The sequence below is a fragment of the Nicotiana tomentosiformis genome, chromosome 6 (genome assembly GCF_000390325.3).
Source record: "Nicotiana tomentosiformis chromosome 6, ASM39032v3, whole genome shotgun sequence".
NCBI classification, from domain to species: Eukaryota; Viridiplantae; Streptophyta; class Magnoliopsida; order Solanales; family Solanaceae; genus Nicotiana; species Nicotiana tomentosiformis.
This window is the reverse complement of record NC_090817.1, coordinates 54,944,323-55,079,350: the sequence shown is the minus strand read 5'-3', so window position 1 is coordinate 55,079,350 and position 135,028 is coordinate 54,944,323. Positions and strand designations below refer to the sequence as shown.

Here is a 135,028-nt window from a genome sequence, read left to right as displayed (position 1 = left end):
AAACAGTTGTGGTTGAGTAATTGATTGGAATTTGCAAAGCGAGGTAAGTGTCGTGGTTAACCTTGACTTGAGGGAATAAAACCCTTAATTTAATTGTTACGTGAATTGCATGTGAACGACATATAGGCGAGGTGACGAGTGTCTATATGTCGTCAAATTAATTGTTTGCCTGCTTACTTGAAAAATCATAAATTATTTTAAATCATAAATTAATTATTATGATAAATGTTTATCTCATATTCTTTGTCAAATATTAATTCTTGAATTCATGCATTAATTGTTACATGCTATTTGAATTATGTATTTTAATTATTATTTGACATTTAGCATATTAAATATTAAAATGTCTATTTTTTTCCTGATTTCCATAATAATCTGCTATTTGTCATTGTTTGTTTCATAACTAAATTATAATTATTGTATGTTTGTTGTCTTATAATTTTATATTAATTGTTGCATTTATTGGGAAAATTTCTTTTATAAGAATTGATAAAAGTCCATATTGGATGAGCGAGTTGCACGCCGCAACAGAATTAATTATAATGAATATATTAGAGGATCGGGTTGCACGCCGCAACAGACTTATGAAAATTCCATATTGGAGGATCGGGTTACACGCCGCAACAGACTTATGAAAAGTCCATATTGGAGGATCGGGTTGCACGCCGCAACAGACTTATTTAAAAGTCGACATACATATATATATATATATATATATATATATATATAAAAAAATCTGCTATTTGTCATTGTTTGTTTCATAATTAAATTATAATTATTGTATGTTTGTTGTCTTATAATTTTATATTAATTATTGCATTTATTGGGAAAATTTCTTCTATAAGAATTGATAAAAGTCTATATTGGATGAGCGAGTTGCACGCCGCAACAGAATTAATTATAATGAATATATTAGAGGATCGGGTTGCACGCCGCAACAGACTTATGAAAATTCCATATTGGAGGATCGGGTTACACGCCGCAACAGACTTATGAAAAGTCCATATTGGAGGATCGGGTTGCACGCCGCAACAGACTTATTTAAAAGTCGACATATATATATATATATATTGGGGGATCGGGTTGCACGCCGCAACAGATTTGAATAAAGGAATATATTGTAAGAGCGGGTTACACGCTGCAACAGAATTGAATGTGAATATATTGTGAGAGCGGGTTGCACGCTGCAACAGAATTGATGGAAATGATAATTGGTTATGACTGTTGAGTTGGCTTCAATTATTATAAATGAGTTACCTGATTTGTTTCTATTATTGTTGTTGTTACTAATATTGCGCACAGGTAATGTAAGTGACCCGCCTTAGCCTCGTCACTACTTTGTCGAGGTTAGGCTCAGCACTTACCAGTACATGGGGTCGGTTGTACTGATACTACACTATGCACTTCTTGTGCAGATTTCGGAGTTGGTCTCAGTGGCGTGCCATAGACTAGCTCGGATTTCAGCTACTCGGAGGAGACTTGAGGTATAACTGCATGGCGTCCGTAGTTCTAAAATCCCCGTCTATTTTACTTTAGTTGTGTATTTATTTTCAGACAACTTTATTTTATTCAGACCTTTATTTGTATTATTCTAGAAGCTCGTGCACTTGTGACACCAATTCTGGGATGGTATTTAGACACCGTTGTTTTTATGGATTATTTCACTATATTTCAGACTTTACTTTCACATTTGTTCTTTGATTATTAATAAATTTAAAAATTATTTTAAAAATAGATAATATTATTCTAATGTTGGCTTGCCTAGCAAGTGAAATGTTAGGTGCCATCACGGTCCGAAGGTGGGAATTTTGGGTCGTGACAGTTGGTATTAGAACACTAGGTTACATAGGTCTCACGAGTCACGAGCAAGCTTAGTAGAGTCTGAAGGATCGGTACGGAGACGTCTGTACTTATCTCTCAGAGGCTATGAAGTTTAGGAACAATATCATTTCTTTCTTATTCTGTCGTGCGATTTTATTCTATCATCGATGATTGAACTATTCTACTCTTATTCTCTCGCAGATGGTGAGAACACGTAATACCTCTACTGATGGACAGGGACCAGAACCACCAGTGGCAACTATGGCCAGGGGTAGAAGTTGAGGTCGAGGTCATACTAGAGGCCGAGGTAGAGCGCAGTCCAGAGCTTGAGCAGCTGCACCTGTTGAAGAACCTCAGGTGGACCTTCAAGAGGAGGTTCCAGTTCAGAATGTACCAGTTGGACCAGTTCAGGTCCTGGAAGAATTCATAGCCACTCCAGTACTTCATGACGCTCTAGTCCGTTTGGTAAGTCTTATTGAGGGCGTGGCCCAGAATGGTACATTTCCAGTGGCACCAACCGCCTCATAGGCTGGGGAGGAGCACAAACTCCCACTACTCCCGCTCCGGAGCATATGGCTCCCCAGAATCAGGCTCCAACAGCCCCGCCAATTGGGGTAGTTCAGCCAGTTATTGCGGCACATATCGGTGATAGGCCCGTCATGTCTTTTGAGGCCTTATTGAGACTGGATAAGTTTACTAAGCTCTTTCCAGTTCACTTCAGTGGTACACCTTTTGAGGACCCACAGGATTATCTTGAACGCTGCCACGAGGTGCAGTGGAACATGGGTATAGTTGAGACCAATGGGGTTGATTTTGCTGTATTTCAGATGACGGGTTCCGCCAAGAGGTGGTGGAGAGATTATACATTAACCCGACCAATCGGATCGCCTACACTTACCTAGGAGCAATTCTCTCAGCTATTTCTGGAGAAGTTCCTCCCTATCACACTGAGAGGGGAATTCCGCAAGCAATTTGAGCGTCTACAGCAGGGCAGTATGACTGTTATTCAGTATGAGTCCCGTTTTGTGGATTTGGCCCGTCATGCTCTCCTTTTACTACCTACGGAGGGAGAGAGAGTGGGGAGGTTTATTGAGGGACTCACTCACCCTATCAGGCTTCAGATGGCCAAGGAGACTGGAAGTGAATTTTCTTTTCAGGCGGCTGCTAGTGTCGCGAGGAGAATCGAGATGGTTCTTGCACAAGAGAGAGGGCAGAGGTCTGACAAAACGCCTCGTCAGTTTGGTGGTTTCAGTGGTGTCTCGTCTGGAGGGAGGGGAAATTTTGGTAGGGGTCATCCTCCCAGACCGTTTCATTCATCACTTCATGCATCTCCCGGTGCTTCAGGGAGTCACAGTCCTATTATGCCTTACTCTGGACAGCCGGCATTCAGTGCACGTTCAGCTTCTATCAGTGCTTCACCACTCTAGAGTTATTACAGCGGTTATCCGGTCTATTTGGGTCAGCTTCAGCTTCAGTTTCAGCACCCTCGACATCCGGATGGGTGTTATGAGTGTGGGAACATTGGTCACATCAGGAGGTATTGCCCTAGGTTGGCGAGTAACAGATCTCGGCAGGATTCACGTGCCATCATACCAGCACCGGTTGCTTCACCGCTTGCTCAGCCAACTAGAGGTAGGGGTCAGGCAGCTAGAGGTGGAGGTCAGGCCATTAGAGGTAGGGGTCAGGCCATTAGAGGTGGAGGTCAGGCTGTTAGAGGTTGAGCCCAGCCAGTTAGAGGCCGTCCTAGGGACGCGGTTCAGAGTGGTGGGGCCCAGCCCCGATTTTATACTTTTCCAGTTAGGCCTGAGGCCGAGTCATCTGATGCTGTGATCACAGGTATTATTCCAGTTTGCCATAGAGATGCTTCAATTCTATTTGATCCAGGATCTACTTATTTCTATGTGTCCTCCTATTTTGCTTCATATTTGATTGTGCCTTGTGATTCTCTGAGTGCTTCTGTGTGTGTATCTACACCGGTGGGAGACTCTGTTATAGTACATCATGTCTATCGTTCGTGTGTGGTTACTATTGGTAATCTTGAGACTAGTGTGGATCTTCTACTTCTTGATATGGTAGATTTTGATGTCATCTTGGGTATGGATTGGCTGTCCCCTTATCATGTAATATTGGATTGTCATGCCAAGAGTGGAAAGGAACTCCTGGTCATTCTGCCAGCAAGGTTATTTCTTATATAAAAGCTCGGCGTATGGTAGAAAAAGGGTGTCTAGCATATTTGGCTTATATTCGCGATCCCAGTGCGGATATCCCTTCTATGGACTCAATACTAGTTGTTCGTGAATTTCCAGAAGTATTTCCTGCAGATCTTCCGGGGATGCCACCCGACAGAGATATTGACTTCTGTATTGATTTGGCTCCGGGGACTTAGCCCGTTTCTATTCCACCATACCGTATGACCCCGCCAGAGTTGAAAGAATTGAAAGAGCAGTTACAAGACTTGCTTAATCAGGGATTCATTAGACCCAGTGTCTCTCTTTGGGGTGCACCAGTATTATTTGTAAAGAAGAAAGATGGCTCTATGCGGATGTGTATAGACTATCGGCAGTTGAACAAGGCCACTATCAAAAACAAATATCCGCTGCTAAGAATTGATGACTTATTTGATCAGCTTCAAGGTGCCAAGGTATTTTCGAAGATCGATTTGAGGTCTGGTTACCATCAGTTGAAGATTAGGGCATCTGATGTCCCTAAAACAGCTTTTCGAACTCGGTATGGGCATTACAAATTCCTAGTGATGTCATTTGGGTTGACAAATGCCCCAACAACATTTATGGATTTGATGAGTCGGGTGTTCAAGCCTTATTTGGATTCTTGTGTGGTTGTATTCATTGATGATATCTTGATTTACTCCAGCAGTCGAGAGGAACATGAGCAGCATCTTCGAAGTGTGCTTCACACCTTGAAGAATAATCAGTTATATGCCAAGTTTTCAAAATGTGAGTTTTGGTTAGACTCAGTTGCCTTTTTGGGGCATGTTGTATCGGCAGAAGGCATAAAGGTGGATCCTAAGAAGATTGAGGTTGTTCAGAATTGGCCTAGACCTACTTCAGTTATAGAGATCCAGAGTTTCCTGGGTTTAGCAGGTTATTATCGTCAGTTCGTGGAAGGGTTTTCATCTATAGCAAGCCCATTGACCAGATTGACACAGAAAGGTGTCCCATTCAGATGGTCAGACGAGTGTGAGTTGAGCTTTCAGAAGCTCAAGACCGCTTTGACTACGGCGCCAGAGTTGGTATTACCCACAGGTTCAGGATCGTATACGGTATATTGTGATGCATCTCACATTGGGCTTGGTGCAGTATTAATGCAAGATGGCAAGGTAATTGCATATGCGTCGCGGCAGTTGAAAGTTCACGAGAAGAATTATCATGTTCATGACTTAGAATTGGCAGCCATTGTTCATGCGCTGAAGATTTGGAGGCATTACCTCTACGGTGTCTCGTGTGAGGTATTTACTGATCATCGTAGCCTTCAGTATCTGTTCAAACAAAAGGATCTTAATTTGAGGCAGAGAAGATGGTTGGAGTTGTTGAAAGACTATGATATCACCATTTTGTATCACCCCGGAAAGGCCAATGTGGTGGCCGATGCTTTGAGTAGAAAGGCTGTGAGTATGGGTAGTCTTGCGTATATTCCGGTTGGTGAGAGGCCATTAGCTGCAGATGTTCAGACTTTAGCTAATCAGTTCGTGAGATTAGTTGTTTCAGAACCCAGTCGGGTTCTAGCTTGCATAGTCGCTCGGTCTTCTTTATATGAGCGCATCAGAGAGAGGCAGTATTATGATCCTCATTTACTTGTCCTTAAGGACACGGTGCGTCACGGTGATGCCAAACATGTTGCTGTGGGGAAAGATGGGGTTCTGTGAATGCAGGATCCTATTTGTGTGCCTAATGTGGATGGGCTTCGTAAATTAATTCTTGAAGAAGCACACAGTTCTAGGTATTCTATTCATCCAGGTACCGCCAAAATATATCAAGATTTGCGGCAATATTATTGGTAGAGGAGAATGAAAAAAGATATAGTTGCATATGTAGCTCGGTATCTGAATTGTCAGCAAGTTAAGTACGAGCATCAGAGACTAGTGGTTTGCTTCAGAAGTTAGAAATTCCTGAGTGGAAGTGGGAGCGTATCACTATAGATTTTGTTGTTGGGCTCCCATGGACTCAGAGAAAATTTGACGCAGTTTGGGTCATTATGGGCAGGTTGACCAAGTCAGCACATTTCATTCCAGTGGCAGTTACCTATTCTTCAGAGAGGTTAGCTGAAATTTACATTCGTGAGATTGTCCGCCTTCACAGTGTGCCCGTGTCTATTATTTCAGATCGAGGTACACAGTTTACCTCACATTTCTGGAGGGCAGTACAATGTGAGTTAGGCACGCGGGTGGAGTTGAGCACAACCTTTCATCCACAGACAGACGGACAGTCAAAGCTCACTATTCATATATTGGAAGATATGCTCCGCGCTTGTGTTATAGACTTTGGAGGTTCTTGGGATCATTTCTTGCTACTTGCGGAGTTTGCTTATAATAATAGCTACCAGTCGAGCATTCAAATGGCTCCATATGAGGCATTATACGGAAGGCGATGCCGATCGCCAGTTGGTTGGTTTGAACTGGGAGAGGCTCAGTTGTTGGGTACCGATTTGGTACAGGATGCCTTGGATAAGGTCAAGATTATTCAGGATCGACTTCGCACAGCTTAGTCTAGGCAAAAGAGTTATGCCGACCGTAAAGTTTGTGATATTGCATTCATGGTTGGAGAAAGAATATTGCTCCGGGTTTCACCTATGAAAGGTGTAATGAGGTTCGGAAAGAAGCGCAAGTTGAGCCCTAGGTATATCGGACCCTTTGAAATTCTTGAAAGGGTGGGTGAAGTAGCCTACAGGCTTGCATTACCACCTAGTTTATCAATGGTTCATCCGGTGTTCCATGTGTGTATGCTCCGAAAATATCATGGTAATCCATCCCATGTGTTAGATTTCAACTTAGTCCAATTGGACAAATATTTGACTTACGAGGAGGAGCCGATGGCTATTCTAGCCCGGCAGGTCCGACACTTGAGGTCTAAGAGTTATCCTTCAGTTCGGATGCAATGGAGAGGTCAGCCGGTAGAGGCATCTACCAGGGAGTCCGAGTCGAATATGCGGAGTAAATATCCACACCTTTTCTCCAGCTTAGGTACTTTTTCTAACTCCGTTCGAGGACGAACGTTTGTTTTAGAGGTGGAGAATGTGATGACCCAGAATGTCATCTTTAAATTTAATAAGTAATTTTATGTTCCAAGACCTCAAAAATCATAATTTATCATTCCTCGACTTGCGTGTGTAGTTCGTAAAAATTTTCGGAAAGTTTTCATATGAAAAATGGATTAAAATGGGAAATAAAACTTTAAAACTCAATTGAGTTGACTTTGGTCAACATTTTTAGCAAATAGAGCCGGATCAGTATTTTGACAATTTCAGTAGCTCCGTATCGTGATTTGGGACTTGGGCGTATGCCCGAAATTTAATTTGGAGGTCCCTAACTCAAGTTATGACCATTTAACGGAACTAGCAATTTGAAGGCTAAAGACTTCCAAGTTTGACCACGGGGTTGACTTTTTGATATCGGAACCGGAATCTAATTATAGAAATTTGAATATCTCCGTTATGTCATTTAGGACTTGTGTGCTAAATTTGAAGTCATTCCGGATTCATTTAATATGTTTTGGCACGAGATTTGCAAATGAAAAAGTTTAAAACTCAAAGTTCGAATTGGGGTGTGAATTGTAATTTCAGCGTTGTTTGACGTGATTTTTGACCCCGAGTAAGTCCGTATTATGTTACGAGAATCGTTGGTATATTCGGACGAGGTCCCAAGTACCACGAGTGTGACTCGAATCGAAATCGGAACAAGAATTAGACTTAAGCAAAATCTGAAATTTTGCCTTCTGTTGTAATCGCACCTGCGGATTTTTTACCGCATGTGCGAGCTCGCAGAAGCGAGCCTTCCATCGCAGATGCACCCGGGCGTGGCTGGGCAAAAGTCCGCAGGTGCGGAAACCTGCAAGCACCCGCGCGTCCGTAGAAGCGGACACAGTAATCGCAGAAACGGAGGCCAGCGCAGGTTAAGGGTGGCAAGTGGGCCGGTCCCGGGCCTAAACGGGCTAAGTGGGCCGGTCCCAAATTAAACGGGCCAAACGGTCCCAGGCTAAACGGTCTTTTTGTAGGGACCGGCCCGGGACCGGGACTAGGACCGTTTGGTCCCGGCCCGCGGGCTAAATGGGCTAAGTGGACCCAACAGATTTAAAAAAATAAAAAAATAAATAGATATTAGAGACAAAAGGATGTTAAAAAAAACATCTAAAGCAATGCTTTGTAAATTTTATTATAGAATTGTGACCTAAATTTTATTTAATATATATATACACTATACTATATATACATCTTATATCGAATATAACTTTTATATATATATATACGATACTATACTATACGTAAATCTTATATAACTTATATACTATACACTTAGTGTGTATATATATAAGATGTATATATAGAATCTATATATATATATATATATATATATATATATATATATATCGAATATAGCTTATATATTATACACTTAGTAACAATAAAGGAAAAAATAGTAGCAATTATAGAAGAAAATTAGAGAGAGATTGTGATAGATTGATGATTTTGTAAGAAAAAAATGAAAGAATGATGGGGTATTTATAGTTGAAAATAGGGAAAAAGTGTAATTATAAAAAGTTTGGGAGTAAAACAAAGTTGGGGGAGGGGGGAGGGGAGGAGTTAAATGGCTATTTTATAAATAGCCAACGACTATTTTTGACAGCCTAACGGCTATATTTTAAAAATAATTTTTTAAAAAAAAAAAAAAAACAAATAGCCGTTGGGACCGTTTGGCCCGCTAAGGGACCGATCCAGTCCCGGGCCGGTCCTGGTCCCGGTCCCTGACGGGCTAAATGGTCCCGGGTCTGGCAGGCCCAAATCATAGGACCGGCCCACGAGACCGGCCCAGGCCCACTAAAATCGTTTGGCCCGCGGTCCCGGGCCTGGACCGGCCCACTTGTCACCCTTAGCGCAGGTGCGCATTTTTCCTCCGCAGGTGCGAGGCCTCGCCTGGCAGCCCCATTTCGCAGATGCGAGCTCGCATGTGCGAGTCCAGGCACCGCAGGTGCGGAAATGCCTGGGCAGTGTATATATCGAAGAGTCCGATATTATTTTCACATTTTGGTCATTTTGAGCTCGGTTAAGGCGGATTTTTGGGCGATTTTCACGGGAAACATTGGGGTAAGTGTTCCTTATCCTATATTGATTATATTTCATGATTCCAATCTCGTTTATATCATGAATCCGAGAATTTATGGAAGAAAAATCAGATTTTTCTAAAATCTTCCAAAAACGGAAAAAGTTAGATTTGAAGGTCCATTTGATATCGGAAATGGATAATTTTTGTATGGTTGAACTCGTAGCGGAACGAGTGTTCGGATTTCGCGAGTTTTCGGGATTTGAGACGTGGGTCCCACTGTCGAATATTTTAATAAATTTTAGATTTTATCCGAAAAATTAGTAAATTCATATGGAATTAATTCCTATGATTTGTATTAAGTATATTGAATTGTTTATGAATGGATTTGAAGTTTTTGGAGATGAATTTAAAAGGAAAAGTTGTGGTTGAGTAATTGATTGGAATTTGCAAAACGAGGTAAGTGTCGTGGTTAACCTTGACTTGAAGGAATAGAGCCCTTAATTTAATTATTATGTGAATTGCATGTGAACAACGTATAAGCGAGATGACGAGTGTCTATACGTAGTCAAATTAATTGTTTGCCTGCAAAAATCATAAATTATTTTAAATCATAAATTAATTATTATAATAATTATTTCTCTCCTATTCTTTGTCAAATATTAATTCTTGAATTCATGCATTAATTGTTACATGCTATTTGAATTATGTATTTTAATCGTTATTTGACATTTAGCATATTAAATATTAAACTGTCTATTTTTTTCATGATTTCCATAATAATCTATTATTTGTCATTGTTTGTTTCATAATTAAATTATAATTATTGTATGCTTGTTGTCTTATAATTTTATATTAATTATTGCATTTATTAGGAAAATTTCTTCTATAAGAATTGGTAAAAGTCCATATTGGAGGAGCGGGTTGCACGCCGCAACAGAATTAATTATAATGAATATATTGGATGATCGGGTTGCATGCCGCAACAAACTTATGAAAAGTTCATATTGGAGGATCGGGTTGCACGCCGCAACAGATTTGATTAAAGGAATATATTGTGAGAGCGGGTTGCACGCTGCAACAGAATTGATGGAAATGATAATTGGTTATGACTGCTGAGTTGGCTTCAATTATTATAAATGATTTACCTGATTTATTTCTATTATTGTTGTTGTTACTAATATTGCGTACAGGTAATGTAAGTGACTCGCCTTAGCCTCGTCACTACTTCTTCGAGGTTAGGCTCAGCACTTACCAGTACATGGGGTCGGTTGTACTGATACTATACTCTGCACTTCTTGTGCAAATTTCGGAGTTGATCTCAGCGGCGTGCCATAGACTAGCTCGGATTTCAGCTACTCGGAGGAGACTTGAGGTATAACTGCATGGCTTCCGCAGTTCTGAAGTCCCCGTCTATTTTACTTTAGCTGTGTATTTATTTCCTGACAGCTTTATTTTATTCAGACCTTTATTTGTATTATTCTAGAAGCTTGTGCACTTTTGACACCAATTCTGGGATGGTATTTAGACACCGTTATTTTTATGGATTATTTTACTATATTTCAGACTTTACTTCTGCATTTGTTCTTTGATTATTAATAAATTTAAAAATTATTTTAAAAATAGATAATATTATTCTAACGTTGGCGTGCCTAGCAAGTGAAATGTTAGGCGCCATCACGGTCTGAAGGTGAGAATTTTCGGTCGTGACACTAGACAAGTGAACTAATTTGATCCTGAAATAATATAATAATCGAAGAAATACGCAATACTTAGCCTTAGAATGTAGATGAAATAGCAAAGATAGTTATTCCGTGAACACGATTTCCAAACACATAAATGATGGGATCAAAAAGCAAGAGAGTGAAATTATATAAAGCTTTGTATAGAATATAATATATGTTTTTGCCAGAAATTTCGTATTCTTTACAATGATAACTGAGCTCACTATTTATAGCTATGTCTAGGAAAGAAGTTCCTAGGATCGTGCCCTCATTTAATGTCAATTATGAAGGTCATTGATGAAGATGTAACGTTGAGCGTAAATGCCAAATTCTTTGTAACTGACCGTCGCTCTTAATGCTGTAGAATATTCCTTAGTAAATACTACCGGACGCAGAGCATTTAATACACTTTTATGAACGTTATCCGTTCCGGTGAAACACGCAGTGGCTGCGTTCGGTCCTCAGCCATTCCATCTTGGATTTCACGTGTCCTCCTTTTAGTCAGTCGCGCGTCATATCATATTTTACTCTATATATATGTGCGTTTGTTTTTAAAGTCTGAATCTTAATTATTCAGATCTTAATCATTAAGTGTGTTTATTTTTTTACTTCACAACCACTTAATGGGTCTGAATAGGCTTGTATGATTAAGATCTATAACAAAGACTTAATTTCATTAAGATGTTATCATCCATATTCATTATTAACTGCCGCCACCGCCTACCATTATCAACTACCACCATGTCGCCACCACCACCACCATACCACTATCATCATCATTACATAGCCTCCACCATTATCGACTATCATCACTCACCATCTCCACCACTGCCGCCGCCATCATTCTCAACCACAATCAACACTCATTCACCTCAACTACCACAACTAACTACCCCATCACCATCAACAACCAGAGCCGTCACTATCCATCATTATAACCTACCACCACCCACCGCCACCTTCCTCAATCACAACTACCACCACCACCCGCCATTATTAACTATCGCTTCCCACCACTTCCATCCTCAATCATAAATCGCCACCATTACCAATCACCACTAGCTACTACCCTGAACCACCACCATCAACCAAAACTACCACCAACCACCGCCTCTAGTCATCACTCACCCGTTAGCCATCACCACCAACAACTATCATGTTTTAAAAAACTATATATTTTATTGATAGAATATTAGATTAATTAGTATTTCATTTGAATTTTATGTTTATTAATTTTTAAATAAAAATAAATCTTATACATTCAGATGTTAAAAATCAAACAGTCTTAACCATTTAGTATTCAGATCTTAATACACATCTTAATATTCAGTTGTGTATTCAGATTCAGATGTCTTAATCTTAATACACATCTTGATATTCGGATGTGTATTCAGATCAAAACATCTTAATCTTAAAAAAAAAACAAATGAGGCCTTAGTATATGGTTTAACTGGTTATCTTTTTAAATTTTTAGTTATTTCCTCGGTCAAATAAAATTTTATTATATTTGAGCATCAATTTTGTAATAACTAATATGTACAAAATCACGAGATGCTGAATCTATTCCAAAGCGCAGGTAAACATAATTGTAGTAGAAATGAATTATAGCTGACAACTCAAGTAAGAAATATTTTATATAAGTAATCCTTGATTTTATATTCCTAAATATTAGGAATTCCTATATAATTCATATAAGGAAAGAAACTTTAATTGATTTCGAAGTCCAAAATATTGGAGAAATGCTAATTTAAGTTTTAATGTATGCATGCTGAGCGTGTCTCTAAAAGCAATACAAGTACATAAAATTGCAAGTTCTAAAATAAAAATTATGTTGATCATGTTTAGGGAGGTGTCTACTTTAGTGGTTCTTTATTAAATTTGTTCTAGTACATGCTCCATTATAAAAAAATGTCTTAGAAGTATAGTTTCATTGAACGGTAAAACGCGCATATAACTTTAAATGAGCACTTGAGTACGTGCGTTGCATGTACATTTTATATTAGTTATTACAAAATTTATGTCTGATAATTTACCAATAATTAAAAATTCTTTACCAATATTATTTTACGAGAGTACTAAACTTTTCACATTTTATTATAAAAAAGGAGACTTCTAGACCTAAAAGGAGTGTAAAGTGTTCCCACTACCCTAATGTGAATATGCAATATTTTTTAATTATCCCCTTCTTTAATACGTCTTTTACTTCTTTTTTGTTTCTTTTAATTTCCTCTTCATAATTTTCTTTTATTTCTTTTTTTTCATCTATTTAATTTTTTGTTGGTGAAAAAGCCCACTAAACTGGAGAAATAAATAAATTTTCCTACACTTCAGATTTTAATTTCTTCTATTATTTAATATTTAATGAGAATACACACATCTTAGATGTCCTGAAAATTTTAGAATTATACTAATCATTTTATTAACAAAAAGTATTCCTAAATCTACCAAGATGTTCGAAACCCAAAAACTTGTATTATAACTATGTTAAATTTGTTTTTTTTTTTTGAAAGATTTTATCCTACAAACGTGGACTTCTTTCACAAGTATGGTTGTATATCATCTTTGACAAATATGATTATATATCATATAAATCAAATAAGGAAAAGTGTAATACATCAAATTTAGTTAAGTTTGAACTCTTAAGTATTAGTGAAATAATTAAAGTCCTAAATATTAGAAAAATTATAAATGACTGTTTTGTCCAATGTAACGTCTATTTTTGAAGGATAAAAAAGGCGAACAATATTTCGTTAAGAACTTTCGTACTTTTAATATAGTATATATATATATATAATATATATATAAGTATATAGATATAGATATATAGATATAAATATAGATATAAATATATGCATATAGGAAACTTGAGAAATACTTTTTTGTCCATATGAGCAATTAATAAGAACAAACCTTAATTGAAGTGGCAAAATAAAAAATAGTGGCACCTTTAAGGCGCCGCTTGCTAGTATTTAATAAATACCAAAAATGTTCACTTATTATTTTTGAACCTACCCTGAACATAAGGACCATTTTTCTCGGAAGGAAGAAAAAAGAGACCGTGTTCGCGGTCTGTAATCCAAATGGCTCTGCTCTTGTAAAGCAGATATCCCAGGTGAAAAAGGTGAGATTAAATTCCCTTGAAAGTTCAATTGCTCCTGGTGGATATATTTTCTTGATTACTGTGGTGGATTTACATAATTCCTTTGCTATTTTCAAATGGGACCAAACCTAAATTTTTCTACTTCATCACTACTTAGTGTATACGCCATTTGTAGCAGAAAATTTTATTGAACTTTATAGTTGTGGTTGTTCAGCATATATATTGTCAATTAGTATGCACTCAGTAGCTGATATAATGTGAAACGTTTTGAATATTTGTAAATGTTATCTTCGAAACTTTTAACTTAATTTCTGGATTTTCAGAGTATTTTGTTGAAGTTGAAGTGTAATAAGGGAGCAAGTTTCAGAGCACATGGCATGTCATCAACTGTCACATTGTTTGAGGACTCTCTTTCACTTAGGGAGTAAAAAGATATGGTTTGCTCAGTTGCCTAGTGGCAATTTCAGTAGTTCCCGTTTCAGAAAGTTACATCCCATTTGTTCTTTATCGACATCTCCTCTTAATAGGGTAAATAGAAAAAGCTTCCATTAGTCTTTATCTTCAGTCCCTTGTACTTTTCAACATTAAAGCACTAATTATAATTTGTCAGGGTTACTGCAGAGCCGTTTCTTCTGCTAATAATGTTGAAACAGAGCAACTGTTACGTAGAAATGTGCTTTTTGATTTTCCCCATACTCAAATTAAGTCGCCCAATCTTGATCCTTCGAATGGCAGAGTCATGCTCATTGACGGAACCTCAATAATTTACCGAGCTTATTACCGGCTGCTTGGTATGTTTTTTGTCTGTATCATTGATTGTCGTATTCATCCTACTTTGGATATTGATTGTGGGTATTTGTGATGTATTAGATCTACAAAGCATCAACTATATATAATCAATAAAATCTGCTTTTGCTTTGCATTTCTTATCTTGATAACCATAATTTCCAATAATGGAGAAATTGTTATACAATATTTGAACAGTTTCAGTATATTGAAGTAGATTTTAGGTCTTATAGAAGCCATGCCAAAATGCATTTTTGCAATGCTTGAAATTTGAATGGTGTTTAATGACAGATTCTGTTTGATTGCTTCTGCAATATGAGAACATAGAAAGTTAAGGCACAGAGGGAGGGGGGAGGGGTGGACCTAAGTGAAGAATAGAATTGACAAAAGCAAGTGGACAAATCAATAGATGGAAAAAGAAGAAGATTCAGGAAAAGAAGAATACTAAAGTTTCTTAATGAGTTAATATAATCTCTTGGAGAATGACATTTTTGTGTACGCCTTGTATGTGGGGAAATTTATGCATCACTTTAATAGAACTCGTACCTTGTATAAATCTTTGGTTGGAAAGATCAAGTATCTGTAAGTTCCTTTAGGAACGAATAAAGCACTGATAATTCAGTTAATGACGGATGTATGAATTCTTCACAGAACAGAAGTACGATGAAATCAAGTGATCACAGCAGAAAATCCTGCAATATATTCTAAAACATAAGAAACAAAACATTCACAAAAGTGCTGAGTCTCCAATTAAAGGACTTCACAGGGTAGATGCATACTCTTTGAAGTTCCATTGCTAGTGAGAAGTAGTAGGAATTTATCTTCAGCTAACAACTACAAATTTGAAAGTTTCTTAATCAATAGTGGAGCAATATTTACCTGCTCGAGCTCCCAATATTTTTGATGGTCCCAATTACTCTCCGTAGGAGCCTCTACCTTCACATTAGTTACTATTTTGTGAAAAAAGTATTTGTCATGCTGAAACTTGTTTTCTTCGCGTTGCAACTTGCATAGAAATACTTTTTTTTGTTAACCGGTTATTTGGAGAAGAGGGAAACAAAGAGAAAGGAAGGAACAAGAGATAGAAATAAAAATGAAGAAAGAAGTGAATGAAGATCATTTTCTTTCCTATATCTGATTTGAGAGGAAATAAAGAGATAAATGGAACAGAGATTAAAACATCAGCCTATTTACTTTAGTCACTAAGTAGGTGGGTCAAGAGAAAAGGAATTTTACACTTATTTTATCAAACTGAAAAAGGAAAAGAATCCTTTATATATAAAAAATAATTCCTTTTCCTTTGTTTTCTCTTTCCTTTTCTGTGGACGAGGCATTTGTTGGGTATAGGAAGAACAAAAACCTTTGGTTATATATGGAGGATTGTATGGGATTAAAGGCCCAAACCAAGAAAAGCAAAAGCGTTAGCAAGAGGCCTTTTTCTTTTTTGGGTGGATAAGAGAAACAAGATTTCTTAAGTATGGTACTGCCATTTTGAGTTATCAATCACTTTCTTTTTTATGTGCCTTTATCAGAATTTACTTCTTTAATTGCTTTTTATTTTGTACTGAGGTCTCTACTTGAGGTTTGAGTTTGTTTGTGCTTGGTATTTGGTAGAACTCAAGAGAGAGCTCACCGGCATATCATGGAGAAATTTGCTCTTCTTTCTTAGACTTTAGTATTAAATCTTGTGGTCATGGTGCATTGCTTAAAGCTTAATATCAATTATTTCACATATTGATATAAGATGAGGTACTAGACAATGAAATCCAACATTGGTGTAAAGCATTGCTCTAATGCCATTAGGCCAGAGTCTCAAAAAATAGGTTGACGGAAAGTTAATATTCTTAAATGCAAGTTGTCAACATGAAGTATGTTATCATCATTAATAGACCTATGAAGTGCTAATTTGTCGTTTCCCTCTTCGTCCTATTCTAACCTTCATTTCTCATTCCGTATCATCTTTTTTCTTTTTTCTATTTGCGGGGGACTTTAATAACGTGATCCAAATTCTATTAGCTGATGAGGCTTTCTGCAAAATGATTTAAAGATGACGATTTAACATCTTTAGAATGTACTTACTCATAGTCCAACTTTATCTATTATGTTAAATTTCTTTTTAAGCCATATCCGATTTGCTAGATGGCATAAGTCGAAGGCTTTTTTGTGCTTGACTGCCCGACTGACTTACAATGCCGGAAGTTTCTTCTACTTGGTTTATGTTGATACAGTTTTTACAGTAATTTACCCTTTTATTACCCCCCAAAGTTATATGTCATAGCTGGACTGCATTGAAGGAAGCGTGCCTCACTCAAGATAATCTTTGCAAAAGGAGTATTCCCATAGTTAATAGATGCTACATGTGCCAGCAGGATTTTGAAACAAACAGACATCTATTTTTGCATTGTCCAGTTGCTACGGATATTTGGAATATGTTCCTTTCAGTTTTAGGACTCAACTGTGTGATGCCAGAGAGTATTAAAGATGCTTATAGTAGTTGGAGTCTATGGAAAGTTGGTAAATCCATCAGCAAGATCTGGAAAATGATTCCTGGATGTATTTTTTGGGCTATTTGGACAGAAAGGAATAGAAGATGTTTTGAGGGTTTAGCAACTCCAAATTACTCTTTGAAAGCTAATTGTATAGTTTTGTTATATAGCTGGAGTAACCTCTCCCCTATTAGCTCCCCCGAATTATTTTTGGATTATGTTAGCTCCCTAACACTAGCATAGGACCATCTGTACAGAGCTAACATATCATCTTTTGTATTAGCACCTGGACAGTGCTCTTTTGCATCTTCTTGATGCTTTTTATAATATCTCTTACTTCATAAAAAGAAGAAGTAATTTACAGGGCTAAGACATCAATGAGTATGCATATTTTGCTTCTGATACATAGTTAAGCTTCTTGAATTGGAAAACTGAAAGAAGCAAATTATAGAACACTTTGACGAGGGAGGAGTAAAGTTAGTGCGAATTAGAATTTTGTGTTATTTCACTTGCTAACTTGATAAAGCTAGACCTTTTATCATGAGCTTATTGGAATATAGATAATCCCATTAGATATGGACATGTGTTCTTCCTCTCCATGTCTGGTGAAATCTTCTACATTTAGTGATAATTGTTTCTTTATGTTTTGAGCAGCTAAACTGCACCACGGTCATCTTTCACACGCTGATGGCAATGGAGATTGGGTACTGACTATATTTACAGCATTGTCACTTGTAAGTCTTTGCTCCTTTAGCTTCCTGATGTTTCTTGTGATATTTTAACATGGGCAAAGTTAGGCAATTTCGTATCTACATTGCGGGATTACCCTTTAAACCTTAGACGCCTTTGTAAATGAAGATGTTTTCTGTCTTAAGGAACTCCTCCATGCTTGTTTAATACTAGGGTGAACTTTCATAAAACAATGTAGTGAATCCAGAAATTAAGAATTCCCAGAAAACTTTAAATTTCTTATTTTAACTCAAGCGACTCGCTAATTTAGCTCTTCTGTAGTTGCTTGAATTAGTTTGGATCTACTGTATAGATCTACAGCGGTCGTCTTCTTTTATTTATGGTTCATATATTGATCTAGCCAACATGCTTATATTGCAGATTATTGACGTTCTGGAATTTCTTCCTTCACATGTAGTGGTAAGCACCTTTTATTCTCTGTTTATATTAATGTCAAAATACTCTTCAGTATTAGCCAATAGGATTGTTGTTGTCATCTTTACTTCTTTATCGTTCCTTGATGTACTTTCAAGGTTTTGCACCTCTCAAGTACAAAGAAGAGAGAAAAACAAAAGCACTCCGCTAAAGTTTTTCACAAAACTAGCGAAAGCGTTCTTCAAACTCACGTTAGAAGAATGTAAGATGAAAAGAAACCTCACCCACACGTTCTTCAATCCCGCAAGATTGCAAGAAGCGTTGAATAAAGGAAGAACCGTGAAATAAAAAGTAAATCACGTTTTTGAAGCAAGAGCTTAGAAAAACTAATCACCCATCATTATTTTCAGCATATTGAGCCCTTTAAATAGGCTTTATAATGAGTAAAATTGATGAGGTTAAGAAAAACTAATCCTAATTAAACTAGAATAAGAATAAGAATAAGAGTAAGAAAAATCTATCCTAACTAAAGTAGAAAAGAAAATTCTAGTAAGAATGGGATACCAACTAACAATCCTAGTTTGACTAGAACTACGAATATAATCCTACTAAAATAAGAATTAAATTACCAGGAAACAAGAAATAAGAAATCTTAGTCTTCAAGGAAAAGAAATCCTAATCTTGGATGGATTCTTGGACTTCTTGAATTTCTTGGATTCTTGGCCTTCTTGATCTTGCATCATTCTCCCTTGGTTGAAAAAGACTCGTCCTCGAGTCTAACAACTTTCATAAATGGCGCAAGATTTGCTATAATAAATAATGAGGACCCAATGTTCACCAGGTTTCAAGTTACACTTTGCTAGCTTATCATAGAGCTTCTTCACGTTGTAAGAAAACTTAGCATGTGATCGAACTAAATCCCACTTTCTAAGTTTCAACTTTCTACCATGCCTTCTCTATGTAATCTTTCTATATTGACTATCAAACTTCAACTGACAATATGAAGTTATTGGTGTTAGAACTTCATGAAACTTAGCCAACTCCATGTCTAACTTTGAATTAAGCATGGAGATCAACGCTCTTCTTGGGAATGCATCAATTGCATCGCTTGTACGCCATTAGTCACTTTGATGATAGCCATACATATTTATGACGTGAAGACATCTTGTTTCTCCAATATATGGACTCAAACTCTCCATTATGCACTCCCTTTTGGGTAATCTTTCCTCTTGTTCATGCATATTTTTATGGACTTTAGGATTAACACAATATGCTGACTTGTTTGGGATGATTGAGTCAACAATCAAGTCAATATTGTGTTGAGCATCTCTGAAAGACGAAAAGTCAACGACACAGATGGCTGGATAATCCAATGGATCGTCATAAAACTTTGGTGGTAATTCCTCAAGTTTTGGATCCAATGCATGTTTCTCATCTCTTTGATATTGGTCTTTCATCAATTTTGTCCTCTTCATTCCCTTGATTATCTGAATATTTATCATATTGGGCATGGTGCATTGGTACTCTTATGCCTTGGTCGGCTTCAACCTCTTCAACTTGCTAAATATATCTTGATCTATACGGTTGAATTGGTGAATACCGAAGTGGTAGACGTGGCGGTAGCACTGGTATGTTATGTGGTGATTGAAGCACCAAACCTTCAACCAATTCAGTCATATGCCGTATTGATTCCATCAAGCTATTTAGCTGCAATTTAATTTCTTCATTGTCTCGCTCAAGGACTGTAGTTCTTAATTTCTTAATTTTTAATTGAAGATCCATTGAAGAGGATCACAAATTTGCTATTTTCTTATTTGGTGACACGATGAATAAGATAGCAAGTCAAGAATTCGAATCTGGAACCTGTGCTGTGATACCAAATTGATGTACTTTCAAGGTTTTGCACCTCTCAAGTACAAAGAAGAGAGAAAAACAAAAGCGCCCCGCTAAATTTTTTCACAAAACTAGCGAAAGCGTTCTTCAAAAACTCACGTTAAAGGAATGTAAGATGAAAAGAAACCTCACCCACATGTTCTTCAATCCCGCAAGATTGCAAGAAGCGTTGAATAAAGGAAGAACAGTGAAATAAAAAGTAAATCACGTTTTTGAAGCAATAGCTTAGAAAAACTAATCACCCATCATTATTTTTAGCATATTGAGCCCTTTAAATAGGCCTTATAAGGAGTAAAATTGATGAGGTTAAGAAAAACTAATTCTAATTAAACTAGAATAAGAATAAGGGTAAGAAAAATCTATCCTAACTAAAATAGAAAAGAGAATTCTAGTAAGGATGGGATACCAACTAACAATCCTAGTTGGACTAGAACTACGAATATAATCCTACTAAAATAAGAATTAAATTACTAGGAAACAAGAAATAAGAAATCTTAATCTTCAAGGAAAAGAAATCCTAATCTTGGATGGATTCTTGGCCTTCTTGATCTTGCACCATTCCTGGTGACAAATTGCATTTGCTCAAGAAATTTGAGTTAGATCTGCAAACAAATACTGGAAAAGTTGGATTGTTTAGGTTGTGAGTGTACTGCTCTAGTAGTCTATACTGTACAGTTGGTGCTGTTGCTGCCACTTAGTGCTTTTTGAAGACTACTCAGATTTGATTGTATTATACTATTATCAACTTGCAGTAACTAACTTTTATGAACTTTTGGTTTTATTTTGAAAGAATAAACAAGAGAAAAGTTTTGGCATCCACAAGACTAGAATGAAATTCCAGGTAATGAGATTCCATGTAGTGCTTCAAACAAGTTTGTTTCTGATACATTTCAAACAAGTTTGTTTCCGATACATCTCTTGTTCCCTCATAACTTGATCTTCCTATAAAAGGGCATTCTGGTGCATAAAGCATCCTGCATTCACGGAGGATCTGAGGAAGGGCCTCACCCTAGGGGGCGTAATGTAGACAACCTACCCTAATGCAAGCATTATTAACTGCTTCCACTGCTCGAACTCGTGACCTATATGTCACAAGGACACAACTTTACCATTGTTTCAGGACTCCTCTTCATATTTTGATCTTCCTATAGCTAAAAGAAAATGTGTGAGAGAAGTCATTGAGCACCCCATGTCGAACTTTGTGTCACATAAAAAAAATGATCCTCTTCCTTTTCAGCTTTTCTTTCTCGATTATCTAGTTTGGAGATACCAAAGCATGTGCGGGTTGCTTTAAATGTTCCTGAATGGAGGGACAATTCTAGAAGAGATGAGGGCCCTAGAAAAAAATGAGACTTGGGAAATGATGGATTTACAACGAGGAAAGAAAACAAAGGGAAACACGTGTTTTCACCATTAAATTCAAGTCAGATGGGTCATTGGAAAGGTATAAGGCGTATGTTGTAGCTAAAGGATTTACTCAAACCTACGACATCGACTACCTTGAAACATTTGCTCCAGCAGCCAAGCTGAATCCTAGTAGAGTCCTTTTCACTGTTGCCGCTACCCGTGACTGGCCCCTTCAAGAATTAGATGTAAAATATGCATTCCTGAATAGAAAACTTGAAGAGGAAGTCTATATGACTCCTCCACCGGGCTTTGAAAACCGATTCGGGGCAAAGGTATGTAAATTTAAAAGGTCTTTATATAGTCTAAAGCAATCTCCTAGATCTTGGTTGGACAAATTTGCTCAGTTTGTCAAAGGTTTAGGATATTTTCAAAGACAAGCAAATCACACAATGTTCATTCGACATTCACTACAAGGAAAAATAACAATCCTTATAGTGTATATTGATGACATCATACTTTACGTTGAGATGACTCAACTGAAATGAAGAACCTAAAGGATCAATTAGCATCAAAATTTGAAATCAAAGACTTGGGACCTTTGAGGTATTTTCTTGGCATGGTGATGGCTGGATCAAAGGAAGGAATAATGGTGTCTCAAAGAAAATATGTATTGGATTTGTTAAAAGAAACAGGAATGAGAGGGTGCCACCCATAGAAACTCCTCTTGATCCAAACGTGAAGTTCGGGAATAAAGAAGGAGATTCGATTGACAAAGGCCAATATCAGAGATTGGTAGGGAAGATAATCTACCTATCAGACTCGTCCTGATATAGCTTTTGCAATAAGCTTAGTCAGTCAGTTTATGCATTCTCCCTGAAAAGAACATCAAGAGGCTGTCTACTGAATTTTGAGATACTTTGAAAGGCTCACCGAGAAAAAGATTGTTATACAAAAATAGCGATAAAGGAGCGTTTGAGGCATATAGTGGATGTAGATTGGCAGGGCCCTCTACTGACAAAAGGTCTACTTCTAGGTATTGTACATTTATTTGGGGAAATCTCGTGACATGGAGGAGTAAAAAGCAAAGTGTTGTGGCATGAAGTAGTGCAGAAGCGGAGTGCAGATCCATGGCTCTTGGAGTTTGTGAAATGATTTGGCTTAAGAAATGATAAAGGAACAACGAAGACCTATGACTCTACCGATGAAGCTATACTGCGACAACAAAGTTGCCATAAGTATAACCTATAATCCAGTTCAACATAATAGAAAAAAGCATAATGAGGTAGATGGACATTTCATCAAGGAGAAGCTCAAAGAAGGAAGTGTGTGCTTACTATTTGTGCCAACACACAACATATATCTCTACTACGGGGTTATTTAACCCGAGATTTGAAGGTCTTGTGAGCAAGTTAGGCATGTTGGATATCTATGTACCAACTTGAGGGAGAGTATTGATTTGTATTATCTGATTATGATCATATGAGGTCATATCAGATCAGATGAGTTAGGAAAGTTTCAGATTCTTAGGGATTAGATTTGAATTAGAATTATCTCTTAATTTTGGACTATCTAGAATCAAGGGATTATTTTCCTTTTGATTGATTGGCTAGTTCCTATAAATTATATACTCTTTGAATGAATAAAATATACTATTCCACTGGATGACCGACCATGTTGAGAGTTCTTGGTCTCTTTTCCCACATTTCTCCTCGTAACAGGCTGCTCTTTTGTATGTTCAACGTTCTCTTTGTTAACCAGATTATGCTTTGATTTTGTATGTTCAGAATTCAGGTCCTTATTATCTACAACATTTTTCATTCCTTATTTTTCCTAGATCACATTTTCATTCCTTATTTTTCCTAGATTACTGTCACCCACATTTAGGTACACAGGTAAATCAGATCTCTTTGGTTTTGACTTATTCCTTCATCATTGCAAAAAGAATCTTCTTCTACAAATTTCTCCCTTGCAGACGAGTGCCAAAAGAAAAGGTTGGGCTTCAAAAATGTAATTTCTATAGTAACCTCAATCTTTTTTTGATTTTAGATCATGACACTATACCCTTTCTAACTTTTGGCATAGCCTACAAAATTACTCTTTCTTGCACGTGGTTCTAGTTTGCTCCTATATGATCATGGTTGTGAACAAAAGCATTATACCCGAACACTTTTAATGGCCAATCAGTAGTTAGCATAGATGTAGTAAATTTCTCTTTGAATAGGCTAAAGGGAGTTATAAAACTAAGAACCTTAGATGGCATCCTATTTATTAAATAGGTGGCAGTCAAAAGAGCTTCTCCCCATAAATATTAAGGTTCCAGTTCCACTAAATGCCTATTTTTTCCCTCTCGAAAACCCTATTTGTTTGGGGGGGTGTCACGATAAGAATTTTGATGAATTATTCCCTTATTCTTGAAAAAATTCCGTACTGCTCATTGAAAAACTCTTAGCCACCATGATTCTTAAAAATTTGGATTTCCTCTTGAAGTTTCAATCATAGCATAAAAAACCTCGGACCACCTTTTTTACCTCTGTTTTATCTTTCAATAGCTAAACCCAGCTAAGCCTAGTGATCACATCAATATATTCACAAACCATTCTTTTCCATAATTTGTTAAAACCCTAGACGGTCGCCAAACATCACTCTGGATAATCTTAAATAGTTTTGAGGCATGATGATGAGCGAAAAAAAACGTTGATGTTTTTCCATTTCACAAAATTCACACCGAAAAATAGAAGGGCTTTTGTTCGTGAACAATTGAGGTAACAAATGCATTAGATAATAAAACCAGGACGACCAAGCCTACAATGCCAAAGCATAAACTTACTCTCAGTAAAAACAAAGTTCAAACAAAATGAATTATTGTTTACTGAATTGTTGTTATCCTCAAGAAAATAAAGACCATCCGATTGCTTAGCATTGCAATCATCCTCTTCAAGACCTTGCTATGAACTTCACCACAAAATGAGTCAAATTTTGCACGACAATTGAGTGATTGGGTTAATTTTGTAATTGATACTAAACTGACACAAGATTGCAAGTCAATTTCGACATAAAGGACATCAAGGTGGGTCAAGGAAGGAGTCAGTTTGATAGTTCCTTTTCCCGGTAATTGTTGAAAAAGATTCGGATTTTTTTGTCCCTGCACAAAGTAAGTAGAGAAAAAATGAAAAATTTCTGTCATATGTTCACTAGCTCCCTATGTTGCTCGGACTCTTCAAAAATGTTGGTGGGTGTATGCCGGATCCTCCAAATTTAGTGCATATTTGGAGGATCCGACACGGGTGCGGCAACACTTTTTTGGAGAGTCCGAGCAACATAGCTAGCTCCTGAATCAAGATTTAGGAGGTTACACCATTTGAGTGAGTACTTAGAAAAAATAAAGGGTACAATACCTGTTTGGGCAAAAGAATAAGAGAGGTTGGAAGGACTTTATTTACTGATTTGGAGTTGATTCTCAAGAAGCTTGTGCAAGAGCTTTAATTGCTCTTCGGTGAACGGAGCCACTTTTGAAGACTTTTTCCCCAGCTCTTCGCTGGTTGTTTGGAATGCTTGGCTGCCATGATTGTCAACCCTTTTATTTCTTCCGGTTTGGAGGTTTCCCGTAATTTTCCAACATGTTTCGCGGGTGTGCTAGTGCTTTTTACAGAAATCACACTAGGGTTTCTTCTTCTTGTCATCATCTCCCTTTTGCAGCTACAAGTGTGGAAGAATCTATTCCTTTTGGATCCGGATTAGGATCTGATTTCAACCTAATGTTGCTCCTGTTTCTTCTCTTCTTATTTTTGAGAAAGTTTCATGCAAAGAAGGCAATGTTTTTTTTCCAAGGATTTGAGATCTTCATCAAATTCTCTGTATAATCCCGCAAGGAATAGATACAACAATAATAAAAAATTCAGTATAATCCCACAAGTGAGGTTTGGGGAGGGTAATGTGTACGCAAACCTTACCCCTACCCTGAAGGTACAGAGGCTGTTTCCGATAGACTCTCGACACAAGGAAAGATGGAAAGAAAGCATTAGCAACAAGCAGAATAACAACAAGATAATAAGAAAACGAAACGAAAGGAACTACATGCAGTAATAGATATTTAACAATAATAGTATACAAGACTAACACTAATACTATTGGTATGGGAAAGAAACACTCTCGACTACCTACTAGCATTCTACCTTAATTCTCGACCTCCATGCCTTCCCGTCAAGGATCATGTCCTCGGTAAGCTGAAGCAACACCATATCCTGCCTAATCACCTCTCCACAATACTTCTTTGGCCTATCTCTACTTCTCCTCAGACCCACCAAGGACAACCTCTCATACCTCCTTACTGGGTTATCTGTGCTTCTCCTCTTCACATGCCCAAACCATCTCGCTTCGCACATTTTGTCCTCCACCAAGGCCACTCCTATCCTGACCCGAATATCTTCATTCCTAATCTTATCAGTCCTGATATACCTGCACATCCATCTCAACATACTCATTTCTGCTACTCTCATCTTCTGGACATGAGAGTTCTTGACTGGCCAACACTCTGCCCCATACAACATAGTCGGTCTAATAACCGCTCTGTAAAACTTACCTTTAAGTTTAGGTAAGTTCTAAAGATAAATTGTGTCGTTTTCTTACTTTTTCATTGCTCTCACACTATCCGTAGGACACTCCCACTCATCATTGTAGCATTGATTTAACTCTTGCGATAATGAAACAATTTCATTGTAATAGATGGTCACCTGTCTTTCTCCCTGCTTAGCTTTCCAAAGCTTAATTTTTAATTCAAAAATTTGAGAAGCATTTTCTACATCAAAGTAGGTTTCTTTAACAGCTTCCCATACATCCATTGCAGTGGGCAAAACTAAGTATGGTTTACTTATTGTTTGTTCCATAGAGTTTAGAAGCCACGCAATCACCAATTAGTTTTTGAACCTTTGGGCATTCATCTTTGGATATCCAGCTTCAAGTTTCCTGATTTCACTGGTCAAATGCCCAAGTTTTCCTTGGCCATCAATCGCTAATCGAACATATTGTGCCCACTCCAGATAACTTTTTTCATTCAACTTATGGGACGTTAGTTGAAAGGATAAATGAGATGGATAAATGATAAGAATCGCTGCTTTGATTCATGGTAGTCTCAGCTGGGATTGCACTAACAGAACCATCGACTTCTGTTGTTGCCACTGGGATTCTTTGCCCAGTAAAGGTTGTTTTAGCCATGAACTGATAAAGAAACAGGTATTGCTCTGATACTATGAAAGTTTTGGTATTGGAATAGTATGTTTTATTTATTCAAAGAGTATATAATTTATAGGAAAAAAGATCAATAAAAAGAAAAATAATCCGTTAATTCTAGATAGTCTAGAATTAAGAGTTTATTCTAATCTAAATATAATCGCTAAGAATTTAAAAGTTTCCTAACTCTTCTGATCTTTCTCATATAGTCATTAATCAGATAATACGAATCAACACTATCAGAAACTTTTCTAACTGATCTGATCTGATATGATCCCACTTCATCATAATTAGATACTCCCTTTGTCCCAATTATATGGCACACTTTCTTTTTTAGTTAGTCCCAAGAAATGATAACTCTCTATATTTACTTATTTAGTATAATTTCACTTTAAACTTCCTATTTTACCCTTAATGTGATGATTTATAGCCACATAAATTTCTATATTTTGATTTAAATCATAAGTTTCAAAAGTCTTTCTTTCTTTTATTTTTAAACTTTGTGCCCAGTCAAACACGATAACATAAATTGGAATGGAGGGAGTAATACAAATCAACAAAGAACTTTAAATTCTTTCCAAAAGGTGTTTAATATATGAGAAACAATATTTTAGTCTTACTATCCTGGCCGGAAGACGCTAGGAAATGCGTGTTGCATACCTGCAATTTGCTTATCTACATCCCACTTAGTTATACATGTATGCTATGTTTGAGTTGATAGTGATTGTGGAGGAAGTCTAAGTAATTAGTATCTTCGCTAGTATTAGTTGAATTTGAGTAAATGAGCTAAGGCATTTCTATAATTTTGTATTGGCAACAATCTATATTTATTTCGTAAAATTTTGATTGACTTATCAAGAGAAAAAAAGAAAAGAAACTGTCGAGATTTTTCTGGTGATGCTTTTTGCTAATTTGAATTGTCAAACTCCATCTCTTAATGAATATCCTTCTTGGTGGTATTTGGTGTAGACTTAGCTAAATACTAGATGTAGCAGCCCATGCAAAGCACGTTTTGCATGGGCCCAAGCCAGACTTACATTCAAATGCAAGAACTCAAAGAGCCTTGTGGAAAAATAGTTTCCCATAAAACCTCATTACATCATAAATACAAGCTTAGTAGATGGTCAAGACTGGATACAACTTAAATGCATATTTTATCCCTAATAGGCATGGTATAAATATGAACCTTTCTTCAGGAGCTTTGCAAATTACTTGATAATAGAAAAGGGAAAGAATGGCTGGAATCTATTTTTAATGAAGTTGAAGTCAGCAAAATCAAATACGAGATGCTCGTAGACCGCCCTGTGAACATTGTGCATTGGTGTGTCCTGGTTCTCTATATCAAATGACGACGAAAGAAATAGCAAACAAGAGAAATCCTAAAAAGAAAAAAGAAAATAGAGGAAGAAGAAGATAAAGAATGATAAGGATCTTGATACCAAATTTGATAGAATTAGGCTACAATTAGTTTATAACACTAATTACATCCTAATTACGTAACAATTGACCCAAAGATATTAAAGATAAGAGAAGAAGATTACCAAATAAGATCTACACCTTCAATGGCAATCCAAGGAGCTCTTCAAGAACTCAATAAGGTCTCCAAAAAGACTCACATAAACATATCATCCAAAAACTAAAACTAAAAGACTCACCATTTGGCTAAGTAAGCTAATGGGCTAAGGCTCAAGTCCGAATACATAAAACAAGGAAAAGCCTAAACTAAGTAAAATGGGTCGTGTGGCAATGGGGCATGTATATGGGCAATGTATGATCTCTCTTAAGTCTCTAATGTTGATCTAACGTGGTCAACCGTGATCAACCCTTGGTCAAACCCATAGTCAAAGTTGGTCAACTCTTCGTAGAGCTCCCCGGTCTTTTCAAATAATGTATGCTCGTGATCTATTTATAGTCATCTCCCTCCCTTCAAAAAAGATTTGTTCCCAAATATTGACTTGTAATCAAAAGAACACAAGGTGTAAAGCCTCAGAACATTTCATAAGAATCATTTGACTACAAATTATTCTAGCCAACATGACTTTGAACAAAAACTCTTTAACCATATTTGTTCCCATCATCATATAAAAACACTTGTGATAGAGCATCGAGGGTGTGGCCTAGTGGTCAATGAAGTGGGTTGAGAACCATGAGGTCTCAAGTTCAAATCCTAGCGGAGGCAAAAATAGTAGGTGACTTCTTCCCATATGTCCAAGTCTTAGTGGACAGAGTTAACTGGTACCTGTTGCTGGTGGGAGGTAGCAGGTATCCCGTGGAATTAGCCATGATGCGCGCAAGTTGGCCCGGACACTACGATTATCATAAAATAAATACACTTATGATAGATCCACACATCACAATAAGGAAGGACAAAGAGTCCATTCATAACGCATAACACTTGTTTCATCCAGCAAAAGTAGTGACATGTGATTAATATATCAAGTAAATGGGGGAAAACAACTAAAATGATAGTAACGTTCAACTCAACCACAATCAAGTGTTCAATCCAGTGACTTCTTCAAGCATACACCACCTATCATATAGGCAAGTATCATCAAAGCTAATAAAGATCAAACTAACTTATCTCATTGTGATTCATCTTGATGTCACTTTTCTAGTGAGTATTGTCTATCAGTTTCTATATTCTCCATGTGAAGCTCACGGGGACGCAGAAATCTGTATCCTTCACATATAAAATTCTGTCCAGGAAAAGGTTTACTGTATGATGATCAAGGATTCATATGCTGTACTTTTTTTCTATGTTGTTTTTGGGATTTTTTTTAAAATTTAGAAATTTGGGATGTCTTTATGATGTAATTAGGCCTTTCCTATTTTGCTTTACTTTTTGGGATTGTGGATGTCGATTGACTATATTTACTGCCAAACGGATGCTTTAACCTTTAGTTGGAGACTTTTTAATGTTTGAAGGCAATGATATGAAAGAGAAAGGAAACATTTCCTCTACCACAGGGCAAACAATTATATTTTACGGCATTTAATAAATTACTTATACAAATCACAAAATAAAAGAATGAATTTCAAATATTGGTATCATGGTAAAACACAACCCAAAATATAAATGGATGGAATGATCTAGCTATACCATCATCGAGCCGAAAAGTGCAAGTACCATGTGAACTCGTGTTATGTCTTACAAAAGACCTAGAAGCTTGCTAATCCTTTCTTTGACCCCCCCATCAGTGGCGTCACATACACCCCGTTAAGGGGCTTAGTGTCCTCGGTGAGGTTTGCGCCACATTGATACCATATTTGTCACAACCCAAGCTCATGACACATATTGTCCGCATTGGCCCAAAAGATCTCACGGATTTGTCCCCTGGGTTAAGCCACATAATTTCTATTTGGAGTTGAACTCAATTCTGTTAGATGGCCGATCCATAGATTCTGTCGCTGGATGGGAGTCTCTTCATAATATCTTCTTCATTTGACTTCTTTTATGCAATTTCTTTGATCATTTTCTTTTGGGCACTTACTGTGACATATAGTCTCATCCTCTAACTTAAGTTGCATTCTTTGCAGGTTGTTTTTGATCATGACGGTAAGAGTCGTTATTGTATAATTTCTTTCTCTTTGACCATTCTCAGTTTTCGTCTCTGTCATTATGTCTTGAGCTTTTCGTAGAGTTCCTCTAATTGCATCGCCATCGTTTCATGCGTATCACTTTTTGATTAGACAGAGCCTATGCAGTTTTGGTGTATGTTTTTCCTTGCTTATCTCATTTTTATCGATACAATTCTCTCTTGTTATTCTTAAAGCATTTGATATAGTTATAATCCTGAAATGTTATTTATCAAAAGCAGTATGTTATTCAGAATTTGTGACTTCAATTCAAATTTTCAGTCTTGTCATTCCTTATATCAGGATGAAGGAAAGAAGTGATTTTCCCTTTTAACTTGTTATTTTTATTTTTTGATATTGAGCTCATGTTGAAAGCAAAAGCAAAGCTCTTCCAGCTGCTGTTGGAATTATTGCCTCGTTTTCCCTTTATTTTTACTTTCTTAAAACTTTCTTCACAAGGTTCATATGAATTGTTGGGACAAGTTAACACATTTTTTATGTCATCGCGGAAGGACCATGGTAAATTCATCTTTACTGTGTAGGTTGACAGTTTACTATCCAAGCTTTGCAACCGCATTTGGCCATTTAAGCTCTAGATAATTGTTGCATCTTTGTTATCTCTAGCTTTTTACCCAAAATTCGAAGTCAAACGAGAATGTTGTCCTCGTTTGCGTTGTTATCTAAGGCGATAAAATTTTGCTCTACAAAAGTGAGTGCTTTATTTGAAGATAAGGTTTGAAATGACAAAAGAAAAGTGACTAATTATCTACTCAGACAATCCAAACTGATAGGTATAGGTATGCTCAGTCCTCCCTCTTCAATAGCCTGGTGTAAAGGAGCCATTTCCTCTTCCTTTCCACTTTCTTAAATCCTGATCTAATTGTGTGATATTCTATATGTAGAGTACCTCCATCATTCTCTGTGGTTCCTCTACCACCCAGTTTTGTAAGTTTCTCCTGAATCTTAGGTATCCCATGCTGCACCTCTTGTTTTATTTCCATATACCTGATTAATTGCTTCCTCCCTCTAACTCGATATACGAAAGACCGAAGCGTAGGTGACGCTTAGGGAAACTAATTCACATACATTTTCACTTATGTAAGTGGCGTTGCTGCTGAACTCCTCCCATCCTTATATGGTGCTCCCTCATTACCCAAGTCCATAAGTAAAGTGATGTTTTCAGTCCTTCAACCTCCTACATGTGTGCCATATTTTTCCGCTATTACCATCTCCAAAGTGCCTATTACTCAGTCCCAATTCTCCATATCTAATCCCTTAGTGGGGTAAAATAACAACATATCACATAAGTTCGAGTTTTTTTGAAAGAATTCTTAAAAAGAAGAAAATTTTGAGATGTATAGGATGGACAATCCAAGATTTAGAACATGTAAAGGACGTTCTAGAGGTGTACGAGGTGGACAACACAAAGTGTAAAGCAGGTACGAGGCAAGCCCATTTCTCGAGGAGTTAGTTCCATGAGACTCAAGTCCCCATGGCCACCTTGGTGCATTTAAATGCTACCTCACACCGGGGCAAATCCTGATATGAGTCCCAACTTTCTTTAAAACGCTGGAACACATATCTGACCGTGAATCATTACTGTCGCTGCAATAATATAAGTTGATAGCTCTTTTTGTTTGGATTTTGAATCAACTAGCGTCCGTACTCACTTTTCTTTTTGAAAGAGATCAATGATACTGCTTAAATATGCTAAAAAGATGTCTGATAATGATAGTAAGGTGCAATAACTTTCAGAATTTAGATACATAGTGCAACCTTGGAAAGTTCGGCTGGCAAGTTGCTGAACCTTAGATAGTGCAGACGATAAAGTGCAGATAGTGTGTATTATCTTTTTACTTATTTCTTGATAGTTATAATGGAATTTCCGTCTTAAACAGTTAAATATCTTCTTGGGATATATTTTGTGAAATTCAGATTTCTTTCTTGAGATTGTTTCTTGGACACCGGTTTTTTGATACAATTTTGCTAGCAACAGGGGCGGATCCAACCTATTACATGTGGGTTCCCGGGAACCCAGTAGCTTTTGGATATACCCTGTATATATATTACAAAATCCACTAAATATCCATAAATATTTGATTGTGAACCCATTTACTTATTGTATATTTATTTAAGGTCGCTACAGGAACCCATAAACTTTAAATCCTGGATCCGCCTCTGGCTAGTATTGTGTTGATCTACACATCATCAATAATTGATGAAAGTTTTTCATAATAACTGGGACTAAGCGAGTTTCTCTTAATAATGTTTGTCAAATCAAATCCTTACAGGATTTCCCTTTGGTCATACATCTCTTTCAACCAAACAAAATTTTGTTGCAAAAGGTATGTTTCTTCTTTTGTCCTTTTCTGAAGCTTACTATGTTGAGAGCCAAGTGAGAGGGTTTCTTTGGTTCTGATGGCAGCTAGAGATTTAAGAGATTCCAACAGTATCTTATGTATGAGATAAAAACTTGTTACAAACCTATCCCAGTTGGACACTGTCCGTAAGTACGTAACATAAACTGCAATGCGGTATATCAATTTCTGAATCTTCGTGATGATTACTTCATGTCATTTTCTTGTGCTGTACCATAATGTCAATTCTTTTTCTCTTAATAATTTGATGCTAGAAGATATGTTTGTTTCACTTTTTCAATTTTTTTTTTGTTCACTTCCTTTTGTTTTGGAAGGAGAGGGAAGATGTAAGCTCTTATTTGGAAGTGGCTTGGTTGAGCACTTACCTATTGTTAACAGTGAGAGTTTTGATGTTAGTATACAACTTAGGTATTCACGTTGGTAAAAGTTCTTTCTGGAAACGATAGGATAATCAAGTTTATTCCAGTTCTGAAAGTGAAGTTTGTTCTCAGGAAGGTTCTTTTATTTCTATGGTTTGCCAGTTGATGTGATTTTAGATATATGAACTTCCTTGTTGCAAGATAATAGAAAGTGCATGGCTTATAAAGAGAAGAAATTTACATGTGCATTATAGTATTGGTAAATTTTCTAAAGAAAAGGGAAGTAGTAACTGTTGAATAGTACATATAGGAGATATAACTTCCAAAAGTGCAAGTGTTGCTTTTAAAAAATCAGTCTTTTCTTTTGTGGGATAAGGCCTTTAATAAATCACTATGATAACATTGCAGATCGCATTGATAATTTAGGTCTTACGTGTTAGCCAAAGTCATTTGAAGCTTTATTCTCTTGTCAATAGTTCCATTTTTAATATTCTAGATTATTTTGCATAGGCCTGAATTTTCGTCACAATATGTACCCCTCTTACAAAAGCAATCGTCCTCCAACACCTGATACAATTGTTCAAGGACTTCAATTTTTGAAAGCTTCCCTTAAGGCCATGTCTGTCAAGGTGATTGAGGTGAGGTTCGTCGAGTACTGGGTCAAAGATCAATCCTCTAAGCTTGCAAGATGCTAGGTTCATTTGTTTCTTAAGCAGGTGCCAGGTGTTGAAGCTGATGATGTTATTGGAACCTTGGCTGTTAGGAGCGTTGATGCTGGATTCAAGGTAGATAAGGAATCTTTCTAAATTGCTAAGCGGGTACAAAATTACCTGACATAAAGCATTTCATACCCATACTTTTCAGCCTTTCATCTTATGTCAACCGTAACTGCTAGAATCCAAGTTGAGCCACTCAAACAAAATAATAAAAAATGAAAAAAAAAAAACTGTATAGGTGTAAGAAAAGAGTCTCGAGTCTATTTAGAATTTCTCTGACTGGTGTTGTTGAAATATTATCTTGACCTCATCTTACAGTATTTTCATTTGCCTTCAACAGGCCTGTCTTCTCTTTGAAATGTTAGAAGGCAAAAGTTTCTTTTCCAAAGAAAACTGATGGAATCCAGAGGAAAAATGAATAGGAATATGGCAGTAGGTTGGGAGTGGAGCAGATGTGGGAACGTTTTCCACCCATTCCCACCATTGCAAACCCTTCACCTGCAGCCCCATCTTCACCATGGTGGCCTAGTCTCTTTGTGCACACGCCCATCCATAGGCATTTATCGCCCAACAACACACAAGCACTCCAACAAATTCTACTTTTCGGGGGGGTGTTATTTAAATCTTAACAAGTCTTGGTACAAAGAAGAAATCTAACTAGCACTTTGAGATAAAAGTAAAAATTGTAGTAGTGATCAGTAACGCTCTATTGATGACCAAAAACAAAATTTGAAATATAACTATAACATGGAAGACGTGTGTTAGGTGGCCACTTGTGTCACGTGCCACAATCCAATACTTGTGGTTGAAGAAAGTAAGAGAAATAGGACAGGTGGTATCTGTAGCTGGAGTAGAATATCAGTGATTTTTGAAGGGTAGGCATGTGTTTGAATAACTGCGAGAGGAAGCAAGTATCTTTTAGTTTGAGATTAACGGTTGTTCAATTATCAGATCTTCATGATCTCTCAGCATTGATGTGTCTAGACTCTAGATAATCTCTACGTTGATATGCTCGTTTGTTTACACAGTATACCCAAAATTTGTGCTGCAGAGTTTCTTCCGCTTATCTGCAGTCCATTTCTTTGATTTTTGAGAACATCCAATGTGGTCGATTTTACTTACTAATCTCCCCACCCCCCCAAAAAAAAAAATGTGGACAAGCATTTCTTGTAGAATATGAAATTATATCTTAAGAACCCTGATACCTTCTACTTTGTTATCTAGCTGATGTGTTTGTTGCTTGTTCTACTATTAATACAGGTGCGAGTTGTTTCCCCAGATAAAGATTTTTTCCAGATTCTGTCTCCTTCATTACGCCTTCTACGAATAGCTCCTCGTGGATTTGAGTCAGTGCACCTCACTTCAGCATGTTGATTAATTTGTGCTGGTTGGGACTTGAATCAGTTGATATCAGCATATTTGCACTGTTGATCAGTTTATCCTACTTTGCTTCGTGATGTATATCTGAGCACTTCATCCTTTTCTTTTACCTTTGGGATTGAATAGGATCAAACTGAAATAGATGCCATAGTAAATTAAACTGCAGGAACTATTATGGTAAACTCGGGATGTCCTGAGATGCACTTAGAATAGGGTAGGAGATACAACTTTTGCTGAAGTATTTGAGAGTTACTTTATTGCTTTACCCAAAATCAACTATCTATGTACTTCAGATGTTGTTTAAAGCACAATTTTCTTTCTGACTCTGTCCAAGTAAAAGGGGAGACATTCCAGTTAATGGATGGATTAAGGGTTTGGGGATATGGTGAATTTGATTCATATGTTTATAAGAAAATTTGTTACTGTGCCTATATTTGATGTTTTTCATATTACAACAACTGTCGAGGGAACTTAATATGACATGAGTATTTTGGAGTTGGTAGGACGGATTCTGAATTCCAGGAGTGTCTTGGAAATTAATGAACCAACATGTCTTATCAAGGAAGTACACCTTGAATTTTGATGGTTGACTAAGGTGAATCATGGACTAGCTTGGCATATCCACAAGTTGAGTCAGCATTTTGTGGAGATTACTACAATGAGTAGTTCCATTTTTTTTAAGGATAAGATATAGTTAATGCTGCGGATAGTTTTTGTTAGTTTACAGCATGTATATAGTGTAGTATTGTCCCACATTGGTAGAAGAGTAGTATGTCCTTGTATAGTATAGCTATAAATAAGGACCTCTTGTATTGTATTGTTCATCCAATATCAATAACATATTTTCTCCCGTGCCTTCTCACATGGTATCAGAGCAATTGTGAGAGACTTATCGCTGTGCATAAATTCCAGCGATTCCGGGAAAGAGAAATCAGTATTTTTTTAAGGCTGTTTTCTATCTGCTTCATTTCTGTCAGTGTTGTGCAAAATCCAACACTACCACGAGAGTCGTCACTGTCCGGCGACCAAACCCCAGTGAAAAACTCCGGCAGCAGCCTCCTCACGCGCCTCCACGCGCTACCAGAAGCTCACGCGCCGGCGCGTACGACCACTTCCGGCCATTTTTTGAAAATCTTCCTTCAGAACAGTTGGGTCGCCTGGTAATTCCGATCCTACCCCTACTGTTTTCATTTCATTCCGACAACTTTGAGTTTTTTCCGGCAGCTACAGTACTATTCCGACAGCTACAGTACTATTCCGGCAGCTACAGTTTTCAGTATTCTGTTTCTGTGTTTCCGTACACTGTTTCAGTGGATTACAGTTGATTCTTTCTCGTATTTGGTAATAATTTGCAACAATGTCTTTGAGATTTGATGCTTTTGGGTCTAGAAACATGAGTTCTGGAAGCTCTAGTGCTATTATTACCTCGGAACCTTTAATGGGAGGTTCAAACTACTTAGCTTGGACTTCATCTGTCGAGTTATGGTGTAGAGGTCAAGGTGTTCAAGATCATCTAATCAAACAGTCTAGCGATGGAGATGAAAAGGCAATAGCACTTTGGGCAAAAATCGATGCTCAGTTATGTAGCATCTTGTGGCGATCTATTGATTCCAAGTTGATGCCCTTGTTTCGTCCATTCCAGACATGTTATTTGGTTTGGGCAAAGGCACGCACCTTATACACTAATGACATATCTCGCTTCTATGATGTGATATCACGGATGACAAACTTAAAGAAGCAGGAATTGGATATGTCTACTTACTTGGGTCAAGTACAGGTAGTCATGGAGGAATTTGAGAAGTTGATGCCAGTTTCTGCTAGTGTGGAAAAACAACAAGAGCAGCGACAGAAGATGTTTCTCGTTCTTACCCACGCTGGACTTCCTAGTGATCTTGATTCAGTACGCGACCAGATTTTGGCTAGTCCGTCTGTCCCGACAGTTGATGAATTATTCTCTCGATTACTCCGCCTTGCTGCAGCACCAAGTCCACCAGTGATCTCATCACAGATACTTGATTCCTCTGTTCTTGCATCCCAGACAATGGATGTTCGGGCATCTCAAACTATGGAGCATAGACGAGGAGGAGGTCGTTTTGGAAGATCTAGACCCAAGTGTTCTTATTGTCACAAACTTGGACACACTCGTGAAATGTGCTATTCCTTACATGGTCGTCCACCCAAAAATGCTTACATTGCTCAGACCGAGACTCCAGGTAACCAAGGATTTTCTTTATCTAAAGAAGAATATAATGAGCTCCTTCAGTATCGAGCAAGTAAGCAGACATCTCCACAAGTAGCCTCAGTTGCTCAGACTGATACTTCTGTTTCTGGTAATTCTTTTGCTTGTGTTTCCCAGTCTAGCACTTCTTGGCCCATGGGTCATGGACTCCGGCGCTTCTGATCACATCTCTGGTAATATATCACTTTTGTCAAATATTGTATATTCACAGTCTCTTCCCACTGTTACTTTAGCCAATGGATGTCAAACTAAGGCAAAAGGAGTTGGACAAGCTAATCCCTTGTCTTCTATCACCCTAGATTCCGTTCTTTATGTCCCTGGCTGTCCTTTTAGTCTTGCATCTGTTAGTCGTTTGACTCGTGCCCTCCATTGTGGTATATATTTTATTGACGATTCTTTTATTATGCAGGACCGCAGTACGGGACAGACAATTGGTACATGACGTGAATCAGAAGGCCTTTACTACCTTAACTCACTCAGTCCTTTCACAACATGTCTAGTTACAGATCCTCCAGATCCAATCCACATACGTTTAGGACATCCGAGTTTATCCAAACTTCAGAAGATGGTGCCTAGTTTATCTAGTTTGTCTACATTAGATTGTGAGTCGTGTCAACTTGGGAAATATACCTGAGCCTCCTTTTCGCGTAGTGTTGAGAGTCATGCAGAGTCTGTCTTCTCCTTAGTTCATTCTGATATATGGGGTCCTAGTAGAGTCAGTTGATCCTTGGGATTTCGTTATTTTGTCAGTTTCATTGATGATTATTCAAGATGTACTTGGCTTTTCTTAATGAAAGATCGTTCTGAGTTATTTTCTATATTCCAGAGTTTCTGTGCAGAAATCAAAAACCAATTTGGTGTTTCTATTCGCATTTTTCGCAGTGATAATGCCTTAGAATATTTATTTTCTCAATTTCAGCAGTTTATGACTTCTTAGGGAATTATTCATCAGACATCTTGTCCTTATACCTCTCGGCAAAATGGGGTTGCTGAGAGAAAGAATAGGCACCTTATTGAGACTGCTCGCACACTTCTAATTGAATCTCGTGTTCCGTTGCGTTTTTGGGGCGATGCAGTTCTCACAACTTGTTATCTGATTAATCAGATGCCTTCATCTCCCATCACGAATCAGATTCCGCATTCAGTATTGTTTCCCCAGTCACCCTTATACTCTCTTCCACCTCGTGTTTTTGGGAGCACATGTTTTGTTCATAACTTAGCCCCTGGGAAAGATAAGTTAGCTCCTCGTGCTCTCAAGTGTGTCTTCATTGGTTATTCTCGTGTTCAGAAGGGATATCGTTGTTATTCTCCAGATCTTCGCAGGTACCTTATGTCAGCTGACGTCACATTTTTTGAGTCTAAACCTTTCTTTACCTCTGCTGACCACCATGATATATCTGAGGTCTTACCTATACCGACCTTTGAGGAGTTTACTATAGCTCCTCCTCCACCTTCGACCACAGAGGTTTCATCCATACCAACCGTTGAGGAGTCTAGTGTTGTTCCCCCTAGTTCCCCAGCCACAGGAACACCACTCTTGACTTATCATCGTCGTTTGCGTCTTCCATCAGGCTCAACTGGTTCTCGTCCTGCACCTGACCCTGCTTCTGCTGCGGACCCTGCTCTTAGTACACCGATTGCACTTCGGAAAGGTATACGGACCACACTTAACCCTAATCCTCATTATGTCGGTTTGAGCTATCATCGTCTGTCATCTCCCCATTATACTTTTATATCTTCTTTGTCCTTGGTTTCCATCCCTAAGCCTACAGGTGAAGCGTTGTCTCATCCAGGATGGCGACAGGCTATGAGTGACGAGATGTCTGCTTTACATACAAGTGGTACTTGGGAGCTTGTTCCTCTTCCCTCAGGTAAATCTACTGTTGGTTGTCGTTGGGTTTATGCAGTCAAAGTTGGTCCCGATGGACAGATTGATCGACTTAAGGCCCGTCTTGTTGCCAAAGGATATACTCAGATATTTGGGCTCGATTACAGTGATACCTTCTCTCCCGTGGATAAAGTGGCTTCAGTCCGCCTTTTTCTATCCATGGCTGCGGTTCGTCATTGGCCCCTCTATCAGCTGGACATTAAAAATGCCTTTTTTCACGGTGATCTTGAGGATGAGGTTTATATGGAGCAACCACCTGGTTTTGTTGCTCAGGAGGAGTCTCGTGGCCTTGTATGTCGCTTGCGTCGGTCACTTTATGGTCTAAAGCAGTCTCCTCGAGCATGGTTTGGTAAGTTCAGCACGGTTATCCAGGAGTTTGGCATGATTCATAGTGAAGCTGATCACTCTGTGTTTTATCGGCACTCTGCTTCAAGTCTCTGTATTTATCTGGTAGTCTATGTTGATGATATTATTATTACTGGCAATGATCAGGATGGTATTACCAATCTGAAGCAGCATCTCTTCCAGCACTTCCAAACTAAGGATCTAGGCAGATTGAAGTACTTTCTAGGTATTGAGGTTGCCCAGTCTAGCTCAGGTATTGTTATTTCTCAAAGAAAATATGCTTTAGACATTCTTGAGGAGATGGGGATGATAGGTTGCAGACCTGTTGACACTCCGATGGATCCGAATTCTAAACTTATGCCAGGACAGGGGGAGCCGCTTAGCGATCCTGCAAGCTATAGGCGGCTGGTTGGAAAATTAAATTATCTCACAGTGACTAGACTCGACATTTCTTATCCTGTGAGTGTTGTAAGTCAGTTTATGAATTCTCCCTGTGATAGTCATTGGGATGCAGTTGTCCGCATTATTCGATATATAAAATCGGCTCCAAGCAAAGGGTTACTCTTTGGGGATCGAGGTCATGAGCAGATCATTGGATACTCAGATGCTGATTGGGCAGGATCACCTTCTGATAGACGTTCTACATCTGGATATTGTGTTTTAGTAGGAGGAAATTTGGTGTCCTGGAAGAGCAAGAAACAGAATGTAGTTGCTCGGTCTAGTGCAGAAGCAGAATATCGAGCAATGGCTATGGCAACATGTGAGCTAGTCTGGACCAAACAATTGCTCAAGGAGTTGAAATTTGGTGAAATCAGTCGGATGGAACTTGTGTGCGATAATCAAGCTGCCCTTCATATTGCATCAAATCCGGTGTTCCATGAGAGAACTAAACACATTGAGATTGATTGTCACTTCGTCAGAGAAAAGATACTTTCAGGAGAGATTGCTACAAAGTTTGTGAGGTCGAATGATCAACTTGCAGATATTTTCACCAAGTCCCTCACTGGTCCTCGTATTGATTATATATATAACAAGCTCGGTACATATGATTTGTATGCACCTGCTTGAGGGGGAGTGTTAGTTTACAACATGTATATAGTGTAGTATTGTCCCACATTGGTAGAAGAGTAGTATGTCCTTGTATAGTATAGCTATAAATAAGGACCTCTTGTATTGTATTGTTCATCCAATATCAATAACATATTTTCTCCCGTGCCTTCTCACAGTCTTTTTCCCCTTTACCATTAGTTTTCCTATGATTTTGATGCCTTCTGTTGTTTCATTATGGATTGTGTCCATGGTTTTATTTGTCTCATTTTTCTGTCATCATACACATGCAACTACTGTATTCTGAAACACTTTCTAAGTCCTTCGGCCTTTTCTTACATTTTGCAGGATGGTCTCATTTGGAATGGAGGATTTTGCTGGAAAATATGGAGGACTAAAACCTTCTCAATTTGTTGATTTGATCTCACTTACGGGTGATAAATCTGATAACATACCAGGTTTATCTGTGCTTCCTTAAGTAAACTTTTCTGTATAATGAAGGGTAGATTGCTCAGGGCTTTCTCTTTGTTTTCAACTAAACTCGCTCAGGCCCTCCAACTTCTGAAACACCCTTAGCCAGACCTTACCCAGAAATTTTCTGCCAAGAATGTATCAAGTTGCATCAGAAGCCTTTAAGACTTGAGCAAAAGAAAAGTATTAGCAAACATACTTAGGTCCAATTTCATTGGAGGTCCGAGTAAGTAATGTAAAAGTAGTGCTGGCCTATTTATTGCATTCTGAAAGTTAAAGTTAAGTGATGACTGATCCAAATGACGAGATACAGAAAAATTTTGAGTTCTTAAAAATGGAAATGACTTGAGTGATTGTAGGAGGCATTTCATGGCACCTTCACTCTCATCGTAACAGCCCAAATGAAGAGGAGAAAAAAATGCCATATCTGTATCTCATTACTTCGGAATCGGTGTTGTATAGATCACTTATAAAACATGGTGCTGTTAGTTTCATGTGCTCTACCTGTGGACAGATTCTGGTATCTTTCCAATATATCAGAGTGGATAACTCTGTTTAACTGGACCGAAAAAAGTAGTTTACTAGTAGATCTCATTCAGCTTCAGCTTAATGATAGTACTTCATTGGGATCTGTCATCTGATAAAACTTTGCTTTTTACTAATCTGGCATTATATTCTTTGTTTTTGTTTCCATGTGCAGGAGTTCATGGGATTGGAGATGTACATGCAATTCAGCTTATTATGAAATTTGGTAAGTTAATTAATGTTAGTAAGTTAGTCTGGAGAACCTTAATTTTGTCGGGCAGTTATAACTGCTTCCCCTCCTTTTGAAGGATAAATCCTTTCCATGATGGCCTCGTTTCCTGCATGTTACTGCTACACTTTATAAGTATTCGCAAATGTAGTGCACATGAACAAGTTTGTAATCAGAAGTATTGTTAGTGCCTATAGGTTCCTGGGTTTCTAGACAACGTGGTTGAAGGTAAATTATTTTTGTCCAACGCAATGGTCTGGCATGCAAAATATTCACTCTGACTAAAAAAGAAAATCTTGCCATTTCTGTCAATCTCTGTTCACTTCCCTTAAAAGAGAAGTTCAGATTTATTTTATGTAACAAGAAATATGTGAGTTCGCATTTACATCTCTAGGTGTCACATTTTCCTCTATTCTTTAATTAGTAATGTGAGAATGCACGGGAGAAAAATCTATTATTGATGTTAATTGTAATACAATGAACCCTATTTATAAGTACACATACTATATAACCTACTCCTATTACATACAGGACTAGGACTGATATTCACATAGCTATTCTAACACTCCCCCTCAAGCTGGTGCATACAAATCATATGTACCAAGCTTGTTACATATATAACTAATCGAGGACCAGTGAGGGGCTTGATAAAAATATCGGCAAGCTGATCATTCGACGTCACAAACTTTGTTGTAATATCTCCTGATAGTATCTTTTCTCTGACGAAGTGACAATCAATCTCAATATGTTTAGTTCTCTCATGGAACACCGGATTCGATGCAATATGAAGGGCAACTTGATTATCACACACAAGTCCCATTTGGCTGATCTCACCAAATTTCAACTCCTTGAGCAACTGTTTGATCCAAACTAGCTCACATGTTGCCATAGCCATTGCTCGATATTCTGCTTCTGCACTAGACCGAACGACGACATTCTGTTTCTTGCTCTTCCAAGACACCAAGTTACCTCCTACTAAAACACAATATCCAGACATAGAACGTCTATCAGAAGGTGATCCTGCTCAATCAGCATCTGAGTATCCAACGATCTGCTCATGACCTCGATCCTCGAACAATAGTCCTTTGCCTGGAGCTGATTTTATATATCGAAGAATGTGGACAACTGCATCCCAATGACTATCATAGGGAGAATCCATAAACTGACTTACAACACTCATAGGAAAGAATATGTCAGGTCTAGTCACCGTGAGGTAATTTAATTTACCAACCAGCAACCAGCCGCCTATATCTTGCAGGATCGCTAAGCGGCTCCCCCTTGCCCTGGCAGAAGTTTAGAATTCGGATCCATAGGAGTGTCAACAAGTCTACAGCCTGTCCATTCCTGTCTCCTCAAGAATGTCTAAGGCATACTTCCGTTGTGAGATCACAATACCTCAATACCCAAAAAATACTTTAATCTGCCAAGATCCTTAGTCTGAAAGTGCTGAAAGAGATGTTGCTTCAACTTAGTAATACCATCCTGATCATTGCCGGTGATAATAATATCATCAACATAAACCACCAGATAAATACAGAGATTTGAAGCAGAATGCCGATAAAACACAGAGTGATCGGCTTCACTACGAGTCATGCCAAACTCTTGAATAACTGTGCTGAACTTACCAAACCAGGCTCGAGGAGACTGCTTTAGACCATAGAGGGACCGGCGCAACCGACATACAAGGCCACTAGACTCCCCCTGAGCAACAAAATCAGGTGGTTGCTCCATATAAATCTCATCCTCAAGGTCACCGTGAAGAAAAACATTCTTAATGTCCAACTGATAAAGAGGCCAATGGCGAACAACATCCATGGATAGAAAAAAAACGGACCGATGCTATTTTAGTCACGGGAGAAAAAGTATCACTGTAATCGAGCCCAAATATCTGAGTATACCCTTTGGCAACAAGACGAGCCTTAAGTCGATCAACCTGGCCATCTGGACCAACTTTGACTGCATACACCCAACGGCAACCAACAGTCGATTTACCCGAAGGAAGAGGAACAAGCTCCCAAGTACCACTCGTATGTAAAGCAGACATCTCGTCAATCATAGCTTGTTGCCATCCTGGATGAGACAGTCCTTTACCTGTAGACTTAGGGATGGAAATAGAGGACAAAGATGATACAAATGCACAATAGGGTGATGACAGACGATGGCAACTTAAACCGACATAATGGGGATTGGGATTAAGTGTGGACCGTATACCTTTCCGTAGTGCAATCAGTTGACTAAGAGGAGACAAGTCTACAATATTAGCACTGTTAGGTGCGGGACGCGAATCAGGTGGGCCTGATGCTGGACGCGGACGACGATGATAAGTCAGGAGTGGTGGAGCTGCAGAAGGTTGAACTGGAGCTATAGGTGGTGGAACTGGAGCTATAAGTGGTGGAACTGGAGCTATAGGTGGTGGAGCTGCAACTGGAGCTGTAGGTCAAGCAAGGCGATCCATTTTGCTACAACCAATTTCTCAAATTCTTGACTAAAGGTTGTATGGTTAACAACCTTGGAATCCCAAATCAGAACACTTTTCTCTTTTTTTTTTGGAAAATCACTGTTCACTCGCCGGAAAATAAAAAAGGTCGTCGGATTTTGGTGAAACTTGGATGGGTAGGCTTGGAAAAGCCTCACGAACAAGCTGTCTTGAAGAAGCTTTGCGAAAAAATGACCGGAAAGTGGCCCACGTGCCGGCGCGTGAATCGGAACCCTTGCCAGAAAATTTTCTGTTGCCGGCGCGTGGAGGTGCGTGGCAGCATTTCTGCCGGAGAAATTTTCTGTCGTTGATCGCCGGAGAGTGATCTACCTCGTGGTGGTGTTGGTTTTTTCACAACACCGACATAAAGTGACTTTCACGTAGACAACCCTTAGGTCACTGGAAAAATTACACGATGATTAAGTTCTTTCTTCCCGATTACTGTGGGATGACGCACATCGATCTTTTCTCATTAATGCTCTGATAACATGTGAGAATGCACGGGAGAAAAATCTATTATTGATGTTGATTGTATTACAATGAACCCTATTTATAAGCACACATAATATATAACCTACTCCTATTACATACGGGACTAGGACTAATTACATATATATTCACATAACTATTCTAACAAGTAACACGAAAGGTGATACAATGCCCAGGGGCAGATCTACCTTATTAGGTAGGGGTGCCACGTCACCTGCATGCTCCATCTAAAATTTTGAGTATACATGTAGATATCTGTGACAAAACTGAAATGGTTTAAATGGCACCTGCATTAAACAAAACAGATGTGGGTACAGTGGTTCAGTGAGACCTCTGAAATCTTTCAATTCATAATGTATCAGAGTTCTATCCTCATTGAAGACATCCCCGAGAGTTGTTGCCTCCTTTTCTTTGTTCTTTTCTTTTCTTTTCTTTTCCCGACTTGTTATTCCTTTTGTTCTGTCACGACTAAAATCGTGATGACACCTAACCCCAACCCGTTAGGTAAGCCAACATTTGCAATTAACAAAGCAAAACAAATAAAGGTTAATTAGTTGTCATGATTTAAATAAAACATATTAAGTCTCACAACATCAACCAAAAGCTGAAAATACTATAATAATCTCCCAAAACCCGATATTACAAATTCATGAGCAACTAAATAGAGTACATTTGAGTCGCCATATTAAAGTACTGTCCGAACCAATATAACAGCAGGATACATAAGAAAGGGACTCCATAAGTTGCGAATCATGTGCATCAGCTCACCACGAAGTCTCCTACAAGCTGCTAAGCGCCCTCCTGAACGCCGCGGGTCCAATAGCAGGTTCTGCACAAAAATGTGCAAAAATATAGTATAAGTACAAAACAACGTGTACCCAGTAAACATCAAGTCTAACTCCGATGAAGTAGTGGTGTGATTTAGACAAAAGTGACATAATTCAATAACGTGCTAAACTCATAACAATGTACAATAAAAGAAAGAAAAACTAAGAAACCAGAGATACAAGTAGTAAGGTACACAACCAAGAATCAACTATTAAGCATGCTTTCCAGAAAAGTTGATAAAGGACGCAAGTAAAGCACAACATCAACATATATGGATGATATGCATCAAGTAGCATGTATATGCATGTCTCTACATGATTCTACAATGTCCATGCAGGTGAAAGAGTATCTCTGCCTCAGTTGACACCCCCGGGTGCTCGACACTTCCCAGGTGTCCCATATCATTGCGCACACACTTCCTAATGTAATATGGGTAATCACGTGACTCCTGAGGATGGATCCAAATCCATGAGCCGAGCATCATAGCTCCATAAAGAATCATCAATATCTCAGAAATCAGTCATCGAACCGCACAAATGTACCATCGTGCCCAATCATAATATCCGCACGGAATGTCCCGTCATGCCAACCTCAGTCCATAGCAGAGTACCATTGCATGCGTGTATGCTTATGAACAAGAAATAAGCATATATGATGCATATGGACAGAGGAAATCACCCTGCAGAGATATATGCATATGTACAAGTATGACTACGGCTACAATGTATAATCCAACATACCAAATAGCCCTTCATGTCAAAATAAAGCATCAAAAGCCTTGACATAATATCTATAGCATGATTAAAGCTGCTCAAGTAGTCATACAAACAAATAAAACATAACATAGACCAGAAGAAGTACACCTCAACCAAGGCATAATGAAGCTTAAATTCTACTCCCAAATATGGTATAACCTCAGCGCCCGCATATACGCTCGTCACCTCGCATATACGTCACCCCCCAAACATGTAATATTTTGCATATATGTCCATTTTATGAAAAATTCCCTCAAATCAAGGCTAGCCAAGCTACTTACCATATCCGGAATAGGCTTCAACCTTCCAATATGCTCCTTCCTCTATCCTTGCCTTTCAAATGCTCCAAATCTAGCCAAATAATACTTAACAGGGTCAAATAAAGTCATAGAAACCAATTCCAAACAATAAAGCTTCAATCTTAAATCAAATCTCAAAGATCAATAAAAAGTCAAGTCGGGCCCACATGGTAAAAATCTGATTCCAAGGTCAAATGCCATTGTCTTATAACCCAATTCGAATATGTGATTGGTTTCCCAATTCGAGTCCAAATTGTTCAAAACCTCAAAATACACTCACTTAAGATTTAGACAAAACCCCTAGATTTCTCTCTTTGATTCCATGTTTATGTGTAGAAATTCATACGGAATCAAGGTTTATGAATAATTCCAAGTAAGAATTACTTACCCTCAAGATTGGGGGTGAAATCCCTCTTTAAAATCTCCTTTTCCCGTTCTCCAAAACTCAAAAATGGTGAAAATAAGCTAAATCACGAAATCTGGACAAAATATACCCTGGGCTGAAATTGTGACTCGCTATCCCGAAGGCCACCGCGACCGCGACGCGCTCCACGCGCTTGTAAAGAACACCCATGCGCACACCTACGCGATCGCGACCTCCTGCACGTGTTCGCGAAGGAAAAATCCCTAGCCCCAAATTCAATCTACGCGATCGCCATCCTAGCCCACGCGATCTCGATTCACTGTTGTGCATAAAAAAACCATCAGTTGAATCATGTTCCAAAATGCTCCGAAACCACCCCGAAAATCACTCGAGCCCCCCGGACCATATCCAATCATCCTAAAAAGTTCATATACCCTATACAAACTTGGGCAAAGTGTCATGACCCGCCACATCATCATGCCATGTAGGTGCCACTTGGCATATATTTTTGCCATATGGAAAGCTTACATAGGAAAGAGGCTAGCACTTGTAGGAAGGTTCTAGAAAAATATAAAGGTTTCCCTAGGAAGACCCTAGAACCCTATGGAATTGCTAGGAAAGTCCTTGGAAATTTCTAGCTATATAGAGAATTCTAGAAAGGAGACTTACATGTAAATAATAAGGGACTTGCGTAATAATTTTTATTTACTCACTAGCCCCTAGGAGACTAGTATATAAATTCATTTGTAATTCATCAAGCAAAACAATCAAGTTCTCTCTAATACAAGAGCTTCCTTTGGCAATTCTCACTCGTTCTAACATTCCCTTAGCGATCTTTAGTGTATTAAGGCTGACTTGGCATAACAAGATCGTGAGCGAGTTGCGCAAGATCGTGAGCAAGTTGTCAAGTGTCGCACGTGCTCTTAGTTTAAGTCTAAGGATGTGACAACGTGGTATCCTAGCGAATGTTGCAACTAAGGGAATGGTGAACGACGAAGAGATTAATGCTGCCAACACCCAAGCCAACGTCATCCAAAATGCTGCTGGCAAGAACGTACATAACAAAAAGAGGAATGCCACCAACAAGAGCCAGGAGGTGTCGCCCGAGGTTGTGCCAAACGAGGGGCTTACATCCCAAGAACCATCTGCCATTGAGGCGAGCGAGGATAAAGTGGAGGTCCTGCCGGATGACGTCTCGCTCGGTAAAGAGTGGGTGATGAAGGTGAACTCGGGGATGGACGTCGTCAAGATCTTTGGCCAACACTTGGGGAAGGTGGAATGCACCCTTAGCGTTCTTGAGGGACACACTCTTGAGGATATTGAGAGTATCCGAAATGACTTGGAGAGACGTACGCAGACTGAGATGGAGCTAAGGCGAACCATCAATGCCTTGGAATGCAGACTCATGGAGGCCTTGAGTACTATTGATGCTACGAAGGCAAATATAGAGTCACTCGAGGGAGGCCACGATCGAGGCTCCCAAACCGTCGGTGTTCAAAGGTGTTCGTGATGCACAAGAAGTGGAGAGCTTCCTTTGGAGCTTGGAGAACTATTTCAGGCACGGCAAAGTGCGAGACGACGAGGCCAAGATCAACACTGTTGTGTTGTACCTCTCAGAGATTGCCGTGCTGTGATGGCGTCGAAAGTGTATTGACATTGAGAAAGGGTTATGCAAGATTGAGACGTGAGAGCAGTTCAAAAAGGAGTTGAAGAAGCAATTCTACCCGATTAATGTGGTGTACGACGCTAGGCGGAAGCTAAGGGAGCTCCGACAGAGGACCACGATTCGGGAGTATGTGCGCGAGTTCACTACCTTAATGCTACAAATCCCGTCATTATCCGAGGAAGATTCCCTCTTCTACTTCATGGATGAGTTGAAAAATTGGGCAAAGTAGGAGTTAAGAAGACATCAAGTAGCCAACGTGGATAAGGCCATAGCGGTAGCCGAGTCGCTCGTTGACTTCAAGATGGAGTCTGCCAAGTCCAAAGAAGGCAACGCCGAGAGAGCTGGGGGAGATCATGACAAGGACAACGGGAAAGACATAGTCGAGTTATATAAGGGCAATGGCAAGGGGCCATCCCATAATGGACATGGGTCCAAGAGAAACGGCAAGGGGCCGGAAAACAGTAGCGATTACGTGCCTAAGGGAGGGTGCTACTTCTGCAAAGGATCACATCGGGCAAGCAGAGTTGGGGAAGCTTGCAACAATGATCGGGAACTTTGCTCAGGCACACAAGGGTAACACTAGAAGGAACCGCCTTTAGTGGGGGATGCGCTTGGAATCTAAGCTGAAAGTAGGGGATTCCAAAGCCTATCTTGGCGCCATGCAAATGGAGCATGGTGGCAGCAAGAAAAGTTGGGTGTACATAGTTGAAGTGGATGGCGAGTTACAAAGTGATGGCACGCTATCAGAATTAGACGATGCACCAAGCAGAGGGGTCAAGTTTTCCAGTAAAGCTGGGACCACGGAGGGCAACCAAAGGAGTGGAAACATAAACCCGATGCTTGAGAAGCTGCTAGACTTGGTCGAGTCATGGGGAGATTCAGGCCAAGAGCAAGGAGAGGCATCCGATGAGCGGAGGATCGAAGCCATCATTGCTAGCCGTCCAAAGTACAAACGGGGCAAGAAAAAATGTGACTAGTACCTTGTGACATGGGAAGGCGAACCACTTCATAGGGCATCAATGGCTAATGGACAAAGATCTCCGACGACGCCAAGGCGAGATGCACGCGTACGTGTTGATGCTTTGTGCCAAGGGCGACACACAATTGGGTGGGGGAGAGTGTCATGACCCGCCACATCATCATGCCACGTAGGTGCCACTTGGCATATATTTTTGCCATATGCAACGCGGCTAGCACTTGTAGGAAGGTTCTAGAAAAATATAGAGGTTTCCTTAGGAAGACCCTAGAACCCTATGGAATTGTTAGGAAAGTCCTTGGAAGATTCTAGCTATGTAGAGAATTCTAAAGAGGGGACATACATGTAAATAATAAGGGACTTGCGTAATAATTTTTATTTAGTCACTAGCCCTAGGAGACTAGTATATAAAGAGGGATATTCATTTGTAATTCATCAAGAAAAATAATCAAGTTCTCTCTAATACAAAAGCTTCATTTGGCAATTCTCCTGTATTCAAACATTCCCTTAGCGATCTTTAGTATATTAAGGCTGACTTGGAATAACAAGATCGTGAGCGAGTTGCGCAAGATCGTGAGTAAGTTGTCAAGTGTCGCACGTGTGCTTAGTTTAAGTCTAAGGACGTGACAAATGGCTCGAAACACTAATAACATCAAAACCATGAATTAAGCCTCAAACCAAAAATCTCAAATATTCTTAAGTTCAACATTTCAACTTTCAATTAAATTTGTCAAATCAACCCCCGACCACCCGAGATCCGAACCGAACATATGTACATATCCTAAATCATCATACGAATTTATTGGGACCTTTAAATTACCAATCCGAGCCTGTTAACCCAAAATGTTTACTTTGGTCATTTTTTTAACCTTAAGCCTTTAGTTAGGAATTAAGTATCCCAAATCACTCCTGAACCAAACCACCCATACCTGCAAGTCATAAAATAGCAAACCAACCTGCGGGTAGCATGAAACAGGGGAATAAAGTTCTAGAATTCAAAATGACCGGTCGAGTTATTACATTCTCCGTCTCTTAAACAAATGTTCGTCCTCGAATGAGTTTAGAAATGTACCTGGACCGTTGAAAAGGTATGGATATCTGCTCCGCATATCTGACTCGGCCTCCCAAATTGCCTCCTTGCTCGATTTCTCCTTCACCAAAGGGATCTCCTTTGACCTCAACTTTCGAACATGCCTGTCCAAAATAGCTATCGGCTCTTCTTCATATGCCAAATTCTCATCTAGATGCACTGTGCTGAAGTCCAAAACATATGACCTATCTTCCTAATACTTTCAAAGCATAGAAACATAAAATACCGAATGTACCCTCGATAGGCTAGGAGGCAAAGCAAGCCTATAAGGCAACTCACCAACTCTCTCCACCACCTGAAATTGGCCAATAAACCTATGACTCAACTTGCCCTTCTTTCCAAATCTCGTCACACCCTTCATTGATGAAACTTTCAGAAGTACCTTCTCACCCTCCATGAATGCCACATCACGAATCATCTTGTCCGCATAACTTCTCTGCCTACTCTGTGCTGTCCAAAGTCGTTCTTGAATCACCTTTACTTTCTCCAAGGCATCTGTAGATTTTTTAGAAGAAGCAAAGGTTTCTTGTATTTTTGTATATTTCTTACATCCCTAAGCAAAGGTATTTATACACTAGGTCCTATGACTATTTTAGGAAGGAAAATAAATTACAATCAGAATCAAATCTTTTTCAATCATAATCAAATCTTTCCTAATAATTAAGCCAATCAACACTCCCCCTCAAGTTGGTACAAATATGTCACACATGCCCAACTTGCAAACCAGTGTATGAAAAGTCCGTTTGTTGAGACCCTTGGTACACATCAGTTAATTGTTTTTCTGATGGCACATAAAACAAACTCAAGACACCAGTTGTAATTTTTTCTTTGATGAAGTGTCAATCAATTTCCACATGCTTATGTTGTATTGGATTATTAGCTATACTGATGGCAGCCTTATTGTCACAGTACAATGAAGGTTTTCCTTTTTCACACAGTCTCAATTTCTCTAGTAGCTTTTGTAGCCAAAGCAGTTCGCAAACACCCTGGGCCATAGCTCTATATTCTGCCTTCGCACTTGATCTAGCAGCTACACTTTGCTTCTTGCTTCTCCAAGTAACGAACTTTCCTCCTACGAGCGTACAATAACCGGATATGGATCTTCTGTCATCCAGAGATACAACCCAATCCGCGCTTGTAAAGGCTTCTATTTGGAGGTGATCATGTTTGGAGAAAAGTAGACCTTTCCTTGGAGCAGACTTCAGATACCGCAAAATGTGAAAGACAACTTTGCATATGAGGATCTCGGGGATCATGCATGAACTGACTCATCAGGCTAACTGATAGGCTATGTCTGGTCTAGTGTAGGAGAGATAACTGAGTCTTCCAACCAGCCTTTGATATCTCTCCTTATCAACTGATTCTCCAACTCCGCTTTGTAACTTGTGATCGTTTTCAACGGGCGATTCTGCGGGTCTGCAACCTGTCATACTAGTTTCTTTCAAGAGATCTATAATATACTTCCTCTGAGAAGTAAAAGATTTCTCTTTTTGATCTAGCAACCTCAATTCCTAAGAAGTACTGCAATTTTCCTAGATCCTTGATCTCAAATTCATGTGCCAACAACTTCTTCAATTTGGCCATCTCCTCTTTGTCATCTCCTGTCATTACTATGTCATCAACATAAACTCTGAAAATAGTGAGTTTATCCGTATGATGTCTTATGAAGAGGGTGTGATCAGCATTGCTTTGTTGGTAACCAAAGGAGGTCATTGCTTTGCAGAATCTGTCAAACCAAGCTCTTGGGGATTGCTTCAGTCCGTACAAGGCTTTCTTCAATCTGCATACTTTTCTTTGACTCTGTGCAATATCAAATCCAGGAGGAATCTCCATATACACCTCTTCTTATAAGTCTCCATGAAGAAATGCATTCTTTACATCAAACTGTTGCAAGTCCCAATCAAGGTTAGCTGCACAAAACAAAGAATTCGAATAGTGTTCATCATAGCAACATGTGCAAATGTCTCTTGATAATCCACTCCATAAGTCTGAGTGAATCTCTTAGCCACCAATCTTGCTTTGAATCTTTCAATTGAGCCATCAACTTTGTGCTTCACAGTGAAGACCCATTTGCAACCAACCAACTTCTTGTTTGATGGTGAAGTGACAAGTTGCCAAGTCTTTTTTTTTGACAAGACCTTCATTTTCTCAATTATAGATTGCTTCCATTTAGGATCTGCAAAAGCTTCCCTCCAATTCTAGGAATAGACACAGAAGAAATAGACAAGACAAAGGCTCTATAGGAGGGAGACATAATTGTAGGAGACAAAATTAGATAAAGGGTGTTTGGTGGTGCAAGATCTGACTCCTTTTCTGTGAGGAATATGTTCATCTAACTTATTAGGAAATATAGATAACTCACCAGTAGAAGAAGGTTCAGTTTCGGTAGATTGCATGATGGCTTCTTCTGCTCTATTTCTCCTTGAGTAAGTTTTCAAATTAGGCCTATCCAAACGCCCAATAGTCTCCCACTGAATTCTTTCTCCAATTTTACTTTACCCTGTGACAATGTCATCAAGAGGTCCAGTAATGGAACTAGGTAGAATCACCTCTTCCTCCTTAGTGCTCTCCCCTGAAGAAGTGATGAGGTAATACTGAAATAGGGCTCATATTCTCGAAAAGTAACATCCATGCTAACAAAAGATCTCCTAGAGGGAGGATGATAACATTTGTAGCCTTTCTGTGTCGGAGAATACCTAATGAAAACACACTTTATAGCTCTAGGATCAAGTTTCCTAGAATTTCTAGTGTGGACAAAGCAAACACACCCAAACACCTTTGGATGAACAGTATATTCCTTACTACCCTTTAAAGCTTCCAGAGCACTTTGAAAATTGAGAGTTTTAAGTGGCATTCTGTTGATAAGATAAGCAGCCACTAGAATAGAATCCCCAATAAGGTTTTGTTAGATGCATGGTGAACATAAGAAATCTTGCTACTTCTAACAAATGCTTATTTTTTCTTTCAGCGGCCCCATTTTGTGCACTAGTGTAAGGACAATTTGTATGATGGACTATCCCATTGGACTCCAAATAAGCACCAAATCTTTTATCCATGTATTCGCTGCCATTGTTAGTTCTCAAAATTTTTATTTTGGCATCAAACTGAGCACAAATCATCTTATGAAATGATTGAAAATAAGAGAAAACTTCACTTTTGGCTTTTAACAAATATACCCAAGTCATCCTAGTGCAACAATCAATTAAAGTAACAAACCATCGACTTCCACACAAAGAAACAGTTTGGGTAGGACCCCATACATCAGAATGAATAGTCATAAACGAAGTTGTGTTTCTATTATCATTCACAGGATAAGAGTTTCTAGTATGCTTGGCATATTCACACGCATCACAGAACAATGATTCAAATTGAGACCTTGAAAACAAATCGGGATGCAACTTCTTCAAAACAAAGAATGATGGATTCCTAACCGTCTATGCCGCTGTATTATTTCTTGGTTGGCATCCTTAATTTACCCAGAAAAGGGTTGACCAATGTTTTGAATTTCATCCAATATATACAAGTCATCATGCAATTTACCACTGCCAATCATTTTCCCTGTTTGAAGATCTTGAAAAATACAATGATCGGGAAAGAACTCGATTTTACAGTTTAGAGCTTTGGTGATGGCGGTACCGGATAAAACATTGAGAGGGAACTTTGGGACATGGAGCACGGATGATAGTTTAATATTAGGAGTACAAACGACAGAACCTGTTCTAGACATAGGTGTTAAAGAACCGTTGGCTATTTTAACATTATCTCTTTTGAGACACGGAGAATAGTTTTGAATGCCTTTAGAAGAGCCTGTCATGTGTCTATTTGCACTAGAATCAACAATCCAAAAATTAAGGTGAGCAGCATAGACAGTCCCTCATTGCATATAATTAGATGTGGCAACATTAGCGGAATCAAGTTTGGTTAGGAGGTGATGGAGAAGCTGAGCATCCGAAATACAAGATTTCTCCAGAAACCGTCTCCTTCAACGACTCCATATTTTCTGCCCAATCATGAGGAAATCTGAAGAAAATTGCTCAAAATTAATCTGCCTCGCCGGAAACCAAATCTATCTCGACGGAACCGGAAGGAGTTTGTGTTGCGGATAGCCACCAAGAGAGAGAAAACTCCATCTCTTTGATAAAAACGGAACCCTAGTGCTGCGGGGTAGTAAACTTACCTAAAAAAGGAAGCAATGGCTCTTATACCATGTAGATTTTTGAGAAGAAAAGGCTTCTTGTATTTCTTACATCCCTAAGCAAATGTATTTATATACTAGGTCCTATGACTATTTTAGGAAGGAAAATAAATTACAATCAATCACAATAAAATCAAATCTCAATCAGAATCAAATCTTTCCTAATAATTAAGCCAATCAACATCATGTACCAATTCCAACAATCTAGCCTCGCTAGGCTTAAACCAACTAACAGGAGAACAATACCGTCTACCATACAAAGCCTCATATGGAGCCTTCTGAATGCTGGCCTGATACCTATTTTTGTAAGCAAGCTCCGTCAAAGGTAAGAACTGATCCCACTGACCTTCAAAGTCAATCACACAAGCTCGCAACATGTTCTCAAGAATTTGAATGGTCCGCTTGGACTGACCATCCATTTGTGGGTGAAAAGCCATGCTGAGCTCAACCTGCGTACCCAACTCCCACTGAACAGTTCTCCAAAAGTGAGATGTGAACTGAGTACCCCAGTTTAAAATGATAAAAATAGGCACGCCATGCAAACGAACTATCTCCCTGATGTAAATCTGAGCCAACTTCTTTGAAGTATAAGTAGTCAACATCGGTATGATATGTGCGGTTCTGGTCAACCTTTCCACAATAACTCAAATAATATCAAACTTCTTCAAAGTATATGGTAAGCCTGCCACAAAGTACATAGTAATATGCTCTCACTTCCGCTCCGGTATAACCATCTTTTGAATCAAACCACTTGGTTTCTGATGTTCATATTTTAAATTGCTGGCAATTCAGGCATCGTGAACATGCCCAACAATATCCGTCTTCATCCTCCGCCGCCAATAGTGATGCTTCAAATCACGATACATATTCGTAGCACTTGGATGAATAGAATATCACGAACTCTGAGCTTCCTCAAGTATCAAGTTTCTCAAACCATCAACGTTAGGAACACATAGCGAACCCTGGAGTCGCGTAATACCATCATCTCCAATAACCACCTTCTTAGCACCACCTCGCTGCACTGTGTCCTTAAGCACTAGCAAATGGGGATCATCATTATGGCGAGCCTTAATGCGCTGAAATAAAGACGGCTGCACAACATAAGCAAGAACTCTATTAGGCTAAAAAATATCTAATCTCAAACAAAAGAGAAACTAAGAATAACAGGCCAATACCAAGCCTTAAAAGCACAAATCACAGAAACAATAAGAGAGGAAAAGAGGTGGACCTGAAATAACAATCTTCCTTTAATAGCAAAATGAAGAAAGTCGGCTACAAACTTTGAGTCCGAAATCCAGCAAAACAGTGGCTAATTCACTCCAGGAACCGGAATCCGAAATCACGAACTCGACAACGAACTCGAACCAAATCTTAGCACCTCAAGGGAAATCCATTTTTGAAACCGAAATTAAAAAGAAAACTTATGTATTTTTGTATATTTTTCTTTTCTGAAGCTCAATCACAATTGATTCAATAAAAGAAACATATTTTTGTATGTTTTCTCCTTTTCTAAAATTTAAAAAGAAAACTCAAAAAAATCTGTGGAAAACTCTAGAGAAATCCTCAAAACCCTCGTTCTTTTTTTCTCTCTCCAAAACTGGGTCCAACCCCAAAATCCGGAATGAATTCATTAAATAGGAAATCTTGAAGCCTCTTTGCTTGTTTTTCAAGAAATGGCTTATATCCGTAGATCTCTTCATGTTTTGACGGATTTTTGACAAATGGAAGGCTAGGATCAAATCCCTTAATCCTATGGCTCCCATGCATCACAAAGTGTCTGTTTGGAAAGCCACCATGTAATTGGAATTGGTGTAATTACTACCCTAGTAATTACACAGCCTAGTAATTACACAATTATGTAATTACGACGACCTGTTTGTTTGTCATAGTGTAATTACAGTGTAATTACAAGTTTACTGTTTGGTTGCACAAGTGTAATTACACAGTTAGATTAAATTTTAAATGAAGTAATTATCAAAACTTAAAAGTTAGTATAATTAATATATGCCTATAAATTTTTATAAGTATAAATGATATTATATTTGGTATTTAAGATGTATATTTTTTTCGTGAATGTATTAATTAGTAATCATATATTTATAATTAATATTGTAAAAATAATTTATATATATTTTCCAACTTAATAGTATTTAGGTTAGATACTTACAAAAACTAAAAACATATGTTTTGTAAGAACATCATGGAATTCATGTTTGATAAAATAAATTAATATTTATAAATATGTCATAACATTATTCAAATGTTTGACAAAACTAATCTATCAATTCTAACTAAAAAATGAACAACATGCAATGTGAGCCAATACTACTAAAACGAGTAAATTGGAACCATGAATATAACACAATTTAAAAATAAAAATAAAAATAGTTTAACATATGTCAAATTCCAACATAATAATAGTAAGTTCCACTACAACTTAAGATTACGAAACATAATAAGTTTATAACCACATTCAACAACGAAATTCCACTTTAATTGCATCACTCATTATATGCCAAGTTTGTTAATGACTCATTATTTCTAATATTAGGAGGTGTAGTTTCAAGAAATAAAATAATAAAATAAATAAAAAATAAAATATAAGCAATTATGGAATCACAAGAAGTAAATGTAGAGAAATAAAAGATAAATAATGTACAAAGAAAAATATATTTTAAAATTTCAAAAGAAATTAAATAGTAAAAATAAAATTAAAAAATTAAAATAATTGAAATAAAAAGTTTTAAAGAAAATAAATTAAAATAAAAACAAAAAGGAAGGAAACTAAAAAGCAACCTTGTAATTATCACCAATTCTCACACCCCCTTGAGAATTGGAGAGTGTAATTGCACCTCTCCAATTACACCCAAATTCCATGCTGACTAAGTAATTACTTGGCCAAACAAACATGCCAAACTATGTAATTACACCCAAATCAAATTCCTAGGTGGCTTTCCAAACAGGCTCAAAATCATCCCAAAAGAGAACAAAACGCGTGATGTATTTGAGGCATAATTCAGATGAAATCATGAGGAGAATATTCGAGTTTGTTAGGATTTTGGTGACGTGGAAGTAAGGGACCATTGAGGATCGAATGAGTGGACTCGACCGGAATCGGTGAGTTTTCCAGCGTGTCCACGGCGACAGCAAGGGGTGGGGGTGAGTTGTGGCTGTGGGAAATTTTTAGGTTTAGGGTTTGGAAAGTATTAGGTTTATATATGAAGATGTGGCGGATCATGGACCATTGGATGAGGAGAAGAGGAAGGGCTCCAATTTAAAAGAGAGATTGGGGCGGGTCAAGTGGATTTCGTGGGTAAAATGGGCTGGTGGGTCAAAGGGTATTGCGCTTAGCGTAAAAATCCGAAGTTGGGTAAATATTTTGTTGGATTTTTGAATTGGGCAAGACATTAGGACAAGAACTTAGTCCAAATCAACTCTTTTTCTTAAAAATGAATTAAAACAAAATTACTACAAAAGTACTAATAAATCTTATAAATTACTAAATTAATTTGAACTATACTATAAAATGTAACTATTTTTTGGTATTTTCAAGGATTATATTAAAATAAAAGTGGAGAACAATAGGTTAAAATCATAGTAAAATTAAAATAATATCACTACAAAGTCATTTGTTCACAAGGTCATTTGGCATCATCCCAATTTGCTCGTTCCAGCCTTCCTTTCTGCCTTTCTCTAGCACTTCTTGGTTTACTCATTTTCTTTCCTAATTATCACTCTTTTTCATCTCATTTCTCACATCCCACAACTTTCTTTCTTTTTTCTCTTTTTTCTTCTTCTTTTTGTCTCTCTCTCTCTCATTTTTTTTTGTTTGAAAATGACTCAATCGAACCCGATGTAGGCTGCCTACGTATCATGTTAGTCATGAATCAGACTAAGCGTAGTTCTGAAAAAGCGAGAAACAAAGTAAAGTAATAAAATAAAAATCTCTTTGGATTTTTTCATTTATATTTTTTTTGTTTTTCGAATACAAAATAGGAAGTACGATAACAAAGGACTCGACAAACTCAACTAGACTACGACAGACTCTGACACTACCTAAAAGACTCAATACTACTGGACAAGACTAGAAAGTAAAAGACAACATAAAAACGGACTCAAAGCATATAAATAGCTCCTGAATGCGACGATCCTGGCTGGGATGGTCCAGGGCGTCTGTCATGCTCAAGCTCTGTAACATGCCCCGTAAAGTTGCACCAGTGCTGGAAATAAGGGTCCTGGCGTGTGCCCCCGCCTCTTGAAGGCCGACCCTAAACAAATACTGACCATGTTGCTCCAAGTGTGCCTGGACTCGTTGAATATAGACGAGGATAGGCACGACCTTTGTAAGAACGACATGAGGTTCTAGATGACTTTGAGATCCCCAACATTTCCTATTGGACACATGCAAGACATGACTGAGACTCTTTTTACAAAATGGCCTACGTGGCCAAAAGTGGCTAGAAGTGCAAACTCAACTAGGATGACTCCTAAATTAGGAAAACACCTCACTAGATCTTACATGGCCTTAAGACTCCCAATAATCATGGTCCTCAGAATTACTTTGCAGAAATGATTCCTTTTGCAAAAACGACCGATATGGCTGTCAAGGCCTCACGTCTTCCCGTAGTAAATACCAAGCAGCTCACACTATTACCCTCTATTAAACAACTCATCTTCACCCCTTATCTTAATAACCATTCTGAGTCAAAATAGGATTTTCCGGTTGGGAGAAACAGAGATTTAACAACAAAGGCAAAATTTAGTTTCTCATGCTGCAAAGGTGAAAAAAGGGAAGGTAACCACTGGCCAAAGTCCGGAAGGAAGAAGCAATTTAAATTCGATAATTGTTATTCTATGCAAACAGGTCCCATACATTTACTTATCAGAACCCATGTATCAAGTAACTCTTGATGCCATAGCTCTCTAAGGAGTAAGTTAGAACTGATAAAGTAACAAGGAGTATGGTGCAAGCTACCACATGTGATAGTGTCTGCATGCCTACTTGACGTAGTCTCACTTTTTACTAGCCAATAAAACCTCTTTGTTTTGATTTTTCAAACATGCAAAACTTTTCTTGAAACGCAATTGAACGCCTCAATGTCCACAATATCTAATACCTAAGAGATGGATTTTCAAAGTCACGCTACAAATTAAATGAGTTGATCCTATACACCAAATCCCCGATCATTCTTTATGGGATGGAGGAAGAATTAAATAAGTTATTAATCTTATAAATGTCGTATCATGGTTCTTACTGTCTCAAAAAAATATTGCATTTCTTTAATATTACACTTTCTTCTTCAAAAAATGAACTGCTTGTTAATAAAAATAAGACATGTATTAATCTTTTTGAATAGCATTGGTTTTTAATGTATTCTTTTCTCTTTGTTTTTTTAATCTTCCTTCATTTATGTACTCCTTCTGTTTCAATTTAGATGACACACTTTCCTTATTAGTCCGTTCCAAAAAGAATGACACATTTCTACAATTGAAAATAATTCAACTTTAAACTCTTCATTTTACCCATTTTACCCTTAATAAGAAGCTTTTATAATCACACAAATACCATGGCACCACAAAGCTTTTACCCCTTAAGCTTTTAAGACCACAAGTTTCAAAAGTATTCTTTTTGTTTTTTCTTAAACTCGGTGCCGAGTCAAACTACCTCATCTAAATTGAAACGGAGGGAGTAGTAGTTTTTGTTCCCTTTAATCAGCTGTAATTTAGATCTATACTAACTTGTTTCCATCCTGATTTTATTGAATAGGTACACTAGAAAACTTATTGGAACGTGTTGAACAAGTTGAGGAGGAGCGAATTAGGAAGGTAATGCCTGCTGATTTACGATTGTGGTCTATCTGCTTCTCTTAGTAGTGACTTATCAGATGAGATTCATCATTTTCAATTGTCCGTTCTTTAATTTGTCCATTTAAATTGCCTCCTCCAGAGGAAGCCCATGCATATTTATTATCCCAGGGTATTGTTAAGAAACAGAAATTGCGATTAGATTTGATAATACTCTAATTGAAAGTAGTATATCATAGTCTTGGGTCTGCATCTTGCAGTTCTAGTATTGCAGTTGATGTGAACAGGATCCAAATTACTGTGGCTGTGAATTAGTTGCACTCCTACTGTTTTGTTCCTTTTATTCCTTTAGCTGGAATTATGATATTATTTCACAATCGTTTTAGACCATATCTGTGTTCAATGGCATATGGTGGTAATTCATCCTGCTGAAAAAAGAGAATGTGCAGAGGTGAAGAAGAGGAAAGCTAGTTTATCGTTCGTGATTTCTGACAATTAAAGAGATGTTATCTGCCAAATACCATCTTTTTGGAATTTGAGACATTTTGCTCTGTATATGCATGTGTGTCTGTGCTGGTTTTGTATTTCACAAATTATAGGATGTGAATAGCCTGAAGCAGGCCATAGCGAGAAGAAACAGTCAATCCTATGAATTAAAAGCTCTCTTAGAAAATGGTAACAATGTGGTAGTTATATGTTTGTCTCTCTTCCACCTCCAAAATAATTCTACTGTTGCATCTCAGGAAGTCATTGCTTGTAGTAATGACTTGTCACGATCCATTGTTTCATACAGAATCTATGTCCTAGGTGTATAAATAAACATTCTTTTCGCTAAGCATATATAATAAAATAGAGTGAAAATGTCCACTCCGAAACCAGTTACACTAAGAGCCGCAGAAACATGTACGGGTTCAGCAAAAGGATCCCCTGAATATAGTGTAGCTGTTGTTGATCCGGGTCGAATCTCTTCCAGCAATCACAATGGCCAATGGGTCTCAAACTATGGCAACTGGAATAGGTCAAGCTAGTCCACTTTCTTGCTTACTTTTAAATTCAGTTCTTTATGTTCGTGGTAGTCCTTTTAATCTCATATCAATTAGTCACTTAGCCAAAATACTTAACTGTTCTATTTTTTATTTTATTTATGATTGTCTAACAAGATCAAGTGGGGGATGGATCATTGGTATTGGACGTGAACTACACGGATTTTATTGCCTTATTCTTCTTAAATCACTTACATCTGGTCCTCCCTCAACAACTTATCCTATTACCGGTTTGCTCGATTTATTACATAAACCGTTGGGACATCCCATTTTATCAAAACTTCAGAACATAGTACTTGGTTAGTCTCTCTTGTCCACCCTAGAGTGTGAGTCATGTCAACTCAGTAAGCATACTCGCCCCCATTTCCCCCAATGTCCTGATAATCGAGCAGTCATCTTTCACTTTAGTTCATTAACATATTTGGGGTTCTGGTTAGGTCAGTTCTACCTTGGGATTTTGTTGCTTTGTCAGTTTTATTGAGGATTATTTTATGTTGCTCGGACTCTCCGGAAATATCGTTGGGTCTATGTCAGATTCTCCAAATGTAGTATATTTTTGGAGGATCCGATACAGGTGCGACAACATTTTGGAGAGTCCACGTAACATAGTGATTATTCCAAGTGCACTTGGATATTCTTGATGAAAAATCGATTTGAGTTTTCTATTTTTCAGACCTTTCATGCTGAAATCCAAAATCAATTTGGAGTTTCTATCCGCACATTTCATAGTGATAACGCCTCATAATACCTGTCTTTTCCATTTCAGCAGTTCATGAACTCTCATGGGATCATAATCACCCCATCTTGTCCTTACACATCCCAATAAAATGGAGTATAGTCAAATCTCTCTATAATATCATTGTTTGCTTCGACATTTTTTTGACTTTTGTAAAATGGGTGTTATACACCTATAATAGCATTTGGAGCCTAAATATATTTTGGCTGTTGTAGGCAAAAATTATCCAAGAATTAATATTTTCCTTTTCTAATGTTGCATATAAAAGATAAAAAAATTATTCAAGTTTAAAATCTCAAAAGATATAAATATATAACTAATCAAATGTTAAAGAAATCTAATAAATTATTAATAAATCCATAACTAAACGTACAAAAATTTAAACTCTAATATTTTAAAGCTACTAGAAAATCAAATTCTTTCAAGGTTGATAGAAGAACTCTGTAATTGTAGTTTGTTTCGTAGATTTCAGTATCTTAGTAGTGGTATAACGCTTGAATTGGTGAAGACTTACGTCCAAACTTTCAGCAAAAAAGTATCCAATAGCTTTTTCCTTGGAGGCAATCTAAAAGCTTAGCAGTTGAATCTTCTATCTTAGTCCAAGTAGCAGTATTTTGAGGTTCTTCGTTAGCACTTTCATCTGCCTCCATAGTGTCTTTTTCTTCCACTCCAATAACTTGTGCAATAATTTATTCATCAGCGAAAGCTTCAATAATAGGAAGTGTTACATCAAACTGCACATGTGGTAGCATCTATCGTAATGAAATTTAGACTATAAGTGATGATACATTCCCAACATCCTCGACTAGTTCTATGTTGTCACTATTAGCATTGGCATTGTCATCTGTAGGTAGGATTCCAATTTTTTTCCAACAATTGAGAATGGTGGAACCTTCACATCATTCCATGCTTCTACTAGAGTGTTAATAGCTTATCGCATATTGAACTTATTGTCACTACATAATGGATGGCTCCCATTGCGATCATATTCATCAATCAAATGCTTGATGAAGCGGCTTTTGTACCATCTGCAGGCTGAATATGTGATATCGTATTAGGTAGGAGATGATGAACCTGAAAAATTAAATGTATTAGTACAATAGCACCATTAAAAAAAAACATGATCAAGGCTACAACAAATACCTTAACATGTGTTAGTTGACTTTCGTATTCCTCGATCTTATGAGGAGTAGCATTGTCCATCAACAATAGAATCTTGCAATTTTCATCTTCAAATTTAGCATTTAGACTAAGCATGTATTGTTTGAAAATTTCACGAGTCATCCATGCTTTCTTGTTGTAAAAATAGTTGATGTATGGCAGAGAGGCCATGTCCACATTCTTATAACAACGAGGTTTAGCAATAGTTCCAATCACTAGAGGTTTTAGTTTTCTCTATTCAAGCAATGGAGTACGAATTAGAAAAATAATTTAATAGAAGTTTGATTTAGTATGTTACCTTCTCAACAATAAAATTTGGATTTAGTTTTGAGTTTAAATTTAGAAGTTTTTAAATATAAATCAATCAACTAAACGAAGCATTTAAATTTTAAGAAATTTCAATAAACTGAATCTATTTCTAAAGAGATATCTTACCCGAAACATTGCACGTTAACATTACGATGATTCTTGATTTGTCTTCCTTACGTCCGCTCTCTAGCATTTGAGCAAGAGTCTTGTCGGGAGCCATACGAAGGAAAAGGCCAGTCTCATTACACTTGAAGACATCTTTAAGTGCATAATCTTTTATTACTTCTTAAAGTTTAGTTCGGAAAGTAGGAAGGTCTTGGATGGGCGCGCTTTTAGCGTCACCATGAAAACGGTAAAATTTGATGCCGTGTCGTCGTTTGAATTGTAATAGCCCCACTAGAGGCAGATAATTTTTTTTCCTCTAGCGTGTTAATACCTATGGATTCTGCAAAATCAAGAGCTTGGGTGACGATGATTGCATCTGTCAAGATGACATGGTTTGCCCTTGCTTGAGTAAACCAAATATGTACTGCTTTGTATTAGTTTTGGATGAACAAAAGTTTAAATAATTTTTTTTCTATACATACCTCTGGATGCTCACATTCGCGCAATCTAGCCGCCTCTATATACTTATTCTTCTTGCTAAGAATGTCGGTCACTGTTTTACGACTAGTAAGTGCAAATTTCTCCTTTAGTAGTTCATCAGTGACACTAGGATTACCTTTTGTATTGGCACAATACTACCTTTGTTTTTAAAGGAATAGCTTGACGTTAGACCCCATATGGCAGGAAAAGAAAAGGAATAACTTGAAGTAGGAATAACTTTAGTGAGTTCTTCAAATTTTATTACCTGTGCAAGAAGAGAAATTCACTCTAATACTTAAACATCCAAAAATATCATGTGCAAATCTCTTCAAATAAAAAAGTATGATGTGCATATCTTAAAAAAACATGAATAGATTACGTTTAAGTATTGCATATCTTCAAGGGGCTTAGTGCTATCATAATAAAATAATATATTTTATTATAGGTTGTGCATTAAAGTTATAAAATATTTGGTCAAAATCTTGAGACTTATTATTAGTAATAATCTTAGAAAATCTATATGGCTATTATAGAAAGGTAATTTTACAAAGAGCGTACTGTCATAAAGATGGTTGTTGCTATTATAGGTAGAAAGCTATTATAGAGAGGTAAAATATAACGTAAAAAATCAGTTCCGAGAAAAATTAGAATTTGTTCGTGAATGACTGTTATATAAGGATATTATAGTGAGGTCTGCCTGTAGCTGAAAGAAACAATAGGCATCACATTCAGACTGCTTGCATGCATTTCTCACATCCTGTTTTCTTATTAATCGTATGCCATCTTCAGCTATCCAACATCAAGTTCCATTTTCTATGGCTCTTGGTGAGGCCCCGAGTGAGAACCTCGCGACCCAACATAGGCTCTTGGTGATGGACTTAAAGATCACGATGAAGAGGAAGAAGAGGCGGGTACCGAAGATCAAGTGAGGAGTCAGAACAAAGCTCATGAGTTGGGGGGAGAAGTTGCTGGCTATGGAGGCCCGAAGGAGTACTGGGGACGCGAGTGGTATGTGGACCGTGACATTTAACTGCATTAGGAAAGCTGCACGAGAGGTGTTAGGGGTTTTGAAGGGTTACTCTGGCGGTCTCAAAGGGGACTGATGGTAGACTGAAGAAGTCAAAGGAAAAGTGGAAGCCAAGAAAGCAGCGCATTTGAAGTTACTGGCAAGCACATACGAGGAGGAGAAGAGGACGAATTAGAGAATGGTATAAGAAGTCTAAGAAGGAGGTGAAGTTAGCGGTCACGGAGGCTAAGACTATATCGTTTGGTTCTTTGTATGAAGAACTGAGGGACAAATGCAGGGATAAGAAGCTATTCAAGCTGGCAAAGGTGAGAGAACGGAAGGCTCGTGATCTGGACCAAGTGAGGTGCATCAAAGACAAGGAAGGCATAGGTTTAATGGAAGATGCACATATTAAACAAAGATGACAGACATACTTCCATAAACTCCTAAATAATGAGGGAGATAGAAACGTCGTGCTTGGTGATTTGGAGCACTCTGAGAGTCATATCGAGGTTTTGGGTATTGTAGATGCATAATTTGAGGAGGTTGTGGGAGCTATGCGTAAGATGAGCATGGGGAAAAGCGACCGGGCCAGATGAAATTCCGATGGAATTTTGGAGGTAAGTGGATAGAGTAGGCTTGGAGTGGCTAATTGGGATTTTTAACGTTATTTTTAGGACGAAAAAGGTGCCCGAATAATAGAGGTGGAATACGATGTTTCTGTTGTACAAGAACAAATGTGATATTCAAAATTTTGTAACAACTATAGGGGTACCAAGTTGCTTAGTCATACTATGAAAGTTCAGGAGAGGGTGGTGGAAGTGAGGGTAAGGAGGAATGTGTCTATTTTTGAGAAACAATTCGGATTCATGCCGGGGCGTTCGACAACATAAGCCATCCATCTTGTTAGGAGGTTGGTGGAAAAGTACGGGAAAAGGAAGAAGTATCTGCATATGGTGTTTATTGACCTAAAGAAAGCATACGATAAAGTCTTAAGGGAGGTTCTTTGAAGATGTTTGGACGCTAAAGGTGTTCTTGTAGCATACACTTCGGTGATTAAGGATATGTATGATAGAGCTCAGACTCAGGTGAGGACAGTGTTAAGAGACTCAGATCATTTTTCTGTTGTGATGGGTTTACACCAAGGATCTGCGCTTAGCCCGTTTTTTTTGACTTGACGATGGACGCACTAACGTGCCAGGGGAGGTGCCATGATGTATGTTATTCGCATGTGACATGGTACTGATTGACGAGATGCGAGGTGGTGTTAACGAGAAGTTGAAGGTTTAGAGACAGACCCTAGAGTCTAAAGGTTTCAAGTTGAGTAGGACTTAGATAGAATACTTGGAGTGCAAGTTTAGTGACGTGACGGAGGAAACAGACATGGCCGTGAGTCTTGATTCACAAGTCATCCCTAAGAGAGGAAGATACAAGTATCTTGGGTCAGTTATCCAAGTGAATGGGAAAATTGACGAGGATGTCACACATCGTATAGGGGTAGGGTATAAAATGGAGGCTAGCATCCGACATCTTGTATGATAAGAATGTGCTGCCGAAACTCAAAGGTAAGTTCTAATGAGTGGTGTTAGGCCGACTATGTTGTATGGAAGAGAGTGCTGGCCAGTTAAGAACTCCCATAGCCAGAAGATGATAGTAGAAGATGAAAGTAGCATAAACGATGATGTTGAGATAGAAGTGCGGACATACTAGGTTGGATAAATAGGAATGAAGATATCCGGGTAAAGGTGGGCGTGGTTCCCGTGGAGGACAAGATGTGGGAAGTGAGACATAGATGGTTCAAGCATTTGAAGAGGAGAAACTCAGATGCACCATTAAGGAGGTGTGAGCGGTTGGCTTTGGTGGGTATGAAAAAAGGTAGAGGGAGGCCGATGAGTATTTGAGAGAGGTGATCAGGGAGGACATAACGCGTCTTCAGCTTACCAAGGACATGACCCTTGATAGGAGGGTGTGGAGGTCGGGAATTAGGGTAGAAAGGGTAGTAAGTAGTCGAGTGTATTTCTGTTCCGTACCGGGGTATTAGGGTTAGTCTGGTAGTGTCTTGTTTTTAAATTGCTAGTATTACATGCTGTTTTCCTACTATCTTCCGCTTCGATTTCATAGTATCTTACTGCTGTTACTGCTTATTTCTATTGCTTCATTCCAACTATTTTTCTGGCTTTTAGATTGTTGTTATTATCTTGCTGGCCTTTGTTGTTGATATTGCTTGATCCTATTGTTCTTTTTTATCTTCTTTGAGCCGTGGGTCTCTCAGAAACGACCTCTCTACTTTCTTTGGGTTGGGTAAGGTCTGTGTACACACTACCCTCCACAAACCCCACTTGTGGGATTCACTGGGTTTGTTGTTGTTGTTGTTGTTGTTTCCCACTCACCTTTGTTCTCTCTTCCACGTCGTGTCTTTGGGAGCACGTGCTTTGTTCATAACCCTACTCAAGAAGTTAGCTCCTTGTGCTCTTAAATGTGTATTTCTCGGTTACTTTGAGGTCGCAGAAGTGATATCGGTGCTATTCACCTAACCTTTAACGATAGCTTATGTCTGTTGATATTACTTCTTCGAAACCTAGCCATACTTCACATGCTCAGGTAATCACTTAGACTTTTATGAGGTGGTTACCAATTTCATCTTTTGGAGATTCAGACACTCTCCCTCCTTTTCCTCCATAGCTCCACCACCTACAACTCTAGCACCACTAGCTATAGCTACAGCTCCAGCTCCACCATCTACCGCTCCAGTTCCATCATCTACAACTCCAGTTCCATCACCTACAACTCCAGTTCAACCTTCTAGGGTTCCACTACTCCTGACTTAGCGTCCAACATCAAGTCCTGATGATTCACGTCCCCTATTGGATCGTTCATCTACTGCATACTTGTCTCTCCCTAGTGCATCAGTCACACTCAGAAAGGTATTCGATCCAATCATAACTCAATCCTCACTATATTGGTTTGAGTTATCATCATTTATCATCACCCTATTATGCCTTTGTGGCATCATTGTCGTTTATTTCTATCCCTAAGTCCATAGGTGAAGTGCTATCTCATCCTGGATGGCGACGGGCTATGGTCAAAGAGATGTTTGCTTTACATGCTAGTGGTACTTGAGAGCTTGTTCCTCTACCTCCAGGTAAATCTACCGTTAATTGTCGATGGATGTATGCAGTCAAAGTTAGTCCAGATGGTCAAAATAATCGACTTAAAGCCCGCCTTGTTACTAAAGGCTATACTTAGATATTTGGGCTTGATTACTAAGATACTTTCTCCCCTAAAATTGCATATTTCCGTTTTTCTCTATCCATGGTTGTTGTTCGCTATTGGCCTTTTTATCAATTGGATATTAAGAATGCTTTTCTCCTTTGGTGATCTTGATGATGAAGCATACATGGAGCAACCACCCGGTTTTGTTGCTCTAGGGGAGTATAGTGGTCTTGCATGCCGGTTGTCAGTCCCTATATGGTTTGAAATAGTCTCCTTGAGCTTGTTTTTGTAAGTTTAGCACGGTCATTCAGGAGTTTGGTATGACTCTTCACTCTGTATTCTATAGACATACGGCTCATAATCTGCACATTTTATTTGGTTGTTGTTGCGACCAAACACACTCACGCAAGTATACGTGGTCGTCAAGTAATAGAGTAGTGAATAAAGTATCGTTCCCACGAAGACTTATGATTAACTTTTGACTAATTCAAACTCAAATAACTTATTGATTCAAGCGATTTCTTATAAAATAGATAATTTTCTAATTTACTACCTAAAAACTGTCAAGTAATGAAATACTAGAAATCAACACAACACTTAAATAGTTTTGAATAACAATCAATAGGAGATAATATTCCAGGGTCACGGGTTATCTAACAATCATGTTGCATTCTTAGCTTAAAATAACTAATTGATTTATCTGGATTGTTGATTGACAGGGTTGATATTACTCATAAGAATCTGTCGAGTCCTTACTCGCCTATTTAAGCTAACTTAATACCTATATGTCTATGGAATTAAGATTAACAAGAACGCATTTACAATTCCTGTATTGCAACCGAGCAAGGCAATTAGGTATATGTCTATCCTAATTGCGAATCCGTTCCCCGATGCCCGAGTTTAAGAACTTGCTCTATTTAATTCTATATGCAATCTAGAGTTCCCACTTTCGAGTTCAACTCTAGATTTGTAGATAGTATTTCACTGTTAGCTACTCAGCAAAATAATTAAAAACAGAATTAAATAAACAACCCAAGATGATAAAATCAACTTCGTCAAATTAAACTTCAAACATCAACATTCATGTATACCCATGACCCTAGAACAATAGGTTTCTTAGCCACTCATGTTCATACAATCATCAAAAATAATGTTTTCAAACATGAAATCAATGAATACTAGGAAAGGGATGGAAGAATTGATCAAATCCTTGCTTTCGAGTGTTTGGCGCCTCCCTCCTTTCTCTAAATCACGTCCTCTCTCAAAAATAGGTTTAGGTTGGCTTTATATGAGTTGTGGGCGTCTAGGGGTCGAAATAACCGAGTCCTAGTCGAAAAAGGACACTTTCCCGTCTTGAGCGTCCAGGGCAGCGTGGGGCGCTGGCCCTGGCGCTCAAACATTTTGGCTCCTGTAAATTGCGCCACAGCCAGCGCCCCACGCTGGCTGTGGCCCTCAAATCTCCCTTTTTGCGATTTTGTCCCGATTTTGCTCCAATTCGCGCCCTTTCGTCCCAAATTGCATCCGAATGATTCCTACACATAGAAATACCAAAATTTAGCACACATTATCATATTAAACATCTCAAATCGTCGAGACATGAGTAAAATGTGAGGTGATATATATCAAAATATGCATACATTAAGCCGATTATCAGTTGTGTTTGTTGATGATATAGTCATTAGAGGCAATGATTGAGATTGTATAATTAAATTGAATCAACATCTCTTTCAGCATTTCCAGACGAAGGACCTAGGCAAATTGAAGTATTTCCTAGGCATTAAGGTCAAGCAGTCCAAATAAGGAATTGTCATCTCACAACGTAAATATGCCCTAGGCATTCCTGAGGAGACAAGTATGATAGGTTGTAGACCCATTGACACTCCTATGGCCCAGGAACATTAAACTTCTACCACGACACGGGGAGCCTCCTCGAAGGTATAGGCGGCTGGTTGATAGGTTGAACTATCACATAATGACTCAATCTGACATTGCCTTTCATGTTAGTTGTTGTAAATCAGTTTATGGACTCTCCATGTGATAGTCACTAGGATGCAATTATTCATATTCTTCGATACATAAACTTAGCCCCAGGCAAATGATTGCTTTTTGAAGATCGAGGTCATGAGCAGATTGTTGGTTATACAAACGTTGATTGGGCATGATCACCTTGTGATATGGGGTCCATATCTGGATATAATGTTCTAATCGGAGATAATTTGGTGTTTTGGAAAAGCAAGAAACAAAATGTGGTTGCTCGATCTAGTACGGAAGCGAATACCAAGCATTGGCTTTGGCAATTTGCAAACTAATATCTATTAAGCAAATGCTAATTAATTGAAGTTTGGAGAAATCAATCCGATAAAATTTGTGTGTGATAACCAAGATGCTCTTCATATTGCATCAAATCTCGTGTTTCATAAGAGAACTAAACACGTTGACATCGTCTGTCACTGTATCATAGAAAAGATACTCTCAGAAAATATTGTTACAAAATTCGTGAAGTGAAATGAGCTTGTAGATATTTTCACCAAGTCCCTCACTGATTCTTGTGTTAGCACATTTGTGACCAGCTTGAGGGGAAGTGTTAGAATCTCGTAGAATATTCTAGGATCTTGTAGATAGAGTATAGCTTGATTTACTCCTATAATAATATACATTTTGATTCTCTTTCTTTTCTTATAACTTAGCCAAAAGCCCCAATTGCTTTGAGGGAATAATTAAGTTCTCTCTCAAACTCTCTTCTTTCTCACACAACAACAACAACAATACCAAACCCAGTGCAATCCCACACAGTGGGGGTCTGGGCCTCTTCTTTCTCACACAATGGTTGAATTTAGACCAGTTGCTCATGAGATTTGTGAAATGTGGAGTAAACGATTCTTAGAATTCTTGAAGATTTTCAATTTTCAATTTTCTCCCGTGAATGTATACTGCGATAGTAAAGCATCAATTTCTATTGCTCATAATATGGTTCTTCATGAAATAGCAAAACATGCAGAAGTAGATTGACACTTACGAAAAACTTGATAATGGACTGTGTTGTATGCCATACATTACCAACAACCACTGATTTACTTACTAAAGGACTGCAAACAAAGCAAATCGACAGTTTGATAAGCAAGCTGGCAATGAAAACTATTCTCAAGCTGGCTTGAGGGAGAGTGTTGGAGCATAGAAGATTCATCATGATATTAGCAAATCAGTATGTACTGGCGATTGACGCACTAACGCGCCACATTCAAGGGGAGGTGCCATGGTGCATGTTATTTGCGGATGACATTGTACTGATTGACGAGACGCGAGACGGTGTTAACGCGAGGTTAGAGGTTTTGAGGCAGACCCTGGAGTCTAAAGGTTTCAAGTTGAGCAGGACCAAGACAGACTACTTCGAGTGCAAGTTCAGTGGTGCGACTCAGGAAATGGACGAAGACGTGAGACTTGATTCACAAGTCATCCCTAGGAGAGAAAGTATCAAGTACCTTGGGTCAGTTATAAATGGGGAGATTGACGAGGATGTCACACACCTTATTGGAACACGGTGGATGAAATGGAGGGTCGCTTCCTGTATTTTGTGTGATAACAATGTGCCACCAAAACTTAAGATAAGTTCTATAGAGCGGTGGTCAGACCGACTATGTTGTATGGGGCTGAGTGTTGGCCAGTCATGAACTCCTATGTCCAGAAGATGAAGGTGGCATAAATGAGGATGCTGAGATGGATATGCGAGCGTACCATGATAGATAAAATTATGGATGAAGTTATTCAGGATAAGGTGGGTGTGGCCCCTGTGGAGGACAATATGCGTGAAGCGAGCTTAGATGGTTCGGATATGTGAAGAGGAGAGACACAGATGCTGTAGTGAGGAGGTGTGAGAGGTTGGTCTTGGAGGGCCTAATGAGAGGTAGAGGTAGGCCGGAGAAGTATAAGGGAGAGGTGATTAGGCAAGACATGGCGATTCTCCAGCTTACCGAGGACATGATCCTGGATAGAAAGATGTGGAGGTTGAGAATTAAGGTAGAGGGCTAGGTAGCCGAGTATTGTCCTGACTCGTACCAGTAGTTTTAGTGCATTACTTAATGTTAGTATTGTATTTTCTTATTCTTAGATTTCTGTTATTACTTGTTTCTTTCGCTTCGGTTTTCTGATTGGTTTTTTGTTGTTGTTATTGTTGGTCCTTCCTTTTTATTTTTCATGAGCCGAGGGTCTAGCGGAAGCTGTCTCTCTGCCTTCTTAAAGGTAGGGGTAAGGTCTTGCTGATATTATTCTATACAGATATACTTAAATATTGTGAATTGGGATAGTTACATTATAGGGTTAGCTAGTTTGTTTAGCTTCAAGCATTATGTTCTTTATCCTCTATCAGATGAAAATATGAATGGCTTTCTTTGACAGGAAGCCATCAAAAGCTCTCCTCAAAATTAATTTCTGTCATAAATATTATATTTAAGTTTACATTATTTTTATCAGCCTTTTAGTATGATATAATGACATTTCCAGGAAATAATATTTTACTTATCCTTTGGGTTGGGAACTATGCTAGTACCTCTTACAATGTCAATTTGCCATATGTTTTGTGTATTTCCTTGGAATCTTCTTCAAAAGGAGCTGGTTTTAATCATGAGATCAAGAAAAGTTGACTGTTCAACTTTTCTTGTTTCCTTTTCTTTTAATCTCAAGATAAGCTAATATTTCTATTCCTTCATTGATTATTCTTGAATGTGTTAATGATTTCTTCATGGAATTATGTATATTTCTCTCTTCCGTGTGTGATTCCTTCCACATTCTTCTGCTTTTGAAGAGTAGGTGTGTCGTAACTTAAACACTTAAGTTGACTGGTTAATTTGTTTTCAGGTATTGCTATCCAATGCGGAGCTGGCTAGACTAAGCAAGGATCTAGTATGTAGCTTTTTCCCTATGATATATAGCTGTGACTCATCATTCATCCCGCTGATTAATTCTGTCAATTATGCAGGCAATATTACGATGTGATCTGCCATCCTACATGGTTCCTTTTGCCCCTGATGACTTGATATTTGAGAAACCAGAGGTGAGCCAATATTAATATGAAGTAGCTGTCCCTCTAGAAATCTTGATGCTGCCTATGAGCCTGTTTGGCCAAGCTTATGGGAGGCTAAAAATACTTTTTCTCCCAAAAAGTACTTTTTTAAAAATTTAATCTGTTTGGCCAGTATAGTGAAGTACTTTTGGCCAGCAGCAGTAGAAGCAGTTTTTCTGCTTTTGAGAAGAAGTAGAAAATTCTAGCTTCTTCCAAGAAGTAGAAGCAGAAGTAGAAAATTAATTTATTCAAGACAAAACTATCCTCACCATAAATTTATATTTTCCAAATTATCCCTTACTAATTTATGTTTTTTATTTTCATTTTTGTTTCTAGTTTTTACCATTCTTTTAAAATTATAGATATCATATACATGAATCATATTGTAACTTTCCAAATTCTTTATTGATTTTCTTGTTTTCGATTTTTTTCTTTGTGTAATGTCTTGTAACTTTCTAAATTATCTTCTTCTTTTTTTTACACTAAAGCAAGTTATCTACCTCCTTCTTTGGATTATCAATTCTTTTCCTACAAATAATCATTTATAATTTCTTCTATTATATGCTATTAGTTCCCGAATCTTTAAAACAGTTATCAAATCTAATTTGTGAAAATTACCTACAAATTGATAATAAATTTACAATTGCATTGCATAATCTATCTATATATTATTAAAAGAAGAAGAAAAAACATCAACATTAAGCCAAGTGGCAGCCTCACATTAGGCCACTTGGCAATTTAAGAAAAAGTTAGCAAGGTTAGTTAATAATTAGTTTCTTTTTGAATTTAAATTTAAAAAAAAATTAAATTATACATTATGTGTTGTTAATAATTAGTTACTCTTTTTGAATTTGAATTTAAACATACTTAACTATTTTTTTACGATTTTTTTATATATTTAAAATTATTTCTATTTTACGCTCAATGCCATTTTTCAAGTTTGACACTAAGAATCATCTAGTTACAACTACCATGGCTATACATAATTTCATCCGACGACATTCTTCTACCGATAAGGAATTCAACTATTATGCTAATGAAGACATTACTACAGAGATTGATGAAAGAGATAGACCTTATGATATTCCTTTAGAAATGCAAGACAAGTCTTCTACTAATATGAAGGCGTTGTGTGATAGAAATAGAGATGAAACTATTGAGAAATATTATCATGTGTGAGTGATTTTACTTATTATTTTATTGTGGATTATCAATATATAGAATTTGTGGAATCGACTTCTAATTTATACTGAATGATATATTTTTATTATTCAAATCATCATGTAAAAATAAGTCTATATAATATTATATGCTTTGGTATAAGAACTATATATGTAAAATTGATTTAAATCTTTAATATGTTTGTTTACTTTATGTTTTATATTTTAATTAAATAAAATAAAAAAAATAAAAGTCTCTTACGATAAATATTTAAGTTCATTTTTCTCTTTAAAAGAATTATAAGACCTTGGTACTTTCCTTTTTGGTAATTTAACACTCAAAAGCACTTTTTAGTAAGATTGACCAAACACAATTTGTTTACCAAATGTTGCAAAAAGTACTTAAATGAATTTGCCAAACACAAACTTCTAAAAAAAGTACTTTTTAAAATAAGCAGATTTTGGCAGCTTGGCCAAACGGGCTCTACATTTGGGTGCAACTCAGCAATTCACTTATTATTAAGGTCCTTAGACCTACAGTGTCCATGTTTGTTGATGTCTATAAGCTATTTGAAGTGTTGACTAGAGCGCCAACATCCAACCATCCAAATATGTCTGGTGGCAAATAGTAAAATAATTTTCCTAGAGTGAGGACAGGGCACTTCAGGGAGTTGAACTTCTAAATTTCTCGCATTATACCTGTAACGTACACGTGGTTATTAATTGTGACGTATGTCGTTCTTCTAGTCCAAATTTCTCGTATATTTGTTTTCAGCCTATGGAATATTGCTCTTTCCTTGGAAGAATAAATTTTGACATGCAGTATGTCTATACATTGCTCAAAGATAAATGTTCCTCACAACGAATTTCAAGGTCCGCACAGACAGCAGCTAGAGCAGTCCATACATTTAAAAGCACCTTGTCTATCCCTGCAAGTGTTTGTTGTGTGAGTTTTGATTAGCCTGATGCCTAAACTTGGTGTAAGCTACTTATCTGTTTTCAAGATTAGGTCTATGTCCGAGATAGGTTTTTGCTATGCGTGTGTATATTGTATTGAAGCTTGAAGTTATATAGTTTGGAACAAGCATTAGAAAATCAGTTCAAGAACTTATGAAAAAATAAAGCAAATGCTGATGCATGTATGATTGCTGGCATCTGAAAGTTGAGATTTTGGATACAGGATGGCGGGGAGAAATTTACTAGCCTCTTAACGGCTATTAGTGCTTATGCTGAAGGATTTTCCGCGGATACCATAATTAGAAGAGCTTTGTATTTGTGGAAGAAGCTTGAGAAGCAAAATACATATACGGTGCACCAGAAACTTCTATCAGCCTGATCGGAGACTCTGATGTCCTGAAAACCGATGGTGATACAATTCCTAGTTCTTCTGTTCATAGCTTTTTTTTGGGATTATAGATTATCATTGAAAACCAAAATGAACTAGGTAGGGTATACTGGTCAGAGCACCTCCTTGTAAAATTAACCAGTGAGCATTCTGCATTAGTAATTGGTCTTTTACTGTAACGTGCTTCATATTACTGAAACATGATATGCAGTAGCATTACTGGAATTCGGAATTATTAAGAGAAATCCAAAAAAATTGGATTTCCTTTGTGCCATTTGGATGGATAAAGAAATTCAAGGGAAAATGGAGATTATTATATTTGTCTGCACTGGATTTTGCAACAGAGAACGATGAGAAGACACAATTCTAAATTACTACAGCTTTTTAAAAGAAAAAATCCCTTGAATTTATCACGAATCACGAGATTAACCAGTAAAATTCTTGGTTTTCGGTATGTTTAAACTCTTATAGCGGGATGTATTTCTTTATGTGATTGAGCTTCTCTTTACGCACCCCTTTTAATTTTAATTTGATGTCAAATTAATGTAGGTATGAACGTAATTGTGTTTGATTATCACCTAATTACTTTTTTATTTATAATCTCGTCATCCAAGAAGAAATTTATGTTTCAATGCAATGTAAAGAAATGAAAAGGATGGTCAGGTTCTGCTATTGATAGTCTAAGTCAGGTTTCTAGAGTTTGTTAGGTCGGGATGTGTGCCTTCGCAACAAACATTGTTTCGAGATTTCTCTATTGTTTACCCGTACAGTTGAATTTGTAACGTGGTTTATAGACACGTGAATTAACTTGATCTAAAAATACGAAATTAATAAGAATGAAATCAAGAATGTAAAAATAACTTAAAGAAATACAAGTCTGATGGTATGATAAGCCTTCCCGAAAGCAGTGATATGAACAAAATTAAGAACAAAGAAAGCGAATAATTTTATAACATGAGAGCAAATTATATCCTTTGTGTACAAATGATTTTTCGTGTCATAAAATGGATACCAATTCTCCTATTTATAGCTCTATTGAGGGAGATACGATCCCCAAATCAAGCTCCTCTTGAATGAGAATAAAATCATCATTGATGGCTGCATAACGATTGGCTTTTATTAAAGAGATTCTTTGTAACGACTGCTCATGTCCGATGTCATCCCTTTAAATCTTTGTTATCAGTTCCCATGCCTTCGGAATTCACACAGTACCGATCACATACTTGCATCCGGTGCCAACTATTTGTTGACTCACATATTACCTGTTTTCAGTTCTACGTGTCATCTCGTCATTTGTCCAACTGCCGCTAACTAATTTTACCTCATACAGATAGTCCCCCTACTTTGCGATGACAATACTTTAGTGTTACCGGGAAGTAGATAAAACTTTATTTCTTAGCGGGTAAGTTTCTGAATGGTTTCAGACACTTGAAAGAACGCACGTCTCTTCGCATTTAATGACCCGAACACGTGTTATCCCATGATTTCGCAAAATTTCTCTTCGCATTTAATGACCCGAACACGTGTTATCCCATGATTTCGCAAATATTTTTTTCAGTTTCCAAGGTAATCATGACCACGAATTATACCGCTTATAAACTCCTTCCCTACTCTTCAATTTTACTTTTCACTTTCACAAACTCTTCGTCTTCTTAGAACCCTACTGCAGAATTCATCTTCCTCAGTAAAACTTCTCTTCTCAAATTTCATACCATCATATCTTTTAACACCGTTGTCCTCGGAAACACTAGCCTTCTCTTCGGAGGTGGCCCTAAGAAGAACAAAACAAAAGAGGTTGATTTCGAGTCTGAACCTCCTACCGTGAACTCCATCATACCCCTTCAACTTAATACCCAGTATGACCTTCAAGTCCAGAAAGAACCCACTAACCCCAAAAGTGACAGACACTGGCATGTTCGTAGATACCCTTCTTCCATTCGTCTTCCTACCATCCCTATCGTGAAGGAAGATTGCGAATGAAACAACATTGAAATCTTCGCACCTAGTGAAGTGGAAAGGGTCACTTTTCCAAACCAGGGTTCATGTATGTTTATACATACCCTTTAACTTTGAGATTGGGTCAAGGAATTAACCCAATAATTTTATAATTCTGCCACCGGTATCAAATCTGTCTGGCTCAAGCTAGTCCATCAATATGGCGTACGATGGCTTGCCTCCGAAAATTGTGCTCTGAGACTGGAAAAATCCTAACTTTTGCACACATGACGTAACATCCCGAAAAATTTCGAAGTACTTAAGCGCTATTAAGAAAGTTGATGTGCGCTAATTATATTATGTTGTGTGCAGACGAGGACTATTAATATGATAGATATCAATTGGATATGATAATAAGTGTACGAGGCATATTATAAGTGGTGTGGGGTCTAAGGAGAGCCCCAAGTCTAAGTAAAGTTGGAAATTACTTGATAGACTAAAGTTCCAAATGAGTACGCACAAGACCAAACTTTGGACGAGCATATCTACATATATATATATATATATAAGGAGTTATGTGATGAATAACCTATCAAATGAAAGATCATCGAGTTTAGTTTCTAACGGTTCAAACCGTTCATCATTTGGACACTCATACAAGAAGGTATGACCAAATTACCAAAAGCTGGCAGAAGGTGACACTACCGCGCCGCCCCATGCGGCGCGCCTGTGGGGATTTCCAGAACACTTCAAAATTTCCTTTCTAGGCACATTTTTCATTGCCGCGCCGCACCCCGCGGCGTCCCATGCGCGGCTGTGTAATTTTTGAGTTTTTTGTAACCGACCCTATTTTAATAAATAACCTTTGGGGCTTTATTTGGGACGATTTTCTGGTGAGTCTAGAGAGAAGTGAGAGTGTTATAGAGAGAGGAAGAAGCTCAAGTGCTTTGTTCATCAAGATCTTGTCCAAGCTTTGAAATCCAATAAGGAAATCTCACAAGTTCTTCATCTAAGAGGTAAGATTCCATACCCTAGTTTTTCAATTTCAAATTTGGGTAGAAGATGGTTGATTAGGAGTATGATTCTTGGGTATGAGAGTATTATTTATACATGCATGTACCAATAAGGTTTGTGGGAAGATTGTTGAGCTCAAATGGGTAAAGATTGGGTTGAGGAGTGAAGAAAATCTTGTAGAAGAACCTTGTAGTTAAATTTGCACACCAAGTGTTTGATGAAATGCTCAAATAAGCTGAAACCATGAATATCTTCCTAATTTGTATTTAATTTTGTTATGTCTCAAATAGATTGGGATTGCTAGGATTTTCGGAACGTTGTAGTAATTTAAGGAAAGCTCAAAGTGAGGTATGATGGCTAAACTACTCTCTTAGAATTGAATTCCATGATGTTCCTGTAAGTTTCAAGTATGGTTGTCTCAAGTTCATTATTCTATGTTCCGAGTTGTTCCCAATAAATTCGATTGTCCCGAATAAGCAAAGTGTTGAGAATTATTCATTCAAAACGTGTTCCGAATGTTCCTATCACATTATGTTATCCTTTGGGAATGTGTTCAAGAATGATATGTGTATTAAAATGCTATGTCTTTGAGTCGTGTTTCAAATGAAGGTTATGATGCCAAATTGTGTGAGAAAATATCAATATGCTTAAGACTCTTAATTGCTCATACGTGTACCTAAAGTCTTGATTGGAAATGTCTTATTGTTGATAATCTATAAAGATGGTTGGAAGTGAAATAAGTGAATTAGGGATATAAAGTGTGGCCAACGTGCCAAGGGTGAAAGTTATACTTGTGAATAATGGTGCCAATGAAATGAGATGATGTGAGAAAGATTATGAAGTGAGCTTTGATTCAACACTTTAGAAATTTACTTCGAAAATAGAATTGCCTAAAATCTTATGAACTCAAGTGACGCCCGTATGTGGCTGTTTTAACTAATGCTATGCCTTATAAGTAGTTTCGATGTGTTTTGCGTTCTTACATATTCTTGAGTGAAAATTATGTATTGCCCTTTTTGTGGAAAAGTATTTCAAGAATAAATGATGTGTTACTCGTTTATGATTTTAACTTGTGCTTCGATTGCCAACCATTTTACTCTATTTCTTGGAAAGAAATTCATTGTGTTTAAAGTCTTCATTACTAATGAACTTAAAGTTGTGATTTCCGGAATATTATATATGTTGATATTTATGATGACGATACATGAGAGGGATGAAATGAAAGTGTGGAATATCAAATACGGCCACCGTGCCTTGAATGATGAATCATATGTATGGCCAAGAGAGACAATGAAATAATGATGTTGAAAGTGGTTGAAAGTGCCAATGAGTCTATATACGATATGAAAAGTTATGAGGTAAACGCATTTGTATTGTTATTTCCTTTGTAAACAAATCAAAAAATATTTTTTGGGAGTATCGATAGTCACCGAGGAAGGGTAGGTTGAAATAGGTTAAAATAACCTAACCCCGAAACTACAAGTGCCGGTGTAGGAGTGAATTGTGATTATTCCCCTTATTTGAGATGAGATTGATGTGATAAAATTATTCCCCTTATTTGGGATGAGATTGATGTGATAAAATTATTCCCCTTATTTGGGATGAGATTGATGTGATAAAATTATTCCCCTTAATTGGGATGATGATTGATAGAAAAGGATGATGTCGATCCACACGGCATTGTGGTGAGATGGCCTAGCCGATCGGGTCATGATCGGATACCATGCCGCACACATGGTGGTGATTTTGCTGGAAATTGTAATTGAAATTGTGATTGTGGTTGATGTCTCTAATGAGATGGCCTAGTCGATCGGGTCGTGATCGGACTCCGTACTAAAAGTACGGTGGTATTGGTATTGTGAATATTGGTACTGTGAACGGTGTTATTGGTACTCTGAATATTGGTATTGTGAACAATGGTATATCGGTGCTAAAGATCTCCCAACCAAAAATAATATTATCTTCGTATTTTGGAAATTAATATGTTTTATCTTGGAAATTGGATATCATTGATTGTTGATTGTTATTTCCATGGTTTTCCCTTTTATGTTGGCATTTTATTTTGAAAGAGGACAGTTAGTTTTACATACCAGTACTATTCCATATGTACTAACATCCCTTTTGCCGGGGGCGCTGCATCTTCAATGGATGTAGGTGGTTCATCAGCGGGGCAACTTTGGTCCTCGTTAGCAGTCACTCTCTCTATTCAGCAGGTTTTGGTGAGCCCTACTCTATTCCGGGCCTGATGTCATTTGAGTTGTACATTGTGTTTTAAGGTATAGTTGGGGCCTTGTTGTCGGCACTTCCATACTACTCTTCTGTTGTACTTAGAGGCTCCGTAGACAGGTTGTGGGTAGTAGTCGATGTTGGGAATTGAACTAGAAATGTTGGTATTTGTCAGACATGTTTTTCATTATATCTATAAACCTGTAATATTTTGGAAATTATGAATGAAGCTGCTAATGAAAATGAAATGGGAGTTGTTAATGAAATCTTATTAGTGTTTGATTAATGGAGTACATATCCTCTTTATTCGTGGTTGAATTTGGGTAGAATGAAATCTAACAGTGTAGCTCAGCCGGGTTTACTCGGTTGAACGCCGGTCGCACTCCCCGAGTTTGGGGCATGACAAACTTGGTATCAGAGCCTAAGGTTTTAAAGTGTCTTAGGATGTCTCGGAGTCGTGTATAGTATAGTCCTTCTTATCGGTGTGTTGTCGACCACATCTATAATGAGGAGGCTACTTGGACATTTAGGAATTTCACACTTCTTTGATATTCAAGATCGTGCGATAGAACTCAAGATAGGGAGCTAATTTCCTCATCATGTCTCATTTTCCATATGAGTAACCCACGAGTTCGAGTCAGCGAGGAGGAAATTAAATAACCAGTTGCTAAGGGAAGTGTCCTTGTCCCTATTAATGTTATCGTGCCACTGGATCATGTGGTAAGAGTACCTAAGAAACGAAAGAGGGTTGTTTGTACCAATAAGCCGGGATGTTTGATTGTAAGAAACGCCATTTGGGGACGTGTTAAGTGACTCTTGAAATATGTTATGGTTGTGGAAAGAGGAGACACAAGATGAACAAATTCCCTAGGTTGGGTATATCCATCACGGTATGCTCAGGAGAGTGTTAGGGGTGACAGACTTGGGCAATTTCAAAGGCCCACACAACAAACCGGTATAGAGATTGTTACCCCTGCCATGAAGTCTTGGAGGAAGGATAAGGGGAATATTTTTTTATGTATGCAAAAAAGGTAAATATTAGGTAAGTGGGGCGAGTCAGTTTAACAGACCTCATCCTCATTGTGTGAAATGTAGGAGATGTCATTCAGGGGTATGCCACTATGGTACCAATGTATGTTATGGATGTGGAGTCGAGGGGAATCAATTAAGGTATTGCCGTGTCAATCTAAAATCACCATGTAAGTCACTCCTTAGTACATCATTATGAACACCACATTATTTTTCCTTGTTGTATATGTGCATCCATATTGGAGAGCCCTCATAAACATGGTCTTACATTGAATCACAAAACGTTGCATGTACTTACTTTTTGAATGAGACACATTATTCGTGAATCTACTCTATCACAAATTCGCTTATTTACAACCTCTTGTGGAATTGAGCTCTATAATTATGTCCTTGAATTGAGTTATAACTCTAGGATTAATACTTCCCACTTGCTTTCCTGAATTCTCAACAAGAGACTATACCTGATGAATTTCTTACAGAACCTTTTGAATCGAATGGATAACATCTGCTCACTTGTGCCTATGAACGCACCATCATAATATTTACCTATGTGGTATCAAATATAATGTAAAGCAGCTTAGTGTTGAGATCCTTCTTGAGCCACTTTTTTTTTCTCTCCGGTGTATGTGGCTCCTATGATTGGAACAATCACTTTACTCCTTTATGAATAGTATCATGAATCCTTTTCACTGTCTAATAACAAGAGAGCATATCTCAGCACCTATCATGTGCGTACATGTCAATTGAAAAGGGCCGCTTGTCCGCATAAAGTTTCTGAGAAATTTGAGATTTATCACAAATTTGTCACAAGAAGATCTTGGTGTTTGCCCATCTCAGTATGAATTTCATGTTCACCTAAATCATCTCACAGTAAGTAGCTCACTTTGTACCTAGTATTGTAGTCTTCTATGAAGTGGCCTGGTATTGCAGCCTAAGAGTTATTATGGAAGAAACATGTCTATCTCATAGAAAAGTGTTCATTTTCTCTAACAAATACATGATTTCATCCCAAATATTTAGATGTCCTAGCTATGTGGTTTCACTCGTGAAAGGTTGAAATTAGATGCTTCCAGATTTTGGCACATATCATGAGTAAATTGATTTAAAATACAAGTTCGTCGTATCTCTAGTCCTCTCATATAGGATCAACTATTGGCAAAGGTTAAGTTATGAGAATGATAATAATCTCACAAGTGTTCAACTTTCTTTTTCATCCTCGTAGGCTTGTGGCATAGATTCCTTGTGCTAGTTACTGTTAAGAACATAATGCAACTTCATGTATTTTGAAACCCATATCACATTCAGGGTGCCAGAATATTCTCATTTCGAATTAAATAATTCTTCCCTACACTCAAGTAGGTAACTGATGTCACGTACTTGACTATTCCTCCTTAAGGATTTCTATTGCCAATATACTAGTTAACTCTATGCCTCGTTTGTCAAATCAATGATGTCATCACTATGATTAATCTGGTCAGCGTTATCATTAGTAAGCTTCATGTCTCTTAGGATATATAACCTCATGAAATACTCTGCTGAGGCTCATTGATGGATTCTTGATTAATTACAGCCCAATCTCAAACCTCGTTGTCTCTCTTTGTATTAAATCTATGGGGGGTGAAGGTTCAAACATCTCAAAGAAGAAGCATCATCCCATGATCAAATATATGGGATAGAAAATTTTATCATCATATTCATGCTAGCACATCTTAGAGGAATTGTTAGAGGTCGCCAAAGTTTTAGTTTGGGTGTTCGGCGTAGAGATTTAGAGTTGAAAAAAGTGAACGGGTTATTCTCAATATTTGCTCCATAAAGATGTTATGTGAATTTTTAATAAGGGTAAAGTATGTGTATGTCACGACCCAAACCAATGGGCCGCGACGGGCACCCGGTACCTTACTCAACCGAGTACCAACGTAACGTATCTTTCTTATTATTTCATCATATACACGTGACATACGGGCCTAATAGGCCAACATGATCATTTATAAACTCAAAACATAGGCCTACAAGGCCGTACAATCTTTCACGTACACGACATATGTCTACAAGCCTCTAAGAGTACATAAATGTCATAAAGGTCGGGACAGGGCCCCGCCATACTAATCAGTTGTAACGACCCGACCGGTCGTTTTGAGAGTTATAACCCCGTTTTCCCCATTCCTACTTCTTTTTGTGTTATTCAGCTATATTATGTTATATCGGGTTAGTTGGTTCGAGTCCGGAAGGAACTCGGAGTGAAATGAGACACTTAGTCTCATAATTGAAAATTTTAAGTTAAAAAAGTGGACCGGATATAGACCTACGTGTAAATGACCTTGGATTTGAATTTTGATGATTCCAATAGCTCCGTATGGTAATTTTGGGCTTAGGAGCGTGTCCGAAATATTATTTGGAAGTCCGTAGAGGAATTAGGCTTGGAATGCCGAAAGTTTTATTTTTGAGAAGATTGACCGGGGGTTGACTTTTTGATATCGGGGTCGGAATCCGATTCTGAAAATTGGAATACCTCTGTTATACCATTTAGGACTTGTGTGCAAAATTTGAGGTCAATCGGACGTGATTTGATAGGTTCCGGAGTTGTTTGTAGAAATTAGAAATTTCAATGTTTATTAGGCTTGAATATGGGCGTAATTCATGATTTTAGCGTTGTTTGAGGTGATTTGAGGATTCGACTAATTTCGTATGATGTTTTAGGACTTGTTGGTATATTTGGTTGAGGTCCCGAAGGCCTCGGGTGAGTTTCGGATGGTTAACGGATCAAAAATTGAACTGCAACAACTGCTGCAATTTCCTTCTATTGGAAATTTCTTTTGTCAGAAATCGAGGGCCACGATCGAAGGCCTAGGATCGAGAACCAGGATCAAGGCCAGGATCGAGGACCAGGATCGAGGGCCTGGATCGAGGACCTCGATCGAGGGCCAAGACCGAAGGCCAAGATCGAGGCAGAACCGAGGTTGTCTGGGCAGAATTATAAAAACAGGGACTTCGTCCCATTTGCCATTTTTGACAAATTGAAACTTGAGGAGAGGTGATTTTTGTTAAAGTTTCAAGGAAAACTTGAGGTAAGTCCCTTGTGATCATTTCTACTCCATAATATTGAATTATCATCGAATAATCCGACTAGATTACATGATTTTGAGGTGTAAATTGGAGATTGGAACTTAGAAATTTGGAAATAAGATTTGTAGATTTGAGGGTCGAGTTGAGGTCGGATTTTGGTAAAATTAGTATGGGTAGACTCGTGGTTGAATGGGCTTTCGGATTTTGTAACTTTTGCCGGGTTCCGAGACGTGGGACCCACATGCGATTTTTGAGCCAATTTCGGGTTTTGGTCTAATTTTGTAGTTTTTCTTGTGGAATTCATTCCATTAGCGCGTATTGATGGTACTGTACTGATTTTGAATAGATTCGGAGCATTTGGAGGCCGAGTCCAGAGGCAAGATCATTGCAGGTTAGAGATTTGACCGGTTTGAGGTAAGTAACGATTGTAAATCTAGTCCTGAGGGTATAAAACCCCAGATTTCGTATCATTCTACTATTTTGAAGTGACGCACATGCTAGGTGATGGGCATGTGAGCGTGCACTGTTGGGGATTTGTGACTTGGTCAGTCTCGTAGCAACTGTAAAGTTGCATACTTTATTGAAACCATTTGATACTTATATGTTTTAGAAAGAATTTCTATAAATTGGGCTGAATGCCATGTTTGGGCTTTGCGCCAATGCTGTTTGGACCCTTAGGGGATGTTTCTTACCATCCTCTCATTGTTTTCGATTTGAAAATCTATACTCAGTTATGTTTATACTTGTTCACCGCATAACTCAGTTTTTATGACTCTATTTTGATGCATATAAATGTTTTGGGCCGAATGCCCTGTTTTACTGAAATGCCCGAGTAGCTTGAGATATTTATAACTGAGTGAGGCCGAGGTCCTGATTGGTGAGGATGAGTGTGGATCGGGGTTGCCTACCTGCAGCATACTTATGACTGAGTGACGCTGAGGGCCTGATTGGTGAGGATGAGTGTGGATCGGGGCTGCCCGCCTGCAGCATACTTATGACTGAGTGAGGCCGAGGGCCTGATTGGTGAGGATGAGTGTGGATCGGGGCTGCCCTCCTGCATCATACTTTATTATTATCGCACGTGAGTTGTCCATGCAGATTATAGCGCTTGGGCTGAAGGAGACCCTCCAGAGTCTGTACACACCCCCAGTGAGCGCAGGTACCTACTGAGTGCGAGTGCCGAGTGCCGAGTGCTGAGTGACTGGGAGGCATGAGTGATTGTGAGGTATGCCCGAGTGGCAAGAGTGATTGTGAGGTATGCCCGAGTGGCAAGAGTGATTGTGAGGTATGCCCGAGTGGCACGAGTGACTGTGAGGTTTGCCCGAGGGGCTCATATGAATGATGTTTTGCCCGAGGGGCTGTTTATGACTTCATCATTTTTTCTCACCTTTGAATTGAGCCTTTGTTTGAAAAACTGTTGGAAAAATGTCTTTAAATAATTTTTACTGGAACCGGGTTTAAACAAGATGATTTGATTCAAACACTGATTTTAAAGCATGTTGTACTTTGCTGAGATTTCCTGATATGAACGTTATATGCTTTATTGCTCGTCACTACTGCTCAGTCTTTATTTATTGTTGTTACTTACTGAGTTGGCGTACTCACGTTACTCCCTGCACCTTGTGTGCAGATTCAGGTGTAGCTAGACACGGTAGTGGTTATTGAGTTTTCTGGTTGCAGATTTTCTTGGAGATAGCAAGGTAGCTGTTTGGCGATTGCAGCCCCTTCTCTTCTCCCTCCTATCTTCCTCTAGTTGTATTTAGCCATTTTCCGGGCTGAGTTAGCCTTGATATTGTTAGACAAATTGTAGTATATGCTCATGACTAGTGACACACCGATGTTGGGCTTTTCTTTTTCGCACTTCTATTTTTCTTTAATTTGAACTCTTTAAATGGAGGTTTTATGTTAAATAACCTTGAAATTATCTTTGAAATGAAAATATCAGTTTGTTTTGGAAATGAGTCGGCTTGCCTAGTTCCATGATAGGCACCATCACGACAGATGTTAGTTTGGGTCGTGACAGATTGGTATCAGAGCCTAGGTTACATAGGTCTCACGAGTCATGAGCGGGTTTAGTAGAGTCTTGCGGATCGGTACAGAGACGTCTGTACTTTTCTTCGATAGTATGCAAAACCTTTAGGAAACTTCACATTCTTGTATTCTATCATGCGAAAATGATTCATCTTGATACATAAATCTTTGAATTCCTTCCACGCATCTCGTATGCGCACATGAGCGCTCGGTATCAGTTGTGCATCGCCGGCTTGTGATTCTATGAACAAGGTTGAGATGTGTATTCTGTGTTATGGTGGTGGGCCAGTCTGGAGGACTTGAGGCCATGGTTAGACCGCAGCTTAGGCTCGGTAGCTTCAGTTGTAACCTATACATTTAGACTCATATGTCCGATAATGTCCCTACGAGTTGAATTGTGGCTCGATGAGCAGTGGAATGGCTTTGTGGTGAGTATGACGTAACTGCTGGAAGTGTTAAGACTATGTGAATGTGACGAGAAGTGTTTTCTTTGAATGTAAAGGAAGGCCATTGGGTGCTTGGATTTTTGTTTTGATGCGACGTACCGTCTCGAGTGTGAATGTTTTGAAGGATCTTTCACGTTGTTAAATTTTGGGGCACATTGAATTCTCATGTCTGTTAGTGAGTTTGAACTCAAGAAGAGTAAGTGGTTGTGTAGTAATGGTGGTTGCGAATGGGTATTTTGATGTTGATGGCTCGGGAAAGATAATCTTTGAAGAGACTTAGAGTCGGTAACATTTTATTGGTTCAGGTACGACAGAAATACATTTTGATTTGATACAGCAGTTGGGTAGCAAAGTATGAGGGAAGACATGGCGGGAAGTGTTCGCGGTGGTTGAAGTACTAGCAGGTCAAGTAGGAGAAGCATAGGTTGAGAAGTTTCTTAAAGGAGATGGTTTAACCGAAGTAAGAGTGGCAGATTAGCATATGAATTCACTAGTAGGGTAGTCATGCGCCTTGAGAAAGTGTAGAATGGTTTGGAATCGTGTTAGTATGTGAATCGGCCTGCAGACTCTATTTGGAGTGATGGTTAGTGTACAAAGGAAAAATTGAATATGGCAGAAAGGAGTGTGTTTGAAATGAATAGAGGCGTGGAGATCTGATTATCGTGTCAGGTGCAATATGACTTGAGTTCGGAAGGTATTGTTGACGTACAGTTGATGTCAATAGGGAAAGTGCAGACTTATATAAATGGTGGGCGAGCATGAACTCAGGGGAATTTACGAATTTCGTGGTTGTTGCACTCAGTGCAGTGTCATTGGAAGTTGTCGGTAAGGAATTCCACATGTGGGTTATCTCCTGTGTGCAGCTAGCGGTGGCGTGATGTTGATGAAGCTTTGCGAGGAATATTACCTGCTACCCGGTAGGAGGTCGCGTGTGTAATTTTGGCTGGAGATTCAGAATGTTCATGAAAGGCTTAATAAAAGACTTCGAGAAGTCTGGCAGGTTAACGGTGCGAGACCTTGGTAATTGAGAAGGAGAAATCCTTACGGGTTCTAATTTTATATAATTGCAGCATAAGGCTAAATGGGGGAGTCTGCTATCGATGAGTTGATTGCATGATTATGTGTCGTATTAGTTTCGGTTCGGGGTATACCGGTGAATCAGTTATGACTTGCAGAGGTCGAGATCGAGGATAACTCGGGTAAAGGAATTTTTGGACACAAGTTGTATTACACTTTATGGTTATAGGAGGACCATAAAAATAATTGGGTATTTATTTACAGAGAATGTAGTGTACATGGAGCAGAAATTTGCTCGGTTGCGTAGGAGTGAGGATTACTCTTTATTCCCTTGGGTGTTGATGTGCTAATGGGGCACATGTCGTTTCTGTCCATTTGGTCGGTTAATTCGAGAATGGTTACAATGGATTCAAGATTTATAAATATGGCTAGAAAACTGGGAGTCACATTGAACAGTGTTGAGACTCGTTGCATCTCATATCATTGCGAATTATGCATTTCAGTATCAAGAAGGTGAAGGAAACGGTTTTAGGTTCCTGTAAAGTCTCTTCGGAGTAAAAAAGGGGTATTCGGCGGCTTATAAGCCTTAGGGCAGTGTGATTCTATGCTAAAGTTCGCGGGGCAAGTTTTAGTTAAGGATAGTAGTGTTCTAACAAGGAAATAAAATAGCAATTTGAAGGCAATTTGGGAAGGACTTGGGGAAATATGACAGCTTGGTAGTAGGTAGGGTTAGCACAGTAATGGGTATGATCGGTTCTTTGGGTACTTATGATGTGGCTAGTATCTACAGGTGTTTCGTGGCAATGCTCTCGAATTTGGCAACTTGTGTGGCTTGGTGGAGTTAGAGGAGTTCGGTTCAGGTAGCTTGGTTATGTGCGAATATTTTTCAAAGTGTTCAGGATGGGTTCTACCATGGTTTAAACCGGATAATTTCTACCGATGTACGGAGCGTGTTGTGTGTTATGATTTTCTCCTAGAAAGAAGCAAGAAAGAGGTTTCTGACTAATAAGGTATGTAATTGCTAGTGACTCAAAGTTGATAATGGAATTCCTATGTTTGTCACATGATGGCATAATAGATGTGGTGTGTTGTGCGGGAATAGGATTTACATGTACCAGGTCACAGTTCAGTTTTGAAGGAGAGGACATAAATTCTTAGGCAGCATGAACAGTTTCCGATGACTAGGTAAATGATATTACTTTCTGGTATAGCTTGATGAGAGTGTACATTTCAGAAGGGGCAGTGTGTTTTGATTTATGGGTACTTCGCTGGTATTGCGGCACTCTCCTGGTTGATCGATTGTTGATATTCAAATTTTTGCCAGGAGGCACGGGAGAAGTTTCAAAGTATTTCTCGTGGGAGGATTGTGTATGAGAGAGGTGTTAGGCATTCGGGCAGTGGAGGTGGAATCAAATAGGGTGATTCATGTGATCTATGGAATTGAAGATTGGGAGTTCTCATGAGCAGATTGTTTCATGGTGGTGGACCGTGAAGTTGTGGCCGGAGCTAGCCAGATGATAGAAGGTGTTATGATTTCGTCATTGTGGACTTTCGGAGGTTGTTTATCTATTGGTGGCTGACCATAGTTGATTCGGGGCCCATTGGTAGGCCCAATTAGGATGCGTATTCTACACTAAGCCGGATTGATTGGCTCCATACTGCTATTGTTGAAGGATGTGCCATTCGGTTGATGTGAAGCTTAATCGTGCTCTGAAATGATCGGTGAGTTACTCTTCTATGCTACGAGGAGTTGGGATTCGTAGTTATATGCACATATGGTGTGGTTCTATTGTGGCCTTATAGCGGAATTTGAGCGAGAATAGTATTGGATATTGCTTAGTTGATGACGTATTGGTCGTGTTCTTTCGGGTTTTATGTGGCATGGTATCGTTTGCTTCTCTATGGTTATGGTAATGCACTTTGGGTACTTGATGTCGAATTGCGCATGGTTATTGATTTTTTTTGCAGGGTGACTTGAGGTGTTTTATATGGACCAGTATTTGGATAGGGTCGCGTATTGCAGTAGAGTTATGTGGAAATATGATCCCTTGTGTAAGATTTGTATGTTATGGTTCTGCGGTGTGTGATGGGTTCTTAACATTGCATCGGGGTGGTACTCGTCGAGCTTGCGAAACGGTTCTCCTGTTTGGGTCATTATTACGATTGGGTATATTTGGAATGCTACTATCTGGTGCACTGATTGCACGAGTTGTGGCTTTAAATTGTATTGATGTGTCATGTCACTAGAGTGGTCGTGTTGGAGGAGATGAGGTCATTGGGCCTAGAATGGATGCTATCAGATTTGATTATGGTATAATTAGGAGGATAATATCGGAAGTCGGCTTTGAAATTGGCTATAGTTCTTGTAGAAGGAACGAGAGCTCCATGTCCTGATGGTCTAATGAATGGTTATGAATTCGGTATGTTTCTTTCATCATCGGCATTGTACGAAGGTTTTAGAACGAGGGTTTGTTTGATATGAGGTTTATTACTAGCATTGGATTGATTTGAGTCGATACTGTGATTTGAAATCATTGCTTCGAGCATTCGAGCTATGCGGTATTTGAATTTGAGTATTTGAGTTATGGTTACAGCTTTTGGTACAGATTGTTCAGAATTATACGGTATGTAGATGCAAACTTCTCATCTTATAGGAAATTTCGGATATTGGAAATTTGATTCGAACGCTTCTGGGCTAGGTTGAATTGAGAAATTTCAGTTATGCTGTGCTATCGGACCTGTATAGGATAGGGTGACGTGGGATCACCCCCGGGTATGTGCATGTGAAAGCTACACAGCGATTTGATGGCTTTTGGAACAACTCTAGGCACGTCGAGGACGAACGTATGTTTAAGAGGGGGAGGATGTAATGACCCGACCGGTCGTTTCGAGAGTTATAACCCCATTTTCCCCATTCCTACTTCTTTTTGTGTTATTCAGCTATATTATGTTATATCGGGTTAGTTGGTTCTAGTCCGGAAGGAACTCGGAGTGAAATGAGACACTTAGTCTCATAATTGAAAATTTGAAGTTAGAAAAGTGGACCGGATATGGACCTATGTGTAAACGACCTCGGAAATGAATTTTGATGATTCCAATAGCTCCGTATGGTGATTTTGGGCTTAGGAACGTGTCCGAAATATTATTTGGAAGTCCGTAGAGAAATTAGGCTTGAAATGCCGAAAGTTTTATTTTTGAGAAGTTTGATCGGGGGGTTGACTTTTTGATATCGGGATCGGAATCTGATTCTGAAAATTGGAATACCTCTGTTATGTCATTTAGGACTTGTGTGCAAAATTTAAGATCAATCGGACGTGATTTGATAGGTTCCGGAGTTGTTTGTAGAAATTAGAAATTTCAAAGTTCATTAGACTTGAATTGGGGCGTAATTCATGGTTTTAGCGTTGTTTGAGGTGATTTGAGGATTCGACTAAGTTCGTATGATGTTTTAGGACTTTTGGTATATTTGGTTGAGGTACCGAAGGCCTCGGGTGAGTTTTGGATGGTTAACAGATCAAAAATTGAACTGCAACAGCTGCTGCAATTTCCTTCTTTTGGAAATTTCTTCTGTCAGAAATCGAGGGCCACGATCGAAGCCATGATTGAAGGCCTAGGATCGAGAACCAGGATCGAAGGCCTAGGATTGAGAACCAGGATCGAGGGCCAGGATCGAGGACCAGGATTGAGGGCCAGGATCGAGGACCAGGATCGAGGGCCAGGGTCGAGGACCTCGATCGAGGGCCAAGATCGAGGCAGAACCGAGGTTGTCTGGGCAGAATTATAAAAACAGGGACTTCGTCCCATTTGCCATTTTTGACAAATTGAAACTTGAGGAGAGGTGATTTTTGTTAAAGTTTCAAGGAAAACTTGAGGTAAGTCCCTTGTGATCATTTCTACTCCATAATATTGAATTATCATCGAATAATCCGACTAGATTACATGATTTTGAGGTGTAAATCGGAGATTGGAACTTAGAAATTTGGAAATAAGATTTGTAGATTTGAGGGTCGAGTTGAGGTCGGATTTTGGTAAAATTGGTATGGGTAGACTCGTGGTTGAATGGGCTTTCGGATTTTATAACTTTTGTCGGGTTCCGAGACATGGGTCCCACAGGCGATTTTTGAGCCAATTTCGGGTTTTGGTCTAATTTTGTAGTTTTTCTTGTGGAATTCATTCCATTAGCGCGTATTGATGGTATTGTACTGATTTTGAATAGATTCGGAGCGTTTGGAGGCCGAGTCCAGAGGCAAGATCATTGCGGGTTAGAGATTTGACCGGTTTGAGGTAAGTAACGATTGTAAATCTAGTCCTGAGGGTATGAAACCCCAAATTTCGTATCATTCTACTATTTTTAAGTGACGCACATGTTAGGTGACGGGTGTGTGAGCGTGCACTGTTAGAGATTTGTGACTTGGTCCGTCCCGTAGCAACTGTAAAGTTGCATACTTTGTTGAAACCATTTGATACTTATATGTTTTAGAAAGAATTTTTGTAAATTATGGTGAATGCCATGTTTGGGCTTTGCGCCAATGCTGTTTGGACCCTTAGGGGCTGTTTCTTACCATCCTCTCATTGTTTTCGATTTGGAAATCTATACGCAGTCATGTTTATACTTGTTTACCATATAACTCAGTTTTTATGACTCTATTTTGATGCATATAAATATTTTGGGCCGAATGCCCTATTTTACTGAAATGCCCGAGTGGCTTGAGATATTTATAACTGAGTGAGGCCGAGGGCCTGGTTAGTGAGGATGAGTGTGGATCGGGGCTGCCCACCTACAGCATACTTATGACTGAGTGAGGCCGAGGGCCTGATTGGTAAGGATGAGTGTGGATCGGGGCTACCCGCCTGCAGCATACTTATGACTGAGTGAGGCCGAGGGCCTGATTGGTGAAGATGAGTGTGGATCGGGGCAGCCCTCCTGTAGCATACTTTATTATTATCGCACGTGAGTTGTCCGTGCAGATTATAGCACTTGTGCTGAAGGAGCCCCTCCGGAGTATGTACACACCCCCAGTGAGCGCGTGTACCTACTGAGTGCCGAGTGTTGAGTGATTGGGAGGCACGAGTGATTGTGAGGTATGCCCGAGTAGCAAAAGTGATTGTGAGGTATGCCCGAGTGGCAAGAGTGAATGTGAGGTATGCCCGAGTGGCACGAGTGACTGTGAGGTTTGGCCGAGGGGCTGTATATGAATGATGTTTTTCCCGAGGGGCTGTTTATGACTTCATCATTTTTGCTCACCTTTGCATTGAGCCTTCGTTTGAAAAACTGTTGGAAAAATGTCTTTAAATGATTTTTACGGGAACCGGGTTTAAACAAGATGATTTGATTCAAACACTGATTTTAAAGCATGTTGTACTTTACTGAGATTTCCTGATATGAACATTATATGCTTTATTGCTCGTCACTACTGCTCAGTCTTTATTTATTATTGTTACTTACTGAGTTGACGTTCTCACGTTACTCCCTACACCTTGTGTGCAGATTCAGGTGTAGCTGGACACGGTAGCTATTATTGAGTGTTCTGGTTGCAGATTTTCTTGGAGATAGCAAGGTAGCTGTTTGGCGATCGCAGCCCATGCTCTTCTCCCTCTTATGTTCCTCTAGTTGTATTTAGGTATTTTCCGGGTTGAGTTAGCCTTGATATTGTTAGACAGATTGTAGTATATGCTCATGACTAGTGACACCTCGATGTCGGGCTTTTCTTTTCCGCACTTCTGTTTTTCTTTAATTTGAACTCTTTAAATGGAGGTTTTATGTTAAATAACCTTGAAATTATCTTTGAAATGAAAATATCGGTTTGTTTTGGAAATGAGTCGGCTTGCCTAGTTCCAGGATAGCCGCCATCACGACAGATGTTAGTTCGGGTCGTGACATCAGTACATGTCCTAATCATACTGACCACATAAGCAACTCCGTAACAAATAGAGTGCATCAACATCTTTTGTTAAGCTAATCGCCTACTTAGAGGATTCTCGACCTGTCATCGAGACCTGCGGGCATGAAACGCAGCGTCCCCAGGCAAAAGTGACGTCAGTACAAATAATGTACCGACTATGTAAGGAATGAAAATCAGTAAATAATAGACATGAGAGAAACATAGAGTAAAAGACTCGACATGTACGTCTGCACAACTCTGTGAATCATTTCATTTTTATAATGTCATGCATATGCGTATAAATGTCATACCATGCATTAGTATATGCGTTCATAACATCATCAAGCCTCTGAGGGCATCCCATCATATCATTTCGGCCACTGTGGGCAAATCATCAACGTATACCAGCTGATCAGGTGGTGGTGCGTATATAACGTCATAACCTTTTCCCCTATTCCATATATATATAATATACATATATACGCGTATATAACACCATCTGGTCATGGATCAATGTATATGTATAAATTCATGAAATGCATAAGAAATACGTTAATAATATTTTCTCGGAATGTCATAAAAATAATATGCCTTAAGAAATACGTTAATAAGATTTTCTCGGAATGTCATAAAAATAATATGCCTGTCGGATAAATTTTACCAAATACGTATTTTTCTAAGACCCATGAACAGAAGATATAATAATAATTCACATGGGGAATCAAGAATATAGACACTCCTAATATTTCTATGAATAGAGTCGTTTATGAAAACTGTGCGTTTGCTCGTTTCTTTCAGTATCATTTGGGTCATGCCAAAAAGAAAGAAGGGATAGCCTTAACATACCTGAACCGATTCTCTTTTGCGAAAACACGTAACGGTGGATCGAAGTAGGGTAAAATCCGTATGACATTCTTGAGAAAGATTGTACCGTGCTCCCTTAGAGTTTGTAATTCACGTTGCAATAACTTTGTAAAGGTTCACATGAATTCTTTGTAAAGCTTTGTAATTCATGTTGCAATAGCTCTCTGTGGAGTCATCACCTTAATGCAAATATTTTCCATTCTCTTTAATGATGTAGGGAGTTATTTTTCTCTTTGAAGGATTCATTTCGACCAGCCACTCTTTTGTTCTTGATCTTTGGATATTAGGAAATGAAATATAACACTAGTGTGGGAAAGCTTTTATAGTGGGTGTGGGCCACTTATTTGATGAGTAATGTCACATAATCTACTAATGTTTTGCCACCTTTCAAGTATTATATAAGAGTCACCATGTTAGATTAATGGATTGCCACATTTTTTGTAGTTCAAACTTTATCCACAATCACCATTATTTAGTCACTAATCTTATGATTAATTTGATAATTTCCCACTATCCAATAATTAACCAATTACCTACATAATTAAAAATTATCCCAAATTACATAAAATACTACTTATTTTAACATATCTTATACACTTTACTATCATGGCCATGTGGTACCTTGTATGGTACTAGTCCAAAAATATCGGATATTTTAGCTCGGACCGTATTTTATCCCAAATTGCCAAACTTTGATGAAATTTTAACGTACGAAAAAAATGCGGGATGTAACATCTCATTTCCGAGCTTATATCAATTTGCTTATGGCGTACTTCCACGTATGAAAATATGGGGTGTAACATTATTCCCCTCTTTGGAACATTCGTCCTCGAATGTTGACTGATGCACTTATCGTTCTTATGACCGGATAACTCTTATGAATACTTTAATACTCTCCTTGCCATCTAGGCAATTGTTCTATGAATAAATCCAATGTCCAAGGTATTCCCTCCTTTAGTCCTCTTCCTCTCACCATAACTTGTGATCGGAATCCTTCCAATCTCATAACTGTTGCTACCTTCTCTCATGCAGCTTGTACGACTCTGACCTTATAAATGTGCCTATGCGACTCTTCTCTCCTTTTTCCTCACGCTTTTAGCCGATCTCTAGGCCTCACTTTGTAAACATATATAGAGCTTGATAAAATGTCCCTCTCAGCATCTGTAGGTATACTGAAGTTCTTCGCTCGGTACTTTGTGGAACTTACGAGTATTGTTATACCTTATTTTATAGATCCGCTTATCCATTCGTATGACTTTACTGCATCTAGGTAAGTCTTATTATACCATAACTCTTACTTCGATTCATTGTTACTGAGGTCTGCTACCGAACTCCAAGTTACTTTCGTTACTTATCCCATATGTATAAATCTAAGTCCTTTAATGCCTCCTCATTACTTGTTCATATTAAGAATGACGGCCTAATCTCACCTCATACCTTGTGACTTTTGTCCGTCCACTGTTGATTCACCTTAATGTTGATCTATCATCTACCACTGATGACTTGATCTCTTATGTAACACTGCCGCTAGGGCTCACGTCTCATCAGGGACATCTTGAGTAATTAGATTGATCCACCTAGGGGAGATACTATACTTCCATAACCGTATTTTTTAGCATTCCAATGTGACTCACTTTACATGGGTATTTTAATCCCGTACAATTTATGAAATCCTCTTCAAGTTATTACTTAATCGAAGGACCAAACGTCATCCGTTATCTATCACAATTATACCTTTATTCTATTACCAGGGCAACATTCCATCTCTTCTAAACGCTATTAGTATTAGACTCCTTTGAGTTCATTCCGTCTATACTGAACATCCTATAACTTAGAGAAACCATAAACTCTCTTGTTTTCATGGGCTTAATCCCGAAGACTTATCCATTTTCGTCACCTTCTCACTTGCCCTTTTCTTATCCTTACTCTTGTCTTTCTAAAACCTTGTCGCTCTACCATACTTTATCAAGCGATTTACACATATCCATTTACACTACTCGTAACCTTCCTTCAACTTGCTTTCACCATAGATTTCCTTGTGTCATTCTAGAACATCAAGCAAGACATTGCATCATTTCTAACTCTTCTTTACTCTTTTAACTAGATTTATCGATACCTAAAAACCATAGGTTAAAAGATATGCCACTGACTATGCCGCTATTATTCCTGGATACTGAATCCCAGCACTTCTAGCCTTCTATCTGAAGTTATAGATTATTCACAACCTTCTGCACCTGAGTATCTCGTACGTTGTTCACCTTTAACTTACTTACCTTAAAATCTCACATCACATCTTCTATTTCTTTCATGACCTTCCTTCCATATCGGTATAATTCACATCCACAACTTGAAGCTCTATTATAATACTTGCACCTTTGGTGCATACACAATCCGGTGAGAGCTTCATACCGACTTCTTATAAGGTTGGTACTTCTTCTAACTGGCTTCCTTATAGAGCTATTATAGAATATGGTTGTTGCATTATCTCTCTTGCACCTCTGATATTAAGTGTGATTCTGCCATGTTCTTAAGCACAATTTCTATAATTTTCTGGGTCCAATAATCAGACTCCTGATTTACTTCGTTGTTGTAATTCTTTAGTTTCCTCCTCCTTCTGATCAACCTTTATGTAGGCTTAAGCTATCTTTCGATCTGCGGCTCATGGCAATAGTTATTACTTTAGCCCTTTATGGACGCTATGGAATATCCATGATACAATCTTATAACAATTCAATCTTTTGTCTATGACCTGGGCTCAATTCTTTCTTTTAACCTATACCAGAATCTTCTACGGCTGTATGATTGTCAACATATATGCTGCATGGATAATACTCTGAAATCTTAGGTACATTCATTATGTAATTAGCTCTGGATCATTGATCGAATAATTCCTTTCATTCCTTCTCAACTTTCTTTAAATGCAAGCAATTGCTTTTCCTGGTCGTTCTGTCTCCTTGTTGTGTGCATACTTGGCTTATTTTAGTGCCCACACATATTGGAATTCCATACAACCCATATGATCTTGAATATCACCTTTTGATTTTGATATATATATATATATATATATATATATATATATATATATTTTTTTTTTCTTCCCGTTCATTAGCCACCATAGGTGCCAGCTGCTGATGGAGTGCATACAATGTTGTTGTGAGACTGTTGTTATAAGATCACTTCCTCTTTAGGTCACTGAGCTTAGGTCAAAGCCTTCTTCCTTACTTCATCATCTAGGTTTTCATTGTAGTACTTAGGGAGGACCCTCTAATTCTTGCAAAGTTGTGAGCTTATTATGGACCTTTTGATGTCCTTCCTTGCTTATAATTATTTGTAGTTACTTACCTCCACGCCCTTGTGCTTGTAGGGTTTCTTGTGAACTGATATTTTGACTGTCTTCCCAGTGGCACTCTCTTTTATTCCCGTAACATTCATACGATACCTTTAACTATCCCGACTCCTATATGAATATATTTCGAGTAGTACAATGACATTACTGCGAGACTGAATTTACTATATTGGGTTTTACTATGTTTATCTTGCACGATCTGCTGATTCGTCTGTAACCTCCTGTCTATCCATAACTATGCTCTTCCTGAATCAACTACTAACTACTCATTGGCCCATTCTCATATCAATATTCCGCGTAATCTCTCTTGGGTTATTTCTTTTGTTTAACTTACCTCTTGCACTGACTCCTTATTTATCAATAACATTCCGGGCATGAACCCTTACTTCCTTTCCTTGACGTCGTGCTTGCATAATATTCTGGAATTGTAGCATGTCTGTAGGATTTGGATAAGTGCAATCTCACTCCTTTTCTCATTTGTTTTTTTTGGGCATTCTTCCCTTACCATTCTATAATTACTAGAACCACTTAATTCTGACTTAATACCACATCACTCCATATTCCCCCTTTAGGGGAGCACTAAGATTTAGTGTTTAGATGATCTACGTATAAATGTTTTACCTTCTCATATGTGGCATAGTTTCATATCATCGATGATCTTTACTCACCTCGCGGTAATCCTTCTGTACCAAGGATAACAAAATTCCTCGCTCGCGAGGGTGACACTTAGTGTAACTGGCACATATAGACCCTTAAGCTTAACTTTACTCACCTTGCTTACTTTGGGGAAGCGTCTTCCTGAATGACCTTTAAAGGGTATTCTTCTGTCCTCCATTCTATTATCACCGGGATGCAATCTCTGAAATTCTCATGATGCCGACTACTACTCAGTCCCTAGTTCATGCTTAGTTTATGTTGTTCATCAGTCCATGCTAATTTCTTATTACTCTGGGGTCTAACTTTTTCTTTTGGTAGTCGCGTTGGAGTCACGAACTTATTTCTCGAAATGAAGATATGACTTTATGGCCTATACTCTTTTGTTGTCTCAAGGCCTATCACCTCTCGTATTTTCCTTCACTTGAGTATAGACTCAGTAATACTGTCATCTTTTTGATCTACCGTTGTCGTCCATGTATCACATCTTACTCATAATGCTTCATTAATTATCTTCTTATTTCCCGCTAACATTTATGTCTATTACTTTATCAGAAAACTTCAACATGACATTCTTTTGCTGTTAGCTCCCTTTGCTCCATCTACTGGCTCTTTGGGTTGCCTAACATTATTTTTCCACTATGGACAGGAGCTACACTAAGGTAATATTTATCCTTTCATGGCTTCCAGTGCCTATCTTTGTAGTATTCATATCTAGCTGTACTATTTTAGAGTGCATCCTCTGGGTGACGGGCACCCGGTACCTTAATCAACCGAGTACCAACGTAACGTATCTTTCTTATCACTTCATCATATACACGTGACATACGGGCCTAATAGGCCAACATGATCATTTATAAACTCAAAACATAGGCCGACAAGGCCGTACAATCTTTCACGTACACGACATATGTCTACAAGCCCCTAAAAGTACATAAATATCATATAGGTCAGGACAGAGCCCCGCCATACTAATCAGTACATGTCCTAATCATACTGACCACATAAGCAACTCCGGAACAAATGGAGTGCACCAACATCTTCTGCTGAGCTGATCGCCTACTTGGAGGATTCTCGACCTGTTTATCGAGACCTGCGGGCATGAAACGCAATGTCCCCAGGAAAAAGGGACGTCAGTACAAATAATGTACCGAGTATGTAAGGAATGGAAATTAGTAAATAATAGACATGAGAGAAACATAGAGTAAAAGACTCGACATGTACGTCTGCATAGCTCTGTGAATCATTTCATTTTTATAATGTCATGCATAGCTCTGTGAATCATTTCATTTTTATAATGTCATGCATATGCGTATAAATGTCATACCATGCTTTGGTATATGCGTTCATAACATCATCAAGCCTCTGAGGGCATCCCGTCATATCATTTCGGCCACTGTGGGTAAATCATCAACGTATACCAACTAATCAGGTGGTGGTGCGTATATAACACCATAACCTTTTTCTCTATTCCATATATATATATATATATATATATATATATATATATATATATATATATATATATATATATATATAATATACATATATACGCGTATATAACACCATCTGGTCATGGGTCAATGTATATGTATAAATGTATGAAATGCATAAGAAATACGTTAAATAATATTTTCTCGGAATGTCATAAAAATAATATGCCTTAAGAAATACTTTAATAAGATTTTCTCGGAATGTCAGAAAAATAATATGCTTGTCGGATAAATTTTATCAAATACGTATTTTTCTGAGACTCATGAACAGAAGATATAATAATAATTCACATGGGGAATCAAGAATATAGACACCCCTAATATTTCTATGAATATAGTCGTTTATGGAAACTGTTCGTTTGCTCGTTTCTTTCAGTATCATTTGGGTCATGCCAAAAAGAAAGAAGGGATAGCCTTAACATACCTGAACCGATTCTCTTTTGCGAAAATACGTAACGGTGGATCGAAGTAGGGGAAAATCCGTATGACTTTCTTGAGAAAGATTGTACCGTTCTCCCTTAGAGTTTGTAGTTCACGTTGCAATAACTTTGTAAAGGTTCACATGAATTCTTTGTAAAGCTTTGTAATTCATGTTGCAATAGCTCTCTGTGGAGTCATCACCTTAATGCAAACATTTTCCATTCTCTTTAATGATGTAGAGAGTTATTTTGCTCTTTGAAGGATTCATTTCGACCAGCCACTCTTTTGTTCTTGGTCTTTGGATATTAGGAAATGAAACATAACACTAGTGTAGGAAAGCTTTTATAGTGGGTGTGGCCCACTTATTTGATGAGTAATATCACATAATCTACTAAAGGTTTTCCACCTTTCAAGTATTATATAAGAGTCACCATGTTAGATTAATGGGCTGCCACGTTTTTTTGTAGTTCAAGCTTTATCCACAATCACCATTATTTAGTCACTAATCTTATGATTAATTTGATAATTTCCCACTATCCAATAATTAACCAATTACCCACATAATTAAGAATTATCCCAAATTACTTAAAATACTACTTATTTTTAACATACCTTATACACTTTACTATCATGGCCATGTGGTACCTTGTATGGTAATAGTCCATAAATATCGGATATTTTAGCTCGGACCGTATTTTATCCCAAATTGCCAAACTTCGACAAAATTTTAACATACAAAAAAAATGCGGGATGTAACATCTCATTTCCGAGCTTATATCAATTTACTTATGGCGTATTTCAACGTACGAAAACATAGGTGTAACAGTGTAGTCACATTAGGCCTTATGAAATCCTGAAGGAAATATGCCAAACTATGAGTATGATGTTTCCCTATTATTGTCCTCCATGTACCTGGTGTTTCATGTGACTGTGTCTAAGAAGGTAGTTGGAATTCTTGGTCTATCGTTCCGGTGAAAGCTAGTGGAGGTGAAGTAAATGGATAATTGGTCTATGAGAGGTACTTAGTTGTCATCCTCGTTAGGTAAGTTTGGGAGTTGAGATTTCCTCCGTGAATGTGTTATGGCGAAGTCTGTGAGTCGAGGAGTCCACCTCGAAGGCCGAAAGTGTTAAGGAAAGAAAATGTTCTCACTTGGTTGTATAGTCAAATAATTATGAATCGAAAGGTAATTCTTATGTGTTATGATTTAAATATGTGCAACTCATGTTCAGATACCCTTTTTTGAAGATTTAACACCTCTAATGTTGAGATCAATGTTGTTGATATATATTACGATTCTTTGTTGAGATATGAATGTATTATTAGGGTGGTTTTGGTGATTCTCTGGCATGTGGATAGGCCCAATTACAAAGAAAACTCTGTCAAAATTTCTTAAATATTTGGGAGATTAAGATGTGTGAAAGAAGAGATAAGGATGTTATATGTTTGGGGGAGGACTCTACTTCTCATTCGAGGACGAATGATCCTAAGTGGTGTAGAATGTAACACCCCAAAAAATTTCGAAGTACTTAAGCGCTATTAAGAAAGTTGATATACGCTAATTATATTATGTTGTGTGCGGATAGATATCAATTGGATATGATAATAAGTGTACGAGGCATATTATAAGTGGTGTGGGGTCTAAGGAGAGCCCTAAGTCTAAGTCAAGTTGGAAAGTACTTGATAGACTAAAGTTCCAAATGAGTACGCACAAGACCAAATTTTGGACGAGCATATCTACATATATATAAAGAGTTATGTGATGAACAACCTATCAAATGAAATATCTTCGAGTCTAGTTTCTAAAGCTTTAAACCAATCTTCATTTGGACACTCCTACAAAGAGTTATGACCAAAGTACCAAAAGCTGGAAGAAGGTGACTACCGCGACGCCCCATGCGGTGCGCCTGTTGGGGATTTCCAGAACACTTCACAATTTCGTTTCTAGGCACATTTTTGACTGCTGCGCTGCCCCATGCGGCGCAACTGTGGAATTTTTGTATTTTTTATAACCCGACCCCATTTTAATAAATAGCCTTTGGAGCTTTATTTGGGACGATTTTCTAGAGAGTCTAGAGAGAAGTGAGAGTGTTATAGAGAGAGGAAGAAGCTCAAGTGCTTTGTTCATCAAGATCTTGTCCAAGCTTTGAAATCCAACAAGGAAATCTCATAAGTTTATCATCTAAGAGGTAGGGTTCCATACCCTAGTTTTCAATTTCGAATTTGGGTAGAAGATGGTTGATTAGGAGTATGATTCTTGGGTATGAGAGTATTATTTATACATGCATGTACCAATAAGGTTTGTGGGAAGATTGTTGAGCTCAAATGGGAAAGATTGGGTTGAGGAGTGAAGGAAATCTTGTAGAAGAACCTTGTAGTTAAATTTGCACACCAAGTGTTTGATGAAATGCTCAAATGAGCTGAAACCATGAATATCTTCCTAATTTGTGTTCAATTTTGTTATGTCTCGAAATAGATTGGGATTGCTAGGATTTTCGAAACGTTGTAGTAATTTAAGGAAAGCTCAAAGTGAGGCATGTTGTCTAAACTACTCTCTTAGAATTGAATTCCATGATGTTCCCGTAAGTTTCAAGTATGGTTGTCTCAAGTTCCTTATTATATGTTCCGAGTTGTTCCCAATAAATTTGATTGTCCCGAATAAGCAAAGTATCAAGAATTATTCATTCAAAACGTGTTTCGAATGTTCCTATCACATTATGTTATCCTTTGGAAATGTGTTCAAGAATGATATATGTATTAAAATGCTATGTCTTTGAGTCGTGTTTCAAATGAAGGTTATGATGCCAAATTGTATGAGAAAATCTCAATATTCTTAAGACTCTTAATTGATCATATGTATACCTAAAGTCTTGATTGAAAATGTCTTATTGTTGATAATCTATAAAGATGGTTGGAAGTGAAATAAGTGAATTGGGGATATAAAGTGAAATAAATGTCTTTGTATTGTTGTTGCCTTTGCAAACAAATCAAAAAATATTTTTGGGAGTATCGATAGTCACCGAGGAAGGGTAGGTTGAAATAACCTAAACCCGAAACTACACGTGCCGGTGTAGGAGTGGATTGTGATTATTTCCCTTATTTGGTATGAGATTGATGTGATAAAACTATTCCCCTTATTTGGGATGAGATTGATGTGATAAAATTATTCCCCTTATTTGGGATGATATTGATGTGATAAAAATTTTCCCCTTAATTGGGATGATGATTGATAGAAAATAATGATGTCGATCCACACGATATTGTGGTGAGATGGCCTAGCCAATCAGGTTGTGATCGGACACCATGCCGCACATATGGTGGTGATTGTGCTGGAAATTATAATTAAAATTGTGATTGTGGTTGATGTCTCTAATGAGATGGCCTAGCCGATTGGGTCTTGATCGGACTCCATGCTAAAAGTACGGTGGTATTGAGAGTGATTATGGTTGATGTCTCTAATGAGATGCCCTAGTCGATCGGGTCGTGATCGGACTCCGTGCTAAAAGTACGGTGGTATTGGTATTGTGACTATTGGTACTGTGAACGGTGTTATTGGTACTGTGAATATTGGTATTGTGAACAGTGGTATATCGGTGCGAAAGATCTCCTAACCAAAAATAATATTATTTTTCGTATTTTGGAAATTAATATGTTTTAACTTGGAAATTGGATATCATTAATTGTTGCTTGTTGTTTCCATGGTTTTTCCTTTTATGTTGGTATTCTATTTTGAAAGTGATAGTTAGCTTTACATACTAGTACTATTCCATATGTACTAATGTCCCTTTTACCGGGGGCGCTGCATCTTCAATGGATGCAGGTGGTTCATCAGCGGGGCAGCTTTGGTCCTCGTTAGCAGTCACTCTCTATTCAGCAGGTTTTGGTGAGCGTTGCTCTATTTCGGGCCTGATGTCATTTGAGTTGTATATTGTGTTTTAAGGTATAGCCGGGGCCTTGTTGCTGGCAGTTCCATACTACTCTTCTGTTGTACTTAGAGGCTCCGTAGACAGGTTGTAGGTGGTAGTCGATGGTTGGAATAGAACTAGAAATGTTGGTATTTGGCAGACATATTTTTCATTATATCTATAAACTTGTAATATTTTGAAAATTATGAATGAAGGTGCTAATGGAAATGAAATGGGAGTTGTTAATGAAATCTTATTAGTGTTTGATTAATGGAGTACATCTCCTCTTCATTCATGGCTGAATTTAGGTAGAATAAAATCTAACAGGCTTGCTCAGCCGGGTTTACTCGGTTGAGCGCTAGTCGCGCTCCCCGAATTTGGGGCTTGACACATGATGAGCCTCTACTCTCCAAAAATCTTCGGGGGGGGGGGGGGGGGGGATGTGCTTAAACTTAGCAAACATGGTCACCATGCTCTCCTTACCAGTTTTGATGATGACAACGATCGTGGTTGGATGGAACGATTCGTTGTAATCGCTACCAGGGATATTCTCCCGACCACATCACCCGCTTTTCCTGAATTATGGAACCTTTTTCGTAAGTATTCAGATATCTTTTCCTTTTCATATTTAGAAATATTTTCCTTTTTTGTTAACTTTGTATTTCCATTATTCTAGCTACTCATTGGAAATTACCACTGGTTCAGAACCTGGCCCAATGGGTACAAATTATTTTGGATATTTCCACACTAGAATCTCGAAGGCGGAAAGAAATGGCTCCTAGATTTAATTGGAAAGCCAAAGACCATGGTATGTAAAGGTTCTTTATTTCTCCCTTCATCCTTTAGAATGACTTAGAATCAATTTGTTAACTATATTTTTGTACCACACACGACTTCTGAAGGGATCTATTGTTTGCCCCGACATCGAGGTTCTCGATCACCAGGAGGAAGCTCAACGGGCATTGCAAAATATTCTTAACCGGATGAGAGCTCATGAATCTACTTTCGCTTCCGGTGTAGGAGCCTCCTTCGGAGTCCTTAACCAAAAACAAGAAGCCAAAGAGAAACTGCACCTCCTCGACTGGGACTCGGGAGGAGAATGTGAAAGAAACACCAATCGTACCATCCACAGTGGTCCTTGATGATGAAGGAACCAATGATGAAGCGGCTCCTCTTCAGAGAAGAAAAAGATCTTCACCAGCTCCACCGAATGCTCAGCCGGGTGAGCTTCAAACTCCAGAACCGAAAAAAGTTTAAGGACTCTTCATGGAAATAGGATTGGTAGAAAATACTGCATCTCGTTTTCGAATCCCCATTATTTCTTCTGGTCAAAGGAGTTCTACTTTTGACACTCCTCCGCCATCAACTTCTGAGCCAACTGCAATCGCATCTCCTTCTTCACTAGCTGTGACCTCTCCACCGGCCCCATCTGAACAAATAGAAGATGTTCCTTCCCCATGGTCACCCAGCCATGGAAATTTGGGGAACACTTACCCGACACCCACTCAAAATCCCAATGGAAAATGAAGCGTAATCCTAACGGTTTTGAATGAGTTCCACCTACTCTCCAAGCTGGTGGAAGTTTCCAGTTACCAGAAGCCGCTGGCCATGGAAAAAGATTGGAGAAAGATGGACTCTCTCTCTGCTGAGTGTCTGATAAACAACAACATTCACTGTTCGGCTTAGGTATCAATCTAACCATCTTCTCTACTCTTTTTGTTTATCAGATTTTGCCTTAATAACCTTTACTTTAACTTTTTTAGGCTTACCTCATTGCTTCCGAGGGCCTGCAGAGGTTGATTTTGGATAAAGAGGAACTTTCTAGGGAACGAAATCAACTTTTGGCCGAGCAGAATCAACTTTCCGAGCGCCTCCCAGTGTTGGAGGCAAAAGTTTCCCAAATGGGCGAACTTGAGGCTCGATTGCAGCAATCCGAGCAAGAATAGATATCCCACAACTAAGAAGCCGCTCAATTACATGAAGATCTTAAGGAGGCAAAGGCTAATTGCGCTGAACTGCATGATACCATGACTGTTGCGGCCGAGCGCGAGTCTGCTTTTATGGGGCATGTTAATAACTTGGAGCCTTGCTTACGCTCCAAAACCGAAGAGGCCAATGCTGTCGAGGAAAAGAGAGCTAAAATGGAAGAAAGGCTCAAAAGAGTTATAGAGCAGAACCAACTTCATGCGACAACCAGTGTTGAGCTTGATTCCAGGATCAGCCTTGTGAAAGCTGAAAATGATAAGCTCCAAACAAAAATTGAAAAACTCCAAGCTAAACTCCAAGACCAAGAAGATTCCTTCCTTCTCGAGAAAACGTATGCCATTTATCACATGAAGAGGAAAACCTTGAAGGAGGCCAAAGAAGGTATTTCAAACATCGATGACTACATTGACAAAGCTCGTGAATTGGAGACAACTGCTCTCGAGAACCTCTCAACTCGACCCGTTGCCTCGGACTCCTTAAACACTGTCTCCGAGTATTTGGGAACCGAAGAGGAAGCTGAAGAGGAAGAAGATAAGGATGAAGGCCTCGAACTGGAAATGAAATAGCCTTCTCCTGAAAATGAAAACGAAGAGACTCTTCCTTCGGGCTCTGGTAGCAAGAATAACTGATGTATTGTTTTATAACTATTGTAACTATGCCAAAACATCTTTATTGAGGTTGAGATTTTAAGTAATGAATTTTTTTTTCTTAAATATTGTGCAAGAAATATTCTCATTTATTTTTATTTAACTGATAAAGCTCGGAATTTTTTTTTACATCCGGCAACTTTTGATCCCGTGCATTCATACTTCCGGAATATACCCTTTAACTATGAGGGTTTCATAATAGAGGGCCCTTATGTTTATGGTGATCTTAAAGAAGACGTCTCCTGTTCATCCCGACATAAGCATTTGAAGTTTTAACTAACTTTCAAACGGATAAATTAACTTATGATTTGGACAAGAAATAAGATAAAAACAAAATGACTTTGATTTATTCCTTCCATCTTTAAAAATACATTTACATAATTATTCGTTTGCTTAAGTAAATAAAGATGCCAATGCATGTGACTAACTTGTATAACTTATTTCTACGGGGTTGATCATGCAGTCCCCGGTCCTGATAAGACATTGATCCCGGTTCTAACAGTCCACGGTCTTCATAACGCTTTTAGTGCAAGGTATGTAATGGTTTCCCCCTAGTGTTCGGATTCTAAGCATGATAATTCAAACACTGGGATCCTTCTATCACCAATGACCCTTTCTTTGTAGTATGCTTTACATTGCCGCCTTATTAAAAACCTTGCGAGAAAACCTAATTGGGACAAAAACTGATTGAAGGGAAAAATAGTGCAACACATACTTTCAGAATCAGTAAGGATCTTCAATAATAATACATTTTTAGGTGAGTCACGTTCCAATTGCTTGACAATTTAACTCCGTCTTGATTTTTCAATTGATATGAACCTTTACCGGTTATAGTAGGAGTTCAGTAAGGTCCTTCCCACGTTGGTCCCAGCTTCCGGATGTAAACCTCGCGATTACTTTGAGTTACCTTCCTCAAAACTAAATCTCCGACTTTGAAATATTGAAGATTTGCTCTGCAGTTGTAGTATCTTTCCATTCTTTGCTTTTGTCCCACCATCCTCACATACACCAGATTCCGATGTTCTTCAAACAAAAGAAATCTTACCTGCCCGGGTCCTTGTGTTAAGGGATCAACCATGTCCATTTCTCACTTCATAAATAGCCATGGTGATACCACCAAATGCAAAAGTTCCGCCGGTTGATGCACTAACTATGCATGACGCTGACATTTAGCACATTTTTGTACAAATGTCTTTGCATCTTGCTCCATCTGGGGCTAATAGTAACCAACCCTAATTTGTGAACCAACGAGTCTGCACTAGAGTGGTTCCCGTATACTCCTTCATGAACTTTCCTCATCACATAATCAGACTCTAATGTCCCTAAACATCGAGCCGATGGTCATTGAAATGATCTCCTGTACAGTTGACCATCAACAAGACAATAACGAGTTGCTTTAGTTCGTAATTCCCGAGATGCTTTTGGATCTTCAGGCAAATTAGGTTGGTTGAGTTAACTTCACAATATTCATCCACATCTAAAATAGAATGCAACAATTGAACGATCGCACAGAAATCAGTTCCTTTCACTTCTGTGGATGACCCCAAATTGGCCAATGCATCTTCCTCCACATTTTCTTTCCTCTGAATGTGTATAATCGACCATTCCTTGAACTGGGAAAGCAATACTTGAACCTTACTCAAGTATTGTTTCATGCGTTCCTCCTTGGTGTCAAAAATTCTGTACACCTGGTTCACTACCAGCTGGGAGTCACACTTTATCTTAATCACCTCGGAGCCTAGTTCTCGAGCTAATTCAAGTCCCACAACCAAAGTCTCGTACTCAGCTTCATTATTAGTTAAGGGCATAGTTCTAATTGCCTGTCTCAGCGCTTCTTTTGAAGGAGTTATTAAAATTATCCCGAGACCGAACCCTTTTACATTAGAAGCTCCATCCGTAAACAAGGTCCAAACACCCGATACCATCCTCGATACCAACACTACTTCTTTAGCAGCTAAAGGCATTAATCCTAGACTAAAATTAGCCATGAAGTCGGCCAAAACTTGTGACTTGATCGTAGTTCTAGGCTTGTATTCAATGTCGAATTCACTAACTTTGACTGCCCATTTAGCTAAACGACCCGATAATTCAGGCTTATGAAGGATATTCCTCAAGATAAAGGTAGTCACAACGGCTATTTGATGGCATTAAAAATAAGGCCAAAGCTTTCGAGAGGTGCCTACGAAAGCTAGGGCCAATTTTTCAAGGTGTGGATAACATGTCTTCGCTCCTGATAAAATTTTAATAACATAATACATAGGACATTGCGTACCTTCTTCTTCTCGGACCAGAACGGTACTTACCGCTACTTTCAAAACTTCCAGATAGATTAACAATTGCTAACCTTCCTTCGGTTTTGACAACAACGGAGGACTAGATAAGTACCTTTTTAGGTCTTTCAATTCTTGCTGGCATTCCGGAGTTCACACGAAATCATTCTTCTCTTTTAAAAGCAAAAAGAAATGATGACACTTCTCGAAAATTCTCGAGATAAACCTGCTTAAGGTCGCCAGCTTGCTGATCAACTCTGCACTTCCTTCACACTTGTCAATTAATCTGGGGTATCCTCGATGGCTTTGATCTTATCGGGATTTACTTCGATTCCCCTTTGAGAGACCAAAAACCCCAGGAACTTACACCAACTCCGAAGATGCATTTCTCTGAGTTGAGCTTCATATTGTACTTTCTCATAATGTCAAATGTTTCTTGGAGATGATTCAAATGATCTCCTGCATTAAGAGACTTAACCAACATGTTGTCAATATAAACTTCCATTGTCTTACCAATTTGTTATTCAAACATCTTATTAACAAGCCTCTGGTAAGTGGCTCCAGCATTCTTGAGCCCGAAAGGCATCACATTATAGCAGTATGTGCCAAAATTTTTGATAAATGATGTCTTTTCTTGATCTTTCCGATGCATCCTAATTTGATTATACCCGGAATATGCATCAAGAAAACACAGTAACTCATGCCCGACCATAGCATCAGTCATTTGATCAATGTTTGGCAACGGGAAAGAGTCCTTAGTGCATGCCTTATTTAAATCTTTATAATCCACATACAATCTAAATTTATTATTCTTTTTAGGTACTACTACTATGTTAGCTAGCCAATCAGGGTAATTTACCTCTCGAATTGAACCTATATTGAGTAACTAGGTTACCTCTTCTTTGACAAACCTATTTTTGACCTCTGCTATCGATGGTTTCTTCTTTCTTACCGGAGGGAATTTGGGATCCAAACTCAACTTGTGAACAACCACTTCCAATGGAATACCTGTCATATCTGAATGCGATAATGAAAACAATCGATGTTAGCTTTTGTAAAATCAATAATTTATAACCTGAATTCGGGACTCAACCCCATTTCTAAGTGAAATTTTCTTTCTAAAAACTCTGTGAACAAGGCCACTTGTTCGAGCTATTTTGCGGTTGATTTGGCCGCATCCGTTTCCTCCGATACCTGAAATGACCTAGGTACCTGATAAAATTCCGATGACTCCTCTTCTTCAATCGAGGTGGAAGAAGGCACCGGTTCCTATAATTGCTATTTTCTCATTTCTGTGCTACTGGACAAGGTTACTACATTCATCTCCCTTGCAGTTGGTTGATCTCCTATGATGTGCTTGATCCCTCCCGGTGTGGGACATTTCAACAGTTGATGGTATGTTGAAGGCACAACCTTTATTTCATATATCCATGTCCTTCCAAGGATCACATTGTATCCCATGTCACTGTATACCGCTTCGAACAGAGGCGTTTGTTATGGCTTCGACATGCATGGGCAGCAATATCTCTCCTCATGTCGTAACACTTGTTAAGTTGAACCTAGCTAAAAGCTTTGTTGCCGCAACTATGTTTTCGGTTAGCTTTTTGTGGTACAAGACTCTCAATTGTATGATGTTGGAAGAACTTCTTGGATCAACCAACACACGTTTAATTTTGAAATTTAACACATTAAGAGAAATTACTAGAGCGTCGTTATGTGTTAAGAGAAGTCCATCAGCATCCTCTTCTGTAAATGCGATGTCATCTTATGAAACTTCTCTAATCCTTTTGCCATGAGTTATCGATATCTTCATCTTCTTTGCTGTCAAAAATGTCACCCTATTTACTTCGTCTCCACCAAAGATCATGTTTATCGTCATGCGAGGTGAACCTGCAACCGGTTTTGATTGTTCTGCAACATCTCAATTTTTTCCATAGTTATTCTTAGCCCGATCACTTAAAAACTCTCTAAGGTGATCATTCCTCAACAATGTTGCCATCTCTTCTCGAAGGTGCCGACAGTCCCCAATCCTGTGACCATGCGTCCCATGGGACTCACACCATAGATTAGGATCTCTTTGGCTAGGATCTGATCGAATTGGTTTAGGGAACCTAGACTCCTTTATGTTCCTCATAACCGACACTAGTTCTACCAAGTTGATGTTAAAGTTGTAGTCGGATAACCGAGGATATGTTGAATCTCGGGACCCCGATACTTCTTTCTCCTGCAAAACTCTACTACTTCGACCACGATCCGCCCTTCTATCAAAAGAGAACCTATCCGATGACTTAAAACCTTTATTACCTCACCCATCGGCCCTTTTATAAGGTTGAAAATGACTCTTAGAGGACCTCCGATCTGCATCAAAATCACTTTTTAATTTATCTTGATTCCGATCACAATTACGTCCTTTGGAAGACACCGAAGAACCTAGTTGATCATCTTCTATTCTAATCTTTGACTCATAGCGATTATGAACATCTGCCCATGTGGTTGCCTGAAATTCTAGCAAGCTTTTCTTTAGTTTCCTGGAGGCATCAGAGCTTAACAGGCTGATACCCCTTTTAAATACTTCTGCTTCCCATTCGTGCGGTACTACTGGTAACAACATCTTTTCCTTCTAAAATCGGATCACAAACTCTCGCAATAGTTTAGCTTCTCCTTCGGCTATTTTGAATATATCCGCCTTCCTTGCTTGAACCTTTCTTGCTCCAGCATGAGCTTTAATAAAAGAATCTACAAGCATTTCTAAAGAATCAATGGAATGATCAGGTAAAAGAGAATACCAAGTTAAAGCACCATTCGTCAGGGTTTTGCCAAAAATTTTTAACAAGTTCGATCTCGTGTTGGGCCAAGTCATTTCCCTTCACAGCCATAGTGTAGGTCGTGGTATGATCCTGTGGATCCGAAGTCCCATCATACTTCAGAATATCTGGCATCTTAAACCTTTTCGGAATCAACTCTAGGGCCGCAATTGGTTTGAACGACAATTGCATATATATATTTTTGAATCTAGTCCCTTTGCACTGGTGGTGCTCCCAGGATCTGATCCATCTGAGCGTGAAATTATTTAGCATTTTGGTCCATTCATTCATTCATTCATTTCCCTCATGAATCTCTTGGGATCTATTTTGAAAGGGTCATTTGCATTGTTGTCGTTCCCATATCCACTACCGGTACCTCCTGCCTCGTTAAAATTGAACTCCTCCCTTGGAGCGTCATTTTCGGTTCTTTGAACTGTTTGATTTGCAGGGACGTTGGGATGAATCTGAGCTCCTCCAATATAATTATTGGAAGAAATCGATAGCGCCTGCTTCAATTCTATCATCACCTGGTCTTGTCTTGAGAGGTGATCCATAATTGCTCTTTGTTGCTCTCTCAAGATTTTGACCGTTTCAATAACATGTTCGTCATCCGCATCATCAGGAGTTGGGCTCCTCACATGACGAGGATTTTGACCTTCGCAAACTGGAGTTGTTTCATCTCCTTCATTGTGGGTTTCGCTAGTTGAATCATCACGTTGGAACACATCTTTACGTTCGTTGTGTGCTCCAACATTATAGGAAATGTTGACATCGTTAGCTGCCATGTCTGATTTTTCTTTTGCTAAGAAAGGAATCAAAATTCATTAGTTATGAGTCGATCAAAGCAATTACATAATTGTCTATGCCCCACAGAGGGTGCCAAACTGTTTACTCGTAAAATAGTAAAGTTGAATTTGTAACGTGGTTTATAGACACGTGAATTACCATGATCCAAAAATATGAATTAATAAGAATAAAATCAAGAATGTAAAAATAACTTAAATAAATACAAGCCTGATTGTATGATAAGCCTTCCTAAAAGCAGTGATATGAACAAAATTAAGAACAAAAGAAAGCAAATAATTTTATAATATGAGAGCAAATTATAGCCTTTTTATACCGATGATTTTTCGTGTCCTAAAATGGATACTAATCTCCTCTTACAGCTCTATTGAGGGAGAAACTATTCCCAAATCAAGCTCCTCTTGAATGAGAATAAAATCACCACTGATGGTTGTATAACGGTTGGCTATTAATACAAAGATTCTTTATAACCGTTGCTCATGTCCGATGTCAACCCTTCAAATCTTTGTTATTGGTTCCCATGCCTTCGGAATTCACCCAGTACCGATCACATGCTTGCATCCGATGTCAACTATTTACTAAATCACATATTATCTGTCTTCAGTTCTACGTGTCAGCTCGTAATTTGACCAACTGTCGCTAACCAATTTTACCCTATACATCCATTTCATTATGTTGGTCAAAATCGAGATATCTCTATCTACTCTATAAATTATATTATTCAGCAAGCATGTGAAGTGTTAGCTATGAATGAGATGAAATTAATTTCATCATATTTTATCTTACTGTTCCTTCTGCATTTCTATTTTACTTTCTCTATTTATGGTCTAGCTATCGGAAATTTTCGAAATCATTCCAATCGGTCAACCTGATTTGGCCTTCTTCTCTCTCTCCCTCTCTCTAGTTGTCTAGTATCAACTCTTATTCAGATTATTATTTTTATTCACTCAATACAACTTTAATTTTCTTTTTAAGTTGTGTTTTGAGGTACAGATCACCAAAGATGGGTGGATATTCCGACTTAATGGTAGAAAACCAATAATGTTTGGAACTTCATTTCTAGATCCCAGAATCAAAATCTTGTTATGAAGGCATGACTTTCTCGCATCTAATTCTTACATTTTGTAGAGAAAATCAGTAGTGAATCTCGGTATAACTTTATTAACTTAGCCTGGAAAATAGCCTAGGAAATGAGAGCCTCCTTCTATCCCAATATTGAGCCAAGATCGACACCCCCGATTATGCTACAGATTTAGTTTCCAAGAATAATTCAATAATTCGTAGCTCTAATTGTGTGATGTGATCGACTGTTAGGATGATGAGGACGATAAAGAGTCCTCTAGCTCGGTCCCGTACTTGCATCCTAGTATTCTTATTGTTCTTATCAAGCTAGCAAATCTAAAATCTTTCGTTTATGGTTATGCATCTTTCTATGTTGCTTCTTTGTTTCATACGGATCAAAGCTTTCCTGGGATCATACTCGCTCAGGCATTTTAGCTATATGCTTTTATTACTAAGGTAATCTGTTCTCCATATTGAGATAAGGGCCACACTTTAGATTAGCTCTATATCCTATAATAAGAGAAGAGGAAAAATGGATCGATCAGTGCTTCTTGCTTTACTCTTGCTAGGTGGAACACTTCCTTATTGTTCTCTTAGTGGAACACATTCTAATAGTTCTTGCTTCTATACATTCGAAATGTATACTTGCTTTTAGATTTATAAAGGATATGATAGATCATAATGTATACTATTTTTTCGCGCCGGAGAGCCTTTCCTCTTTAACTTCACATAGCTTTTCACTCTTCTTGCTCATAGCGGCATAGTAGGTTTTATTGCCTACAAATTAAAATACCCCATTAGCTCTCCCTGAAAGAAGAAATAAGACTGGAATGTCAACATGCGTCTATTATTGAATTTACCCTACCCTGACTCATTGTACTAGTTACTTTTATACCTAGTATTGTATTGTTATATTGCTAGTGAATTTATAGAGCAAGCTGCAAAGGAAGAAAAAGACAGATCAATTCTCACAACTTAGCTTTTAAATCACCTTTGACCATCAAATGAAATATGAATAACTCGTCCTCCTCTATTTGGAAGAAAGGGCACTTTCGGTTTGTCGGTACTTGAAATAATTTTGTCTTCTCCATATTAACATATCTCTAGGGTCAATAGTGTTATATGAGAAACTACTGAGCTCAATCATTTACTGTAGGTACTCTTTAGTTTTCTGTTAAGGTCTATCATGGAGAGGTACTTAAATTGGATCAATGATCGATTTTTAGGTTTCATCATAAACCTAGTTATTTTTAATTACGTAAAGCAATTATTCAAAGTGCACTTAAAGGTAGGAAATTTCTTATTTTATAGGAACTTATATACCAAAAATAATGGTATTTCTAATTATAGCCCCTATGGGATATAAACTATAACTCTTCTCACCATCTCCTTAGTGTATGAGACAAATTGATGCATTTCGATTAGGATCGTATTATGTAGTTACGATTCTACCTTGTATATTTTTTTTTATTCTGTGAAAAGTCTATTTTACAGTATAGATGTTTATGACCTCCCCTTTTATGCCTTGTGATAATGATTCCTTTGGAATTTTGACTTTATTACAATGATATTGTCTATAGGTCAAATTATTTTGTGGATTTTACTTGACTGACTATAGTTCTATCGCGTGTGCTTGGGTAGACGTTTTGTATAAATATACCGCCATGCTATTAAGTATTTTTATTTAAGTTCTTTTTTTTCCTAAGAGGTGGAATAAAATAACTCGGTTGAAGTGTAATGTTCATACGTATGTACTATATTGTATGTCCCATAATAGGTCCTATTTTTCTACTCTTTCAGGAAAGTTGATAACTTTTCATAGTTATTACCTTGACACTAGAAAAAAGTTCGGTCCAATGCTTTATTTCTATTCTAATTAATCCTTTTCTTAAGCGAATATAACACTAGGCAGAATGCCTAGAGGCTATTTTTATTAATAATAAAATAAAAACACCCGGTCTTCACAAAATAAAGTGAAGTAAAACATGCAAAATAACTATCTAACTACTAAATTAGTACATGATGGAATATAATCAATGTGACTGCCTCTAACTGCCTTGGCCTGATGCCATCTCTAAACACCTCTAAAGTCTCATCAGGTGCCATGGGATCAAAACCAAAAGAAGAAGTGTACTTCAAGGTCAGAGTTAAGTCTGCCAACAACTTGATCATCATATAAATTGTCAGTAATTCTTCTTAACTTCCAACCTCTGCACCTAAATTGAATGTGAAATTGGGGAGTACAATTAGTGCCAAAGAACTGTGAGCCTTTCATGTGAGTTTCCTAACTTCCTGTGTTGATATGCTACTTCATGATAAAAGCAGCTACCACGTTTCCTCCAGCATTACCACCAATATATATATATTGTGAACTTCAAATATAAACTGTTAGTTGTCTCGATCATGGGGACAGTAGACTCCATGTAGTGCCTCCACCTTAAGGAATCTTCTAAATAGGAACTAGTTCTCCTCTTGACTTTCTTCGCTTGACTGTCGTAATCCTTAGATTAGGAGTTTGTATTTTGTGACATGGGTAAATTTCACTTTGTTTGATACTTTTCACCTCTATCACTATGCTCCAATACACCTCCCAAATACCAGCGAATATCTTAGTTCATACTCAACGAGTTTATCTCCATGATAATAGGAAGGAACTGATTCTCCACACAATATTTCAACCCCTCCATTATAGCAATTGCCTCTGCCACCAAATTGTTTTTGTCATGTATTTTCTTTGCCTTCCTAAAAATTAAATTGCCAGCCATATCCCTGACACATAATTCAATAGAACCAGCTCCCAAATTTTCCTTGAAAGCACCATCTTTGTTACATTTATACTAACCATCCGAAGGATATTCCAAATAAATCCTTTTGCACTTAATCTCTGGTTTATACTCTTAAAATAATTGAACTATATTCGACCACGAGGAAGGAATATTATGAAGTCGTGGATACCTTAACCGTGCAAAGTAATATAGATTATTATTGATCTCATGAATTACTCTTTTAAATGACACTGTACCCCATGTTTCACAGTGCTTCTCTACTTCCAAATTTGACATACAATCATAGCTGGAACATCTTTGTAAAGAGGCTTCGAGCTTCCCCCCCATAATCTTATTACCTTGTGCAATTGAACCATAATACCATGTATCCCTGCATCTTTAGCAAGATGATTCCACACCTTCTGTGCTAGTTCACTAGTAAAAAACACATGAGAAATTGTTTTCCGTTGAGGACGAGTGCAACACCAATATTTGGATATGATGTGAAACCCTATTCTCATAACAATATCATCAGTAAGCAACTTAAACTTCCAAAGTACCAAGAAAGTTAGAAACATGAAGGTTTGGAGAATTGATAAGTTTGGATCGTGCGGTGATTAATGACTTGTGCACAAAATTTGGTGTCATTTTGAGTTGGTTAGACGTGGTTCAACATGAGTTTGGAAGTTTGAAGTTTGATTAGTTCATTAAGTTTGAATTGAGGTGTGATTTGTGGTTTTGATGTTAATTTGTGTGATTTGAGACCTCGAGTGGGTCTGTGTTATGTTCTAGGACTTGTTGGTATGATTGGACGGGATCCCGGAGGGCTCAAGGGTGTTTTTGATGTATTTCGGACCATTTGCATATTGGTTGGCACGTTTGGTTCTGGTGTGTCACATCTGCGGAACTTTCACCGCAGGTGCGAAATCGTAGGAGCATGGGGGAAGTCCGTAGAAGCGACATGTCAGTGTTTTAATTTGGTTCCGCATCTACGAGGTTTTTTTTGTAGATTCGGTGTCGCAGAAGCGACTGTTGGGCTAACATAAGTGATAATCATTGCGCTGAGATTAAAAACGAGGGTTTGATCTATTTTTTATTATTTGGAGTTTTGGAGCTCAGCTAAGGCAAATTTTGGGGAGAATTTCATCATCTCTTTGAGGGTAAGTAATTTTTACTTGATTTTGATATTGTATCCTATTTCCCATGGATTATCACACATAAATTATGGGATTTGAAAGGGAAATTTAGGGGGTTTTCCTATTAAGAGAGAAAAAATTGAGGATTTAATGGTTAAATTGGACTTGGCTTTTTTAATCTAATCACATATTTGGGCTCGTGGGATTAATGGTAGTCGGGATCTACCCCTTAACTCGGGTTTTGACCATGTGGGCCAAGGTTGAATTTTTGGGAATTGAATAAATATCGAAACTTTATTATTTAGAATTGATTCCTATGGCTTTGTCTTGAGTTTTTTTTGGCTAGATTTGACCCGTTCGGAGGCCTATTTGAGAGACAAGGGATTTTTGGAGTATTGATTCTCGGTCTTTGAGCTATGTATCTTGCCTAGGCTTGGTTTGAAGGTAATTTCCTCGTTGGATGTGATATTTGTTGTATGTTGGGGGTGACGTACATGCGAGATGACGTTCGTACATGCGTGAATAGTGGTTATTGGTAATCTGGGTAGACTTTATGCTATTATGTGCCTTGTTTTGCTATCATTCCTCCTTGTTACCGTATTTTCTCCACTTGTATAACTACTTGAGCTATTATTCATGCTAGAAATCATATCTAAGCTATGTGCTTATCTGTTTGAGACATGATATAGCTATTTTGCTATGTTAAGCTATTTACCTTGATTGTAGTCATATTGTTTAGTCATGATATTATATCCACTTGTTATATCACCATCTTTGTACCCTTTATCTCACATGTTTTTAGTGGCCTTAGTTTTGTGACACAGGTTTGAGCGGACTGGTGGTACGATGGTATAATTCGTGCGATATATTGATTTTGATACTGTGAGATGTTGGCATATTGAGATTTGAGCGGATTAATAACTGAACTTGGGCCATAGAGCCATGTTGATATTGTTAGTGAGGTGATGCATACGCCAGGCCCCATATTGGGCTATATGGTGTTGATAGTGAGGTGACACGTGCACCAAGCCTATTTGGGCTGAAATTAATGATGATTGTTGACTTTTGGTCCAATCGCCCCTCTAGAGTCAGGTGATAACGCATGTTACTTTGGGCCATGTGAGTGCAAGAACTCGATACGTGCTTGGTGAGGGACTTATGTCAGGCACCCGTACAGTGCTGAGTCTGTGTGTGTGTGATGATTTATGGGTACTTGTGCCAGAAACCATACATGAGCTGAGATTCGGTAATACTTAATGATTATACTGCAATGTCATGGATTTTGGCATGTATACTTGTCATGCATGCATATGGTTGTATTTCTTTCCTCATTTTAATTGGTACTTGATGTCTATATTTGATGTTTAGGACTTGGAATCGGAGTTAACTTGGTAAATCCTTGTCTAGGTGATTGCTGTGGATAGATTTATGCCTTAACTGTCATACTTGAAAATCATGATTATTTCTCCTCTTATGGTGAAAAGGTTGAACTTGAAATTACTTGAGCTACTTTTTCTTTTGCCATTATTATACTGTTATAGTTGTTATTGGCTATTGAAAATGAATGTTGGACCTTGCCAAGCTCGTCACTACTTTCAGCCCGAGGTTAGGCTTGCTACTTATTGAGTATACGGGGTCAGTTATACTCATACTATACTCTATAATTTATGTGCAGATCCAGGTGCTGTTGAGAGAGGTGATTGCTAGAGAGCGACATTTGTACCTATTGGAGATTTCAAGGTAGTTGTTGCTCCATTCGTAGGCCTTGAAGTCCCTTTTCTTAGTCCATGCTATTACAGTTTAATCTTTCAAACAATTCTGTATTTGGTTCAGAATCTGTACTTAAATCTTGCAGAGCTCTTGTACTCGATGACACCAGAACGTGGGATAGTTTTTAGTTGTATGGTTGCTATTAACTTCGATTATTTATGTTATCCCGTTGTTGTGACTATTTCATACTATTGTTGAAGTTCATTTCTACCTATTGGTTGTTGGCTTTCCTAGCACGCAACGTTAGGTGCCATCATGCCTCCGGTGGGATTTTGGATCGTGACAAGTTACTTTTAGAGCACTAGATTGCTTAGGTTTCATGAGTCATGGGCAATTCTATGAGAGTCTTGCGAATCGGTACGAAAATATCTGTACTTATCTTCGAGAGGCTACAGGGCTGTTAGGAAAGCTTCTCTTTATTTCATTCTCTTTCATGCAGATTTGTTTATCCCTAAGTCTGAATCTTTCCTGCTCGGTACCCCAGTCCAGGGTCGTGAGAGGCCGGGGCCGGAGCAGAGGTAGGGGTGGATCACGTACGCGGCTAGGGGCCTTGCTCATGCAACACCTATGGAGCCACTAGTAGATCCTATTGAGGAGCAGGTTCATGACTATGTTTAGTTGGAGGTACCAACTTACGTTCCCCATGGTTTACTTATTTCACCAACTTTTCAGGATGCTTCGATTCGTATGGTCGGTTTGTTAGAGAGTTTGGCTCAGGTTGGGGCATTTCCTACTATACTAACTTCTTTCCAGGCAGAGGGTAGAGTGCAAAATCCAGCTATTAGTACCCAGAGTAGATGACCTATAGTTATCATACCCCAGAGTATTACCAGTTAGGGAAGTTCATCCTACTATTGCCGCGAAGCCTAAGGATATGACTACGATGTCAGCTGATGAGCTGAAGAGACTAGATAAGTTCACGAAGTTGCATCTTCCTCACTTCAGTGGTACCCCTTCAGAGGATGCCCAGGAGTTCTTGGATCGTTGTCATGAGATTTTGTGTAATTTGGGACTAGTTGAGTCCAACGGAGTTGACTTCACCTCCTTCCAGATGCAGGTTCTAGCCAAGAGGTGGTGGTAGGTTTATGAGTTTGGAAGACCAACAGGATCACCTCCTCTTACCTAGGATTAGTTCTCCAAGTTTGTTTTGGACCATTTTGTGCCTCGCACCAAGAGAGAGGAGTTGAGGAGGTAGTTTGAGTACCTTCAACAAGGTCCGATGTCAGTTACCGAGTATGAGATGAGCTTTACCGAGCTATCCCATGTGATACTATTTTGATTCCCTCTGAAGAGAATAGAATGAGGAGATTCATTGATATAATCTTCACCATGGTATTCTCCTTGCTATGGATAGAGAGGTAGAGACCTGGACTTTATTTCACTATGATGTGGAGATAGCGCATCGTATAGAACGTATCCGCATCGAGACAAGGGAGATGATGTAGGGTAGGGACAATAGGTCCCGACATTCAAGTAGCTTCAGTGGTGCCTCATCTGGGGGCCGAGGTCGATTTAAGAGAGGCCATTATAGCAGGCCGGTTTATTATTCACCACCACCCAATCGAGGAGCTTTTATGCAGTCCTTATTCAGTGCATTTCCAGCACAGAGTTCTCATTACGCTCTATCCATTCAGGGTCCATCAGTACTAAGTTCTTTTTGTGGGTATTCTGGTTCACAGGGAACTAAGGCCCCACAGTCATTTCCGGTCAGAGGTTGCTATACGTGTGGAGATCTGGGGCATGTTAGGAAATACTGCCCGCAAGGAGGAAAAACTATGATTCCTATGCTGGTTGCTACACCACCCGCTGAGCTAGCTCAGGGTGGAGGTCATCTAGGATGTGGTTGTCCCAGAGGGGGAGCTTAGTCTAGTGGAGGTGAGGCTAGATGCTATGTGTTCCCAGGGAGGACCGAGGCTATTTCTTCTAAGGCTGTTATTACAAGTATTGTTTCTGTGAGCCACATAGATGATTTGGTATTATTTGATCTTGAATATACTCATTCATATGTGTCATCATACTTTGCTTCTTGTTTGGATATGCCATGTGATTCACTTGCTACCCTTGTTCATGTATCTACACTAGTTGGGGATTCTATTTTGGTGGATCGAGTTTATCGGTCATGTGTCGTCAGTATATGTGGTTTTGAGATGAGGGTGGACCTTTTATTATTAGGTATGGTGGATTTTGATGTGATATTGTGTATGGATTGGCTATCTCTGTATCATAATATTCTCGATTGTCACGATAAGACCGTGACGTTGGCTATGCCAGAGTTGCCGAGGCTAGAGTGAAAGAGTTATCTTGGTTGCACTCCTAATAGAGTGATCTCATTTTTGCAGGCTCAGCGGATGGTTGAGAAGGGGTGTTTGGCATATCTAGCTTTTGTCAGAGATGTTAGTGCTGCAACTCCGACTGTTGAGTCAGTTCCAGTAGTGAGGGACTTTCTAGATGTGTTCCCTGCAGAATATCGGACATGCCACTCGATAGGGATATTGATTTCGACATTGACTTGGCACCGGGCACCAAACCTATTTATATTCCTATGTATCGCATGGCTCCTGCTTCGTTGAAGGAATTGAAGTAGCAGTTACAGGAGTTGCTGGATAAGGGGTTCATCAGGCCTATTGTATCACCTTCGGGTGCACCAACATTGTTTGTTAAGAAAAAGGATGGGTCTATGAGAATGTGTATTGACTACAGGCAGTTGAAAAAAGTTACCATAAAGAACAAGTATACACTACCGCGCATTGATGATTTATTTGATCAGCTTCAGGGAGCTAGGGTGATCTCAAAGATTGACTTGAGATCGGTGTATCACCAGTTGAAGATTAAGGCTACGGAAATCCCTAAGACTGCTTTCAAGACTTCTTATGGGAATTATGAGTTTTTTGGTGATGTATTTTTGTTTGACTAATGCCCTAGCAGTGTTTATGCATTTGATGAATAGTGTGTTCTAGACTTATTTGGATGCTTGTGTCATTGTATCCATTGATGATATATTGGTGTATTCCAGTAGTTGGGAGGAGCACGAGCATCATTTGAGGATCATGCTTCAGACTTTGAGGGAGAAGAAGTTGGATGCTAAGTTCTCCAAGTGCGAGTTTTTGTTAGACTCTGTGGCATTCTTGGGTCATGTGGTATCTAATGATGGGATCAAAGTGGGCCCAAAGAAAATTGAGACAGTCTAGAGTTGGCCCAGACCTTTTACCGCTATAGAGATCAGGAGCATTTTGGGTATGGCTGGTTACTACCATCACTTCGTAAAGGGATGTTCATCTATTGCAACCCCATTGACTAAGTTGATTAAGAAGGGAGATCCATTTAGGAGGTCGGATGAGTGTGAGGAGAGATTTCATAAGCTCAAGACAGCTTTGACTATGGCTCCAATTTTGGTGTCGCCTTCAGGATCAGGGTCGTATACGGTTATTGTGATGCTTCGCAGGTTGGCATTGGGTGTGTGTTAATGCAAGACGATAAGGGTGATTGCCTACGCATCACTCCAGTTGAAGACCCATGAGAAGAACTAACTAGTGAATAATTTGGTGTTGGCATCTATTGTACATACACTCAAGATTTGGAGGCATTACCTATATGGCATATCTTGTGAGGTGTATACGGATCATCAGAGTCTTTAGCATCTATTCAAGAAAAATGATTTGAACTTGAGGTAGCATAGGTAGTTATAGGTATTGAAGGACTATGATATAACTATTCTTTACCATCAGGGGAAGGCTAATGTGGTGGCTGACACCTTGAGTAGAAAGGGAGAGAGTATGGGGAGTTTAGCATTTATTCCAGCTAGGGAGATAACTTTGGCTATGGATGTCCAGGCCTTGGCCAACAGATTCGTGAGATTGGATATTTCGGAGCATAGTAGAGTCCTTGCTTGTGTTTTATCGTACTCATCCTTGTTTGATTAAGGCTCGTCAGTGTGACAATTCCCATTTGCTTGTACTTAAGGATACAGTGCATAGAGGTGGTGCTAAGGAGGTGACTATTGGTGATGATGGTATATTGAGGCTTCAGGATCAGATCTGTGTTCCTAATGTGGATGGTTTGAGGGAGTTGATTCTTGAGGAGGCTCATAGTTTGCGGTATTCCATTTATCCAGGTGATATGAAGATGTATCGTAATATGAAGTAGTATTATTGGTGCTAGAGGATGCAGAAGGACATTGTTGGATTTGATGCGCGGTGTTTGAATTTCCAGCAGGTCAAGTATGAACATCAGAGACCGGGTGATTTGGTTTGAAGATTGCGATAGTAGAGTGGAAGTGGGAGCGCATCACCATGGACTTTGTGTTAGGTTTGACACATACATTGAGGAGGTTTGATGCTATATGTCATTGTGGATAGACTGAACAAGTCTTCGCATTTCATCCTAGTCATGACTTCCTATACTTTGGAGCAGTTGGCTAAGATCTACATTAGGGAGATTGTCCGCTTGCATAGTGTGCTTGTGTTTGTTATTTCAGATCGAGGCACTCAGTTTACTTCGCATTTTTGGAGAGCGGTTCTGTCACGACCAAAAATTCCACCAAAGGCCGTGATGGCACCTAATCTGCTCGCTAGCAAGCTAGCACTCGATCAACATCACAAGATCAAGTTATTAGGCCATTAACTATTTTGTGATACAAATAACAATGCGAAAATGAAAGGCAGTTTATTAATACAAGTGCAAATCAACAACAAGATCTTGTCTAACAAACGCTCCAAAATCCGGTGTCACTACATCATGAGCATCTAATAAGAGTATGTAGAGTCAACTGAATTAATACATATATCTGGAAAAGAATACATGAACAGAAAATTAGATAAGTAGCAAAGGGGACTCCATGTGCTGTGAATCGGATCACGTATAACAGTTCACCACGAAGTCTCCAATATATTGCTCCTACTAAACCCAATGATACCGTAATATTAGTTTCAAGAACAAAATATGCAGAAGCATATTATGAATACAAAGTACTCAATAAGTAACAAGTCTAGCCTCGAAGAAGTAGTGACGAGGGGTTGACATCGACACTCACTATCCATCCAATAATCAAGTATGGCATAAAAAAAATACGAAAATAAGCATGCTATCACCAAATGAATACGACATCTCAAAGAAACATAGGTTATACAGAATTTAGGCATGCTTAATAAATAAGGAGAGTAATTAAGATATCAACACCTCAATCCTCATTCCAAAACATGATTCATGTCAATAACAATTATTTCACCCTATGTGGCACTAGTCAAAACAAGATTGTGATTTCTCTGTTGTTGATAAAAGAAAGTCGCCACCTAATATTTAAAGGTATACTAGGGTACCTATTTAATTACTAAGTCACATTCTTTATTAGTCTGCTAACCAGTGAGATTATGGGTTAGGGTTTATGTTCTTCTAAGGGGAAGTTGTTAGGAACCCCTTAAAATCTACCTGAGGTAGCTCCATAGGACTTAGACTAGATTTAGAATTAATTATTTATATAATGCCTTAACTAGTGTTCTAGAGATATGGCTTACCTTATATTAGGACATAATTCTTATAAAGGTAGGGTGTAGTTTAAAAGGGGTATAAAGTTATAGAGGAAAATAACATTAGTGCCTACTTGAAAAGAGCTTTTGAAAAGAGATACAATATGTTTGTATTTAAGAAAGTATGTGAAAAGGAGAACTAAATTTAAGCACTTGTTCCTAAAGCAAGGAGGTATATATTGTTCTAATGATATGGGGGTAAGCCTAAGATATACCTGGATTTGAAGACTTGAAGAAAAACCATTTTTTGAAAATCCTTTGAGGCGACAACACTTCATTTTTTTGAAATAATTTGATTCCCTTTTTGAATATAAAGCTTGTGTTTCTAATCTGAATTTTTTTCTTTTGAAAGTGTGGTTGCCGTTCTTTGCTAAGCCCTGAGCTTCAAAATCTTTAGGACAAGGTAAGCGAAAATATAGTAATAATTTATAATTAGCGAACGGGAGATTATTTACTAACTAATTCTTCTATTAATCCTATGTTATTTAAGGCTTGTATAAGTTTTATATGACTTAAGATATAAATTAAAGTATTCAATCCAATATAATACTGTTGTATACATGTGAGATAAAATAACATCAAGAATGCAGCAAAATGCGGCAAGGCAGTAAACTGGGGTAACAAAGCAGTAAATAATAAAAGGAATTTAGAGGGAGAGGATCGGACTCTGGTATTTGGGCCTCAAAGAGGCAGGCTCAACAGTAAAGGGACGGCTACAACTGACTTCGAGTTTTTCAGAAAAATATAGTAATGCTGGACTTGGGCCTGAGTCCTTCAGGAACTCAGCAGGCCCAAACAAATGTACATGTTCAAAAAAAAAGAAGGTCATTAGATACAAATTCGGTATGTTCAATCATGCATGAAACACATAAGTAAATGATTGGAGCAAAATATATAACAAGCTATCAATACTCAAATACTATGAGAAACTTATACTAATGTGGCGGTTATACATGGAAAATAATTTACATTAAAAAATTTTCGTTGTCATTAACCACTAAACCCAAAGAGAAAAATAAATGTCAATGGATTAAGGGCTAAGAAGAGAGTTCCACTCAAGGTCGATGCCCCCTTTGAATCCTCCGACACTTCAAAGTTTCCAAGGGTCTCAAGGCCCAGGGCAATATTGCATACATATTATTTTAGTATTATTACATATGTGGATCGGGTTGCACGCTGCAACAATAACTTTATTTATATATATATATATATATAACTACAACGAATTTCACAACGTAACATAAATAGGGAAATACAATGCATAAGTCCTCTTGGACAATCCAATATAATATAGTAGAGTGAAATAGGAAGCAAGTAAAGGAAAATAAGCAAGAAAAAGCATATATCTAATAACATGTAAGAGCATATAACGAGTAAATACGGACAATAAATAAAGGCATGAGTAAGTGGAAGCATGTTAAAAATAAAGACATGTAGTAAAGGAAGGCATATATTTATCAAGTAAGGGCATATAGCAGGTAAAGCACATAACAAGTAAAGACATTGAATAAATGAAGACGTGGTATAATTGAAGACATACAATTAAGTGGTACACCCCGCATGCTTGAACCCATGACAATACATACACACTTATCACCTTGCATATACACCATCCCCACACATAAATCACATAGCAAATAGACCAATCAAGCCCTAATTCCCTCAAATTAAAGTTAACCACGATACTTACCTCATTTAGGAACACAATCAACAATCCCAGAGATGTGTCCCTTGGGAAAAATCTTCCAAACCACCCGAATCTAGTCAATTATTGTTCAAACAAGTAAAAACAAGCTTTATAAACTACTCCCTTACGATAAAGGTTCAATCTTTAACATAATTGTAAAGGTCAACAAAAGTCAACCGGAGCCCACATGGTCGAAATCCTAAATTAAGATAAAATCCCAATTACCCATTCACCCTCCAGCCAGAATATGTGATTCATTTTAAAATCTGACCTCAATTTGAGATCTAAATATCAATTTTATAAAATCCCTAAATTCTACCCAAAATCCCCAATTTATACTCTAAAAACCCTAGATTTGATAATGAAATTCATGAAAAAAGTAATGAAAATTGAATGAAAACAAGTTAAGATTACTAACTTATGAAGTTGAGAAGAAATGGCTCTCCAAAAATTGTCTCTAAGGAATCTAGGTCTCAAAATGGTGTAAAATGAGCTATGTCCCGAAATCTCAACTTTTACCCTGCCGCAGATATCGCAATTGCGAATTCTTGTTCACAATTGTGATGTTCGCAAATGCAAACTATTGATCACAAATGCGATCAGTGCCTGAGCTTCACAGTTTTCGCAAATGCAAACCCTTCGCATTTGTGAAGGTCCCATTCCTCGCAAAACAGAACCAAGCTTCGTATTTGCGAAGCTGCCTTCCTATGTTCCAGTGTCGCAAATGTGACACAACATTCGCAAATGCGATGAGCCCCCTGTTTGCAAAAGAGAAGTTCCAAGCCCCTGCCTAACATCAAAAATGCGAGCCTGACATCGCAAAAGCAAAGCTCGCATTTGCGAATAGGTCATCGCAAATGCGAGACCTGTAGATTAACAACACCGAAAAATTCTCAGTCATGCCAAAACCATCCGTAATCCATCTTAAACTCACCTGAGCCTCTCAGGCTCCAATCCAAAAATCCTTACAACTGTATTAACATCATACAAACTTGCTCGAGAACTGAAATCATCAAAATTAAAGAATCTATCATTAAAACTCAAAATTGTCAAGTTCAAAACTCAAATTTTTCCATCATTTCACATAAAGCACCAAGACAATCTCGAGTCACATGGGACGCCAACCAAACATACGTACATGTTACACCCTGTACTTTAATTATTGGAATGTGTCACAAGTGAATCAATATAAGCAGAGAGTTAAAGGACCTTTACAAAGACAATGATGAGTTAAAACAGGTGTTAAGGATGTATCGTGAGGGTTGGAGACTGATAAGCGCATCAGTCAACATGCGAGGACGAATGTTTCAATGGTGGGGAATGATGTTACACTCCATATTCTTGTACGTAAAAGTACGTTGTAAGTCAACTGATGTGAGCTCAAAAATGAGATCATATTTGAAATTATATAAAGTACGTTAGTCATTTTACCTTGGAGGTTACAAAAATTTAAGATCATGAACACCAAGTACCAAGAGGGTTGGATGGTTTATAAGCTAAACAAATCGAAGAAAATAAGTTTAGTCCAAAGTCGGCAAGATTGGGAATGTTATAACCCGTACTTTCGGGGTAAAACTAAGAGTGCTTAATATGTTAAGGAGGTCATGTTTTAAGGTACTTGAATATTATAATATTCGTATGTTATGTTTTGATGCCCAACAAGTTGTAAAATAAAAGTTGGCAAAAGTTGTCGTCAGTTACTTTTATAAATGTAACGACCCGGCCGGTTGTTTCGAGAGTTGTAGCCTCGTTTCCTAATTTACTGCTCCGTTTGTGCTTTATAGTTGTTATATGAGTTATCAGGTTAGTTGGTTCGGGTCCGGAGAGATTTCGGAATGAATTGAGACACTTAGTCTCATAATGAAAAGCTTAAGTTAGAAAAATTGATCGGATGTTGATTTATGTGTAAACGACCTCGGATTTGAATTTTTATGGTTTCGTTAGCTCCGTTTGGTGATTTTGGACTTAGGGGCGCGTCCGAATTATGATTTGGAGGTTCGTAGTAGAATAAGGCTTGAAATGGCAAAAGTAAGAATTTTGAAAAGTTTGATCGGGAGTGGACTTTTTTGATATCGGGGTCGGATTCCGATTTCGGAAGTTGGAGTAGGTCCGTGGTGTCATTTTTGACTTGTGTGCAAAGTTTGAGGTCAATCGGACGTGGTTTGGTAAGTTTCGGCGTCGTTTGTAGAATTTGGAAATTTGAAAGTTCATTAGGCTTGAATTGGGGTGCGATTCGTATTTTTGATGTTGTTTGAGGTGATTTAACGGCTCGACTAAGTTCGTATGATGTTTTAAGACTTGTTTGTATGTTTGGTTGAGGTCCCGGAGGGCCTCGGGTTGATTTTGGGTGGTTAACGGACCAAGATTTGAAGTTGAAGAATTACTGAAGATTTGCAACTGCTGGTGTAATCGCACCTGCGAATTGGGAACCGCAGATGCGAGCTCGCAGAAGCGGTCAAGAAGGAGGCTGGTAGAGATCGCAGGTGTGAGGTCCTTTCCGCACCTGCATGTTCGCAGATGAGGGTGTTGGATTGCAGAAGCGCATGGGCGCTTGGTGAGGCAACTTCGCAGAAGCGGATGTCCCTTCGCAGGAGCGTGTCCGCAGAAGCGGACTGGCGTCGAAGAAGCGAAGGCACGCTGGGTAAGTGAATACCGCAAATGTGTAAAATTTCACCGCAAGAGCGGGACCGCAGGTGCGATTTGACTGGGCAGAACATATAAACATAAGGGTCCGTGATTTTCTTCATTTTCTAACATTTTGAGCTCGGAATTTGGAGGTTTTTGAGAAGATTTTCAATGGGATTCTTGCGGTAAGTTCCTTGTGTTCATTTTTCTTCAATAATTATGTTTCCCCACTGATTTTCCACCTAGACGGTGTGTTTTTGAGGTGTAATTTGGGGGTTTGAGGCTAGGGATTTGGAGAGTTGATTTTGGGGATTTGAATGACCAATTTGTGTTGGATTTTGATGAATTTGGTATGACTAGACTCGTGAGTGAAAGGGCTTTCAGGTTTTGTGACTTTTGTTGGATTTTGAAATGTGGTCCGGGGGGGCTGAGCCAATTTTGGATTTTTGAGTTATAACCCCATAATTTCTTGTAAAATTGATTCCTTTAACCCGTATTGATTGTATTGTACTGCTTGTGGCTAGATTCGGGTCATTTGGAGGCTTATTTTTTAGGCAAAAGCATGTTGGAGTAGAGTTTTGCTCAGATTGAGGTAAGTAACACTTCTAAACTTGGTTCTGAGGGTTCTAAACCCCGAACTTATATGTTTTGTGATTGGTATTGAGGTGGCGCATATGCCGAGTGACGGGCGTGCGGGTGTGCACCGTGAGAATTATTACCTGGTCGATTCCATGGCACTGTATAGTGGTTCTATCTTGTTGATATCCGTATTTTCATCATGTGATAAAGTAATTGAGTTGTCACTCATGCTAGATATCATGTTTTAGGCTTACGCCGTTACTGTTGGGGGCCATAGTGGTTGTTTCTTGCCCGTTGTCTTACTGATTTCATTGATATTTCATACTCAGTCATATTCATTCATTTCATATCACATCTCAGTCTCTGTTGTTATTTATTGATACATCATATCATTATTTTTAGGCTAGTATCATGACACTGTGAGCTCGTGAGAGAGAGAGACTGGAGAGATTGATGACTGAGTGAGGCCGAGGGCTTGATTATGAGTGGCATTTATGGTATCGGGCTGCATGCCGCAACCGTTATACTGATTTATGATAGTGCTTGGGCTGAAGGAGCCCCTCCGGAGTCTACACACACCCCTAGTGAGCACGGTTGATTATATTGAGGGATGGATCTTCCATGGACATAGATCTTGTCCGAAGCATTATATACCTGGAGATGGATCTTCTCCACGGGCTGGATTAGCCCTACTCGGTACTGGGTGACGGATGGTCAGTGATGTATATACTCCACGATGGATCTTCCCTGGGCCGTATGGGCCATATACAGTACCGAGTGATTAAGCATTTGAGAGTGTGAGCATATGAGGCTGTCAGCATGGTGCATCACATACAACATGTGCATTGGAATGTAGAAGTAGAGGAGTTATATTCTTCATATCATTCAGATTTGATCCACTTTTACTGTTTTGAGATATCTATCGAACTTGAAAGCATGTCTACGTTTCTTTACTGTTATTTTCTGTATTAAACTGTGCCAGTTGAGTTCGTCACTACTTTCAGTCCACAGTTTGGATTTGTTACTTATTGAGTTGGTTGTACTCACGCTATACCCTGCACCTCGTGTGCAGATCCAGGTGCTTCCGGTTACGGCGACTGCTGATTGAGGAGTCGAGATCTCGGAGACTATCGAGGTAGCTGCATGGCATTCGCAGGCCTTGACCCTCCTTCATTATCTTTATTTGTATTTCAGTTCTTATTCCTCAGACATTGTAGTAGGCTGTATCCTGGTATAGATGCTCATGTACTCGGTGACACCCCAATTTTTGGGAGAGATTGTATTGCGTTGTGGTTTTATTTCAATTTTAAAGGGTTTTCCTTAAGTATTAACCGCTTCCGTTTAATTTTTAAAGCTTTTATTTGGTTGACCTGGTTGAGTAGTTGGCTTACCTAGTTCCACAATAGGCGCCATCACGACGGCTAGTTTTGGGTCGTGGCAAGTTAGTATTAGAGCCTAGGTTACATAGGTCTCACGAGTCATGAGCAAGTTTAGTATATTCTTGCGGATCGGTACGGAGACGTCTGTACTTATCTTGGAGAGGTTGCCGAACCCTTAGGAAATTTCACATTCTTGTATTCTTGTCGTGCATATTTGTTGATTCCGGTAACTAAACTTCTGTTATTCTATTATCTTATAGATGGTGAGGACATACACTACTGGGCAGGATGGATAGCCACCAGTACCACCAGCTAGGGCCGCGAGAGGCCGAGGTCGCGGTAGGGGCAGGGGTACATCTTGTACAGCAGCTAGGGCAGCACCTGCAGACCCACCAGTCGCTCCAGCTCAGGAGCAGGTACCCGATACAGTTGAGCCCGTGGGGCCAAATCAGGCACCAGTTGTGCCCATCGTGATTCCAGGCCTTTAGGAGGCTTTGGCCCAGATATTGACAGTTTGCACTAGCCTTGCTCAGGTAGTTTCGGCTCAGGCCGCACTTGCCACTTCTCAGGCCGGGGTACTCATACCCCTGTTGCTCGTACTCTAGAGCAGGTAGTGCTAGGACTTCAGATACCGGAGGCACTACCAGCCCATCTGATTGCAGTTGCTCAGGCCTCAGTAGTCCCCGTTATGGCTGATAATGAGCAAAGGAGACTTGAGAGATTTAGGAGGTTTCGACCTCCATCATTTAGCGGTGCTGAGTCCGAGGATGCTCAGGGCTTCTTGGATAGGTGCGAGCGGATGCTTCGGACAGCGGGTATTCTGGAGACCAGTGGAGTTTCGTTTACTACTTTTCAATTTTTTGGGGCTGTCTTCAAATGGTGGGAGGCTTATGAGAGGCGCAGGACCATCAGTGCAGCACCACTTACATGGCAGGGGTTCTCCGTTCTCTTCTTGGAGAAGTTTGTACAGCAGTCTCACAGAGAGTAGCTGCGCAGACAGTTTGAGCAGCTTCGTCAGGATGGCATGTCTATGATGCAGTACGAGATGAGGTTTTCGGAGCTGGCTCGTCATGCAGTTTGGCTGGTTCCTATTGATAGAGAGAGGATTCAGAGGTTCATAGATGGCCTCACATATCAGATGCAGTTTCTTATAACTAGTGAGCGGGTATCTGGTGTGACTTTTGATGAGGTTGTTGACATTGCTCGGCAGATAGAGGTGGTCTGCAATCAGGAGCAGGTTGAGAGGGAGGCCAAGAGGCCTCGTGGGTCAGGAGGTTTTAGTGGTGTTCCTTCTGGATGCCAGTTCTACCACGGTAGGGGTCGTCCTTATAGGCATGCTCAGATGGCTCATCCAGTTCACCGTGGTGCATCATCCGACCATGGTTTATACAGTACACATCAGGGCTAGTCATCTCTTAGTGCCCTTCCAGCTCAGAGTTCGTCCCATGCACCTTCAGTTCAGGGTTCATCGACATCGGGTTCTTCTAGTGGGTATTCTGGTGCCCGGGGCTCCCTTCAGTCCCCTCTGCCTTTCACAGGGAGGGGTTGTTTCGAGTGTGGAGATATGGGTCACATCAAGAGGTATTATCCCCACCTTACGGGAGTTCCAACTCGATAGAGGAGTCAGTTTATGACTTCAGCACCCGTTACTTCACCACCTGCCCAGCCAGCTCGGGGTAGATCTCAGTCAGCTAGGGGTCACCCTAGAGGGGGAGGCCGATCAGGTGGTTGTCAGGCCTGATTCTATGCTATTCCTGCCAGACCATATGTTGTTGCTTCAAATGCAATGATCACATGTATTGTTTCAGTTTGCCACGGGGAGGCCTCTGTACTATTTGACCCTGGTTCAACTTATTCGTATGTCTCATCATATTTTGCTCATTATCTGGATATGCCCTCTGAGTCCTTAGTTTCATCTGTTTATGTCTCTACGCCGGTGGGCGATACTTTTATTGTGGACCATGTATATCAGTCGTATGTAGTGACCATTGGGAGTTTGGAGACTAGAGTTGATATCTTTTTGCTTAGTATGGTTAATTTTGACGTGATCTTGGGTATGGATTGGTTGTCACCATGTCATGTTGTTCTGGATTGTCACTCTAAGACTGTGGCGTTGGCGATGCCGGGGTTGCCGAGGATTGAGTGGAGAGGTTCTCCAGACTATGTTCCCAGTAGAGTGATTTCATATTGGAAGGCCTAGTG

At 38.6% G+C, this 135,028-nt stretch overlaps 2 protein-coding genes across 7 annotated transcripts; both read left to right on the top strand.

Annotated features, from left to right (window-relative positions):
* The first annotated feature begins 13,792 nt into the window (after positions 1 to 13,792).
* Positions 13,793 to 76,795, top strand: LOC108945758 (uncharacterized). Of its 6 annotated transcripts, none has more exons than XM_070177372.1 (16): positions 13,793 to 13,936; positions 14,241 to 14,443; positions 14,526 to 14,706; positions 17,842 to 17,921; positions 18,298 to 18,336; positions 30,295 to 30,313; positions 32,625 to 32,678; positions 33,581 to 33,708; positions 33,787 to 33,855; positions 35,047 to 35,132; positions 41,034 to 41,119; positions 41,857 to 41,907; positions 60,816 to 60,874; positions 73,758 to 73,802; positions 73,879 to 73,953; positions 76,303 to 76,795. In XM_070177372.1, exons 2-16 carry the CDS (start codon positions 14,288 to 14,290, stop codon positions 76,456 to 76,458), a joined length of 1,284 nt encoding a protein of 427 aa, XP_070033473.1. In that variant the 5' UTR covers positions 13,793 to 13,936; positions 14,241 to 14,287; the 3' UTR covers positions 76,459 to 76,795. The 6 variants fall into 6 exon arrangements, with proteins under 6 accessions (XP_070033473.1, XP_070033471.1, XP_070033474.1 ...); XM_070177370.1 differs by having other exon boundaries at positions 41,034 to 41,143; XM_070177371.1 differs by having other exon boundaries at positions 13,805 to 13,927; positions 41,034 to 41,143.
* Positions 76,796 to 107,817: 31,022 nt separating this feature from the next.
* On the top strand, positions 107,818 to 108,342 carry LOC138894018 (tropomyosin-2-like). Its single transcript, XM_070178691.1, has one exon. The coding sequence runs from the start codon at positions 107,818 to 107,820 to the stop codon at positions 108,340 to 108,342; it is 525 nt and encodes a 174-aa protein (XP_070034792.1).
* Positions 108,343 to 135,028: the final 26,686 nt, after the last annotated feature.

Coding starts and splice junctions, on each gene's coding strand:
- LOC108945758 (XM_070177370.1), top strand. CDS start 14,288: ATGGCATGTCATCAACTGTCACATTGTTTGAGGACTCTCTTTCACTTA. Junction 14,444..14,525: donor CGACATCTCCTCTTAATAGG/GTAAATAGAAAA, acceptor ATAATTTGTCAG/GGTTACTGCAGAGCCGTTTC. Junction 73,954..76,302: donor TGATATTTGAGAAACCAGAG/GTGAGCCAATAT, acceptor TTTTGGATACAG/GATGGCGGGGAGAAATTTAC.
- LOC138894018 (XM_070178691.1), top strand. CDS start 107,818: ATGACTGTTGCGGCCGAGCGCGAGTCTGCTTTTATGGGGCATGTTAAT.